At 48.1% G+C, this 142,929-nt stretch overlaps 2 protein-coding genes and 1 long non-coding RNA gene across 10 annotated transcripts in view; 2 read left to right on the top strand and 1 right to left on the bottom strand.

Annotated features, from left to right (window-relative positions):
• Window positions 1–26,970: 26,970 nt before the first annotated feature.
• LOC125752408 (uncharacterized) lies at window positions 26,971–48,282 on the bottom strand. The gene is made up of 2 exons (XR_007401849.1): window positions 48,085–48,282; window positions 26,971–28,451 (listed from the first exon to the last, which is right to left on the bottom strand). It is a non-coding gene; the product is annotated as an uncharacterized LOC125752408 (long non-coding RNA).
• Window positions 47,342–122,603, top strand: SPIN1 (spindlin 1). 8 transcript variants are annotated; one of them, XM_049093284.1, is made up of 8 exons: window positions 47,576–47,705; window positions 49,830–49,950; window positions 50,138–50,199; window positions 85,092–85,301; window positions 100,362–100,410; window positions 110,995–111,248; window positions 115,734–115,967; window positions 119,206–122,603. In XM_049093284.1, exons 4-8 carry the CDS (start codon window positions 85,250–85,252, stop codon window positions 119,403–119,405), a joined length of 789 nt encoding a protein of 262 aa, XP_048949241.1. In that variant the 5' UTR covers window positions 47,576–47,705; window positions 49,830–49,950; window positions 50,138–50,199; window positions 85,092–85,249; the 3' UTR covers window positions 119,406–122,603. The 8 variants fall into 8 exon arrangements, with proteins under 8 accessions (XP_048949238.1, XP_048949241.1, XP_035557169.1 ...); XM_035701294.2 differs by lacking the exon at window positions 47,576–47,705 and adding an exon at window positions 48,402–48,533; XM_035701276.2 differs by lacking the exon at window positions 50,138–50,199.
• Window positions 122,604–140,708: 18,105 nt separating this feature from the next.
• The window catches only part of NXNL2 (nucleoredoxin like 2), a 15,855-nt gene continuing 13,634 nt past the window's right edge, over window positions 140,709–142,929 (top strand). The window contains exon 1 of the mRNA XM_025423597.3: window positions 140,709–141,010. Coding sequence (XP_025279382.1) covers window positions 140,709–141,010 — 302 coding nt within the window. The remainder of the gene's footprint in view (window positions 141,011–142,929) is intronic.

Here is a 142,929-nt window from a genome sequence, read left to right as displayed (position 1 = left end):
TCTCTCTCTCTCTCTCTTTCATGAATAAATAAATAAAATCTTAAAAAAAAAAAGAAATTGGAATCCCCCAATGACGTGGTCCAGAGATCATGGTGATTGAGCGTGCGGCCATATCTCTGAGGCTTGTGACCCCAGGCAGCTCCCCTGGCCTCTGGTTTCCCTCTGGGGTGTGGAAACACCAAGGGTACCCACTCATCGAGAGTCTGTGGGCAGGGCCATCCACAGTTACTCAGTCACCAACCTCCACTGGGAACTCCGGGCCCTGCTCCCGAGGCCTCTGACTCCTAGAGGAGTCCAGGGTGAACCCGGACTTCGGTCTGAACAGCGAGATCACCCGGACTCTGCTTCCCTCACCACTGCCCACCCCTGAGGACAGCTCGCTGAGTGGCTGGAGCGCTTCTCCCACAGGCCAAGCAAGGCTCCAAGCACCCAGGTCTACACCTGCACTTAGCCCTGAGGTCGAGCCAGTGGCAGCCCCAGTCCCGGCTAGGCAGCCCTGTAGGTAAGCATGGCAGCTGACCCTGGCCACTCAGGGGAGCCCGACCCTGCTCCCTGAGTCCCACGCCATGCCAGCCATGGAGGTGACATCAGCCTTTCTCCCTCTAACTGTGCTCAAGTGCTCCACGGGCCAACAGCATGGACTGGTCACTCCAGGAGGTCTGGGGCCAAGGGGGCTGGACTCGGAGGCTGGAGGCCAGATTGGCAGCCTCTCCCCTGTTGTCTGGTGCTTGAGACGTGCTTAGCGGGGACTGTCAACCAGGGGCCCGCATGCGGCCTGTGTATGTGGCTCGGGCACCTCATGGCTGGTGGCCGTGTCCCCAGACAGAGCAAGTGTGACAAGAGACCCAGGAGAGCACCACATGGGTTTTTCTGGACTCGCTTACCATGTTCTGCTGCCTGTGCAGGTCCCTGTGCTGTCCTGGCTCACGGGGCGGGAGTCAGATGCCACTGGCGTGGGTCCCGGCGCAGCTGCCTGCAGAGCTGCGGGCTGAAGATACTCCTCTGAGACCTTGTCTTTGGGAACTACAATCCGCCGTCGTCCCCACCTCAGAATAGTGTTTTTAATGAGTAAATCAAGTACTTGGAATTACAAAGGAAACCAATGGTACTGGAATGCAGTTTAAAAGCATAATTTGTGGAACAGTGAAATACGTGCCTGGACACGCTGGAAACAGGATCGAGCGGCGGGTCTAATTGCCACTCATTACTGGTTTGAAGGTCGTGATGAGCTTGAATGATGTTTTGAAACATCGACCACAACCTTAATACGCACCGACCTGTGACTTCCTATTGGTGATGACGTCGTAGATCCAGCCAAGCCTGGTGTCCTGTGGCTCCAGCGCCAGGAACCTGCCCACCATATCCAACAACTGGGCCAGGAAGCTGATCATTTCTGTAACCATTGGACCCCATGGCCAGGACTTGATCAATAACTGGCAGCTTCCCTGACTCCTGCCCAAATCCAACTGAAGACTGACCAGAGGAAGTCACTGTGCTCCCCTACCCAGTCCCACAGCCTGTCCTTCTCCAGCTAGCCTGCCCAGCGTCCCGCGTCCCCTGCCTCTGCCAGAGGCTGCCCGCACCTTCCCCTGGCCCCCCGGAAGCTCTCCCAAATGCACTGGTGGCCCGCTGATCCAGAGCTCTGCTCGTCCTCCTGTTATCTCCACAGCAGGTCAGCATCCTGTCCTGCTGAGGAAGTATTGGCCCTGGACTTGGGTGTCACTGGCCTGGAAGTGGGGGCTGCCTGCTGTGCTGTGATGGGCTCACCTCTGTGCCCCCCCCCCCGGCCCCCACAAATGTGTGCCGTGCAGCCTTCACTCCCAGGACTGCAGCATGTAACTGTGATTGCACGTAGCGTCTTCAGAGGAGTTAAGTTAAAATGCATAGTTACAGTGACCCTGGAAGGAGAGATGAAAGGATGCAGACAAGCACAGGGAGGGACGACCAGTGAAGACACACAGGGAGGACGGCATCCACCCGCGGGGAGACAGGCCTGGGGGAAACTGGCTTGCCCGTGCCTGGACCTCAGACTGCCCACCTCCTGGCCTGGGGGACAGTTGTGCTGTGTCCGCCACTGCCTGTGGTGCTTGTTACGCAGCTTGGGCTGACAAACCACGTGTCATGGTAAAGGGTTGCTGTCTCTTGGGGATTCTCTGACCATGCATCTGAGGCTAATCCCACAGGCTCGAGTCCCTCACTTAGGTCTTTTTTCCTGCCCACCTGGGAACTCAACTCATGCAGAGTCTCTATTTTTCTTTTCTCACCACTGCTCTTAGGATCTCTGAGCGCCCCTGTGGATGCCTGTCACACAGATGTCCCATTTCACACCTGCTCACAGGACAGAAACCCTGCATGGGAGTGGCCACGCTCTAGGACCTCTGTTAACACTCAGAGATGCCCGGTGCCTTCTCCGTGAGATGGCAGAGACCAGGGGACACTGTGTGTTGCCGGCTTGCCCACCCCTGTCCTGTGATGTTTCAGGTTCATCCCAAGCTCTCACTAGACAGGCGTCAGTCTGACGGGGCCACCTCTTTGGGGAGGTTTTCAGCCGCTACGATGAGTGTTGATCCCACCACGTGTGCTTGAGTTGACCCAATGACCTGAGGTACCATGTGAACAGGTTCTTCATTTCATGCCATTTCTGGCAAGAGTCCTGTTTGGATTCTTCTTTTACTGTCACATGAACTGAATTTGATTTACTTGTTCTGTAGGCAGAAATTAGCTAATTTGTGGAAGGCAGCCTTCAAGACACCCCAGGGATTTCCACCCTCTGTATTTGTACCATCGTGTAATTCCCTCCACTCCGTGGGACCAGACTCGAGGACTCATGCTGCTAGGGGACAAATTGGCAGGTGGTGATGGAGTCATCCGTCTTAGTTTCTAAAGAGATTCTAGCCTCCCTTCTGGGCACCCTCCTTCTGCTCTCTCTCCCTTTCTGCAGGAAGCCCACGGCTGTGTTTGCGAGACATGCCCTTTGGAGAGGCCAACACGAAGCTGCTGTCTCTGCTGCCTGCCAGCCGGCACCTGAGGCTGACGGCAGCGTGAATGAGCATGAAGCTACCCTCTCCCCTTCGAGCCCTGAGACGACTCTGGCCCCAGCCAGCACCCTGACTGCAGTCTTGCAGAGGACCCCCACCACCCACCCTGGACTCCAACCTCCTGGGACCCTCAGTTAACGAATGTGTTGAGCCACCAGATTTGGGATTAATTTGTTATGTGGCGATAGATATTACAATAGACAAGTAAAATTGATCTATGGTTTTGGAGTTGGGGGAACGAGCTTATTTAACTTTTGGTACATACAGTATTATTCATCATTAACGAATTAGGGAGTTTTTGAAAATATTTTTCTATGTTGAAATGATTTATTCCTTTAAACTTTCAAATTAGCACTTGCAAAAATCATTCAGGAATGGAAGTTTTTGTTTTTAAAAGAACTCATTATTTCAATTTTTAAACTATTCTGAATATATTCAGACATTTCTTTCTGAGTCAGGTTTTTTTTTTGGAAAATTACTCATTTTATTAAGGTCTTTCAAATTTATTAGTACAGATGTACACATAATGTTCTCTTCTTAATCTGGTTTTATAACCCCTTTTGCATTTTTAATGTTGATGACTGCAATTCTCTTTCATCTTCTGCAAGCTACATATGCATTGTTTTGTGTGGTTGGGGGCCAGCATCATTTCTCCTGAGTACTCCTGGTCTTCTTGTATTCCTAGGGCGCTTTGCTTGTGACAGTGTTTTTAAAGTAAAATTTGCTTGGATCAATTTTGGTTACTATTATTGTCCGTAATGAAATACTTGGAGGTTGTTATTATTGTTTTGCAGTTTCTCCTGGCAAAGGATTTCTACATTGGCTCACTTTCCTCTTTGACACACTTCTTCCACTGAGGGTTTTATAAATTCCTGAATCTTCAGTGAGCATGCACACATGTATGTATGTGCCTGTGTGTGTGTGTGTGTGTGTGTGTTCGTAGCTAATTTCCAGCATTATATCCACTATGATGGAGGGCAGCCATGGCCCCGGTTTTTCCAGGACCCCCCCAGTTACATGTTGTAGGGAAGTAAAAGTCGCCTGGACTTGTTGGCACTCCTACAGAGCCCTGCTTCCTGTACTCCCTCCCACGCCGCCAGGATCACAGAAGGATAATAAATCTTCCCTTGTCTCCCCAAAACTCCAATGTTACAGCCCAAACTAGGTCCCTGGGTTAGACCCCTCAACGCGCAAAAAGACGAGAAGCCATCTCCCTGGGGGGGACATTTCAAGGAAGGGTGAGCCTCAACATTGAGAGAACTCCAAGTCTTAAAGCTGAGACACACACACACACACATGCACATATCACACACATAAACACACACATACCACATATCATAAACATATCACACCACACACACATGCATATGTAATACATCACACATACATATACACACATGAACACGTCACACACATCACACCACACACATGCACACACATACACTAACATGCACACATCATATACACACATACAAATACCCCCACATGCACACACACCTACACACATCACACACACAAACACGCACATGCATATGTTCAGATATACATGCTTGTATCACACCACACACATGCCGCATGACTATCCGGCTCCTGGAGATTTTATTTACACATCAAAGTGTTGAATTAAGGACTCAGGTCCATTGTGTTTCCAAGGAGACCCTTCCAGCGGGGGCGGGAATAGGTGCCTTCCTCCCTTTCTAAGCAGAGAAAATAAATCATTGCTCCTCGTCCCTCCTGCACAGAGTGTCCTGCTGCTGGTGTAGGAAAACCTCCCACCAGCTTGCCTCACGTGTGCCTGGGTGCAGGCCTGGACCTGGCGGTGCAGTCGTGTTGTCACACTGATGCTCCTGTGGGCTCCCAGGAGAGCCCTGTCTCTGGTGTAGAGAACCTCGTGTGCCCTGTGTTAGGTTTCCCTTCCTCAAACCAGGTGGCTTTAGGCAATAGAAATGTCTTGTGTTGTGTTCCTGTGAACAGAGAGTGAAGCCGGGGTACTGTCAGGGCCCAGCAGCCACGCAGACCCCAGGGACTCTGGGGAGGACACTTCCTTCTCTGTCAGCTTCTGGCCCCTGTGGTACCCCTGCCTCGTGCAGAGTGGCTGTATGACACCGCCCGCCCCCATCGTCATGGGCAATCTTCCTGCTGTGCATGTCCCTGTGCGAACTCCCCCACACCCACCAGGACACCGGCCACTACAGTGGGGCGCACCCTAATGCAGTCCACCTCGTTCTAGCCTGCCACATCTGCAAAGACCCTCTCTCCAGAGAAGGCACATCTGCAAGTTCCAGGTGGACCTGAATTTGGGGGTAATTATTCATCCCAGCACAGAAGCATTCAGGCTAACATGAATAAAGACGTGTATAAAAAACTCAATATACCTGCCATCTGGGCATAATTATGAATAGATCCCCCCTTTTTTACCAACTGGGCTGAAAATTGGTAAGGTCACCTGAAGGACAGACATTCCTAATGGTCAACCATATCCAGCCCCTGCCCTTCTGCTCTCCTGAAATAGGTGTGGCCGCAGACCACTTGTAGCCAGGGAATGTGAGAAGTGACAGTTGTTGAAGTCTTTATCCGGCAGCACTCTGCCCTGCGGCCTCAACATCCTATCAGATCAAACCTGTGTGTACTAAAATAATATATCTTGGCCAAGTAGACTGTATCCTAAGATTGCAAGGATATTATCTGTTAAGGTACTAAACCAGCAGATGAGCAAAGGAGAAATGACCATCTTAACTGTTAAAAAAACAAAAATAAAATCCAACACATATCTAAGATTTGGGGAGGAAAGCCTCTTAACAAACTTAGATTAGAAAAACCTTTAACCTGATACAAATGTATCTGGCAGGAATCTCTACACATTTACGTAGAAATACCAGAATTTTCATTAAATTCTGGAACACAAGGACGTTCGCTATCATTGCAACCATTCCACAGGGTACTTGAGGTCCTCGCCAGGGGAAGAAGAAAGAGAAATGGCATCCATATTGTAAGCTAAGAGGAAGAGAGCCACCTGCTTACTGTCCGTGATCATCCAGCTAGAAAGTCACGGGGACTCATTGAAGAACCTTTATAGGTTGTAACAAGACTCAGCAAGATAATTGAAATAATATATATGTATAAAGGTAGTGTTTTTATGTACACTTTAATGCATTGGGAATAAAATGGACCCAATTCACAACGACAAAAGTTACAAAATCCTAGAAGCCTCATAAAAAATGTGCAAGATTCATATGAAAAATTATAGTTTACTCAAAATACAAAAGGCTTTGAAGGGAAGGAAAAACCTTCCCCTTCTCTATCATATTTCTCCAGCTGGACTAAGAATTAAGTTGACATGACACAGATTAGCCAGACGAAAAGCCCAGTTTGATTAGGTTCACACAGAGGCCTAGTAATGAAATTGAGGCCTACGGAAATGACCAGGGCAGGCAGTTTTTACATTTTTTGAGGTAAAGAGATAATAACTCTGTGAGGAATTGATGGTACAAAGAACACTTAATTTTGGGAGCTAAAGGATCCTAAGCAGAATTCGGGTTGGGATAGTAAATTAGTAAAAGTAGCAAGGTTGTTTATACAGCCTTCTGGGCTCCAGATGTCTCCCTTCTGGTGACAAGGATGTCTCCTTCCCTCCTGGTGCAGCGATATTTATTTCCTGCTTTCAGGGAAGGGTCTGGGTCTTCTTGCACAGACTGTCTCTTAAGTAACTTTTATTGAAAATAATCAATATACCAAAGTGGTGCATTTTGGGGCAGCCTATTCTTGGCTCCTATGGCCTATATAAACGGATAAATGATCCACATAGTAAGACTCAGTGTTGTAGAAACAGAAAAAATGCCAAATGTAAATTCATTTTGTTTAAAATGATAATTAAAACTGTAAGTGATGTGTATCCCATATATGTGAGGGTATATAGTAAGAAACCTTGAGAGAAAGAATCAGTTCATTCTGTATTTTATCTAAAGGCCATATTTAGCCAGTAACTAAGATAAAGAAGACTGAGAAGATCTTCATTTCATGGTCTCGAAAAATCGACAAATAATTATAGAGCAAAGAAACAAGATTCTTCATTTTAAACTTATGTGTAATAATATTTCTTCTTAAATGTTTAATAAGTAAGAGTAGAATGACCCTGTGATATTCAATTTATAACTAAATAGGTTGTTAATCTATAAATTCAAAGAAAATTCAAGGATGATCCATAAACTGTATTTGCTGGAATGTCAGGATGTTTGTTACATACACATACAAATTATATTTATTCATTGAAATCTAGGAAGAATGTTTGCTGTAAAATATTTTTTTTAAAGATTTACTTATTTATTTATTTATTCATGAAAGACACAGAGAGAGAGGCAGAGACACAGGCAGAGGGAGAAGCAGGCTCCATGCAAGGACCCTGACGTCGGACTCGATCCCAGGACTCCAGGATCACGCCCTGGGCTGAAGACAGGCGCTAAACCACTGAGCCACCCAGGGATTTCCTATTTGCTGTAAAATATTGAATTTGTTCCCCTACGTTGTCATGACCTACACACCGACTTAGAACTCTACCAACATACAAACACTATAAATTATCTGGAGAATTAGGGAAAGTACATCTAGATATTTCTCCCTGGTAATTTCTTGTTCATGAACAATTTCAAATCTGTGTAACTTAATTCATAAATTTAATACAACCCCATGAGGATATTTCATGAAACCGGACAAGATAATTCTAAATTTGATTAGGAAAAAAAAAATGTAAGGAAGTAGCCAAGAAAGTTTTCAAGAGAAGAAACGAGGGAGAAAATGTTCCTGCCAGATATAAAAGCATGAATAACCGTATGGATATATATTTTACATGATACATTACACACATCCTAGCAACTGAAATGTTGGCACAGAGTTGATGCAGGAAACCATGGGACAAAATAGAGAATCCTGGAACGGTTACAGCGGAAAGTTAGATCTTATCTCACGTTGTACAAGAAACAGGAAAAAATACTCCAAATTGTGCACAAAAGTGCACTTTACAACAGAAAAAGAAAACCTTCTGAAGAAAGACACGAAGTCCTACAGACATGATAGTATGGTGTATGGTGACTGTGGTGCATCACATGTAAAACTTTCACACAACAAAAGACTGTAAACCAAGTAAATGGATGAGAGAGACATGTGCTGTGTCCACGAAGGATTACGAGTCAGAGTATGTGTTTGTCTCAACACTGGTAAGTCGGGTTTTAAAAATAGAGAGGAACCCAATGTAATTAGACCATGTTCATGGATGGTTGAACAAATGGTGTGAAAACACACATATCAACATGTCTCCCCTTTACTAACAATCCCAGGAATTATTTAAAATATCTAAGACAGAGGTTGTTAACTCTCTCGGAGGGACTTCCTCTGTTTAATAACAAACCACAGAAAAGAGAGTAGGTGGGGATAGGCTCCTGGAGGGCATCGTGGCAAGTCAGCTGCTCCCGTGGGTAGGTGGACTGGAAGAGAACACATTGCCACTGTGCATCCGCCCTGTCTTCTGGAACAGGAGTCCTGTCTGTCTGCCACGTGAGTCCCCTAGGACCCTCAGCCGGGAGCACATCATTGTCTGGCCTAAGATTTCAAGGCTGCCTTGACATCTTTGAGCCTCACAGGCCCCAAAGGCCTGACTGTGAGATCCTCTGCTCCCCCCAGGCACGCCCCTGATCCAACAGCAACACTTTCCTGCCTCTCAGCTGGTCCTTAGCGCAGGGAGGGTCCAGCTCCCGGCCAAGTGGATCTGCGGATTCAAGACAATTCCTGTCAGAATCACCACTGACTTCTTTGAGGAAATTAGTGAACTGATGCTAGAACTTACATGGAAATTCAAGGGTCCTTAGGGACGCCTGGGTGGCTCAGTGATTGTCTGTCTTTGGCTCAGGGTTTGATCCCTGAGTCCTGGGATCAAGTCCCAAATAGGGCTCCCTGAAGGGAGCCTACTTCTCCCTCTGCCTGTTTCTCTGTCTCTCTCTGAGTCTCTCATGAATAAATAAATAAAATCTTAAAAAAAGAATTCAAGGGTCCCAAAATAGCTGAAAGCACCTTGGAAAAGAAAAGCAACATTGAAGGACTCGTGCTTCACAGTTTCAAACTTACTACAAACCTGCAGTGATCAAGATGGTGTCATGCTTAAGGAAGGAAGACATAGATCGATAGAATTGGGAAGCCAGAAATAAATCCTTGTGATCACGGGCAATAGGTTCTCAATAAGGGAGCCAAGACAATTCGGCAGGGAAAGAAAGAACGGGCTTTTTAACAAATGGTGCAGGGACAACTGGACATCCACATGCGAAGAATGAAGTTGGACCCTTATCTAACACCCTATACAAAAATCAGCTTAACTCAGTCCTGATCCCAGGGTCCTGGGATTGAGTCCCACATCAGGCTGCCTGCTCAGCAGGGAGCCTGCTTCTCCCTCTGCCGCTCCCCCTACTGTGCTCTCTCTCCCTCTCTCCCTGTAACAAATGAATAAATAAAATCTTTTTTAAAAACTAAAAGAAACCACCCCAAAATCAACTCAAAATAGATCAAAGATCAAAATATTAGCCTTGAAACTGTAAGACTTGCAGAAGAAAACATAGGGGTAAATCTTCATGCCTCTGTATTAGGCAATGGTTTCTTAGATGGCAAAGTACAAGCAAAAAAAAAAAAGACAAATGAGACATTACCAACATGAAAAATGCTTGAGCTTCCAAGAACACCATCAAGAAAGTGAAAGCACAATTCGTGGAATGAGCAAAAAAATGTGCATGTTATGCCTCTGAGAAAGGTCTTGTATGTAGAGTAGAAAAAGAATTCCTACACCTCAATAGTAAAGAAAGAACTCAGTAGATGTTTCTCCAAAGAAGATATAAAAAATGGTCAAAAAGTGGAGAAACTGGAAGCAACCCTCACACAGTACTGGTTTAAGTGGAAAACTGTCAGATTGCTCCAGCAAAGACTAATCGTGCAGTTGGTGTAACCCAGCCATTCCGTCCTGGCCGCATGTTCAGGATAAGAAGAAAGCACAGGGCCACACAAACACTTGCACACACACGTTCAGAGGGTGGTAGTCACAACCCCTGAAAGGTGGGAATAAACCAGATATCCATCAGCTGATGAATGGATGAGTAAAATATGGTAATACACAGTGAAAAATTATTTAGTGATAAAAAGGAATGAAGTGATAAAAACTACGACATGGGTGAACTTGGAAAACATGGTAAATGAAAGAAGCTGGTCATGAGAGAGCGAGAAAGTGAGTGAGAGCGAGAGAGGAACAAGGTATAAAGTACAGCACAGTGTGTACAAATGTCGAGATCCGTGTAAATACGCACGTGTGTGTGTGGGCGTGCACAGATGTGCTTGGAACACCCCCTGGCACCGTCTCAGAGGGCTCCGTGAGCTCCAAACTATGTGCACGGTCACACCAGGGCATCCTTCGCCTTTTGCACCCAGTTACTGCTTTCACGATGGCAGGACAGCAACAGAGGCTAACACAACTGGTGCCACGATGCGGGTTGGGACACTGGCACCATGTCTGCCTCAGCCTCAGCTCGGTGCCACTTAGGAGCAGCCCTAAGAGACTAGTAAGGGCGCCTGGGTGGCTCCATGGGTGACAGGTCTGCCTTGGGCTCAGGTCATGATCTCGGGGTCCTGGGATAGAGCCCCACATTGAGCTCCCTGCTCAGAGGGGCGTCTGCTTCTCCCTCCGTCCCTCCCCCTGCTTGCGCTCGCTTTCTCTCAAATGAATAAGTAAAATCTAAGGAAAAAAAAAAGAAAGAAACTGTAAAAGCTAATGTTTTATCAAATCTCAACTGTCAAGCACATGTCTTTTGGGAGCCTGGCGGGAGAAGGGAAGCCCGCGCCTGGCTGGCATCTTGAGGAAACCTCGTGGGCTGACTTAGATGCTTGTTTCAGGCAACAACCCCTGTGACCCAAAACAACAACGGACGACAGGCTATGGGGATGCAGATCCGGGGACTGGATTGACGCTTTCTCAGAAATTAGAGTGAGCTTCGCCGCGGCAGGAAGAGAACTGACCGTGTGTATTACCAATGATAAAAGTGGAGCTTGCAGGCACATGTTAGGATTTTGGAAGATCTCTCTCTGCCATCGTGAGCTTACAGCAGCCCCAAACTTAAAGACTTTTTCTGATGAGATGGGTGGCACTATTAATTAATGTGATATTTTTTCATGCAGCGTAATGAAATGTGCCAACTTTCCAAAGATCTGCTTACCTGGGCGAACCTGTATTTTCCAAATGACAAATATACCATGATATAAAGTGATGCATAGATTAAAAAGAAAACATGCAAAGTGCAAGATACTCCAGTCGAGTTTACTGTGAAGCATGTTGATGTAGCCTCAGAGTCCACACTGCAAGTGTCCTCTAAGAGAACTTCCACCTGCCATGTTTTGGTGCCATGGCAAAGGATATTGGCAAGGCTCGTGTCCTGCCGCGGTGGTAGCGCTGGGGGTGGGGGGGCAGTCCTTGGATCAAATCAACCCCCTCGGCAGGAGTGCACAGCTCGGGAGCGCGGTGGGCGACCTTCCTCCTCTGTCGTCCCCCGCGCTCCCTGCCCTTGGCTCACAGCTGACGAGCCCCCTCCCGCCGTGCCCCAGGGGTCCCAGCCCGCCTGGCCTCTACCCACCCCCAGCGGCCCGTCCCCAACCCCCCACCATTTTCAGCAGGCCTCACTTGGTGCTTGTCTACACCTGCGTCTCCGCTCTTTCCAGGAGCTCTGTGGCTCTTCCCTTGGGCTTCAGCTCAGCCACGTACCCTGGGTGACCTCCACTGATGCCCCCTGAGGTACAAGGACAGACTTTTTTTCCCACCCAAACCCTACCCCACGGCACCCTGAGCATCGCAGATGGCCCGCCCCGGGCACCTGGCTGGGGCAGGTCACCACAGGGCAGGACTGGAGCCGTGTGTGCCCTTGGGGCCCTGGGGAAGCCGACACTCCGTCATCACCTGGGGTTTGAGGATTTGCTTTCTTCTGTCACTCGTGGCCACACGGATGGGCAGGGACAGGGGACACCTGACCACCACCCTATATCCTCCGCCCCTTATCCCCCACCCCGAGCTCCCCGCCCCATGTCCTCCCACCCATGGTGTGTCACCCACACCATGTCCCTCTGCCCCATGTCCCCTGCCCTGAGCCCCCCTGCCCCGTGTCCCCACCCTGCAGCCAGAACAGCTGTGGCTTTCATCCCTGTTAGTGATTCGCCTTCCAAGGGAAGGTTTCCCACAAGCAAAGAGGTTCTCTGGGGCTGAGCATCCTAGAGCTTATAAACCAGTGACTCCTCTCACAGTACAGAGAGGTAAACTGAGGCCCAGAGAGAGCAGATGCCAGGTGCTGCCCAGGAGCCCCCTGCTTGTTCACCTTCCCTTCCCCTGCAGTGGTGGCACAACCAGACGGCTGTGGTGCCCACGGGTTAGGGGAGGAAAACGCCAAGTGTCCATGCGTGCCCTGTGCCCACGTCCCAGGTTCAGCCAGCGGTGCTGGCGGTCTATATGCGGTCCCCCCGTGCTGCTGTCCTTGCTCATCTCCACGGTGTCCACACCGCTGCACATTTGGATCTGATCGTGTCACCACATGCGATGGTTTAGCGGTGAGCAAAGAAGGTGAGGTTATTCCCACCTACGTCCACAGCCCTGGGAATCTGAGCTGCGCTCGCCACACATTCTCCTCCGCAGACAGGAGGGCCTGACTGCCATGCACACGTGCAGGCCTTGCTGAGACGACATCACATTCCCAGCATGTGGTCGCCGTCAGGCTCGCGCCGCCCTCCTTGGGGGGGGGGGGGCACTCCCAAAACACTCGGAAATAGCTGCTTGGACAACTGGAGAACACCCTTCGGGAGGTTTTAACAGTAACTCGTTGAAAGTCTGTGGCTCTAAGCAGAGAATCCGAGACAAAAACACCCCCCGAAAGCTGACCCCTGCACAACGTTGGGGTTAGGGGTGCCGACCCCACAACACTGAAAATCCACACATGGCTTCCGACTCTCCAAACACTTAGTGACTCACAGCTCCTGCTGCCCGGAAGAATAACCAAGCATGGGAAAGTCGGTTTACACATGTTCTGTGTGTTGTATGTATTACGTCCTGTTTTCTTACAATGAAATCAGCCAGAGAAAAGCAGCGTCATTAAGAAAACCATCGGGAAGAGAGAACGCATCTGCAGTTCTGCACCGTATTTACCCAAAAAAAAGCCCCCGCATAAGTGGAGCTGAGGGGATCAAATTGTTGCTCACGGGCCTGACCTTTGGGCTGCATCTCTGGGTAGCCCCTGGGGATGGCACTATTGCCACCGCCTCCTTGAGGGGGAGATGAGGTAGCTGGACAAGTTTATGTGACAAGCAGGACCCCACCAGCAGCTCTGCGCACAGGTGGATGACAGGCATGTGAGCAGCGGCTGCTCCCTGCCCGCTGCCCCTGCCCCCTGCCCAAGCATCAGCCGGACAGCACGCTGCCCGCACCAGGCCCAAGCTCCTGTGACACACGCACTAACCAGAGGTTGCCCCGGCAGTGGTCAGGCGGCCACAGGGAGCAGACGCCTGCCTCCCGTTCTCTGCCGCCGGGTTGCAGTGCGGTCGCCCCTGGGCGTTGGGGTCCCTGGGCCGCGGCTCGTCGGGGATGTGTCTCAGTGCCTCATATGGCCACAGGCCCGGCTGCCACCATGCATTTTGTCCGTCCTGATTTTGAGGATCATACAGCTTCACATCTGTAGAGCCCAAATCTGGGCTGCAGCCTGCAAACGACAGCGGCTTCCCATTTTAACCCGTTGGTGCTCAGTGTCTGGATTCCAAGGGTCCTTCCGACCTAGAGGTAGGAAGTCCCTGTGACCCTGATGCTTACTCAGTAGACCCCAGATTCTTTCTTTTTCCCATTTTCGCGGTGTCTCTCAGGACTGCATTTGCAGGGTTCCTTGAGCCTGAGGGCCTCCAGCTCACACTTCCTTTACCCTCTGTGCCCCCTCCTGGGACCTGTGCTGCTCTCCCCTTGTCCTGCACTCTGGTCGCCAATAAACAACAGCTGATGGATCAATCCCATGAGGTCTCTGCATGTAGAGAAAGTAGAACGAGAAGAGTCTCCACACGGCCTCCGTCCACTCCCCAGGTGTGGGAGAGCTCCCTGGGCCTGCTCCTTCACTGTCCAGCTGCCACCCAGGCCACGATGCCATCACAGCCCCGTCCCAGTGTGTGTCAGTGCGGCAGCCTCATTACCTGCCTCCTACCTACCCCCCATGACGCAGCAGCACGATGCTTGGCACAAAGCAGGTCCTCAGCAAATGGTGCAGATGAATATGGGGTGTGAAGATGGGGTGCGCAGTACCCGATTTTGCAAGGCAGAGATGAGCCAAATTTTCCCCCCTCCAAACAGCAGGCATGCAGGCAGCTAGGTTTATTTTTGTCCAAAGCTGCAGGTTTTAAAGGAAAAACTAAACCAAATGTTCCCCTTGACTCACCAGGTCCCCTCGCCTGTGGAGATTATTTCCGTTAAGAGCTTCCAGCTTGCGCCTGGCACCCCAAGCGACCCAGGCCGACTGCACAGATGTAGGTCACTGCTCACCACAGAGGGAAAAAGTGAGCTCACGGGTTGGCTTAATCAAGAAACACGACCTCAACAAGCGTGACTTGTTTGTGAACTGGAGGGGCTCTAAGAAGTGGGAAAACAGTGACTGGGACATCTATGCTGCACTCACTCGGGAAAGGAGCATCTCCTCCCAGGGAATGCGCCCCTGGCTTTCTAAAGGGGTCTCTTCCCAGAGTCTCCTCCTGTCAGGGTGCCCTCAGGTGCCAGTGTCTACGGCGTGGGGAAGGCTGGTAGCTGAGTTCTGGAGGGTTCGATGTGCTCATGTGATCCTCAACACAGCGGGGTCTGGTGGCTGGCTGTTGGACGAGGCAACAGTGACCTGCCGATTCTGGGGGTGGCAGGAGGGAAGTGCACATAAGTTGGGGGTGGCCCAGGCAGGTGTTGCAGACCTTCCAGGGGATGTACTGACAAGGGCAGTGGGGACGGGAAACCATTCTTGGACACCCACCCAGTTCAGCCCCTGCTCTCCTTGACCTGAGCGGGAGTATGGCTGCAGTCTTAAACCTTTGTTTAAACCAAACATACCAGGAAATAAAAGTTTAAGTTCAAAATAGCCAGATAATAGTTATTTGGAAATGGTTCTTAAAATGCATTTCTTGGGGGGCACCTGGCTGGTTCAGTCAGTGGGGTGCATGACCCTTGATTTCAGGATTGTGAGTTTGAGCCCCATGGTGGGTGCTGAGATTACTTACAAATAAAATCTTTATTTGTTGGACACCTGGGTGGCTCACCTGGGTTGAGCGTCTGCCTTCAGCTCAGGTCATGATCCTGGGGTCCTGGGATCGAGTCCTGCATCAGGCCCCCTGCAGGGACCCTGCTGCTCCCTCTGCCTGTGTCTCTGCCTCTCTCTGTGTGTCTCTCATGAATAAATAAATAACATCTTTTAAAAAAAAATCTTTATTTGTATTTTAAGAGTTTACTAAATTCACACTGTATTTAATCTGACCGATGTTTAGGATGTATTTTATCTATGTCATGTGTTGAGTGGTGGTCCCCCAAGAGATACGCCCAGATTTTACCCCCACTCTTCATGTATGAATGTGACTTGTTTAGGAAGAGGATATTTTCATATATAATTAAGTTAAGGATCTTAAGGTGAGATCCTCCTGGATGAGTGAGGCCCTAAATCCAATGACTGGCATCCTTAGAAACAAGACGAGAGACACAGACACAGAGAAGAAGCCATGAGAAAACAGAGGCAGAGATAGGAGGGACAGGGTCATGAGCCAGGGAAGCCCAGAGCCCCCGAGGCAGAGGAGGCAGGAAGGCCCGTCCCCTAGAGCTCAGGAGGGAGGGTGGCCCTGCCCCACCTGGACCTCAGACTTCTGGCCTTAGAACTGAGACAGGATAAATGTCTGTGCCTTTATGTCACCTGTTCAGTGGTGCTTTGTCAAAGCAGCCCTAAGACACTAAAATGACCTATAAGAAATTTTATTTTGGGGGAAAGAAAAGAAGAGGTTGAAAATGAAAAGTTAGCCACAGAATTTTATGGCTTTTTTTCTTTTCTTTTTTACAGTCCTATTTCTGTTTTCCATGTCAAGTTTTCAAAACCCTGCATGGAGGTTTTCAGAGAGGTTTTGAGCTGGTTTTTTCTCCAGGTACGGGGCAGGGCTGTGCCCTCCCGTGCACAGACTCGCAGCCAGGGTCTGGCTGGCCATCCTGGGCACACTGGGGGTTCACGGGGCTGCTGGGGGTGTGTGTCTGTGGCCCTCTCTGACCCCCCATAGGGGTTGTTCTGGGGTCTTGGAACATCCGATATCCCTGTAGGGACTATGTCCCTCCCCTTATTTCTTCTGAGAAAGAGTGAACTCTGAGTGTCCATCCTGTGTCCAGCTAGGGAAGGTGGAGCCTGTGCCCGAGGCCGTGGCTTCCCTCATTTTGGAGAAAGAAGGCATTTCCACCCCACAGGATGCTCCCTCAGGTGAATGGGGCCACAGGGGGAGAGGGACGAGTGGCCTTTTTCAGAGTTTTACCTAAGATCCTTCTTTTCCCCAAGTGCTCTTAGAGGGATAAGCCCTTGGCCTGCCCCTCTGTGTCCAGGAGGGACTCCTCCTCCTTTGGATGAATAAATCATGCACTCGACAATGTGGGGAGGGAGAGACCCGGGTGCCCAGGTACTGAACGGGCCTGAGCTTGGATTCCTGACCGTGCAGTGGACGCTGGTCTCTCCAGGCTCGCGTGTGGGCCTCTCTGACGCCCGGGGTCCCCTGGAGGTGGGACCCTGGGAGAGACACTTCCCCTTCGGCTTCCCCTCTGCCTCTCCGGGACAACAGAGAGAGAGGATTCCAGAGGGAGAGACTCCAACAACAGCCTTGTTGCCCTCAGACTGCAAATTTTTACGCAGAAAAAGTGATCTCTTCTCTAGAAGGAAGAATGCTTACAGATGCAGAAATGCAGCCTAATTTTTAATTTCTTGTTCAATTTCTACGTAAGAATGTTCTGTGACAACTGCCGTTTGATGGGAAGGCGCCGGGGTGTTCACCGTGCAGAGTCCTGTGTGTTTGCTGGAGGACGGGGCGCTGACCCTCAGTCCCACCAAAGCCTTTACTCAAAGTGGGGAGCGCCCCCTGCTCGCCCAGGAAGAACCACCGGCCCTGCTGGCACCTGGCTCTCCCCAAACGCAGCGGGTCGGCGCGTACCCGAGGGTCTGGGCGCCCCAAGGGTGTCCACCCGGCCCGTGCACCTGGCCCACCCTTCACGCCGGCGTTACTGTAGCTAATCCAATGACCCAAGAAGAAATCCAACCCTTTCCTGTTAGGCCAGAAGCTCTGGGCCAGCGGCCACTGCTCAGATGCTTTACCTGGACTGACTGGAGGGGGGCGGGGCTCGGTTCAGGGACAGACCCCTCCCTGTCCTGCCACCGCACTAGCAGGGATCTGCCCTCCGCCCGCTGGCAGGTCCTGCTGTCACGCTTGCCTTTCATCGCTTCACACAAAAAATAAAAGGATTTATTTCTGTATGATTCGGAGCTTTCTTTGGGGCAGAGGGGGCACCTTTCTGGTTCTAACAAACAACCTTGTTTCTTGTGTGCCTTGAATTTCTGTCTGAAAGTCCCCAAAGCCTCCAGTCTGAGGGAGGCGATGCCCCGCTGCACACAGCCCATCTGAAGGTGCTCTCAGGGATTGCCCTACTCCTGCCACGAAGACAGCACTAGTGAACCCGCAGCGCACGTGGAATCACAAGCCTCGACAAATACACTGACCAGGATGAAATCTTTGCAGTGATCATTGTTCTCCACGAAGAATAGAAAAGGCTACATAGGGACAGTCTCATGCAGAGATTTATTCGTGATTCCAGAGGCACGTGTGCCCCATCTCAGTCTGGGAAAGGCACCCTCACGTTCCTCACCCTGGACTCAACAGCAGGAGTGAGCAGGGTGCCAGGCTGAGCCAGTGCTCCAGTCATGGGGCCACCAGGGGACGTCCATGTGGGCCCAGGGGGTAGGCGGGGTCTCTGGAGAAGGCCATGCAGTGTCCACACTCCCGGTGCTCCTCTGCGGCGTGACCAAGTGCCCCCTTTGCATCTGGGCTGGCCATGGACAGACTCCAACCACAAAAGTGTGGCTGCCAGGACCGATGGGGACTCGGGACAACTGGGCCCTGCAGCCCTGAGCTCCACATAAAGAGCCACATGGGGACAAGGGTCCAGCCAGCTCCCAGGCTTCAGCCCCCTGGGTGTGGCCAGGTTTCTGAGTGTCAGCCCCTGAGGTCTCAGGCTCAAGCAGATTTCCCACCTGACACCACATGAGCAGAAGTTCCCACTGGACCCAGCCCCAGCTCCTGGCCTATAGAATTTTGCACAAATCAAATGATGATTGCTGCCTTAAGTCACCAAATCTCTGCATATTTTTCATCCAGTGAAAGAGTCGAGTGGCCCCATGTGGCTGGGGTCCCAGCAGCCTGACAACGAGCAGTGTGGGGGGAATCTGAGCACCGATGGCGGGAGGTGAAGCCTGAGTGGCTGTGTCACCAGCCACACCAGGGTAGCATTCCCCATGCTGGGCCCATGGTGCAGAAATGACTTGAAGTCGTCACGGCAGAGAAGGCCCACAGGAGTTCCCACCCGGGGCGTTAGCTGCAGAGGCAGAGGAGCTTGAGCAGAACCAGGTACCGAGGTCAAAGACCCGAGCACACACAAGGTTGGCCTCCCAGAGCTGGAGGGCCAGTGCCCACAGACCCCATGGAGGATCAGAATGGGTGTCAGCCTCGGAGCTACGGGTCTGTGCCTGCAGGGACAGAAGGGTCCGGCTCCCGCAGATGGCAGGCCCATAGAAGATGGGCCGGAAACGGCCCCTCATGGGGGATTCCAAGAGCATTCAGCTGAGGAGGAATAGTCTTCTTTAAAAAAAAAATTATTTATTCACAAGAGACACAGAGAGAGGCAGAGACACAGGCAGAGGGAGAAGCAGGTTCCCTGCGGGGAGCCCGATGGGGGACTGGATCTCAGGACTCCAGGATCATGACCTAAGCTGAAGGCAGACTCTCAACCACTGAGCCACCCAGGTGTTCCCGAAGGAATAATCTTCTTAACAAATAGAGCTCGGATGACTAGAGTTCCATATGCAATAACATGGAGTTGGATGTTTACCTAACGCCATCTACAAAAATTCACCCAAAATGATTCACAGACCTAAGCGTAAGTGGTAAAACCACTGGAGAACACAGAGCAGGACCTTCACGCCTCATCTTGGGTGGCGCTCTCGTAGGTATGACACCAGAAACACAAGCAGCAAGAGAAAAATAGGTGAAGAAGGACCACGGCAAAATTCGCAATTCCTGTGCCGTGAACAAGGTCGTCGAGCAGGTGAAGAGAGCTCAGAGTCCAGAACAAGGTGTCAACAAGATGTATGCTCGGGAACAGACGTGAATCTAGAGCGGATAATAGCCACAGCCTGACAGGAAAAAGACAAATAACCCAACCTGAAAATGAAGGGACGTTTCTCCAAGGAGGCTGTGGTCCCTCCTTCTCTGCAGGGGTCACGGCCCCCGACCCTCACGGGATGCCCAAGATCTCGGATGATACCCAACCCTGTGTGCACCATCTTTCCTGTACTCGCGGGCCCACTATAGAGTTTATTTTTATTTTATTATTTTTTTAAAAAAAGCATTCCCTTCAATCTTTTTTTTTTTAAGATTTTTAATTTATTTATTCATGAGAGACACAGATTGAGAGAGGCAGGGACACAGACAGAGGGAGAAGCAGGCTCCCTGCGGGGAGTCAGATGCGGGACTCGATCCCAGGACCCCAGGGTCACGACCTGAGCCGAAGGCAGATGTTTCCCCGACTGAGCCCCCCAGGCAGCCCCTGAGTTATGTTCTTTGAAGGCATGAATTGTATGGTGAAGGGGAGCAGAACACGCCACCTCACACAGGCCACCTGGCAGCAGGTGCAAGAAACAGCTCTGCTCTTCCCCCATTTGTTTAAAAGCAGGACGTAAATTTGTAGAGACAGTCCTGCCGCCCTGTCTATGGGGAAGGACGGACGGGGATCAGAAGACAGCCCTGGGCCCCCCGCGCCCCGAGACCCAGGGCAGGAATCGACTCGCTACAACTAGCTCTCCCGTCTGTGGATTTCCCTGCGTGCTTGCCTCCCCACGGTTTGCCAGCCCCGGACCCCTGATGTCCTCCCTGCCTGCATCCTGTCACTTCTCCATGACTTATTGTTGCTTGTGGACGTGCTGGGTAGGCCCATTACCTCCCTGCGTCACCTGTCTCTGGGCGCTCCTGGGGCACCAACCTCTGGCGGGTCCTCTCTCTGGTTAATCTGTCTTGTGTCAGCCACACCGAGCATCCCAGCGGATGGACCTGACATGTGTAGAGGGAGCTCATTTTCTTCCCCTCAAAATCTTGTGAGGCTTACCTTGGGAGAGCTGCTGCGGGAGCAAACAGGCCCTACCCGGGAGAGCTGGCCGTGTCGCGGGAGCTGAGCAGGTTTGGGCCTCACCCCACTGGCCCCGGCTCCTGCCCCGCGCTCCCTGGGCCACGACAGCCACCTACACCACTGCTCCATGAGATGCAGGATTTTAAAAAATGCTTTTAATATAAAAGAAATAAAGGATCTAGATTGCACTCTTTAATAATTCGCCTTTTGTGACGTGTTTCATCCATTCCAATTGTCAGTAGTCTGGCCGTCCAGGAACCATAGGTAAGAAGTGAGGGTACAATTATGGTTTTGCCTGAGGGCGTAAGGCTTTACTGAATGTATCATGGAGAAAAACGCATCTAGGATCTAATTGGAGGTTCTGTCTTGTGTCTGGGCGCCAAGAGAGAGCGTAGCAGTGGGCGGGGGGGTGGGGCGCAGGTGACTCTTGATCTTGGGATTGTGAGTTTGAACCTCATATCGGGTGTAGGGATGACCTGAAAATAAAATCATAAAACATAGGGATGCCTGGGTGGCTCAGTGGTTGAGTGTCTGCCTTTGGCTCAGGGCATGATCCTGGGGTCCTGGGATCGAGTCCTGCATTGGGTTCCCCGCAGGAAGATTGTTTCTCCCTCTGCCTGTGTCTCTGCCCCTCCCTCTGTGTCTCTCATGAATAAATAAATAAAATCTTTTTAAAAAAAATCATAAAAATAAATAAAGTGAGCAATCGGTGACTGCAAACAGTGTCAGGGTCACTGAGGAACTATCCACGTCATCTCTACGTGTAGGATCTGGGGAAGCAGGGATGGCCTCAGCTCCATCTTCAGGTGGGCAGCCTGGTCGACTCCACAGCTCTGCCTCTCTGACCACAGGTGAGGAACCAGGGAGACACAAAGGCTGTGAGTGGGCGGCTTACATAATGAAAGACAAATGGTTAATAAAAACGCTCTCCCCCAGTGGTTATTAGAGAAACGTAAATTGAACAGTGAGAGAGCACATCAGTGAATCAGACGGGCACCAACTGTGAAGATTAGTAACATGCACAGAATGGGAAGGAAGAACCTATTCTTTTTTTTTTTTTATTTTTTTATTTTAGAGACAGAGGGAGAGCATGAGCAGGGGAGGGGCTGAGGGAGATGGAGAGAGAATCCCAAGCAGACACCAATGTTGAGCGTGCAGCTTGATGTGGGGCTCGATCTCACAACCCTCAGATCACGACCTGAGCCTAAGCCAGGAGTTGGATGCTCAACCACTGAGCCCCCCGGGTGCCCCTGGAGCATGTGACTCTTGATTGTGGGGTCATGAGTTTGGGCCCCACGTAGGGTGTGGAGATGACTTAAAAATTAAATGTTAACAAAGAAAATCTAGGTGCTTCTCTGTGTTAAAGAACAAATTCAGCTGAGTAATTAAAAAGACCAAATTGGGTTTCATCAATGACTTGTAATTCGGGCAGCACCCCACCCAGCAGCAGAGGGGAGCTCTGCGGGGCTGCAGAAAGGATTTTAAAGGCAGAGAGGGAGGGACTCCCGAGGTGGCTCAGTGGTTGAGCATCTGCCTTCAGCTCAGGGTGTGATCCTGGGGTCCTGGGATCGAGTCCCGCATTGGCTCCCCGCAGGGAGCCAGCTTCTCCCTCTGCCTGTGTCTCTGCCTCTCTCTCTCTGTGTCTCTCATGACTAAATAAATAAAATCTTTTTTTAAAAAAAGGCAGAGGGGGAGCCGAAAGGGGAAACTGTCAGCAAAGAACGTGTCGCTCTGGTGAGTGGCCCTCCCACCTCGGACTCTCCAGGGCTGACTAGGGAGCTCTGCGTGGACAGGTCCCACTTCTGGGAGGTTGAAAGTGCTGCCGGGTTAGATATGAAGTCTTGGCTGATGTTTGGCACTTGCTGTGAGGGAGTCCGTCCTGGGTCTGCGGTTTTCTTTTGAAAAGAAATTGTATTTTGTTTTCTGGGGGTTTCTAACTGACCTGGTATTTATAGCTGTTTCCCCAGGGAACCAAGGCTGTGGTTTCGAGGCCCCCACCCCCCTGCCGCACACACCGCGATGTCCCCTTTCTCCTGGTTTCCCTTCACGGCGAGCCCCTTGCTGCCAAGCTCCAGGCCGAGAAGTCATACACTGGAGAGACGAGCTAAGATGTCAGTTTACAACATTATCCTATTCTCCTCTGGGTTTTATGGACAACTTGGTAAGCCACCATGTAAGCTGTGTTGGTGTCACCTACCAGACCCTGAGAGCTGACCTCATGGTGCACGTGCTCAGGCCCGCTCATCTTCCTCCCACATTTCCCCTCCAGCTCTGGGTCCAGCTCTCTGTCCCCTCAGGGGAGGGACCTCCTTGCACAGCAGCCCCATCTGGACCCGGAACCCAGCCCTCAAGCAGTAACGCTGCCCCTGGGGAAGAGCTCCAGTGCTGGGCCACCCTGATGGTCCAGGGTCATCCCCACTCAGCTCCCCAGTGACCCATTAGGTGACAGTTATCTTTACCTCCGTGTGGCACTAGGATGCCCTCCTGGGGGCATTGCAGGTGCATGCAGGGCCTCGGCCGCCTCTCCACGCCGTGACGAGGCTTCCTGGCCTAAGTGTCATCCTTACCCTAAACCCTAGTAAAAAGGAGCCCACCCTCCCTGTCTTGGGGTCTCAGCTCAGGAGTCACTCCCTGTGATCCCCTCACTGCAGCAAACAATGTCCCCACAGGCAGCTCACCTCTGTGGTTTCTACCCGTGACTTCGCGCTTTATGCACTCCCTTGTGTCTGTGACACAGGCTTGTGTTAACCTGTGATTCCCTTTTTCTATAAACCTTGCTTGACATCCAGAAGGTAGGGATGGCCTACCATGGGGCCCTGGTGCCGTAGGGTGCTTTCCTTCAGAAGCGGAGCAAGCAGCGTGTAGAAGCTCTGTGTGTGTATGTGTGTATGTGTGTGTGTGTGTGTGTGTGTGTGTACATGTGCCTGTGTGTGTGTGCGCGCGTAAACCAGACTCGCGGCTCCCGCGGGTGGAGCTGGGTTGGCGCTGTGAACAGGGGCCACCAACCCTTCTGGAGGAATGACCCGCTGTCGGCCTTTCGTGTTTTCGGGGCGCGGCTAAGGGATGCAAGTCCTGCACGGCTGGCCCGCGTGCTGTCTCCGTCCACACAGGGTGAAAACCAAATTCAGGATCTTCTTCAGTGGCGCTGCTACAGCCCAATGGTGAAGTGAACACATGACAACTGAGGCGGGAGAGGAGTTATTAGATTCCCTTCCTCCCTACTGCCCACTGACCGTCCTGGACACAGGCAGGGGGACCCTCCTCTAGGAACTCAGCTGCCTCGATGCGGACACTCTGCTGAGGGCGACGGGAACCTTAGCCCAACTCCCAGGACCCTGGGAGTCTGCTCTAATATATAAAAATTCCTTTAGAAATTCCCTTTATCTCTAAACCCCCCAAGATACGTGTTGGCGATCGTCCCCCAAGTACAGGACCCACCAATGTACACCTGAAGGGTCTCCTGACTCTGTTTTATTAGACGGTAGCAAATGAACTTTCCCAACAATAGCTGGTCCCCTCAGGTTCCTGGAGACCTTGCTTCCAAAATTCCTGGGAGGCTGATCCTTCCCCTGACTCCCTCTCAACTTGAGAGCATATAATGGGGGAGCCACTCCTCGTGACCCCAGGGCAGCTCTCTCTGCCCACAGGTCCTGTCCCCTGCTTTAATAAAACCACCTTTTTGCACCAAAGACGCCACAAGGATTCCCCCCTGACCTCTTGCTCCGAACCTCAACATCTCTTCACCAGCAGTGACACGTTCCTATCTGATTTGTGTTTGCTCATGAACCAGTCTAGCTCTTGTTTCCTCCTTGTCTCTTTCCAGAAAATTTTGTTAAGGATAAATAAAGGGGGAGCCGACAAGCACCAAGCATGTAGGCTGTGGTGGAAGGAGGCCCCAGTGGGAGCTCTGGGGACGTGGACCCGTGAGGACACCCCCAACACCAGAGGCCACTCAGGTCCGAGGAAGAAGAAACCACTGTGTCTGCCTCCTGAGGGCAGTTGGCGGGCACCCTGGTCTCCTGGGCCTGGAAGCAAAAAGGAAGGAATGTGGAGGTGCAGCCCCCTCTTCCCACCAAACACAGAATGCCCGCCCCCCAGCGTCACACTGGCTGTGACCAGTTCATCATAGGAATGATACGATGAGAAGGAACAACAAGGCTCCTTCTCTGTTTCCTTCTCAAACAAGCTGAAGGGAACCTGGCAGTTGATCAAACGGTGAGGCTCTTTGTTCAAAACCTTCAGGCCTTGGACAGTGAGGACCTGACTGCCGCGCAGCAAGGGAGCTGCTGACTGGGCCATGGAGGGTGAGGGGACTGTGCAGGGTGGGGGTGGTGCAGGGTGCGGGCTGCACAGGGTGGGGGGATCACGTAGGGCAGGGGCCACACAACGTGGGGGCTGTGCAGGGTGGGGGGCCCTGTAGGGTGTGGGGTCTGCGGCCATGGAGGGTGGGGGCCGCGCAGGGTGGGGGGCGTTCAGGGTGGGGCCCACACTGGGTGGGGGCAGGAGGATAGAGAACCAAGAGGGGGGTGGCTTCCAGGGGAAGGCTGTGCGTTGTCAGACCTTGGGGGGGGGGGGGGGGAGGAGGAGTCTGATCCCTATCAGGGTCGGAATCCCCAGACTGGCTGGGCAGGATTCTTTGCTGAGATGTCCTCAGGAGCCGAGACCTAGAGCCCGTGTGACTTTGGAGCCAGAAGCATCTTTGTGAAGCAGCAGGTTTAAGCAGGGGCCCCGAGTGTGGCCGTGCACGTGCCTGCACGTGTTCAATTATGGAAGCAGAAGAGGCAGAAAAGAGGCAGAAACGAGCTCTCTTGTACATGACAGGGTCCCTCTTGCTCTGCTGGGGTGTCTGTCCCTGCCTCTGTCTGGGATGGGCAACAAGTGCCACATAACCTGCTCGGGGGGATGAACCAGCCTGACGAGTGCAGGAAGCCAGACAGCAGTGGGGGCTGCAGGGGTGGTGGGGGAGGAGGGAGCGGGGGAGGCTGGGGGGAGGGCGCAGAGGGCACGGGGGGGGGGGGGGGAGGGCTGCAGGAGTGGGGGGTGGGAGGAGGGAGCAGTGGGGGAGGAGGGAGCGGCCGGAGGCTGGGGGGAGGGCCCAGAGGGCATGGCAGGGGCTGGGGGGGTTGGGAGGGAGGAGGGCGCAGAGGGCGTGGTGGGCTGCCCACTCCTCTGCTCCCACCTGCAGGATGGCTCCATCCCCATGGGGTCCCCTGAGGGCGGGGGTGTCTGCACACTGACCCCTAGACTGCACGGCCTTCCTGCTTGAGCCAGGCCTTGAGTCCACTGGTGGGGTAGGCACATGGAGGGGGAGGCAGGGCTGTGGCACTCCAGGGCTCTGGGGCAAAGCGGGGGTGTCAGGGAACCCTCTGAGAAGTCGGCAGCCCTCGCTGACCTTCCTCCTTCTTTCCGGACCCAGGACCAGTCCCCTTGCCCTGATGTGTAACCCATGTGTGCTGATGGAACCCTAACTCACATCAGATGTTCAGTAATAGGAGTTAGGGTTGGTGACTGGACAAGCGCTTTCAGCCCCAGGATGTGCACAGAGACACCCTGGCCCGAGCTCTGGGGCGCCCACAGCACCACCTCCTCTCTGCAGCTGCTCTTCCATATCCAGGGTCACCCTCCCACCCACGTCATGCCCAGCCCCACTGTGAGGAAGGCACATTTCGTGGGGCAGGACCAGCGCTTCCTTGGCTCCCTTCTGGCTCAACCACTGGGCCCGCGTCACCCCCTTGGGAGCCAGGCCTGCAAGACAAAATCACACAGGTACTCGGGTGTGCGGTACTGCGGGGCCCCTTGTGGCAACCGAACAAACCTCTGTCCATCTGTGGGGAGGGTGCAGGCTCAGGAACAGGTGTCCCCAAGCTGGCTCCCAAGGCAGCTGTAGAGCAGCTTTGTCATGTAGACTCTCCTTCACACCTGGGGATTTTACAGGCGGGAGGGTGGGAGGGCGGGAGGGCGAGAGCTCTATTTGGCATCTGCCTTTTCTCAATTGTCTTTAGCTCAATCCTTATGTCAAAGTAGCCTCTTGGGGGGTGGTGTGTTCTGAAGGTGGCCAAGTACGACCCCGCCCTCCAGGGAGTTGTGGCGGGAGGGAGCCATGTGGCGCCAGGATGGCAGTTTCTGGCTGTGTGGCTCCGGCTGAGGAGCTGGGAGCGACTTCTCCATCCACACAGTACTCAGCGGAGACCACAGTGACAAGCCCATGAGTCAGCAGGTGTGGAATCCTTAGGGCATCAGGCACGCACAGTAGGCGCTCCATAAATGCCAGCTTCTATTACTTAGCTACGACAAGCCTTCAGCAATAATCTGCACCCGCAGGAGCCCTGTGAATTTTGGGGTGAATGTTGAAAGACTCAACAAAATTTAGTCCGTCCCAGGCAGAGAGCATTGCATGGGCCAGAAGGAAGGGTAAGGGGATAGAAAAGAGCTTTGAAAAAACAGTGAGGAAACTTGTTTCTTTTGCCGATTGCCAATTAGGGTTCTGCTGCCAGGAGGTCACATGACACCCCCTAAATTACCCCGTGTGTTGGGGTTCCACACACCTTGAGGAAGAGAACGAGAGCATAGTCGCAGCCCAACTCTAGCATCCTCATCCCTGCGTGACACTTCCCTGCCCTGCAGCGTGACGGGTAGCGCCTAGTAGAGAAATTTTGGAAGCAGCTAGTGTCTCAGACAATGGAATGTTATTCGGCACCAGGAGGACCATCCGATGGGGAGGCTGCATGGGGCGGTTGGTGGGAATCTCTGCACCTAACTCTTAATGTTGCTGAGAATCTACAGCTGCTCTCAAACAGTAAGTCCGCTTCCATAGAATACACCGGAGACATAGAAGGACAAACGGTCCAGCAAAGAGATCGGCTCGTAGTTGTGAAACTGTTTCTTGGCAATAAAACGTTCCAACAAACAGCAGTTTTACAAATAGCTGGTGCTCCTGCCGGCAAGGTGGGTGCGGGTCAGAAACATTACCGTGCCTGTATGGGAAGATGGGTCCCCTGAGCCTATCGTAATCATTTCATAGAATACGGTGAATCGGGCCATCACAGTGCATCCTTAAATGTGTACGGTGATGTATGTCAATTATTTCCCACCAAAACTGGAAAAGTAAATAAATAAAAAGAAAAATTATGTATGTCAATTATTTCCCACCAAAACTGGAAAAGTAAATAAATAAAAAGAAAAAAAGGTCATAGGAATGTGGATAAAGCTGCTCTCACACTTCGATCTGCAGCTCCTGTGACAAAACAGGAGACAGAAGAGCAGAAGGCAGTGTTTTGAGGGGAATTTAACGGGAAGGAAAGACAAGGGTGTTGAGAACCATGTGTAGACCTGCCCTCTGCTTGACGTGTGTGTGTGAGACACCTGCAGGGCCACCCTCACTCTCGGTTACCGGCCACAGGTGCCAGTTTCATTGCCCTCAGCTGGTCCGGGCGCCGGGCCAGGCAGGGAGCAAACGGGTAGCCACCCGAAGGACACACATCTCAGGGCACAGGTTTTCCAGACTCTGCGAGAAGACGCAGAAGAAACAAGCATGTTGAAAAGCCTCCTCAGGTTTCCTGCTGCGGTGGGTGGGTTGTTCTAGATCTCTCTGCAGCTGAGAGTAGAACTGGTGTTCCCGAATGGCCGGATTAGGTAAGTGGTGCCACTTAGCTTGTTTGAGGAGACATTTCTTAAGGACAGGACCACCTTCCACGGCGACACTAGGAGTTTCTTACCAGTCCTTCTATTAGATGTGAGAACTCGATATTTGCTTCCATGAAAAGGCCAAGTGTTGGGGCACCTGGGGTTTCCGTCAGTGAAGCATCTGCCTTCTGCTCAGGTCACCATCCTGGGGTCCTGGGATGGAGTCCCACATCAAGCTCCCTGCTCAGCGAGGAGTCTGCTTCTCCCTCTTCTTCTGCCCCTCATCCTGCTTGTGTTCTAATAAATAAAATCTAAAAACAAAACAAATAAACAGCCAAGTGTCTGACTTGAGCATTGCTGCTGAGCCTGACCTCCCCCCGAGGACGATGCAAGCCCACAGCTGCTGGGAAGCCGTCCAGGGCACTGGGCCCAGGGGAAATATCCCTACCTACTAGCCCAACCGCGGCCAGCAGACGATGCTCTGGGTGACACAGAGTCACTCAGCGTGTGAAGTCTGGTAGCCGGGGTCCTGCCATCCTCTCCCGCAAGCTCTCACCTGGACACAAGGCCAACCAGGCAGGGTGCTAGTTGCTGTGAGCACAGTCCTGGGCTGCTTGCCACCCTCACCACAGGCCCCAACCCTGCCAAATCTTAGGACAGAGGCTGAGCTGGTCCTCCTGGGGCACCGATGCTGTCCTGCTGGCTGGGGGTACAGGTGGACTGGTGGAGGATGCCCGCATGGCCCTTGTCTTGGAGCACTGGGTGAGCTTGTACCTCAGCAGGTGCAGGAGGGACAGGGCCTTGCCAGCCAGGGTGCTAGCTCTGCCACACGGCTTACCCAGGCCGTGACACAAGCACAGGCTGAAAAGAAGAGGCTTCAAGGTCCTGAGAAATATGGGAGGAGACATTCTCCCTGCCCTTTTCTTTCAGAATGCCTCTGTCTGTCTTATTTTAAATGTGCAAAAGTCTGGGGCATCTGGGGGGCTCAGCGGTTGAGCTTCTGCCTTCGGCTCAGGGTGTGATCCTGGGGTCCTGGGATCGAGTCCCACATTGGCTCCCCACAGGGAGCCAGCTTCTCCCTCTGCCTGTGTCTCTGCCTCTCTCTCTCTCTCTCTCAGTGTCTCTCATAAATAAATAAATAACATCTTTAAAAAAAAATAAAATCTTTTAAAAAGTAAATGTATGAGAGTCTTTCACAGCCAAGGAAGCACTGGGAGGGGGTAGGCTGGACTTTTCACCTGACTCCAATGGCAAACCTGCCCCAAGTGTGGCTTGTCTGCAATTTCCCTCTGTCCCTGGGGCGCTGCTAGTGGCTGTCTGTTGGTCGTGGGTTTAATGATTATCTGAGCAACATTGTTTTCTTTCTCTTCTATTCTTATGGAGTGATGTTCTGGGGTGTGAGAGGATTTTGTTTGCAGCTCTATCTCCCTATCTCTGGCCCCCGACAACCCCCACTGCACCTGCCCCAGAGAACCTGCAGATGGGTGCAGATTCTGGGCCCCCGCCCCAGCCAGGGCTCCTTTTCTGCCTCCCCGAAAGCACCACTGGGGTGCTCCAGCGGGAGCCCAGGCCAATCACCAGCAATCGGAATTTCTGGGCCAGGGCTGGGAAATCAGATGTTTGGCTTGTTTTTCCCAGGAGACTCCGAGGTGCAGGCACTGCTGGTATTTCCACCTTGGGAGACAAATAAGCCCAACTCTAGCAGGAATTGGAGCTGCAGCAGGGCCGTAAAGGAGCCAGGTCTCTAGTCTACTTTCTATTTGGGGAATAATGAGTTGCCATTAACTTAATTTCACTTGTTGGCTCATAACAGAAAACCCAATATAGCTCTCCTAAGGAAGTGTGAAGGAAGAAGAAAGTTGCCCGTGACCTTCTAACCGCCCCCTCCAGGCGTACGGAGGGCTCCTCTAATGCAAGGGCCTCATGCCCAGCTTCAGGCGGGGGGTGGGGGAGTCAGAGAACTCTGCCAGCACCTGCCATATCTCAAATCCCTTCAACTTAAAATAGTCAATATGCCAAGGTGCCAAGATGTCCCCAATCCCATGAGAAGGAATCACTAGTCTAAGCCTTATAATGAAAATCTGACCATGCGTTAGATTTTTTTCCTAACCTCTCAAAGCTTAGAAAATCCAATTCAAACTTTTTAAGACCACGGCCCTTTTAAAGAAAAGATTATTCTGACACTCTTTAGAATGGGACAGTCGGACGGGTGTCCAGACTGTTGGACATGGGCACTCGGCAGCAAAGATGCTGGAGATGTGTGGGTCACCTGTCACATGGGGCCAGTTTAGCCAGAATCCCCTCCTGATCGGTTGATCTTATTATATTCCAACTTTTCTTTAAAACACTGGATTTTAAAACATTATGTGACTATTGCTATGATTAGATTGTCAACTATTTGTGGGAAGAGATCCTTGTATAGTGTCAACACCTGGCATGGTGTCTGACCCCCGAGTAGTTTCTCAAATGTAATTAAACACAAAGACATATATTTCTTTGAAATAAAATAATAGCCAAAAAAAGAAAGAAGGAAAGAAAGAAAGAAATAGAAAAAGTAATGAAGTGTAGACTATAGTTGGTCGATTACAAGGCAAAGTAAACTCAGGGGTCTCACCACGGAGCCACCCGTCGGGTCCCCAGGTCCCTTGCCGATCAGCCTTCTTCTCTGCAGCTTTCAGAGTCTCGTCATGCTTGTTTCACGTTCAACATCCAGTAAACACGTTGTACTTAGTGAGGGAAACCAGGGTTAGGGAAACCACCATGACTCCCCTATCATGAAACGGATTGTTTGAAGAGCCACATAACCCCTAAAGAAACGGAGTCCGTAATTTAAAACTCTCAAAAAAGAAATATTTAGGGCCAGATGGTTCCATTGGAGACTTCCACCAAATGTTTAAAGGATGAACTCCAATTTTACAGTCTATTTCAGAAACATAGCAGAGCTGGGAACTCCTCCTGAATCATTTTATGAAGTTATTATCACCTTGATACCAGAGCCAGACAAAGAAAATACAAACAAACAAAGATAAAAAACCACAGACTAATCTCCCTCTTGAGTAGAAGTGCAAAAATCCTTAAAATATTAGCAAGTAGAATTTGACAGCGTATTGAAAATTGCACACCATGACCTGTAGAGTTGGTTCCAGGGATGTGAGACTGGTTCAATGTTTGAAAAGCAATCAACGTAATCCACTAAACTAACGGTGAAAAAAGAGGGGGGAAAATCACATGATCATGTCAAGCATTGCAGAAAAAGGTTCGGAGAAACTTCAACATGGGTTAATGATAAATTTGCTGGTGGGAGTATGGAACAGAACCAGCCACTTCTGTGGTTCCTCAAAGTGATCAACGCGGTGTACTACGTGACTGGCAGCTCATTCCTAGGCACCAACCCAGAGAGATACAAGTGTGAGACAACGTGAAAACTTGTACACAAATGCTCGGGGCAGCATTTTTCATAATTGCCTCCAAAGAGAATGATGCAAATGTCCATCAACTGATGAGTGAATAGACAAAGTGTGATGTGTAGGCTGAATTATTATTATTCTATGATAACAAGGAAGGAAGCATTGACACCTGCTAACACGCTGAGTGGGAGGAGCCAGTCACAGAAAACCACGTCTTGTAGGATTCTGTTTATATGAAATGTCCAGAACAGGTAAATCCTCAGATATGGAGAGTAAATCAGTGGTTGCCCAGGCCAGGGGGAGGAGGGAACGGGGAGACACTGCTAATGCTATAAATAGATTGTAAACTGATTGTAGTGATGGTTGCACAACTCTGTGAATACAGCAAGAATATGGAACCGCACACTTTATTTTTAAAGATATTTTATTTATTTATTTATGAAAGACACAGAGAGACAGAGGCAGAGACACAGGCAGAGGGAGAAGCAGGCTCGATGTGGGGAGCCTGATGTGGGACTTGATCCCAGGACCCCGAGATCATGCCCTGAGCTGAAGGCAGATGCTCAACCACTGAGCCACCCAGGCGCCCCAGTTTTGTGCTTTTTGCTGTAGCTGCATTTCACTGTTTCCAGGGATTATTTGCATCCTGTTAAGCGCCATCATCCTTGGCACCTAACAGGGGCTGGACACTCAGTGGGCACCCAGTAAATACTTATTGAAGGAATGAGGGCAGAGGAAGAGATCCTGGTAGAAGTATATTGCAGACTCTGTTATTTCTATTCCTTTGGCATAAAAGATTACCTCTCCTGCAAAAAGAAAAAGGCAGCAAACATCTTCTAGGGATCTGCATGCTAGGGGATGATATTGTTTAATTGTGCCGGAATTTTTATAGCTTCTTTTGGAACACTGTTTGTATTTTACTGTTATTACATGCTGTGATGGTTTTAGGTTGGCCAGGGTGGTATTTGCCCCATTGAAGGCTTCCTATTACTGTTGTAATTGTCTCCTCCTGATGAGCACAATCCGTCTCCAGATGCAGTGACCAGAGATACAGGAGTTACACAGAAGAGCATACGGACAGCATTAGTAAAAATACTTACAATGCTTTGTCGACAAGTCTTTTACAGTTATTGTAATGAAATTTGTGAAAAAACGTACTCGTTACAGGGTGGAAACTTGGAGGACATTATTGAGTGTTTTGTTAGACCTGGAAGCTCACCAGCTTTCTCTTGTAGGTGGATGGACAACCTACCTGGTCATTCATTGCCTGTCTCTCAGAAGCCCCTGGATGTAAGGACACATCTATCAGAACCGAACACAACAGAGATGCTCGACGAATGCTGGGGTGGCTGGGGTCCAAAGTATTTGATCACCTATTATGCTATAATGTGGGGATCACATTTCAGAATGAGTTGGATTGTATCAGAAGGAGCACCGCCCTTAGGACATAAATGGATTAATGATTAAAATGGATCCAAAGTGGCCTCCCCACATTCATACACTCATCTTGTCTTGACATTTTGTTGGATGTACTGACAAGATGCTTTAAAAGACGAGAGCTTTGGCTACTCACCTTCGTAAAAAGCACACCTGCTGTTGGAACATGTTCCGGTGAATCTTCTACCCTTCCTTGTCCCTTTGTTCTCTTGACAGCCAGGTAATTTTTAATTTTCTACCACAAATGAGCCTCTGGTTCACTTGAAGTACTGTATGAGTGGCTGACATGTTTACCACACGTTTTCCATGCCCAAGTGGGAAGCAGGTTGTCTGCTATGACGAAATAAAGAGACACCTGCAGCCCAGTGCTGGGCTCACCACAGGGTTAAAAAAGCTTTACTAGGGGTGCCTGGTTGGCTCAGTCAGTGGGGCAGGTGACTCTTGATCTCGGGGTTGTGAGTTCGAGCCCTGATTTGGATGTAGGGATGACTTAAAAATTAAAAAAAAAAAACTTAAAAAACAAAGATTTATTAGTAAGAATGGTTTTACATGAATACCAACATGATACCAACAAAGAGGAGGATCTTTTGCCAAATGCAATAAAATGAATATGGGATCAAGAATCCTATGGTAATGATAATTTTTCTGTGAGTTTCTAGACCAAAGGCAAGCTAAGCAACATGGCATTTGTTCCCGCCATGGATAGGATTGTTAATGAACTCATATTCCTGTGGCTTTTATTTAAACTAGAGTATGGATTGTATTGCTCTTGAGTTTGTTTCCTGGGGCAGCACACAGCTTGTGTATGATGCACCAGGGAGACGAGTTTAAGAGGAAGAGTGTGCCTCTGGAGGGTGGGTAGCCCCCCAGGCTGGCTGCAGGGGGTCATCCATGGCCCCACAGTCAGCCAGCCTGAGGGTCCTGGAGGACTGGCCATGGAGAGGCCACAAAGGGAGTGTTCTTCTTCTAGTAAGAGTGTGGTAACAGGCATAGAATCTGTCCCTGGCCTCACCCAACCAGAATACATACCAAGTATAGGAAAGCACCTGAGTCAGCCACTGGGGAGCAGGTAGGCCAGACGGTGGCCCCTGGATTCTTACCTGGAGAGTTTGCTGGCCAAAGAGCCAAGAGCGGCCCCCCTAAGGGAGGGCGGCCAAGGGGCTCGGCTTCACATGGCAGCAGCCAGTTCCAGGAATCTGTCTGCAGACTCCACCGCTTCTAAAAAGTGAGTGCACAAGCGGATGAAGGCCAGAGAGAGATCGGCCCTGGGGAGCCGTCCCCAGGCTCACTCAGGCCAGGGCTAATTCATGGTCCACCAGCGAGCCTGGAAGGACTCCCAAGAAACCACGTGTTGAGGAAGGTATTCAAAAGGGTATTGTCCTGCTGGCGACTCCAGAATAAATAAGCCTCTGAAGGTCAAGCCCTTTCCACCACCTTCAGGAAACACCACAGAAAAGGCTAAGAATATCTCAAGGGATTTAAAAAATAATAATAAAAGAAATAATCCTGCACCCAGGGGCATATTTACCACATCTCTGAAGCAATAAAATATTACCAAATATGCAAAGAAGGAGGAAGATATTACTCATGATTATTAGAGAAATGAGTCAGTGGAGACAGATCCAGGAGGACACCAGTGCAAGAACCGGTGGACACTCTGATAGACTCCAAACGTGCACGGGAGCTCAGGGAATGCATGTGTACAAAACAGATCTAGAAAAAGGGACCCAAACAGAAAGACCTTTGAGAAATGAAAACACAACATCTAACACGAAAACTGCACCGATGGGATTTGTGGCCACTCAGACAATGTGGAAGAAAGGTTAGCAACGACCGAACAAGTGTCCAAAGTGCAAGCGCACCAGTGAGCTGCACACCATAAATGCTGCCCAGTAATTCTGTGATTTGAGCCCAGAAGTACCGAGTAGGGGGGGGCGGGCGGGGGGATTGGACGAATACTGTAAACCCACAGCTCAGGCAAGAACAAAAAGCAGAACTCGACAACCCGGAGCAGAAGGAGCACAGCGATGACTGCACTTTTAGTCTTTGACAACAGATAGGGACAAAGTGTGTCTGGCAGTGGTGGCAGCCTCTGGGCGACTCTGCTTAGACAAGAGCTGGGGTTCCTGGTGCCCGGAACCCTCAGGATCCAGGACACCCAAGGTGCCCTCTGGGGCTGATGAGGGGACTTCAGAGAAGGCCTCTTCCTGCCTTAGCTCTTCAAGTGCCTTCAGTTCAAGATGATCAATATACCAAAGAGGCATATTTCTGGATGGCATGTCTGGAACTCCTTCTAGAGACCTCAGCATTTGTGGGTGCAGAATGAGGGCCCCCAGACATACAGGATCCAAGAAATGCCACATAATATCTTACAGCCGCAAAAGGCAACAACACCACACACAAAGAGGCCAGCTACTGCCTTACAGGGGAGGCTGCAGATCGTTTAACTTGAGTCCTGGGAACATGGGCCGGGAGGCCCTTTGGCACAGAAACATGTCCCTCATTTTGAGAAGGTCATGTAGGTTTTCTGGGGTGGAGGGATCACCTCTGCTTGGGAAGGGCATCCTTACCCCTCTCCTGTCTTTGCTGTGTGAATGGATTTCAAGATTTAAACATAGATGTGGATCCGAGGACACACACAGTATTAACAGTCTTGTACATGCTTGGTATTTTAGGCATTTTTAAAGTTTAAGGACTTGGGGCACAATAGTCTCATGATTTCAAATTAAAGTGTGTAAATAGGGCTCCTGGGGGGCTCAGTTGGTGACACGTCTGCCCTCGGCTCAGGTCATGATCTCAGGGTCCTGGGATCTAGTTCCACATCAGACTCCCTGCTCAGCAGAGACCCTGCTCCCCCCCTCTGCCTCTGCCCCAACCCCGCTCGTGCATACTCTCTGTCAAATAAATAAAATATATTTTTAAAAACTAGTGTAACTGTTAGATACTAAATAGAGTAATAAGAATTATAAGTTTAACTTGAAGAACTCGGTTTTTACATTTTTAAAATTCATGAACTTTATATTCATCCCTTTGGCAAAGCGAATATTGACTTTAAAAAACAAAGCTTGCCCCACAATGTAGCTTTGAGTGTGTGTAGGGAGCCACTCTCAAGGATATCCAAACCTGTGCTTTGAAAGGAAGTGACTTTTCCTTTTTTTTTTTTTTTAAGATTTTATTTATTTATTCATGAGAGACACACACACATACACAGAGAGAGAGTGTCAGAGGGAGAAGCAGGCTCCATGCTGGGAACCCTACGTGGGACTCCGTGGGACTCGATCCAGTCTCCAGAATCACACCCTGGGCTGAAGGTGGCGCTAAACCACTGAGCCCCCCCGGGCTGCCTAAGAAGTGACTTTTCTGATGAAAGAAGTCCTCCAGAGGTCAACAGGAGTGGCCCCTGAGCAGTGGAGGCGAGCTCATGGTACACATCTCTGGTATTCCTTGTGTATTGCTCAACAAGCAAGATCACTTTTCCAATAAGAAAGTGCTTTAAAAAGTGAATGCTGCCACCTGTCCTTTCTTATCACAGGAGAGCTGGACTCAGAAGTCCAGCTGTTTATCTGCAATCCAGGGGGAGGGCTTGGGAGCAGCCTCCCCCACCCAGGGTCCTGCTCCCTGCCTGCCTGCAGCACAGGTGGTGACCCAGGGCAGCTGGGGAGTCATTTGCCCTTTGTAGGGACCAGCTGACATTTGTCCTTGAGAACCAGAATCCATCTCTCCTGGGCAGATTTATTTTTTTTAAGTAATCTCTATACCTAACATGGGGCTTGAACTCACGACCTGGAGACCAGGTCCACTGACGGCAGCAGCCTGGGCATACTGAAAGCTCTCCCTCTCACTAGTTAATCACAAAACTCAACCAAGCAAACCTCAAGATCTGACTGGCTTTATTGGGTGAATCCTGAAGGGGCAACCCCCCTACCTGGCAGGTGGAGAGGCGGTGTGGGGAGTTGTGTGGCATGGAAGGTTGGAGGGTGGGAGCAAGAAAGTTCACGGTGGAAGAAAGGGGGCTGTGTGTGGACAGCTCGGGGTCTGACCACGCTGGTGACCTGCTCTTCTTTCTGGGATAAGGAGGCCTGGGCAGCAGGCGCCCCCCGCGCTGCGGAAGCAAACGTTTCCTGAGTGGCTGGGGAGCCACATTCCCAGGGGAGATGGAGTCACAGTCAGATGGGAATACATGTAAGTGATACGCGTGTCACCATCAGCACGTCAGTCACCAGTGTCACCATCAGCATTGTGCCACCGTGCACTGGCTGGCTGGCTGGCTGACCCACGCTGCATTTAACTCACATCCACAGCAGCGGGGAAAGCTGTGTTTTGCCAGTCTTATTCTTTTTTTAAGATTTTATTCATTTATTTCAGAGAGAGAGAGAGAGAGAACACTCAAGAGGAGGGGCAGAGGCAGAGGGAGTGGCAGGTTCCCTTCTGAGGACCCCCCCCCCAGCCCCCGCTCAAAACGAGGGACCCCATACCAGGACCCCATGATCACTACCTGAGCCGAAGGCAGACACTCCACCAACTGAGCCCCCCCAGGCACCCCAGCTTTCCCGTATTGACGTGCAGCAGCCTGGACACTCACATGAAGCCCACTCCACGTGGGGAGGCCTGGGGCTTTTAGCTGCCGATCAAACATGTTTGGAATCCAACTGTTTAGAACCTGTGAACACCCCTGCCTCAATGGAGGGGGGTCAGAAGAATGAAAGAGAGCACAACTCTTGCCATCTGATGGACAGAGTGGGCTTCCAAGTTTTGCGGGTAGGGGTGGTGGTTTGAGACAGAAATGGGAGCCCTACAGGCCAGGCTTCAGACTCAAACAGCCGACCTCAAGGACACAGGGACCTGGGGGTACAGGGGTTGGAGATGAGGTCAGCCGGCCCTGCCCTCCTGAGGTCAGGATGCTCTCCTCATCCTCCCAGGTCCTGAAGTCTGCCAATGCCCGGAAAGATACGGGGCCTGAGTCGGAGCTTGGCGAAGCCCACGGCAGGAGGCTCTCAGCCCTGCGCCATGTAGGCCACGGGCTAGAGTCTCAGCAGACGGCCTGTGTGTTGGTCTGGTCCTGATCACGGGCTGCGCAGCAGGGGGGCCCTGGACGTGTGTGGTCCACTGGAATGCTGGTGCTCCCCGCGGACCTCAGCTTTGCTCTGCCCACGTCAGCCTCACACCCGGAGGAGGTGTGCTGGGGCCTAGCATCACCCTCGTTGGGATACCACCCTCACACGCACCCAAACTGAAGCTGGTCCACTGCCTGGAAGGGACATTGTGAAAAGCTGTGGCCCAGGGTCACTTCGCATGCACTTTGGCTTCACAGATGTAATCTCTCCCACTGTGGGCTAATTATTCTCATTTTTCAAATCAAAGAAGTGAGCTTTTATGCCTTTATGCTCTTGAGGTGAACATGGGAGTGGGGTGCGGGCTCTTGGCTCTAGCACAGTAAAAACGGCGTGCCCCCTCGGAGCAAGGGCAATCTCATTCTCTCTCTCTCTCTCTCTCGTGACCCTTGGGAAATCTTGTTTTGGATTTCTAGGGACATCATCTGTGAATGATCCAAATATTTATTTTTAAAAAAAGTTTTTTAAAAAGATTTTATTTATTCATAGAAACAGAGAGAGAGAGAGAGGCAGAGGGAGAAGCAGGCATCATACAGAGAGCCTGACGTGGGACTCGATCCAGGGTCTCCAGGATCAGGCCCTGGGCTGCAGGCGGTGCTAAACCGCTGCGCCACCGGGGCTGCCCCAGACAAATATTTAAACACGATAGAAGATGAAAATCGATGATGTTGGTTATTGGACAATGAAATCCACATTAAAAACATGGGCAAATGTTTAAAGACAAAGTCAAAACGACTCTCTTCTAGTGCTTAAAGTTATATTGTATAATTCTAAGTTCCTAAAGAACCAAAAAAACAACAAAAAAAGTTTCTGAATGTGGGAGGGAAAAATGCATTATCTCCTGATAGGGAAGGTCTTTCCAAACATGGTTAAAAAAAAAAAAAAAAAAAGAGGCAACGTAAGACTACCAAAGCTGCTTGTATAAAACTTTTTCTTTCTTTCTTTTTTTTTTTTTTTAGATTTTATTTATTCATTCATGAGAGACACAGAGAGGCAGAGAAGCAGGCTCCATGCAGGGAGCCTGATATGGAACTCGATCCCTGGACTCCAGGATCACACCCTGGGCCGAAGGCAGGTGCTCAACCACTCAAGCCACCCAGGCGTCCCCACTTGTATAAAACTTTCAAACCTTTGCAGGAAAAAAGCAATTCCAGAAACAAAATAAGAAGCCAGACAAAAAATCAGATAAAAATTTTGTTAGCATATGATAAAGCTAATATTTTGCAACATGTAAAGAGTGCCTACAAACAAGGGAGAAAAATAAAGCAAAAATCCAAGTAGAAGAGAAGACTAAGGCCATGGACAATTTGCAAGAAATAGCCGCCCAATGACATTATTCTGTTTTATTCTTTTATTTAGCAACTTATTTTGAGACAGAATTCATGTAGCAAACAGTCCACCCAACTAACGTGTACAATTCAATGGTGTTTGGTGTATTCATATAGCTGTGCACCCATCACCACGAGCAGTACTCCTGTACCCAGGCCTGGGCCACCACTAATCTACTTTCTCTCTCATACATTTGCCTATTTCTGGACATTTGTCTAAAGAGAATCACACCATCTGTGGCCCTTCTGATAGTTGATGACGTTGAGTGTCTTTTCCTGGGCTTACTGACCATTTGCTTATCGTTTTGGGAGAATTATCTGATCCAACACGTGGTCCATTCTTGATTGTTTGTTGTTTTATTATTGTAAGTTTTTTTTTTTTTTATTATTGTAAGTTCTTTACATGATCTATATGCAAGTTCTTTTCCAAATATGTGATTTTCAGATATTTTCTCCCATTCTGTGGGTTTTCTTTACACACTTTAAAAAAAGGTTATATTCATTTATTGGAGAGACAGAGTGAGCACAAGAGTCGGGGGAGAGGGAGAGGGTGAAGGAGAAGCAAGCTTCCCACCTGCCGAGCGGGGAGCCTGGCGTGGGGCTCCATCCCAGGACCCTGGGAGCCATCCAGGCTCCCCTCTTTACACATTTTTGAAGGTGTTCTCTGAGCTCAGGTTTTAATTTAGGTGATCCACAGTTTATCTATTTTTCCTTTTACTGCTTGTGCTTTTGGTGTTGTAGTTGAGAAACCACTGCCCTAATCCAAGGTCACAAAGATTTACACCTATATTTTCTTCTAAGCACTCTACAGTTCTTACATTTAGGTCTTTGACATGTTTTGAGTCAATATGTAACATATAGTGGAGTTGGGGGGGGATCCAACATCATTTTTTTAATGTATGAAATACACTTGTCCCAGTATCATTTATGGTAAAGACCGGCACCCCATTCCATGGTCTTGCTAACCCTGTCGAAAATTGATTGTAAATATGAGGGTTTATTTCTGGGCTGTTTTATTCCATCTATCTGTATAGCTAGTCCTATGGCAGGACCACCAAGTCTCCGTTACTGTAGCTTTGTAGGAAGTTCTACAATTGAGAAGGGTGATTGCTCAAACTTTTTCAATATTGCTTTGGCCATCCTGGATGTCTTAAATTTGCATACGAATGTTAGGATCAACTTGTCAATGTTTGCAAAAAGGAAAAAAAAATGTCAGCTGGGATTTTGACAGGGATTGCACTGAATCCATCATAGATCAATCGAGGGAGTATTGCCACCAGTAAGTATGAAGTCTTTTAGTCAATGCCTTAGTTCTATAATTTCTACACTGTTTGGGGATTTTCAGGATATAAAATTTGCACTTCTTTTATTAGATTTATTCCTATTTTATTTTTTGAAATCTACTCTAAGAGGAATTTCTTTTGAATTACTTTTTTTTTTCATTTTTTAAAAAAAGTGATGTCTAGTTGACACACAATGTTACATCAGTGTCAGGTGCATGGCATAGAAGTCCCACAAGTCTGTGCTCCCCAAATGTGTAGGGGCCACCTGTCACTGCATGACACCATCACAGAACCACTGGCTGGATGCCCCATGTTGTGCCATTATCGCCGGGACTCACTCACTCCATAACTGGGAGCTGGGACCTCCTGCTCCTTCCCCCACTGTGCCCGGCCCCCCACCCCTCTGACAACCACCAGTTTGTTTTGTCTTTATGGTTTGTTTCCACTTTATGTTGTCTTTTAGATTCCACATATAAGTGAAATCATATATTTGACTTATGATACCTTCTGGTCCATCCATATTGTAGGAATGGTTTCCTTAATCTCACTTTAAGTTTGTTCATTGCTACTATACAAAACCACAACTGATTTCTGTATATTGATCTTATATCCTGCAACCTTGCTGAATTTATTACATCCAATAGTTTTTAGTGGACTCCCTAGGATCAAATGACTTTTAAACATCGGAAAAGAGACCAGTTTCTTTTACAGTGTGAGAAATGCAGATGCAAACTATCATAGGATATGGTTTTGCTCACTTACGAACTTGGCAAAGATATAAAATTCTGGTACCATCGTACAGATGTGGTGTCTAGTAACATATAGGCTCCATCAAGCCCACTTGTAGGAATACATCCTACAGCAGCCGTCTTCCAGCTTGTCTACAGTATCTCTGGGATGTGTAAATAATATTGAAGGAATATGTGATATGCAGGCATGTCACTGTTTGATTCCATTTATATAAAGTTCAAACACAGGAAAAACTAATCTGTTGAGAGAAATCAGCGTAATTGTACTATCATCATAACATTTAATTAAAATTCTCAGGTACTATTTTTTTTTAAATGATGAGGATTTCCTTCTTCTCAACCTGATCATAAGGCCATCCAATAAAACAGTAATTTCCCCCTACCATCAAGTGTCCACTGTGCGTGCTGTTTGGAAGTCATTGTTTTATTACCCTTTCCATGAGCACTCCATTCAGTCCAATCCATCCCCCAACATTATTACCATATTCTTCATGGTCTCCTGTAGTTCATGATTCTCTCTCTAAATCCTCCTCTAGATAGCATCAGATTGGTACTAACCCGACTGAATGGTGTTAGTTGTGTCTTCCTGGGAAGTGAAACTCCCTTGTGCCTGTGTAGGGCTGTACAGAATTTATTTTGATCTCTTTTAAGATTTTAGTTATTTATTCATGAGAGACACACACAGAGAGGCAGAGACAGGCAGAGGGAGAATCAGGATCTCTGCAGGGAGCCTGATGTGGGACTTGGTCCCGGGACCCTGGGATCACGCCCTGAGCCGAAGCCAGATGCTCAACCACTGAGCTACCCAGGTGGCCCCCCTTTTTCTTAGATTTTATCTATTTTGATCTTTGACATAACCTTATAAGAGTAGGTAATGAGAATTTAAATTGCCTGATATCCAGGTATTTGAGCCCTGCGTCGTAATAAATCCACGTGATCCAGTATTCTCAGAACATGTCATATATTCATTTATAATAGACAGCTTCTGAGTCCTTCCTGTCCTTTAGGAGGTAGATTGATAAGGACAACCAATCTTGTCTCTGCCACCTGGACTTTTTTTTTTTTTAAGATTTTATTTATTTATTCATAGAGACAGAGAGAAAGAGAGAGGCAGAGACACAGGCAGAGGGAGGAGAAGCAGGCATCATACAGAGAGCCTGACGTGGGACTCGATCCAGGGTCTCCAGGATCACGCCCTGGGCTGCAGGCGGCGCTAAACCGCTGCACCACCGGGGCTGCCCTGCCACCTGGACTTTTTAACGAGGTGGGGTACAGGCAATACACACATAAACGACTCAATACTGTGATTACAAAACAGAAGCCAAAGAGAAATAAATAAGGATGCACATCAAAGAGTAGAGAACAATCAGCTTGTGCAGGTGCTCATGGGAGACTTCTGAGCAGATGTGGGAGAGTGCTTATTTGCCTGCTGTGTAGAGAATGATCTCAAGGAATGCCAGAGTGGACCAGGGCAGGAAGCTGTGTGGTGGACCAGATGGCTGAACTCTGCTCCTGCAGTCTCTACCAGAGTCATTCTTTCAGGCAGCATTTCCGTAGCACCAGGAGATGTTCCCTTCACGAAGTGTAGTGTAAACGCCTTGTGGCTATAGACGTGCCTCCTTCAGAGGCTAATGCTGCATCTGTGTTCCCTAGGGTGCTTTTGACAATTGCAGGGAGTGGAAAGGCTCTTCTGGCTCACTTCTTCATGGGGCAGTGCCGTGATGGTTTCTGTTGTTTGAGAGAAAACTGGAGGGGCAGGGCGCTCTAATTTGTGACTTTGCTGAAGTTCCAGGAGCAAGTTATTAAAATCAGAATTGCCTTTGGAGAGAGTGCCTTCTGGGAGAAAGGATTCCTGAGAGGAATGTGGTCCTCCTGGCCCTTCCTGACCCACTGCTGCCAGGAGAAAGAGGATTATAACAGGCTGGCTCCCTCCCACTCCACCAGGAAGAAGCTTCAGTGTGGGATCTACCAGGTCTGAGGCCCCCCCACTCACAGTGGACAGTTGAGGTGGACCCTGGAGAGCACTGGGTATGGGGAGAGGGGTAAGCAGCCAGGGTCTAGGCCTGGGACTGTGTGGCCCTCCAGAGCCTGCATTAGCATCTCCCATGAACCGGAGTTCTTCCCTGGAGGATGACTTCCCCTCGAAGTATAACATCTGTACTCAAGTGGTGAAGCAAACCTGGGGAAGCCATCTGTAGACCACAGATGGTGTGCAGGACCTTCAGTGAACCCCTCGCTCTGCTCTAGTCTGCAGATACAGCAGAGAATGGTAAGAAAGGGTCTTACAAGAGATGAGGTGATAGGAGGGTGAGAAGCAGCTTGGAGAATGCATCCCCACCCACTCCGGCCTCCGGGAGCCCTGAGTGGGGTCAATACCTGGAGAAGTTCCAGGCAGGGCTGACCTTGCCCCTTCCTGTGCTCTCCTTACCACTCTCCCTTTTTCTGGTCCCACTGCTGACCTGGCAAACAAGCTCTGGTCTCCTTTGCACTGCATGGCAGCCCTAGACCTCACACATCCTTCTGCAGAGTGTGTATCAGGGTGCCTTTCAGTTAGAGATTTAGCCCTGGTGCCTTATCAGGACCAGCAGACAACAGATGCCTCTGTCCAGTACGGCCACTGTCTTATCAGGATTCCCGTGCTAGGGCTGCCTAATTAACATAGCCATAAATCTGGACCACAGGCAGGAGGGGAAGGGCCAGCCTGAGCTCCAATTGAAAGGACCAACATATTAGAGACTAAAAAAGCCTGAGTGTGCCCAGCTCAACAGCCTTTGCCCCCACTACCTGGGGTGGGGGGTGGGGAGGAATAGGCTGTTGGGCCAATTGGAGGATGACCCAGGTAGCCAACAGGGAAAGAGGATCCTTACCTACAAGAAGACTGGTACCCCCATCAAACTCATCCACCTAGAGGAGAAGCTAATACAAAGAATTATCCTCGTGCGTGGTGTGTATGATGCATATTGAATACTTTCTGCTGTGTTGAATAACTGGATTATTTTATAAGTATAACTAACTTGAAAAGGCTTCTGAAGGTTAGTTTTCATCTAACATATCAAGGTCAGTTCACTGTGGGTCCAGCTCATCCTACCTCCATACCACACATCTCCAGGCAGAAATTTCATCTCTCCAAGTAGGAACCCAGGGACCCAGCAAGAAGAGACATGGCCCTAGGGGCGCCTAGGTGGCTCAGTTGGTTAAGCATCTGACTCTTGGTTTTGGCTCAGGTCATGCTCAGCGTTGTGGGATTGAGCCTGTGCTGGGGGTCTGCAATGGGCATGGGGCCTGCTTAAGACTCTCTCCCAAGCTCGCTCAATCTTTTTATCAAACAAATACAATCTTAAGAAAAAAAGAGAGAGACAGAGGCAGAGACATAGATCTAGGAGAGGTTGGAACTGTTAACATGCCTATTTGCTTACTGGCAATAAATTTCCTGCAGTAGGAAAAAATATAAACAGGCTCCTCCAACCTAGTCTCCAGAAATCAAGTGTGGTTGTGAAACTGTAAAGACACTATATATTTCAGTTTCTGGAAATGCGTGGCAAGTTGGAAGAGGGCAGGGACTGCTGACCTAGCATCCTAGAAATTCAAGACATAACTGGGGTTCACTCTTCCAATTTATTTTGGAAAATTTCAGTTTTCCAGAAAAGCTGAATGGGACAATGAACACACATATCCCCATCATTTAAATGTACTGATTGGTAACATTTTGTTATATTTGCTTTATCTCTGTATAAAATACATCTGTTTCTGAACCATTTGAGATACGTTGTAGCCACTAGGACTCTTCACTTTAAATAACTCAGGACAAGGGATGCTTGGGTGGCTCAGCAGTTGAACATCTGCCTTTGGCTCAGGTCATGATCCTGCGGTCCCAGGATGGAGTATCGCATTGGATGCCCTGCATGGAACCTGTTTCTCCTTTTGTCTCTGCCTCTCTCTGTTTCTCATGAATAAATAAAACTTAAAACAACAACAACAAACAACAACTCAGGACACATGTCCTAAGAACGAGAGTATTCTCATAAATAGATGTCATCACATTGAAACATTCAATGATCACTCAGCAGTACTCTCTCTGAAATGCATTCCACATACAAAATATTCCAACTGTCCCCCAAATCTTTTACAGCTTCTTTCCTTCAAAGTGGTGTAAGATCAAGGGTCATGTAATAGATTTGGTTGTGGTTTTCTATGTCTGGCCTGATTCCCTAGCTTTTCTGTGTATTTTTTTGATACTGAGTTTTTGAAAAGTCCAGTGGAACTGTTTCGCACAATGTCTCTCAATCTGGATTTGTCTGATTCCCCTCCCCCCTCCTCCATGCCTCCTCTCCCAACAGATTCATTTAAGAATTTTTTTGGCAGATTTACATTGGTGATGTAGATGCCCATTTCTGACATTCAGCACGGTAAGGAGCAAAGCTTTTGAGGGGAGGGAGGGGAGATACTTCTAGGGGAAGGACTGGTGGTTGCCTACTTGGGAGGGCGGCCCTTTCTGACTTAGGGTGTTGGCTCACCTCCCCCGCCAGTGCATTGTTGTTAGCTCCCAGTGATCGTTACTATGGGCAAAATTTAAAACAGAGGTTCTCCAAGAGGGAGAGGATGGGAAATGCATGTGGCTTTGTCTGGCGACAATTTTGGTCGTCATAATGTTGGGGAGGGTGTGTGCTACTGGCATCTAGTGGATAGAGGCCAAGGATGCTGCCAAACACCTTCCTTTAAAAAAGAATCACTCAGCCTCAAATGTCAACAGTGGCAAGGTGGAGAAATCCAGGGGACAGACAACGCTGAAGCCTCCTACCAGCAGACTCCCTGGCACCTGCCTCCTTCCTATCCCTTCTGCTCCCCGATCGGCTCCACTGCCGTCTGCCGCCTTCAACATTAAACACAACGGATGCAACAATTTTCCAATGCTTCCTCACTGCTAAGTAGTGACTCGCTTCTCTGTCCGTGTCTAAATTGGCTCTCTACTTGGCCTGTGAACTCCCAGGTCTTGCCAAGTGTGTCACCTGAGACGAGCTTTAATTGCTGGAGCAGGCACGTATCAATCTCATATGGGAGAAGAGGACAAGGTGCCAGTAAAATCCTGCAGAGCATTGCTAACTAGCAGTCGTGCGGCGCCAGAGCCTAGTGCGCTCTCCAAAGTCCTGTCATCTGACCCGATAACACCGCGGAGGCGTTTTTCTGAGAGGTCGATTGCACTCGAGGAACGACCTCTGCTCGGTGACCTGCTGGACACCAGGCTGGTGCAGGGGGGCGGAGCGCGCAGAGCTCCAGCCAGGGGTGCGGGGGGTGGGGGGCTGGGGTTTAGACTCAGGATTCAGCCTACAGGTCCTGCACTCAACACAGCAGACGTCAAAACTGTTCTCACTGCCTTCCTCTCTCCCCTTCCTCCCGCAAACAACTCACAAAATACTCAAGGGGCATTTTGGGTCAAACGAGTCAAACGAGTTCACGAAGGACCGTGGGAATGCCTGGCTCCCGATCTCAGAGAGGAGCTGGTCGGCTTCCCCCATGTGTGGTGGGGGCCAGGCTCTCAAGGTCACAGGTAGGTGGGCGAGGCCCGGGTCCGCGGGTCTGCAGAGATCCCCTCCCCTGCTCCGCGGGGCAGGGGGGTGGGTGAGGGAGGCTCGGGTGGGGGCCCGGGTCTGCAGACAGCCCCTTTCCCAGCCCCAGCCCCCGCCCCCGCCCCCGCCCCGCCCCGCAGGGCAGAGGGGTGGGCGAGGCCCGGGTCCACACCGACCCGCGAGCGGGGCGGCGGCGCAGTGCGGCGGCGGGTCCGCGCGCAGGAGGCTGGCGGCTGGCGGCTGGCGGCTGGCGGCCTGCCCGGCGTGCGGACTGCGTCCAGGCGGCCACGACTCCGCCCGCGGGCGCCCCTACCGCCGTACCCGGCCTCATCCCCCGGCGGCGCGCGGGCACGACGTCTGGCGGCTTAAACCCAAGAATGAGCAGGGCGGCTCCACCAGCAAGCGTCCTCCCACCGAGCGAAAACGAAACTTCCCAGGATGCCTGACTTCCGGCGCCCCAACACCGCCCCTTCCCGCGCGCACCTGCGGTCCGCCCCGCCCAGTCGCCCCCGGCGCCGGCAGGTGAGATGCGCGCCAGGCCCCGCCCCTCGGCCCCGCCCCAGCCTCCCACGCCGCCACCTGGCCGGGCCCGCGCCGGGTCCGCCCTGCTCTGTCCCGCCCGGCCGCCAGGTGAGCAGCTCCAGGCCCCGTCCCGCGCCGTCCGCGCTCGTCCTTCCGACCGCCAGGTGAGCAGCTCCAGGCCCCGCCCCACTACCAGGCCCTGTCCCGCGCCGCGCCGTCCCCTTCCTTCCTCCCGGCTCCCAGGTGAGCACCGCTAGGCCCCGCCCCCCCGCCAGGCCCTGTCCCGCGCCGACCCCGCCCATCCTCCCGGCCCCCAGGGGAGCAGCTCCAAGCCCCGCCCTACCGCCAGGCCCGGTCCCACGCGGTCCCCCCTCATCCTCCCGGCCCCCAGGTGAGGGGCGCCCTTCCCCGCTGGGCCACCCACCAGGCCCCGCCCCGCCCCGCCCGGCTGTGCCTGCCCCCAGGTGCGCAGCCCCGGGCCCCGCCCGCCGCCCCCAGGCTCCACCCAGACGCCCGCACCCGTCGCGCCCGGTCCCGCCCCACCTGCGTCGCCGCGGGCTGGGTCGCGCCAGGCCCCGTCCCGCCGCCAGCCAGCCCGGCTCCGAGGCTTCTTCCCGCCGCCTCGCCGGGCCCCGCCCCGCCTCCAGGTGAGCGTCGCGGGACCGAGTCCGGGCTCGGGCCGCGCCCCGCCGAGCTCCAGGCCCCGCCGTGCTCCAGGCCCCGCCGTGCTCCAGGCCCCGCCCTCCCAGCGGGCCCCGCCCCCCGCCCGCGGCGCCTGCGCAGTGCGGCCCGTCGGGCCGGGGCCGGGCGGCGCGGCCGGCGCAGTCGGCGGGCGCAGTGCGCGTGCGCCGTGCGGCCGGGGGCGGGCGGCGGCGGCCGCGGAGCGGAGCGGGGGCGGGGCGGCGCCGTCTGGCTCGGTCGGGCCGGGGCGGGAGTGCGGCGCGGGACGGCGGGGCCCGCGGGCTGAGGACGGCGGCCTAGGCGGCCGGCAGGTGAGACCCGCGGGCCGCGGGGGAGCGGGCGCCGCTCGGGGCGGGGAGGGGGCGCGGGCGGGGCGCGCGGCGGGGCGGCGGGGCGCGGGGGAGCGGCGGCCGGGCCGCGGCGCATTGTCCGGGCGCGGGCGGCGCCGGCACAGCGCCCCCTGCCGGCCGGGCCGCGGGGCGGGGGGCCTCGGGCTCGGGCCGCGCGCCTTTGTTCGCCGCCCCCGCCAACATGGCGGCCGCCCTGCCCGCCGGGCCGCGGGCCCCGCGCTTTGTTCCGCAGGCCTGGGCGGCGGGGCGGGGGCGGGGGCGGGGGGCGGCGGGGGCGGGGCTCGGGAGCGTTGCATAACCCGCCGGGCGGGGCGGGGGACGGGACCCCCGGGCGGAGGCGGGGCGGGGGGGAGGGGCGGGGCGGGGCGGCCGTTCTCCTCCCGCCTCCGTCCCTCCCGCGGGTCCGGGTCGCCCCCGCCCCGCGCCCCCGGCCCCGGCCCTCGCTGGGGTCTGCCCCTCGCCCGCGCGCCCCCGCATCCCGGGTGACCTTGAGCGCGCTGCGCCCGGGGCGCGGGGATGAGCCGCACGACGCGGAAGCTTGCGCAGTGCCCGGGGTGGGCTCGCGCGCCTGCCCGGAGCCGGTTTCGGGGGCGGCGGTGGCCGCGGCCGGGAGGTGGGCGCCCCGAGGCTGTTGGCGCGGCGGCTGCGTGCGATGGGGCCGGGCCCGGGGCCGGGTGCACGGGGGTGTCCGTGCTCGCCGGGGCCGCGGTGGCGGGCACCTCGGGGGGCAGCGCGGGACGCGCGCCGCCGTGGGCCGCCGTGGGCCGACACCTGTAACTTTCTTCTGCTGGAATCTTCTGGAAGGAGCCCTGCAGGCCGAAGAGCTGGAGGGAGAGGGCACAGCTTTTGTTAGGAGACGAGAATCCCGCGTGCGCTTGGGGGTGTTTCCAGGGCGGGCTGGGTTCGGCAGGGCCCTCCGGGTGCTGACCGTGCAGGCGGGGTCAGAGGGAAGGGGCGGCTGCCCCGGGGCCTTGCCCCAGCCTGGCGTGGTGGGCACACACCCCAAGTTGTAACCGCCGGGAATTCGCGGAACGGTCCTTGTTAGACTGGAGAATAGCGAGTAAACGTCGCACACTTGGTATATGTCACAAATTTATGGATAGTAGGTATTAGTTTTTTGTGGGAAGACAGAATTTATTTTTCTTTTAGAGTAGCGAGTAGACGTTAAGATGCTGTGAAATGGCTAAGGCAAGCAAAGGCCTTCTAGTCATTTCTTTACATTTGACCTACAGGTTTTTTGTTTTTTTTTTTTTCCAGAAACTTTGGCTGATCCCAGGAATTTGGCTAGTAGTGCTTCCACAGTACTTCCGGTTCCCAATCCAGACTACAGTAACAGTACCGACTTAGTTTTGGAATATCTGAAGCGGTGCTGCTGAAGGTAGTGCGGAACTAGTCTTAGATGCTGCTGGAGAAACAAAGGGTTCCTTGGTCACCTCAGTTTGGGAAATAGTGCTGTGTTCTGTCCTCCCTTGGGGTCGGAGTTTACCGCCTCCATTAAGGGCTCTGAGAAATATTGTGCTGTTTCCATAGTTGGCTGCAGATCTCTTTGTTTTGTTTTGTTTCAGCGCCCATGAAATCCAGGTAACACTGAAACGTTGGTCATTGCTGTCCTCAGAGTGCATCTTAGGTAACGGTACCCACGCCTTCATGTGCTTTGTGATGCCTGTGCATCTCGTGGTCAGGATCTCAAATGTGGCTTTTAGTCTTCAGATGAGAATTATTAATTTGAAGTTGTAAGTGGAGAAACGTAATAGCGTTTTCGCAGTGACTTACTTGAATGCCCACACACTCGTAACTTGTCTTGCTGCACTCCTTAATCGTTAGCGTTTTTTTTCTGGTACATTAAAAATTTGTGGAAAAGATACTGTTTCTGAAGAATTAATCACATCGGTCATTTACAGATTAAAAGTAATGGTGTTGAGTGTTTTTTTGATTTAGCTGTTAGGATCTTAATTTGCTGACAGAGCAATTGATACATATCTACATAAACACTTTCTTAATATTTATTGATGCTTGAATGTCCCCCACCCCTCCCCACCCCGTTCCTTGAATGAGAAGAACTTGGAAGAGGGAATCAATTATTTTACCCAGGTATTTTGTTCAATTTGGCACACACACTGTGGTGTTGTGAAAAAGCTCTGGGCTCTGAAGTTGGCCACTGAGAGAGCGTGGCCTTCAGCTCTGGAGAGTCTGGGTGGAAATCAAGCCCTACTGGGTCCTGATCTGAAGCCACACAGCTGATCTCCCTTCCCAAACCCCTTGTGTTCTTTAGAACTTGCCATTTCTTCCCTGTAAACTGGGAGGAGACGTGTCACATGAGGCTCTTTCGAGAACTACATGAATTTGTAGGGTTCCCAGCACAGTCCTGCAGTGCAATAGCTGCTGCCATTCATCGTTCATTTCCTTCCCTTCTACTTTTGAACTTTGCTGCAGTTAATGTTGAAGTGAACCATTTGGTTCGTTGTGCTCTAGTATTCAGTGTGATTTTTTTTTTTTTAAAGATTTTATTTATTTATTCATGAGACAGAGAGAGAGAAGCAGAGACACAGGCAGAGGGAAGCAGGCTCCATGCAGGAAGCCTGACGCAGAACTCGATTCCAGGTCTCCAGGATCACACACGCATGGCCTGGGCCAAAGGCAGCCCTAAACCGCTGAGCCACCCGGGCTGATCCTTCAGTGTGATTTTTAGTTCTTTATTAGGTGCTTAAGGCATTTAAAAAATGCCATAAGTTCTTAATGCAGTGAGTCTTGTATGGGCGTACTGCACAAAGATGTGCCCTTGGAGACCTTCCGGTCTGGTAGGGAGGATACGCATGCACAGGATGAGGGCATCTGGAAGAGAAGGCAATGCTCTAGCAGGGTCAGGAGTGTAGAGCAGGAGAGCAAAGAAGTCCAGGTGGAAGGACAGTGCCAGCAGACGCGTGTAGAGGGTGTTTGAGACCATCCTGGATTTGAATCCCAACCAAAGATTGCCCCATGTTAACATTTACTTCTAAGAGTGTGTTTATCTGTTAAACAGGATGACACCTACCTCATCAAGTGTAAGCTTCTAGGGCTTTGTGGTAAGTGCCCTGTGGGTACCGACAATGATGATGAGGTCACCACTGCTGACACCACCTGTACTTTGTCAGGGCCGGTCTGGGTAGCATGAATTTGGGGCCAGGTTTTACTTGATCTGCATACCATGTCAAGGCAGTTGGGGTTTCTTCTCTATGTGGGGAAAGCCATTGGAAGGCATTAAGCAGCATGAAAGGTGGACCAAGGAATGTGCCAGCACAGGATCTCTGTGTAGTCCAGACTTGGGGGTGGTGGTGGATGAAGTCATTTGGGACGAGGGGGATCAGTCTGGAGCCACTACAATGTTGACTGTGTTGATTTTTTCGGGCAGAAGGGGTGGAGGGAGAAGGATCCATTCAACACGGGTGTTGTTTTATTCAAATGTTGACAGTGTAAGTGAAGAGACTACTCAAGCATTTTTTATACCATTTTAGATACTTTTCAATTGTAGTAACCTGTGTTTTTAGTTTTTTAATTTTTTTTTATTTTTTAAAAAGCAGGGATGCCTGGTTGGCTCAGTTGGAAGAGCATGTGACTCTTAATCTCAGGGTCATGAGTTCAAACCCCACCTTGGGTGTAGAGACTGCTTAAAATAAATACATAAAAACTAAAAAGATGGAACAACTTTTTTAAAAAAACTTAGATTGTATTTGTTTATAGCAAGTTCAATTTGCTTATAGTTACATCCACAGAGCGTAAAAGCAATTTTTGTACCTGTTGGTGGCCTGTATGTTTGTCAACAAATGAGAACGAATCCATGTTTATAGTTGTATATGTGAATGTATGTTTATATATTAACTAGTCCCATTTCTTAGTTAATATTAATCATTCTAGGCCCTGACAGGTGATTAGAATGTCCTTTTTTCCTGTGTCCAGGGTTGGGTTGTGAATTTCTTTTTGCTTTTTTCTCACTTGAAACCACTGTGGACTGATAAAGTTTTGTGTATTCGGTGTTATTAATCAAGTAGTTCTTGTTCTTTTTCCGCAGCTTGCCCTAACTTGGGCATGGTGCACTCCCTTCAAGCTGGATCTCTTCCCTGGGATGCCACCCCATTAATCTTTGAACCATTTCTTGCTTTCTGATACTAGATGTCTAAGATTTCATGATCAGCTGGTTCTTTCAGCTCCTCTTATTGGGGGATGGAATTTAGATACTGAAATCTGGTGCTTCGTGTCTGTATTGCTACTGGAATGCCTCTACTTTCATTGGGCAGATGCGGGAAATACATAAAATTCGATTTTTTTTTTTTTTTTTAAGATTTGATGTATTTATTTGACAAGGAGAGAAAGCACAGTAGGCAGAGCAGGAGGCAGAGGGAGAGGGAGAAACAGAGCCTCTACTGAGCAGAGAGCCCAATGTGGGGCTTCATCCCAGAACCCTGGGATCATGACCTGAGCCAAAGGCAGACGCTTCACCAACTGAGCCACCTAGGAGTCCCTGTATTGGTATTTTCAATTAAATTTAACATTGCAGGGTTTTTACTTTGAGTTTATTTTTTTTTCTCCAACGTTGAAAATTTGCATTCTTTGCAACATTAGTTCCCTTGTCCTGCAGTATATAAATGATATTTGAAAACACCGATAATAAAATGCTGGCTTATATTTCATTACAGTTCTTTTGTTCTTAAAACATATCCATGTAAGGGTGTGTAGTTGACATTCTGAATTATAAAATGACTTGAAGATACTTTTCTTTCTGATGATGTTGCCAGTTTGATTATTAGTTTGGTTTATTTGTATGAAATACTTAAGGTTTAAGGGTTGTATTACGTTTTTAATGTATTTTTAAAAATTTTATTATGTAAAATGTTTATGTAGTTTAAAAGTCAAAGCTGTGTTACAAAGGTATATTCATAGTCCTTCCACTGCTGTTGCCTGCATCAAACATACCCATAGTGCCCCCCTTTTATTTCTGGTTTATTTTTCCAGTGTTTCATTTTTGCAAATACTAGCATGGATACGTATTTTTATTTCCTTTTCATTTTTAGAAAGAAAGTAGACTTCAATGCTGTTATTTTTTCCCCTTAGTATAGTCTGCAGATTGCTTTATATAAGCTCTTTTCTATTTTTACGTTCTTGTAGTTTTTAATGATGAACATGGGTTGTTTATATTCTGTTGCTCTTATTAATGTTGCTACAGGGAATAACCTTGTAGATATGTTGTTTTGTATTTGTGCATGTGTAGGTTTAAGGTAGATTTTTGGGTAAAAGATAAACATGTTTGAAATTTGTGTAGTGTCAGAAACTTAGAGTTTAAAAAAGCAGATCTGATTATGTCACCCTTTTACTTAAAGCTCTCATTGGCTTCCCACTGCTTTAAGTACTGAACTTCGTAACATGATCTCAGGGGCATACGTGTAACTTTTATCCTTTGGGACTTTGGCCACATGTCTCCCCTTCCCTTGCTCCAGCCACGCCTGTCATTCTTGTGTCTTCTGTGCTCAGCACCTTCTCCTTCATAGGGCACGTGGCACTGGTTCTTGTTCCTCTGCCTGGAATGTGTTATTGGTGTGTTTGTTTGTGTTTTGGTCCTGTTTCAGTTCTTTCTATAGAGTTTGTCTCAAGCATCATTTTTTTCATGAGATTCTTTTTGAGCCACTGCAGCAGCAGCCTTGCAAGGCCAGCCCTGCCTGGCATCAGTGAGGAGAACCAGAAGACCAGCGGATGCAGACTGTACAGATGTGCTGCCACATGTGCTGCACAGGAACGTCTCTTGTGACCCACCCAAACCAGAAGCAAATGGGAAAGGAAATTCTGGGGAATGTGGTTCAGTCTAGCCAAGTTAAAATCTTACATTGCAAAATGATGAACCCAGGGTTTTATATTCCTTACTCAGGTTCCACATAAAGGACCGGAAAGTTTCTGTGACTGCCCTAAAAAAATGCAAATTGAATTCTAAATTTGTAAGCCAGGGCATTGATTGGTAAGGAGTGGGATCCTAAAAATTGGATTAGAGATGTATGGTCAGATTCTGATTAAGCTGGAGACCTAAATTCTGCTGTGCTGTCTTTGCCAGTAGAAGTAGCTTTTCCATCCCGTGTGGGGAACTTGATCTCTGTTTGCCTGGCAAACTGTAATTGCCTGCCCTTCCCCAAAGATCATCCCAGCAGGCCCCAATGTGGGAGGTATAGAACGTGACCCATGAGGAGTTCCAAAAGATTGGTTTGCCGTTAAATTATAGGTCGGACCTGAGGGATATTTGTGGGAATGGATCTTAGGGTTATGGGATAATGGTGGAAGGGACACGAAGGTGCGTTAGGATGAATTTGTTGACACGGGCTCATAAGCAGGCATTCTGGATCAGTTTTGTACCTTGAGGGGGTTAGAGTGCTGGTGATTGCCTGAAACAAATCCAGAGGTGGTCTGAGCAAAGCTGAGATGCCAGAACTGTCTTGCTATACCATGGAAGAAGGAGACAGCTAAAGGCTTTGGGAGATTGGAACGTTCCGAGTGGCTTTGTTGTAAAAGACCTGCTCACCACCCTGGGAGGATTCAGAGCTCATGCATTATATTCCAGTTATAAGGGGAGCCCCAGTATCCTAGAGAGGTCTGGTCACTTTTCTCTGTAGGTCAGAAATCACAGTGGGAACCACAGGAACTGTAAATGCAGTGATGACTGGGGTGGCAGGTCTGTAGAATGATCTTATTTTACTTTATTACTTTTTAAAAGATTTATTCACTTCTTTTTTTAGACAGCGAGCGAGCAAGCAGGGGGAAAGGGAGGAAGAATCTCCCGTAGCTCCCCCCGCCCCTGCTGGTTGTGGAGCCTGATGTGGGGCTCCACCCCAAGACCCTGTGATCTTGACCTGAGCTGAAATCAAGAGTCAGACATTCAACTGACTGAGTCACCCGGGTGCCCTGAAATGGTCTTACTTTAATTTAGGATTAATTTCTTTTCCTTTTGTATCATGTATTTATGAACATATTTTTATTTATTTATTGTATATATTTTTATTGGAGTTCGATTTGCCAACATATAGCATAACACCCAGTGCTCATCCCGTCAAGTGCCTCCCTCAGTGCCCGTCACCCAGTCACCCCAATCCCCCACCCACCTTTCCACTACCCCTTGTTTGTTTCCCAGAGTTAGGGGTCTCCCATGTTCTTCACCCTCACTGATATTTTCACTCATTTTCTCTCCTTTCCCCTTTATTCCCTTTCACTATTTTTTATATTCCCCAAATGAATGAGACCATATAATATTTGTCCTTCTCCAACTGACTTACTTCACTGAGCATAATATCCTCCAGTTCTATCCATGTTGAAGCAAATGGTGGGTATTTGTCGTTTCTAATGGCTGAGTAATATTCCATTGTATACATAGACCACAGCTTCTTTATCCATTCATCTTTCGATGGACACTAAAGTTCCTCCTACAGTTTGGCTATTGTGGACGTTGCTGCTATAGACGTTGGGGTGCAGGTGTCCTGCCGTTTCACTGCATCTGTATCTTTGGGGTAAATCCCCAGCAGTGCAATTGCTGGGTCATAGGGTAGCTCTATTTTTAACTCTTTGAGGAAACTTCACACAGTTTTCCAGAGTGGCTGTACAGTTCACACTCATCAACTGTGCAAGAGGGTTTCCCTTTCTCCACATCCTCTCCAACATTTGTTGTTTCCTATCTTGTTAATTTTCACCATTCTCACTGGTGTGAGGTGGTATCTCATTGTGGTTTCAATTTGTATTTAAATTTAGGATTAATTTTTAGGTTGCAACTACCAGTGATTTCTTTGCTTGCTCTGATTTTATTTTATTTTATTTTTAAAGATTTTATTTGTTCATGAGAGACACAGAGAGAGAGAGGCAGAGAGAGAAGCAGGCTTCATGCAGGGAGCCCGATACGGGACTTGATCCTGGGACTCCAGGATCACATCCTGGGCCAAAGGCAGGAGCTAAACCGCTGAGCCACCCAGACGTCCCTGATATTGTTTAATCTTATAAAGTTTTTCCTTTAAATTGATTTAGTAAAAGATAGAAGTGATCTTATGTACTTCCATTTGTAATTATTTTTCATAGTTTCTGAGGTGTTAGTCTGATATAGTAAAATTCATCTAAAGTATACATAGTTTATCAGTACATTATGTCATTGTTGGGGCCTTGTTGGAAGGTAGTTTCAGTATAGAGTCTTTTCAAAAAATTATTTTAGAGAGGGAGAGTGGGGGAGGGGCAGAGGAAGAGAATCTTAAGTAGACTCCCTGCTCAGCGTGAAGCTTGACACAGGGCTCGATCCCATGACCCTGAGATCCTGATCTGAACGGAAACTTAACTGACTGAGCCACTGAGACGCCCCTGTACTTAGACATTTTTAAATACCTATACTGTTTGGCTTAGCAGTTTCACTTTTAGGAATTGGTTGTATAGCTGCGTTTGCAGGATCGTATAAATCTGAGTAAGATTTTTCATGACAGGAGTATTTGTGATATTATAACTATGAAATACTTGTCCAATATTGGGGTTAGGGTAAAATAAAAGAATTTTATGCCCATACATTGGCATGTTATTAGTAAAAATAAGAGAGGAGTAAAAATAAAGCTCTGTGGGAAGCAAGACATTTAATAAGCAAGTTGTAGAACTGTATTCTTGGTTGTGTGTTTTAAGATGTTTGTGTTTGTGTGTATGCTTTATTTTTTTAAAGTTTTTTTTTTTTTTTTTTTTTCTTATTCATGAGAGATCTAGGCAGAGAAAGAAGCAGGCTCCCTGCGGGGAGCCTGATGTGGAACTTGATCCCAGGACTCCAGGGTCATGCACTGAGCTGAAGGCAGATGCTCAACCACTGAGCGACCCAGGCGGCCCTGTATCTGTTTGTTAAGTGTGTATAATAGTATGTCAGATTCAGAGCAGTGTTTTATAATTGGTTACTTCTGGGGGTGGGTTGATGGAGGAAGGCGTGAGGAGGGTGATGGCTACCATAGTAACAATTAGGCTCTAAATAGCTTAATCTGAATTAATAGTAGCAGATTTACCTTTGGTTTGAGGACTGTTGATATCTCAGAATCTTGCTTTTTTTTTTAAATTTTGTGTGTGTGTGTGTGTGTAATGTATAGTAGTGGCATGTTCATGGTTTGTGACACACTAACGAACTACTTACCATGAATTTCATTTATGTGGTCACTAGAGTTATAGTTTATTTGTGTGTATACTATTGTGGGTCTTCATCCTCTCATTGATAAACGTTGGGCCCTTCTCAGTTTGAGACTTTAGTTCAGATGACCCAAGAACCAGAGGACAGCAAGTTTGGATTAGATTTATTTATGTAGAAGATGTTATTTACTTGAGAGAGTCAGTGCAAGCAGACAAGCAGAGGGAGACTCCCTGCTGAGCAGAGAGCCTGATGTGGGCTTGATCCCAGGATGCTGGGATCATGACCTGAGCCAAAGGTAGATGCTTCACCGACTGAGCCATCCAGGCACCCCAACTTTGGATCAGATTGATTTTAATTTAAATTTTTAAAAAGATTTTATTTATTCATGAGAGACAGAGAGGGGTAGAGACACAGGCAGAGGGAGAAGCAGGCTCCCTGCGGGGAGCCCAATGTGGGACTTGATCCTGGGATCCCAGGATCATGCCCTGGGCTGAAGGCAGACGCTCAACTGACGAGCCATCCAGGCATCCCTGGATCATATTTAGATGTAGTGGAGGAAATACATGTGTGGGTGCTGTCAGTAACTTGGAGGTGTGCTACATTGAAGGAGGAAGGCGTAGAGAATATTTAGGAGGCAAAGCCTGATGACCACAGTGCAGTGTAAGAAAGTTTAAGCAAGGCCAGTGAGGAGTCTTCCAGCCAGAGTCGGGGATTACAGGAATCCCTTGTCCTGTAGGATTCAGCCTGTGTTAGTATTCTGTGTCTGGTCTTTGGTGAGAAACCACCATTGTGGTTGGTGCTAGTGTGCAGGGTGTTGGGTTCAGAGTGCAGAAGTTTTTCGTAGTAGGTGACCCAACAGGCTCATTTTCATGGCTGTCACAGGGCTTACATGAGTGGACTTGTTGTGAACTTTCAGGTACGTGTTTCTCGCATACTTTTCTGTTCAGTGCACTTAGGAGTAGAATTGCTGGATCATATATATTAGGTGTGTGTTCAATATTAGTAGATAATGCCAAACTTTTCCAAAATGGATATACTAGTTTCTATTCCTATTACAGTGAATACATCCTTGTGACTGTACATTCTCACCCAGTATTTGGTATTGTTGATATTTGTAATTTTAGACTTTTCAAGTGGGTGTGTGGTAGTCTCTGGTTCCTACTTCCTGGACTAGAGGTGGCCGTGTATTTATCTTGGTCAGTTCTTGATGGATACATCTCATAAACTTTAAGAACAGTGGTGAGATTTGCCACATTCCCTTCCTCCTGCTAGTGATCATGTTTCCAAATGGAGCTTCCTGTAGTGCTGGTCTTTTATGTGTCCACAGTGAGCAGAAGCAGAAAGAGGTAGAGGAGGAGTAAGGTGTGGAGGAAAGAGGAGGAGGAGTGGGAGGGCAGAGGTGGGAAATGGGAATTATTTTGAGTTAAGTTTTCTTAACTAAGATATCTGGGGTTTGTAACCAGAGCATACTTAACATATTCTGACAGTTAAACCTTTTTAAAAAGTAGACTTTATTTTTAAGAGCAGTTGTAAGTTCACTGCACAACTGGGCAGAAAGTGCAGAGTTTTCCTGCACCTCCTGATCCCCTGACCATGTCTCCACCATGTTGACATCCTGCACCAGATTGTACTTTGTTTGTTTGTTAGGATCACTGAACGTTTGTTGACACATCATTGCCATTCATTCTAAGTCCATAGTTTTATGTTAGGATTTACTATTGATGGTGTATATTCTATGGGTTTTGATAAATATGCAATATGTATCCATCATTATAGCATCATTCACAGTGGTTTCACTGCTCTTAAGAATCCTCTCTGCTCTGTATTTCTGTTTTAATTCTGTGGCCAGAACACTATTTAAAAGCTTATGTAAGTTTTGAAGCTTGCCTTATGGCCCAGCATACGATGAATTTTTGTTAATGTCCATCCAGTGTGTGCTTGGAAAGAATGCTTCTGTATTTGTTGGATGCAATGTCTGTATATGTCAGTTTAGCTTGATTAGTTGTGTTAACTTCAACATCCTTGCTCTTTTTTCCTTTTAGTCTACTGGTTGTATTGCTTAGCAACAGAAATGTGTTAATACTGTGATCTTGAATTTGTTCCTCCTTAGTTTTGATGGTTTTTGCTTTATATATTTTGAAGATACGTTGTTAGGTGCATACATGTTTAGAATTGTACATCTTCCTCATCAGTTGAGTTTTGAAAAATCATTAAGTATCTCTTTTTAAAAGTATTGTTAGAGATTAAGTTTAGTTAGCTGAGTAGTAATGTAGCTGCACTATTTTTCACTGATTAATATATGCAATGTCTTTTTTTTTTTTTTTACCTTTTATGTTCATACTTTCTACATACTTGTGTTTTGAATGAGTCTGTTGTCAACAATGTGTAGTTGGAATTTAAAAAATTTAGTCTAACAATATTTCATACATTTGGTCTGTTGACATTTAACAAAATAACTGACATAGTTGACATTTAGGAAAATGACTGACCTAGGGTTTAGATTTTATATTAAGTGCTTTCTCTTTATTATACCTGTTTAATGTGCTTTTTCTCTTTTTTTGTTTTTCTTTGCTTTTTTTTTTTAAGTTGAAAGTTATTTAAAACATGTCATCTTGACTTCTCAAAATGTAATATTTGCTTTTTTTTTTCTCTCTGGGTATTTAAACTCCATTTATCTCATTTCACTTATATGCCACTGTTGTGCTCCTTTAATTTTGTATCTGTTTTAAGAAATTATTAATTTATATAATCAATAACCATTTAGATTTATCTTTTTCATTCACTTATGTTATTCTAGTTCTCCATCTTTGAACATTTTTCTTCTTCCTGGAGAACGCTCTGTTTCTCACCTGTTGCCGGACTGCTAATAGTGAATTCTCTGATTGTGTTAGCTAAAAATTTCACAAATTGATGTTTTTTTGAAGGATAATTTTGATGTATATTGAATTGCCTAACTTTGGTTGGTTTCCTTCTAAGATGTTGAAAGAAGTTACTGAGTGATATACCTAGCTTCTCTTCTCTCTGAGAAGTAAACTATCAGTTTAATATTTGCTCTCATGAGTGGAATTTGTCTTTTCTTACTTATTTAAGACTGTTATGGTTTTGTTTTTGTTTTTGTTTTTCAACAGTTTTATGTGTGTAGGTATGTTTTTATGTGTATTTTCTTTTGGTTCTAATTGAATCTAATGAAGTTCTTTTCATTCTTTTGAACGTTCGTAGCACCATCTTTAAGAGTATTTCTGCTGCCTGCCTCCCACTCCCTTCTCAGAATCCATTGGAAAGCATATAAGACTGTTTCTTACCCTCTCCATGCTTCGTTTAGGATATTTTTTTATTTTAAAGACCTTATTCATTTATTCATGAGAGAGAGAGAGAGGCAGAGACACAGGCAGAGAAGCAGGCTCCATGCAAGGAGCCTGATGCAGGACTTGATCCTGGGTCCCCAGGATCAGGCCCTGGGCCAAAGGCGGCGCTAAACTGCTGAGCCACCCAGGCTGCCCAGGATATTTTAACTCACTTTGTTCACTAATTTTTAACAAGAGTAGCCTACTGTTAATGTCATCCATTGAATTTATTGAATTTTTTTCACTTCTGGAAAATCATGGTCTTTGATACTGTCAAAGGTTCAAAATAGCCAGAATAAAACCAATGAATAACTGAAGTAATTAGTAGAAGTTTGTTATGCACGCACCAGAGATACAATTTGCAAACTAGGAGCACTCAAATCAGAATATAGAATGCGGTTTAGGGGTATATTGTTATAAATGATTTTAGTGAGAAGACAGTGACTGTTTATTTTTCACAATGATTAGTTACAGTGTTAGAATTTTCTTGACGATATGGAATTGGTCAGTGGTTACCTCTTATTGACCTTGAGAAACAGTTCAAGTTTTGCTTGTGATTTTAAGAGGCACAAGAACGTAATGATCCAGATCTAGTTAACCTTGCCAGGTAAGCTGACTTAGGCTTTGCCTGCATGACTAAACTGGTTATCTCTGCTCAGGGAATCTTCAAGGCCTGTCTCTGCCTGTCCTTGATTTAACAGTTCCCTCTTTGGTCATTCACTTAGGCTGAGAGTATTAAATGGTATTTCTGGTTACTACTGCTGATGTAGTCAGGCAGAAGAATAAACATACTTGCTGTTTCCATGAGTTGCATCACCAGGCTGGAGGTCCATGTAGTTCATGCTATCATTTTTGTGGTTATTGTTGATATCTTCCAGTTGGTTATCCTGGTGGGTGCCATTTATCATGTGAGTGGCTGCTGACAGGCAGTTAAAAATTCCGAGAGATGACAGTGCACCAGATGGGTTAATATGACTATGAGGAGGATGATACCCGAGGATTGAAAAATTTCCCAGGGTGAGGATTCCCAGGAGCTAAGACTTAGTCACTCAAATAAATCAAATGGATTATAACCAGATTCAAGTTTAAGCTAAGATAGTTTACATTTTTTTTTTTTTTTAATGATTACATAGAGCACAACATAACGTGTAAGCAAACACGTTCAAAATACGTCGGATAGGGTGAATGAGAGGCTGTTGGATATCAGAAGGTGGTGTTGCAGATAGGCTTTCATGTAAATTAGGCCTCTGTAAGAAGGGAGCTATCAGGTAATTTAACGAGGCATTTCTATGGAAATAAAGAAAAAACAAAGGTTAATAGTTCGAGTAAACTATAAATTCTGTTTTGTGAATTTAATGAGCAGCCAGTTGACATTTCTAAAGTAGGGTTCTGAGTATCCTCAGATGGAGTGAGGGCAGGTAGTGGCAACCGGACGGATTTTCCTGGTTTGCAGCATGAATGTCCCTGGTGATCTTTCTGAGTAGCCACATACAGCAGCATGCATGAAGACTGTCCATACATGAGCAGTGTGGTTCCTCTGAAGTTTCTATCAGATTGTCCAGATTTAGCTTATATGGCTTTAGGGAAAAGTCAATTTTTAGTTTCATGGTGATTTCATCTAAAAAAAAGGTGAGAGAAAATTGGAAATGTTAGAGTTCTAGCCAAATATTAGAGGAAACTTAAATTCAGGAACCAGTAAAGTTCACTGGTAAAAAACAATTAACATACTAATATGATAGCTATAAAAGGTGTATTACTTGATATAATTTTTTATATCAATTCCATTTCTATTAAAAATAAGAACATAAGACTGTTCTTGCAGATTAAATCTAGATTTGATAAACTTGCCTTGATTATTTACATGAGTGCCAGAAGAATAGCATATTGACTATAAAGACTCTTTTTAAATCTAGTTCACAGGAGTTTTTCATAAGGAATCTTGGATTGGACTTTAAAAGTCTCTTTTGGTTAAAAAGTCAAGCCTTGTCTAATTGTTTCCTGTTATAGGGAGAACAGATTTTTTTTTTTTAATATCTTATTTACTTACTAGAGGGTCTCCAGCACACTTGAGCAGGGGAGGGGCATAGGGCAGAGGGAGTGGAAGAGGGAGAAGCAGATTCCCCATTGAGCAGGCAACCTGATGTGGGGCTGGATCCCTGGAGTCCCCAGACTGGGAGATCATGACCTGAGCTGATGGCAGATGCTTCACCAACTGAGCCACCCAAGGGGCCCTGGAAGAACAGATTCTTATTGAACTTATGCAGAAACGTACATTGTCAACCTTTGTTATAAAGCTATACCTTACTAAGTTGCTGTTACATCACAGATAGGTTGAAAGAAAAAGGGCGTCCTTTAAATCGGGAAAACAAAACATTAAACATTAAAGAGCCAGCAATGTTTTAAATGAAGGCATAAAAATCGTAATCATCTTTATCAGCTTATTCAGTCTTCTGTAATTAATTCTTGTCTTCTGTTAGCAGTTTTATGAATTCATCAGTTTTTGCATCAGAGTCTTAGAAATTCTTATCCTGGTTCAGTTTTACCATTTAAGAGTTTCAGAAATCTTTATTCTAGAGTATTTGTCAGGGTTTTTCCCATGGATCTCCTTGAAGATGAAGCATTTTTGCAGGCACGGTTTTGTGAAAGCATCAGAGTAGAACAGTTGTGACAAAAGACTTAAAATTTGGGGATGGTTAAACTTCAGATTTAAAAAAAAGATGAGACATTGTTATAATCTAATTGACAAAGAGGTTTAGTTATTTTTGTATAATACAATATTTTAAGACAATAGCTGGAATTATGACTTATAACGTGCTAGGACATTAGAGATTTTTAAGATTTCCATATAATTTCTGGAATACTTATATTTATGTAAATATAACATAAAGAAGAGTGTTACTTTTTATTTGATAATGCTTGCCATGTTATTTCATATAGCCATACTTGTTTTATTGCACTTCAGTTTATTGTTCTTTGCAGATACTGCCTTTTTTTTTTTTTGTGGCAGCCTTTTATTGAGTCTGTTAGGGCCATTTTTCTTTTTTGTTTCCTTTTTTATAAGATTTTATTTTTTAAAGTAATCTCTATGCCCATTGTGAGGCTTGAACCCACAATCCCAAGGTCAAGAGTCCCATGTTCTACTAATTGAGCTAGCCAGGTGCCTTGTGCCATTTTTTTTTAAAGTGTTTGCTCACTTTCTCTCTGTCACATTTTGATAATCTTCACAATATTTCATACATTTTCGTTATTGTGATAATTGTTGTGGTGAAGTGTCACCACTGATCTTTGATTTTACTATTGTAATTGTTTTGGGGCACCATGAACCATGCTCAAATGAGATGATCAGCCTAATCGATAAATGTTTTGTGTGTTCTGACTGCTCCACTGTTTGGCTGTTCTGCCATCTTTTGCTCTCCTTTGAGACACAATAATATTGAAATTAGGCCAACAATACCCTATAATGATTTTTTGTGCTCAACTGAGAGGAAGAGTCACATGGTTCTCACTTTCAATCAAAAGCTAGAAATGATTGAATTTAGGAAGGCATATTGAAAGCTGAAATGGGCTGAAAGCTAGGCCTCTTGCAACAATTAACCAAGTTGTGATTGTAAAGGAGGTTTTTGAAGGAAATTAAAAGTACTACTCCAGTGAACACACAAATGATAAGAAAGTGAGGCAGCCTCCTTGCTGTTATGGAGGAAGTGTGGTCTGGATAGATGATCAGACCAGCCACAACATTCCATTTAGCCAAAGCTTCACCCAGAGCAAGGCCCTGACTCTTCAATTCTCAGAAAGCTAAGTGAGATGAAGACGCTGCAGAAGAAAAGTTTGAAGCTTAGCAGAGCTTGGTTCATGGGTTCTCAGGAAAGAATCTGTCTCTATGACTTCAAAGTGTAAGGTAAAGTAGGACCTGCTGGTGTAGATGCTGCAAGTGATTCAGAAGGTCTTGTTGAGAGAATTAGTGAAGATGCTTCCACTAAACAGCCTATTTTCAGTGTAAATGAAACAGCCTTAAAGTGAAAGATGCTATCACAGCTGGAGAGAAGTCCGTGCATAGCTTCAAAACTTGTTTTAAAGGACACTCTCTTGTTACGGGCTAATGCAGCTGATGACTGTAAGTTGAAGTCATTTGCCATTCTGAAAAATTTTAGGGAGCTTACGAAGTATGCTAAATCTACTCTGCTCGTGCTCTAGAAATGGAACAACAGTCTGGGGACAGCACATCTGCGTACAACATGGTTTATGGAATATTTTAAGCCCACTGTTAAGACCTACTGTGAAGGAAAGAAGTTTTCTTTCACAATATGAATAACTGCTTGTTGACAGTGCACCTGGTCACCCACTAGTGCTAATGAGGTGTCCAATGAAATTAATGTTTTCGTGCTGGTGACACCACATTCTGCAGCCCATGGATTAAGGAGTAATTTCGACTTTTATGTCTTATTGAAGAAGTAATTTTTGTAAGGTTATAGCTGCCATTGATAGTGATTTCTCTGATGGGTCTGGGCAAAGTCAGCTGAAAACTTCTGGAAAGGATTCACCATTTTAGATGCCATGGAAAACATTTGTGATTCATAGAGGCCAAAATGGCAACATCAACAGGAGTTTGAAAGAAGTTGATTCCAGCTCTCATGGATGGCTCTCATGGATTCAGGACTTCAGCGGAGGAAGCCACTGCAGATATGGGAACAGCAAGAGAACCGGATGAGAAGTATGGTCTGAAGATGTGACTGAACTGCCCCCAATCTTGGGATAAAACTTGAACAGATGAGTTGCTTCTTCTAGATGAGCAAAGAAAGTGGGTTCTGGGGTGGAATTTACTCCTGGTGAAGATGCCATGAAATGACAACAAAGGATTTAGAATATCATGTGAACTTAGCTGTAAAGCAGGGGCAGGGTTTGAGAAGAGGGACTCCAATTTTGGAAGAAGTCCTACTGTGGGTAAAACACCAAACAGTAGCACAGGCTATGGAGAAATCATTCACGAAAGGAAGAGTCAATCCATGTGGCAAACATTAGGGTTGTCTTATTTTCAGAAATGGCCAGTCACCCAGCCTTTGGTCACCAGCACCCTAATGGATAACAGCCATCAACACTGAGGCAAGATCCTCCACCAGCAAAAGATTACATCATTAAGTTAGTGTTTTTCTTTTTACTTTATTTAGAATTTGATTTGGGAAGTTTATTAAAAATGTCAAGCTTTAAAGCATTTGATCAAATAGGACCACAGGCCTTTGTGAACAATACTTTGTTATCTCTTCAACCAAAGTGATAGTGAAAAGATTTTGGTAATAAGTACATGTAAAAAAAAAAAAAAAAGAAAAAAACAAAAAAATCCAAAACCCAAATTTAGAGAAGATTCTGTTATTTTTTTCTAAGAAGTCAAAGATCTGTTGAAGACAATGGAAAACAGGAAATATTCTTGTAAGATATCACATTAAAGGCCATGAAAACTCTTTGTTTATAATTTCTTATTAAGAGCAGACCAGTAGTCTACAAAGAATTTTGTCCATTTAACTTCTAGAAAACCAAATTCTAATTTTGCACTAGGGTACTTTTGAGATGAAAATAAATTAGCATCTCCTCCTCCTTCCTTTCCTCTGCCCTTCCCCTCCCTCCCCCTCCCTCGCTCCTCCTCCTTTTAAATAGGCCCATCCTAACCTTAGCTTGATCACACACAAAAGTTTTTTTTGAGGTTCCTTTTTCCACCAGTCTTCTACAACTTTATTTAGGTTTTCTGTGTAATTTTTTCTTTTTCCCTTATTTTGGGATAATTATTTTACCTAAGGATAATTTATTTCCTTCAGCAAAAATGCATCTTCATTCCGGCCTTTTTTTTTTTTTTTTTAATTTTTTTATGATAGTCACAGAGAGAGAGAGGCAGAGACACAGGCAGAGGGAGAAGCAGGCTCCATGCACCAGGAGCCCGATATGGGATTCGATCCCGGGTCTCCAGGATCGCGCCCTGGGCCAAAGGCAGGCGCTAAACCGCTGCGCCACCCAGGGATCCCTGTCTTTTTTTTTTTTAACAGAAACTACATATCCTATTTTTTGTATACAGTCCTTTTCTTTCATCTTTATTATTTCTAATAGTATAAATATGTGGAAAAATATACTACTTTGGTGGTTTGCTGGCAAGATAGAGTAGGAGGACCTTAAGCTCCCTTGTCCCATGGATGTAACTAGATAACAGCCCAAATAACTGAGAAAATGACCTGAAGACTGGCAGAACAAGCTCTACAACTAAAGACAGTGAAAGTGCCATATCAAAGAAGGGAATGGTGAAGATGTGATCTGGGTGCAGAACAGACTATGGCCATTTGAGGTGGGGAGGGAGCTGGTGGCAAAGAGAAAAAGTCAGAAAACAGACTTCTATACCAGGGAGCCCAGGAATGGGGAGGACAAATCCCCATAGTATTTGCTTTTGAAAAGAAGAGGAATTTGTGAGTTTTTATAATCAGCAGGACTTAAAGCCTAGAATTTAAGACATCAGCAGGCTCGACTCAGAACCCAGAGCGTGAGGGCATAGGTAAGGTGAATCCCCATCCTTAAGAGATAGCCTGAGTAGATGCAGCATAGAACTAGCAGTTTGAAAAATGCTGGTACCAGCTGGGAGAGTGATTTGCTCATTTTGAAGTGTGGTCCAGAGAGGGATCATAGGGAGGGTCCCTCCTCCCTCCCATGGGAACCAGTGTGATGCTGACACTCCTAACTTGCTTACACTTGCGCTGCAAACTCTCCCCCAAAACCCCTCCTCTGCTTTGGCAGATCTGCCCTTTCCAGTCATGCTACTTCAGTCCTAGTGCTGTGGGCCCCTCACCCAGAAGGCCAGCACAAACCCTGCCAATACCACATCTCCTGGTCTGCACGTTTTGCGAGATGTCAGTTTGGGCACAGGCCTCATTTTGCTAGCAGAGCACTGCATACCTTGTTAAAATGAGCCTCAGTCCCTGGGCCCCAAATACTGCAAACAGTAAGCAAGGAGAACCTCTACGGACAACTGGACTGAAGGAATAAGCATCTGAGACTTAATAACAGAGCACATACAATACATACAGGAGGCACTCTCTTGGGTGCCAGGCCCTGGGGGAATGGGACACTGCACTGCAGGGCACTACAAGACTTCTTCACAAAGCTATTATCAGAAAGAAAAGTAGTTGATTTTCCTCACAGACTGAAAGAACAGGATCAAACCACAGCAAGATACCAAAGTGAAATGCTTAGGAGTAATATGCTTGATAGGGAATTTTCAGTAATGATTATAAAGATACTCACTGGACTTGAGAGAAGAATGGAGGACATCAGTGAGACCCTTGATATAGAGATTAAAAAACTGATCAGATCATGAACACAATAAATGACATTTAAAATACATTTGATGGAATAAATAGCTAGGTTAAATGAAAGAGAGGAAGAAATTGATGACCTGGAAGACAGAGTAAAGTAACCAAGCTGAGCAAAGGAGAGCAGAGAAAATTTGCAAATTGAGAACAGTCTTAGGGAACATTGTGACTGCATCAAGCATATAATAACATGTGCATTGTAGGGATCACAGGAGAGGAGAGAGGTAAGGGGGCAGAAAATGTATTAGAAGAAATGATAGCCAGCAACTCCCTGAATCTGGGGAAGGAAACCTACAGATCCAGGAGGCACGGAGATCTCCCTCCCCACCCCAAAATTTAACCCAAGGAGGTCCACACTGAGATACAGTAATTAAAATTGCAAAAAGTAGCAGTAGAAGGAAAACCTTTAAAAGCAGAAGACAGTTACATACAGGGAAACTACAAAAGGGTGTGAGTAGATTTTTTAGCCGAAAGTTTGCAAGCTCTAAGGGAAGTGGCATGATATATTCAAAGTGCTGAAAGAGAAACATCTGTAGTCAAGAATACTCTTATCTGGCAAGGCTGTCATTCAGAATAGGAGAGAAAAAGAATTTCTCAGACAAAAACTGAAGGAGTTTATGACCGTTGAACCATCCTACAAGACATATCAAAGGGGTCTCTGAATGGAAAGAGAAGATCATAAGGGAGAGAATGGAAAATAGAGAAAGCCAAAAGTAGTAAAAATGAGTATTTCTGTAAAACAAAGGGTTCATAAAAGGATGTAAAATATGACACCATATACCTAAAATGGAGGGAGTCAAGAATAGGTTCCAACTTAAGTGACCATTAATTTAATACAGACTATTATATGCAGATGTCACATACAAACCTAATGGTAAGCACAGATCAAAAACCAGTCACAGATAAGCAAAGACTGAAGAGATATGAAGAATCCAAGTATATCACTAAAGAAGACCAACAATCCATGAAAGAGAGCAAGAGAAGAAAGGATCAGAAAATCTATAGAAACAACCATAAAATAAAAGCATTGATAAATACATACCTATGAATAGTTACTAAAATATAAATGGACTAAATGCTCCAGTCAAAAGACATAGGGTGACGGGATAAAAAAAAACAAACAAAACCTATGTATATGCTGTGTACAAGAGATTCATTTCGGACCTAAAGACCCATGAATATTAAAAGTGAGAGAATAGAGAAGCATTTATCATGCAAAGCCAGTGTACCAATACTAATATCAGACAAACTTTAAAACAAAGACTATAATAGACAAAGAGGGACATTATATAATAACAATGGGAACAACCCAACAAGAGGATATAACAACTGTAAACTATAAATATTTATGCACCCAACATGAGAGTACCTTTAATAACATAAAGGAACTACTTGGTAGTAATATAATAGTAGGAGATTTTAACACCTTACTTACATCAACAGACAGATAAAACAAGGAAATAGCTTTGAATGACACACTGGACCAGATGGATTTAACACATTTAGAACATTTCATTCTAAAACAATACACCTTGTTTTCAAGTGCAACATGGAATATTCTTCAGAATAGATTACATATTCAGTCACAAAACAACTCAGAAATTCAAATCGAAATCATACCATACATCTCTGACCACAACACCATGAAATTAGAAATCAACCAGAAGAAAAAATAGGGAAAGAACACAAATACATGGAGGTTAAGCAACATGCTACTAGACAATTGGTCAACCAAGAACTCAAAAAAGAAATTAAAAATTACATGCAAGGAAATAAATGTGAAAATACAATGGTCCAAAGTCTTTGAGATGTAGCAAAAGCTTTTTTAAGAGGGAAGTTTATAGTAATACAGGCCTGCCTCATGAAGCAAGAAAAATTTCAACATAACCTTGCACTTAAAAGGAGTTAGAAAAAGAACAAACAAAACCCAAACCCAACAAATAGAGGGAAATAATAAAGATTTGAACAGAAATAGACGATAAATAGAAACTTAAAAAATCCCCAGGAGAACAGATCAATGAAACTGGGAGCTGGTTCTTTGGAAAGATCAACAAAATTGATAAACTTGTACAAGGCTTGTTAAAAAAGAGGATCCAAGTAAACAAAATCACTAATGAAAGAGGAGAAATAGCCTCTTTCTGTGCCTGAGTGGCTCAGTGGTTGAGTGCCTCCAGTACCTGGTGTGATCCCCGGGTCCTGGGATTGAGTCCCACATTGGGCTCCCGGTAGGGAACCTACTTCTGCCTCTGCCTGTGTCTTTGCCGGTCTCTCTGTCTCTCATGAGTAAATAAATAAAAGAGAAATAGCAGTCAACACCACAGAAATACAAAGAATTGTAACAATATTATGAAAAATTATATACCAACAAATTGGACAGCTTAGAAGAGATGAGTAAAAATTCCTAGAAACTATAACTTCCCAAAACTGAAGCAGGAAGAAATAGAAATTTGAACAGAATGATTACCAGCAAGGAGATTGAATCAGTAATCAAAAATCTCCCAATTAACAAAAGTCCAGGACCAGTTTCACAGGTGAATTCTGTCAAACTTTTAAAGAAGCTATTATCTATTCTTAAACTACCCCCCCCCCAAAAAAAAAAAAAAAACACGGAAAGAAAACCTCCAAATTCATTCTGTGCAGCCAGTATCACCCTGATACCAGAACCAGTTAAAGACACCAGGAAAAAAGAAGGGCCAGTGTCTTTTATGAATAAAGATGCAAAAATCTTTAACAAATTGGCAAACTGTATCCAACAATATGTTAAAAGAATTATTTACCACAATCAAGTGGGATTTATTCCTAGGATGCAAGGGTGGCTCAGTATTTGCAAAACAATGTTGTACATCACATTGGTAAGAGAAAGAATGAAAATATTACTTCAACAGATGCAGAAAACGCATTTGACAAAGTACAACATCCATGAAAAAAGCCCTCAACAAAGCAGGTTTAGAGGAACCTATTATACCTCATTGTAATAAAGACCATGTATGAAAAACCCACATTGAGCGTCATACTTAAAGGGGAAAAACAGAGCTTTTCCCTGATGGCAGAAACAAGACTGGGGTGTCCATTCTCACCACTTGTATTCACCATAGTACTGGATATACTAACCACAGAGGTTAGATGATGAGAAGAAAGAAAAGACATGCAAATTGGTGAAGAAGTAAAGCTCTATTTGTAGGTGACTGCAAATGATATATATATCTTAGTATATGTGTATATATATGATACTATACATGTGAAACCTAGAGACCCTCTGGGAGGTCCTGGAGCTGATAAAGGAGTTCAGTAAAGTCATAGGATATAAAATCAATGTATTGAAAGTTGTTGTATTCCTATAAAACAATAATGAAGCAGTGGAAGTGAAATTAAGAAAACAACCCATTTATAGGTACACCAAAAACAACAAAATGTCTAGGAGTAGACTTAATGTAGGGGGTGAAAGATCTGTTCTCTAAAAACTAACACATTGGTGAAAGAAATTCAAGATGTGACACAAAGAAATGGAAGAAAGATACTCCATGCTTATAAGTTGGAAGAACAAATCTTTTGAAAATGTCTATACTACCCAAAGGAGTCTACCAATTCATGGCAGTCTCTCAAAATACAGCATATTTCACAGAACTAGAACATACAATCCTAAAACTTGTGTGGAACCACAGAAGACCTCAAATAGTCAAAGCAGTCTTAAAGAAGAGAAATCTGGAGGTACCACAATTCCATATTTCAAGTTATATTAGACGTGGGTGGTAATTAAAGCTGTATGGTACTGATGTAAAAATACATAGATGAATGGAATAAAACAAAACCCAGGGGCACCTGGCTGGCTCAGTTGGCTAGGCATCTGCCTTCAATTCAGGTAATGATTCTGGGATCGAGCCCCAAGTCATGCACCCTGCTTAGCAGGGAGTCTGCTGCTTTCTCTGCCCCTCCCACTTGTTCTCTCTCTCTCTCTCTCTCTCAAATAAAAATCTTTTTTTTTTAAAACCCAGAAATCCACAATTATGTGGACAATTAATTTTTGACAAAAGAGGGCTACATGGGACAAGGGAGTGGGAAGAAGCCTTCTCAACAAATGGTGTTTGGAAAAGTGGACAGCATCATGGGAAAGAATGAAACTGGACCACTTTCACCATATAGAAATATAAGCTCAGAATGGATTAGAGACCTAAAGGTGAGATCTGAAACTATAAAAATCTTTGAAGAGAACACAGGCAGTGATCTTTCTGACATCAGCCATAGCAATATTTTTCTAGATAAGTCTTCTAAGGCAAGGGAAACGGAAGCAAAAGTAAGTTACATCAAAATAAAAAGCTGCTGCACAGTGGAGGAAAACATCAATAAAAGTAAACAACCTATGGAGTGGGAGAAGATACTTGCAAATGACATATCCAGAAAGGGATTAGTATTCAAAATATATAAGGAACTGATACAGCTCAACACCAAAGTAACAAAAAAGCAGAGGAAACAAGTGTTGGTGAGGATGTGGAGAAACGGGAACCCTGTTGCACTGTTGGTGGGAATGCAAACTGGTGCAGCCACTGTGGAGAACAGTGTGGAGGTCCCTCAGAAATAAAAAAACCTATGATCCAGCAATTGCTCTACTGGGGTAAACACCCAAAGAAGACAAAACTACTGATTCAAAGGGGTACACGTACCCCAATGTTTATAGCATTAACAATAGCCAAATTATGGAAGCAGCCCCAGTGTCCATCCATAGATGAATGGGTAAAGAAGGTGTGGTAAATATACAAATATGATGGAATATTACTCAACCATAAAAAGGATGAAGTCTTGCCATTTGCAACGATGTGGATAGAATTAGAGGGTATTATGCTAAGTGAAATGAGTGAGAGAAAGATTTCACATGATTTCACTCATGTGGGAGTTCAGCGAGCAAAGAAGAAAAGAGAGAGATAGACAAATCAAGAAACAGACTCTTACCTACAGAGAACACTGTTGATTACCAGAGGGGAGGTGAGGTGGGGAAAATAAGTGGTGGGGATTAAGGAGTTCACTTATCATGATGAATGAAAATCATATAAATAAGTAAACAGATAAATATTTTTTGCTGACAGTTGCAATTTTATTAGTTCAGATCTTAATTTCTAAAACTTGCGACTCTTACCTAGAAAAGAAATTCGCAAGGCAGTTGTTACAGAATAAATGACAGGCTTATTGGTAGAGGATAATAAAAGTGTTCGTATAGTACACTGAGTGAGTATAAGTTCCCTGTACAGAATTAATGTGAACCATATACCTTCTGGAGATTACAGTGTGAGACTGTGTATGGTTCTCTTGACATCTCTCTGCCAGGGTGGATGTGATAGGACAGGTGGGGGCCGCAGATCCCTCATTATTGCCGACAGGGAGAATCAAGATTTGAAAGGTGAGACTTGGCTTCTAAATTGATAGAGCTGTAAATCCTGTGGATCTGCCCCTGGAACTCACAGCCCTCAAGTTCAGTTGGCCCTTGAACAGGGACTGTGAACCACATGGGCCCTTCACCTACAGGACAGTGTTGTAAAAATATCCTCTCTTACGACTTTCTTAGAGATGTTATCTTTTCTCTATTGTAAGAATACAGCATATGATACTTGCAACTTACAGAACGTGTTAATGTGTTATGTGATCGCTAAGACTTCCAGTCAATGGTGGTGATCACTGGTTAAGGTTTTTCGCAGTCATAAGTTATATGTGGATTTTCAGTAGTGTTGGCAGTCTGTGTCCCAACCCCAGTGTTGTTTAAGGGTGAATTTTAGTTATAAGCAATAGAAGTTTTTTAAAATACGGATTGTTGCCTGGCTGAGAAGAAGGCAAGAACATGTGAGACTATCAGTGCTCGCAGCCTGTCCTTGGGGGGCTGTCACTGTGCAGGACAGCAGGAGTGGTGGTTCTTGTATTGGTCTTTCCAACTGGCTGTGTAGACCCTTTTGTTGCTCAGTAGACCGCATGAAAGCAGTGACTTTAAAACATTTTGGATAATTACACAACAAAAAATACAGGTATATTTTGGCCCAGCACATACTAAATATGTATGTGGATACCATGTAAGTAACTAAATAAGAGCTTAATAAACTGACATGTATTTCCTATTTTATGCTACGCATGTACTCTTGCACTCTTTGAGAATCTTTCAATTATCTGTAGATAAGTTTATAATTCACTTGTAACATAGATAAATTGAATATAATCCATTTATATAGGTCGCTACTAATAATGTGTATATTTCCTACTTATTTCTTAAAAGATTTTATTTATTTAGATAGAAAACATGTGAGACCCGGGAGGGGCAGATGAGGGGAGAAGAGGGAGAAAGAATCTCAAGCAGACTCTGCACTGAGCAGGGAGTCGGACAAGAGGCTTGATCCAGGGACTCAAGATCACAACCTGAGCTAAAACCAAGAGTCAGATGCTTAACTGACTGAGCCACCCAGGTGCCCCTCTATTTCCTGTTTCAATAAATGTTAATGACAACTCACCAAGGGTCTGTGACCACAGTTTGAGAAACAGGAAGTTACAGTAACTACTCCACAGTAGGTGCTGCCCCCCCTTGCACAGGGCATCTGCTGCCTTGTGTGCACATAGCGTGTGCAGAGTTAATTTGTGCCAGTACTTTAAGTGTTCTCGTGTTTTCTCTGGTGCACTTTGCACTTTCAGCCTCTATTGCAACTTTTAACAGATCTTAACCTTGCTTTCAGGGAAAACCAGGAGGTGGGTGTTGTGAGCAGTTGTCATATGTTAGCATCCTCTAGTAGTAGATGAGCAAACCGATACATGCATTCCAAAATTTCTAATCTATTTTGTCTCAACTTTTTTCAGTGTGGTATGAAACATGTTTATTAATAGAGCCAAATTTTTAAAAAAGATTTTATTTATTCATGAGAGACAGAGATAGGCAGAGACATAGGCAGAGGGAGAAGCAGGCTCCTCGAGGGGAGTCCTATGTGGGACTCGATCCCAGGACTCTGGGATCATGCCCTGAGCCAAAGGCAGACACTCAACCACTGAGCCACCCAGGCATACATCTAAAAACAAATTTTTTTTGTCTCTATAAAAATTCAAAAGCCAGAATTAACGATATTCAGCATTTAATGTTTATCTAATATAGAAATGATTTAGATATTCAGTGAAAATCCATTAGTTTAACAGTAGAGAGTTTGTTCCCATTTACATTTATTTAAATTGCCTGCGTCTAACGAGGCTTGGGTTATACATTAAATAACCATCATCTTAAGTTTTTTCTTGTGGATACATTCTGTAACCTTGGCGACCCTGTGATCTTACCTGATCAGTAAACCTGGATAGGAAAGTTTCCTGTTTGTATCACATTCAGTATTGATCACTCTCAAGACATGCCTGTTTTTGTTAAACCAAGAAACTTCAACTACCTTTTATTTATCAGAGATTATCCAGATCTGATGAACTTGAAGAATGTTTGGGTTAGTATCTGTTTCTTTTTTTAAAATTTTTAAATTTTTTATTTATTCATGGCAGACAGAGAGAGAGAGAGAGAGGCAGAGACACGGGCAGAGGGAGAGGCAAGCTCCATGCAGGGAGCCCAACGTGGGACTCGATCCCGGGTCTCCAGGATCACACCCCGGGCTGAAGGCAGCGCTAAACTGCTGGGCCATCGGGGCTGTCCAGTATCTGTGTTTCTAGGGGTATACCTAATATATAGAAATGCCCAATTTTCTTTAAGCCAATTGAATAGAGCCTTTAAAATTAATTCTGGCAGTATCATTGAGAGGTGAAAATGAATCACATCTACAGCATATACACAGGCATCATAAATCTCCAGATAGACACAGAGATCTTACAGCTTTTGTTTCAATAAATTGTAGTCATGTCCCAGATAAAAAACTCAAAAGAATAGTTGGATCCAAATTGTTTTTGGCAGATGGAGTAGGTTAAAGGTTACTTGCTCAGATGGCCAGAGATTTTACTCAATTTTATTTTTATGCTGTAAGGATCCTTTTAGAACTGGTTTTGAAGTCATCTTTGTGTTTTAGAAGCTCCTGCATACCAGTCAAACAGAGCATTCCATTTATCTATGGAGGTTTGGGATCCTCTTTAAGGGTGTTTCTTAAGGTGGACTCACCTAAAGAAAGGTTCCCTCAGTGACCACTGCAGTTCACCTGTTTGTGGAGGAAGGGCGGAGAGCCTGGTCCAGGGACGAGGTGGAACCTGTTTGCCTCTGGATTCCCTAACACGCCTGAGCTATGAGGGCCTTAGTTTCTGACAGTTGTTCCAAATCACCGGGAATCACGTGTTTCCTCCCTGTGAACAGGAGGGGTGACTTACCCAGAAGTTTCCACAAAGGGAAATAGAAACCAGAGAGCAGCGCAGGGACAGGAAGCAAGTGCACAAGAAGCTGGGAGAGCTTGGAGCCCAGAGAGACTTAGCTTCCAGCCTCTAGGAGTGGGGAGGTGGGGAGGGAGGGCTCTGGGTGGGAGGGGACTCTGAGGGTCCCAGAGCTCTGGGAGCCTCACTTGCATTCCACTCCTGATACTGTGAAAGGTCAGAGGCTCACAACAGCCAAAGGCAGACAGTGGATCATGCAGCTTATTGTGCACACACTCCAATAGCAGTTTGCAAGCTGGCATGTGGAGTGAGGCTCGGGGGCAGCTTCTCTGGTGAGACATCCGTGACTGTGTCTTCTTCCCGGGGATTGGTCACGATGCTAGCATGATCTCCAGTGATCGGGAACTGGCCAGCGGTTACCTCATACCAGTCTTGGGAAAACACTTCACGTGTTGCTCATGATGTCCAGAGGCCCCACCAAGGGATGACCCAGGTCCAGTCAGTCTTGCAAAATAAATAAGCCAAATTGAGTTTTGCCTGCATGACTAAACTGGTGCCATCTGCTCAGGGGAACTTCAAGGCTGGGTGCCGGCTGTCCTGCATCTTAACAAAAGTTTTCTACCAGTTTTTCTCTTAGATTTTACCATTTGGAGCATGATGCTTGACAGCTGTTTTATTTTTCATTTAACAGTAATTATATTTATGTATTTTTCCCCCTAGCATACGTTAAAGTATGATTTTGCAACTCCAAGTACCCAGCAACTCTGTGGGTCTCCTTTTTTCATTCTGTTTTGTTGTTTCTGCCTGTTTTTTGTCTCCTTGTGGGCCAGTTTGTAAGTGTGCACATATGTGTATCAGCAGATTACATTTTTAAAATTGTTTGAAATAGTCTGGAGTCTGGGATGATATTCGTAGGGAAGATTGATTGATGCTTGCTCCTGCCAGACACCTGAGGGAGTGGGCAGTTAGTGCTTCCCCCAGCGCCGTGTTCGGAGTGCAGATGAGTTACAGGCACACCGCAGTTCTTAGCCTGCCTTCCTACCATCTCCTGGTCACCACAGCCTAGGTTCACAGCCTCCCCTTGTGTGCTGGTCCCTGATCATCCTGGGCTTCTGGTCTTCAGCTCCTTGCAGAGCTGTCAGCCTTTGCCACCCCTTGCTCTCAGGGATACGAGTCGTTCCATATGTGGGGTTTACCTCCCCAGATCCTGCCATTGTGAGTGCAACAGTCGTGTCCTTCGATGCCTTCAAACTGTGCATTCCAAATCTTGTCGTGGAAGTCTTCAGTCATATTCAGAACTTTAATGGTTAAGGGAACCTGTCTGACGCTCCTCCAGGGATGTCTCCCTGGCTCCGATAGCTTCCTGGCTTCTTATACCTCCAGGTGTTCCAGGCTGCTCCTCTAGGTCCTGAACCTGACCTGGAAGTAACTTGTTTCTTTTCTTTCTTTCTTTCTTTTTTTTTCTTAAGTATTTTATTTATTTATTCATGAGAGACACCAAGAGAGAGGCAGAGACACAGGCAGAGAGAGAAGCAGGGAACACGATGTGGGACTCGATCCCAGGACTCCAGGATCACGCCCTAGGCCGGAGGCAGGTGCTCAACTGCTGAGCCACCCAGATGCCCCTGGAAGTAACCATTTCTGTAAGAAACCCTGGTTCCTGATAGTAATTGCTTTCAGATTTTGTTTTGATTTTCTAGCTTTCAGAGGAGTGTTCTCAGTGACTAGTCCTCCCTACCAGGAGTTGTCCATTCTTTACCTGGTGCTTGCAGGTGACCTTTAAAGGTTTCAGAGTTGCTTATTGCCAGTGGTTTAGACAGGGTTAGTTGTGTTGTGGTCCTTTTGGCAGTCTGCTGAAACCTGTGGATACTTTCTGGCAGTGTTTCTGAATACAGTAGAGAAAATAAAAGGGACCATAAAAGAAGTCAGTTATATTTAAATGGTTATAAAAATACAAAAAATTTAATGGTACTATGACTTTAAGTACAGGATGGTATTGTTAATATATGCATCATTAAAGTTTTATATTTTAAGATACTTGAATGATGGCTTTTTGACACTCATAAAAAAGTAAATTGAGGTGGTCTTTGCCTTTTCTTCCTTCACATATTGGTCAACAGGTATTCAGTGAGAAGGAACTAGAGAGCAGTGCAGACCTGTGTGGTGCCTGCAGCACAGCCTCCAACACCAGCTTCTCGGGTGAGGTCACACGTCCCTGACCACATAGCTGCCCTCACTGCAGACTTCAGCCCAGGCTTGGGGGCCCCCAACCTCCTGCAGCTATGACCAGCCAGCTATAAATGTGAGGGTTCCCACGGCCCCCTTAGATTTGAGGATTTACTGGAACGTCTTGCACTATGCAGGCATCCCTCACCTTAGTGGGTTCACGTCATCGTGCTGGGCAGATACTGTGTTCTTTACAGGGTGAGGGTTTATGGCAGCTCTGTCAAGCATGCAGCACCGTTTTTCCAACAGTCTTTGCTCACTTTTTGTGTTTGTGTTCTGTTTTTGTGATTCTTGCAGTATTGCAAATTTTTTCATTATTTGTTATAGTGATCTGATCAGTGATTATGACTTGCTGAAAGCTCAGATGATGGTTAGTTTCTAGCAATAAACTTTCCAAATTAAGGTGGTATTTTTTTTAGTCTTAATTCTGTTGCATACTAAATGGACTACAGTAGAGTATGAACATAGCATTTTTATGCACTGGGAAACAAAAAATTCACTTGACTTGCAGTGGTCTGGAACCCAAATGTGCAGGATCCGAGGTATATATCTACTTGCAGAAAAGGATCCAAATCTTAACAATCCTAAGAGGAAATACACACACACAAGACGAGGTCTGTGAGGGTCCAGATGAGAAGCTTGCAGTGATCTTCCGTGGAGTTGGGAGCATTGCTGACCGGGGAGCCCACTTCAACTCTGTGTCCAGTTTCTTTTGGGTTCCATTATGTGAGCATGATTGATGGATCATTGGCCGTCAGGTTGAATTGAACATCTAGCAGTAGGGCTGCCATCATGGGATTCAGAGCCTCAGTCCTCCAGGCCCATGGTTGGTCTTTCTGGTGTGACCAACCCCATTCTGAGACATCTTGTGAGCACAAATCATCTAGGGGCCACCACGAATCATAGAGACTCCCGTCACTCTAGAAGCTCCAAGGATTTAGAGGGATTCTCCCTGGAATTTGGACCAGGGCTGGCCAGGTCTTTGTCTAACACTATCACCAGTTCTGTTTTCACACTTGGAGGACTGCTGACCCAACAGCTGGTCTGCTCTGGTCCAGTCTGTTCTGCAGCACGTGACATCATTTAAAAGTATTAATGAGCTAAAAAGTGACTTTGGTATCTATAACACATTCAGTGGGATGGAAATACTGTTTCCCATTGAAGAAGTCAGAGTTCCTAGTAACACTGGGGTTTGTTGTATACATTCATGGTGGAGGGAGATGCTGTCTTTTAGAGGAAGGTTAGGAAAATGAAGACAGGTTTTCCCCATCTAGATTTGGCTCCCATGCATTAGGTCCGTGGTTCAGAGCTCCATATTAGGACATGGTATTTAGATGTGTAGGGATTTTGGCTGTTCAGTAATTTTGCTCATACTGGTATATGAGAGTGTGGGGCTCTGGAGGCCTTCAGATACCCACTTGGCATTCTAGCTGAACACTGGGTGTGCAACAGCCTTCATTTTCATCCTGAGGTTTGGGTCAAAGGGACAGCCTGTACTAGAAGCCTCTGTAATGTGGTCTTTAGGTGCCATCCATTGAACTTTTCTTTCTTTCCTTTATTTTTTAAAGATTTATTTTAGAGTGAGCACAAGTGAACAGGGGAAGGGCAAAGGAAGAGAGAGAATCCTCAAGGAGAGGATTCTGTGCTGAGTGTGGAGCCCAGTGTGGGGCTTGATCTCACAACCTTGAGATCACGACCTGAGCTGAAGTCAAGGGCCAGCTTCCCGAATGACTGAGCAACCCAGGTGCCCCTCCATTGGACTTTCTAGTACATTTTAGGAAGTAAATTTTTCCTTTCCTTTTCTTTTTCCTTTTCCCTTTCCTTTCCTCTTTTTTTGTTTTTTTTTTAAGATTATTCATGAGAGATACATAGAGGCAGAGACACAGGGAGAGAGAGAAGCAGGCTCCCTCAGGGGAGCCTGATGTGGGACTCCATCCTGGGACCCTGGGATCACGACCTGAGCCAAAGGCAGATGCTTCACCCACTGAGCCACCCAGGCCTCCTCCACCTAGACTTCGTAAATGAAATTTTCTATACACATAAAAGTTGAAACTGTAGTTGAGTTATATCCATATGCCCTACATTGAGATTCTTTTGCTAATATTTTGCTACATTAATTTTTTTTGAGCCCTTTGAAAGCTTGCATGGTAAATTGCAGACGTCACAACACTTCTTAGGGATGTTTTTCCCTATAATATTTTAACTAAAAAGGTTATTTAATATTTAGGCCCTGTTGAGATTATAGCTGTATGTCAGTTTTTACGTGTTCGTGGTAATACGCATTCCTCCCACCCATGTGGAATCCTCTGTGACAGTAGCTTTAAGACAACTTGGGGGCAGCTCAGACTTCAACTCACCCTGGTGTATTTTGGCCACTAGTGCTCCCCTGTGCTTTTCCAGTAGTGGTCTGGGTATCGAGACCTTTTTGAGACTTAACATCTTTGCTTAAACAGTTGAGGAGATTTCTTTTTATGAACAGCACGGCTTGATGGTAGCAGCTGGGAGCAAATACTTTGATAATGTAACTTCTTGTATTTATTCTTTTTTGTCTGAAATGTTGAAACACTCATTTTTTATGCTTTCTGGAAATAGGATTTAGTGGCATTGAATTTTGTGGCACACTCTTCCTTTATGGGAACAATCTATATGTTTATTGTTAAAATAGGAAATTATCTAAGCAGTGCTCCTTGCAGTCTGTGTGATCATGTGCAAGCTGCTTTAGCTTCTGTGCTGCAGTGTGGTCACTGTCTGTGCCTCCTGGTGGCTGTGAGGTGCCTGAGCAGATGCACACACAGCAGTGTGTGGACGCACAGTGTGTGCCTTGGGACATATTTTTTCTGTGAAACTGTTTGTGAGAATGTTGTCCCCATTATTACGGAGAGAGGATTTTGAGTTTGAAAACTAAATTAATGACACATTTTAAAGATTGTTTAGCAAGATTGCAAACCTGGATAGTTGGCCTTATTTTAGCAAAGATGGATTTAGCAAAGGAAAATCCAGGATCCTTTCTTCCTCAGCTTTTTATTCTGAAAAATTTCAAATTGAAGTAAGAGTTCAAAGAATAGCATTGGTACTCATCACTTAGATTTGAGAATTGGTACTATGTTATTTTCATTTTCTTCTGTGTATTTCATTTTCTTTCCTGAACCATTTGAAATTCATTTTCAGACCTTATGGGAGTCTGCCTCTGAAATCTCCATGTGTGTTTCCTGAGAATGACTGTGCAACCCCAGCGTCACAAGTGTGTGCAGGGGGCCGTCAGTAATGCCCGAGTGTCCATCAGATTCTCCACTCCAGCCTGCATATCACGGCTCCTGTAGTCCAGGCTGGAGCTGTATGTGGCTGTCTAGCAGAGTGGGGCCTGCTTGCCTTGTAGACACTTGCGTGTGGCTTCTGTGTCACCCAAGTTCACCGTAAACTGGGGCTGAGGTCCAGAGGCTTGAGGAAGGGTTTCTGACAATGTCGTGTGAGCAGTGGTGCCCCTGGAGGCTGTTGGGGGATGCCCAGCTCATGTGAGGGGCACTGGCTTGAGTGGCCTTGCAGCTGAAAGCCACCTGGCCCTGTGGCGCTGTGGCACCCTTCCCCTTGTGGCGGCCACAGCATTGGGCCTCTCCAGACCTAGGACTGCCTTTCTGTGGCCTGGGACAGCATTTTCTGTAATACTTGGAAAAAAACTTTTAGAATTCCCATTCTCCTAGAAATAAGGGGTTTTTACTCTGTCACCATTTAAAGTTCTTAAAAATAATTTTTTTGTTTTGTTGACTAAATTAACCACTTAATAGAGTAACTCAAGGGAAAGTTTATTAAGGTAAAAAAATAAAATAAAAATTTTTTGAACAAATTAAATTTGTCTCTTTCCAGACAGAAGAGTGAGATTTGTTTTAGGAGAGATTTTCGAAGCATTCTGTGGCAGCTGTTGGAACAGAGCAAAGCCAGGGGCGCGAGGCGGCGCCGGGTAGTGTTCTCACTCAGGCTCTCCTTTCTTTCTGGACTCGCAGGCGTCTGGGTAGATGAGGTAGTTGGGATATTGACTGTGTCTCAAAAAACGGGGAAAACCTACCTGGATCTAAAATTTTGCACTCTTAGCTTATTCAGAAAGCTCCTTGCAGCCTTCCCCACAATGGCTCTCTCACCTCGGGCATTGCACTGTTTTGAAGTAGAACAGGGGTGACAGGTTCATCCCGGTGATCTGTGCAGTAGGGAATGTCACCGGGAGACCCTGAGTGTGCTCAGGAGAGGGGTGGGCACTTCAGGACCCCAGGAAGCTGGGTTTCTCATGGTGCAGAGCAGATTTACTCACCAGGGAGGATACATTGGTATTTGTATAGATGAAAACCTGCCTCAGTCTTCGGGTAGCTCCGTGAAGGGGTGGATGTTCTCTGGTTGGGGGATGGTGCATCGTTTGTCAAGTACCACTGAGGATGCTCTGGCGGTAAGGGGGAGCCAGTAGGGGAGGCAGGAGAGAGCTGACGTCGCCCTCGGGGTCGGAGGTGTGAGGGTGGGTTGTCCTCTCTCATGCAGGGCTGTCCCCCTGGCAGGTGGCCACGTGCTTGCCTGCTTGCTCCATTGGTTGTCCATACCTGGTGGCATGAGCCGTGGGCACTGGAGGCTTTGCCACCAAGGGTACAGGACAAGAGGGGTGAGAAAATGGAGGCAAGCAGGGGAGTAGCTTTCATGGGTGATATCCGAGGAGTTGGAGCAGTTGCAGGGGGCAGGTTGGCCCCGATGATGCCCACGAACTGTGGGACAGTGCTGAGGCCCCGGCGCACCAGGGAAGTGTGGGGTAGAGCATCCATGCAAGGGGAGGGGGACGATCAGAGGTGGTTTGAGATGAGGTCCTTGCGGTGAGGATTCCAGAGCTCTCGTAGGCTTGGTGGTCAGAAGGTGTGAGCTGTGACCCTGGAGCTTGGGGTGGGGGCAGCAGTCTTGAAAGGAGGGTGTCAGAGACCTGGGGGCAGACTGCAGGAGTGCATCGTTCTGAGGGCATGGTGAACGTGGTGGCACGGCGGAGGGGATTGGGCATGGGGGCCTCGGGCGACCCCAGGCCCAGGCGGCAGGCTGGCATGTACGATATTCCCGCGCTGTGGCCTGGTGGCCCTGTGGGTGGCAGATGGGGAGCTGTGGGCAGGAGTGGCCGCTTGTGGCCTTCTAGAGGGTGGGGGCATTGTGTAGGATGCTGGAGTGGCTGCTGGAGTGGCTGCGGGTGGACCTGGGAGATGGGTGGCAGCCTCTGCGGGGGCTCCCCAGGCCTTGGATGGTGAGGCTGCAAGCCCTAGAACCTCAAGGGGGAAGAGCCAAGTCCTGAAGAGGTGCTGCTCCTGCGCGGCATGTTCTCACTTAGATGTGTGCTGCCTCCTTTGCTCCTGAGCCCCAGTGGGGGGCCATAATCGCTGAGTGAGTTCTAACATCTGGTCATTTTTAAGTCTGCCTTGAATATGGAAAAGTTTAATATAGTTAAGAATTTTCATCCGTTAAATGGATTCTTCTCTCCTGATTAATGCTTAATGATTAATAAGGCTTTTTAATCATTTTATTCTGTTACATTTTTGTCTCGAAAATTAATTCAGCACTGCCTTCAGTTCTTGAACCTGTGAACACGTGGCCGTGGTTGCATGAAGACTAACCCCACGAGGCCCAGGGTAGTGCTGTGCATCTGTGAGATACGCAGGGGGCGTTGTCTCCACATATGTGTTACTCTGGATGCAGCGGGAATCAGATTTACCTTAAGGGATAAACTGCTTCCCTAAGATGACCAACTTTTGCATGGGTACAGGAGTTGCTGCTCTTCCCTCTGGTTTCTGGAAGCTCGGGAGTAGATAGGGCACTTGAGTCCTGTTGGCTGTGCTCCTCTCTCTGACCTGCAGGCCCCCTTCCTCTGAGGGAGAACCCTGTTCACTGCCACCCCGGTGCTTTCCCTTTATGGCTGTGGCGGCAGGATGGGTCTTGGGCTGAGTGCAGAAGGCAGATGCAGTGTGGGCGATCCCACGGCCTCCGTGGGTGGTGCAGCCCCTGGTGCCCAGGTCTGAGGAAGTCAGGCTAATTGCTTCTGGGCAGAGCACTTTGTGGCTGATGTGTTTAAAATTTTACGTTAGTTGGTGGCTCACTCGGGTAGTTTTGCTTTTGTGATGCTCTAGTAACGAACCATTACTTCACTGTTTTACAGAGTCCTTATGATTTCACATGTTTTTGCTGAACTTGTAAAAAAGGCACTTGGATGATGGATTAACAGGAACATTGAGATTCTGTGAAAAGTTTCAAATCGGAGAGTATCCACTTTTCACCCTAGTCCAGCAGCTGTGCTGCTCACTTAAATACAGATGAATGAAGACCCCATTCGGGAAGACACCTGGCCAGCGGTCCAGAGCGGATGCAGGTAGGCGGCCCCTGCCTTCGTTACTACGTGTGGAACATGAACATCCAGGAGTCTCTCACATGGCTCCTACTGGTTGGCTGTTCTTAAAACTTTGTGCTTTCCAGGGTTCCAGGCACATACATGGGAAATAATAGGTCCCTTTTTTGAAAGGCAGGGAGCATGTTAATATTTTTTTCTGTGGTCTTTCACCTTCTGGTAAATACAGATGTCTGCTAAATACAGCAAGTGAATTATAAATACTTACCTCATGGGATTATAAAATGAAGGATTTATCATTTCTTTTTGAAAGAAATGAAAGTGATTTGACTAGAACAGTATGAGTGTTAGGCTATTTAGTGATTTTAAGGAAAAAAGCTTTTGTATGTTTATTTGAAATAATTTATTGGGATGAAATGGGTGGAAATGAGACAAATATTTACTAGACACGAACTCTTGTGGCACACAGCTACTACAACAAGATAGAAGGTTAGACTTTGCATCATCTTTACTCACCCCAGAAGCAAAGGTAAAATCTTACAGGCTTACATTCTGGAATAGGTAAGTGATATTTCCTTTAGGCCTTAAGTTCTTCTCCAGTAATACATTTGAATGTTGAAAAAAGTCTGTCATAACATTTTAAGATTCTATGATAAATGAGAGAATTCTGCTGGTAAAATAATACTACAGAAATGGTTGCTGTTTGATTTAGAACTCTTTCTTACATTTATTTGGAACTCCTTTTTAGAAGATCCACAAGGATTAAGATTTTTAAGTTCCCCTTGTCTCTTCTTTATTTTAGCTCTTCTTTTGTGAAGATAATATTGATTTCAGTGTTCAGGATTTGTCAGTAAGATATGTTGGGCCAGAGATGACAGACTGAAGTGTAAGCCATCTGTGACTACGTTATCTTATCCTGGCCCTCTCAGCCACATAGACATGGGCACGCTGCACATCTTCTCAAGCCTTTGTTTTTGTCACTTAAGTAGGGGTGTGCTGTGGTATGGACCTGCTGAGGTTATTGGGAGAAGCGGGATGGGCGGGGTGGGGCTTAGTTGGGTGCCTGGTGCATTAATAGCTGTCCTACAGAAAGCATTGTTATTTATGATCATACTATTTACAATAAAATATTTTAAATTTTATCTTGTTGATTGCAAAAAGCTGTCAAGTTTTTTTTTTTATTAGTGAAACCTCCCATGTTTGTCATTTGAAATAGTGATTAATTTTCCAGGGTTCTTTTTATGCACACCATTTCAAATTCAGCAGTCCCGTTTCTTTCTTTCTTTCTTTCTTTCTTTCTTTCTTTCTTTCTTTCTTCCTTTCTTCCTTTCTTCCTTTCTTCCTTTCTTCCTTTCTTCCTTTCTTCCTTTCTTCCTTTCTTCCTTTCTTCCTTTCTTCCTTTCTTCCTTTCTTCCTTCCTTTCTTCCTTCCTTTCTTCCTTCCTTTCTTCCTTTCTTTCTTCCTTTCTTTCTTCCTTTCTTTCTTCCTTTCTTTCTGAAGCTGAGTGCAGAAGGTGCACTCAGCTTTCTTTCTTTTCTTTCTTTCTTTTCTTTCTTTCTTTTCTTTCTTTCTCCCATTTTCTTCATTGATTTTAAGTCCTTTTGGTCAGGAGAGCGAGCAAATTACACTGATTATGTCCCATGGTATAAATGCCTGAAGGATCTAAACCAAGTGATGCTGTTGCTCTTAAGGGAGAGATTGTTCATACAGCCAGTACTTTTGTTTGATCTTAGATTTTCTTTTTCCTGGACATTTCTAAGAGCACCTGGCATACGGCTAAAGACAAAGCAGGTACTCTTGTAAGTTCTCGTCGGCCCGTTGTTTGATACTTCAGTGTGAGATCATGGAGTCCCTTGTTTCCCACTGTTGTGTGACAGATCGTATTTTGGAAAGATTGCTGACCCCTTGATCAGTATTGTTTATAAAATTGTCTTAAATCATTCTTCCAATTTACATAGACCAGGGTTTTGTTGCTTTTAAATCCCTATGTCAGTTATGAATGTGCCCATTTACAAATAAAAAAAATTCACCCAAAAGGGAGGTGTCTTTTTTTCGTGGAGCAAGAAGCCTGGGTAGGCATTCCAGGATTGGTACAGTGGCTCAGCTATGCCTGTAGGCGGATTCCATCTCAGCTTACAGTGGAGGGACCTTTCTTTTCCTCTCTGGGCCTCTTGGGGCTGGACTAACACAAAGCCCGCCCCCCCCCCCGCCCCCCAAGATAGGCACAGCTGTGAGGCTCTCCTCGTGGAGCCTGGGGCCCTGGGACTCATACTGACTGGCCGACTTGCTGCATAGCCAATAGCCAGGCCAGGCACTAGGGAGGGAGCGTGTACCATGCTTGATGGGAGAAGGGTGAGGAATTTGAGGCCATGCCTTAAATGTGCCACCGTGGTAAGTAGATCAGTAGGCAGTCCCTAGTACTGGGTTCTATGGTTGACATGGAGCGTGGGTGATCAATAAAAACTTGAAAAACAAATGTTTGCATGCTCTTGCTCTTTATATATTTAGTTCAACATATTAGGAATTTTTTTTAATTTCTATTTTAATTTTTTGAAAGATTTTATTTATTTATTTGACAGAGAGAGAACCAGAGAGCACAAGTTGTGGGGGGAACAGCAGAGGGAATAGAAGAGGCAGGCTCCCTGCTCAGCAAGTGCTCGATAGTGCTTGATCCCAGATCCCAGCATCATGACCTGAGCCGAAGGCTCAACCAACTGAGCCACCCAGGCGCCCCAGGAATTTCTATTTTAAAATAACTTAGGTTTATCTATATAATTATGTTGGAATTAAATTGGTTACTAAGATAGTAATTTATATACACTTAAAGACAGGCACCAAATCCTATTATATGGTACAATGTTTTTCATGTGTTTTTTTCCTAGAGTTAGTCTCCATTTTTACTACTTTATCCAAGGTTGCAGTTTTTCCCTTTTCAGGATATACTTGAATCATACAGATAGGTACAAGGAACAGTAATACATACCCATGTGTCTAATACTGAGATTTAGCAACTACTTTTGCTGTGTTTAGTTAAAATATTTTTAAAACTTTGGTTTTAAAATTAATAAAAATTAATAAAAATTCATTGTTGAAAAAGTTAAGTTAGTGTCAAAAGACTTACAACAAAAAGCAGGCACTCTGTCCCTTCTGATGTTTACCTTTACCATTTGTAAATAATATGAGTAGGTAAATTTCTCTTGAATCTGACAGTGCTGAACCAAGTAAGGCAATGAGATGACTTTCTTTTTTTCTTTTTTTGGTACATTTTTTTTCTTGGAGTTTTAGCGATTTCTTGTTTTTTTCTATTTGCTTAAATTTCTTTGCAACTTGAAGTCTCTTAAATACTCCCAACAGCTTTATAGAACTGTCAGTATAATATGCCACATGGCCGACGCCATAGACAGCCCATTTGTCCGTGCTTCCTTTGGAACTCTTCTCCCGTTTTCCAGCCTGTCATGTGAGCTGCGTCCTCTAGCCCCACGGCTGTGCTGTCATTCTTGGAACGTCTGTTTCCTGTCTGCAGCTGGGTTCTCCTCATTTCTGGTTGCTGTGCCCTTCCTGTTTTTGGTGTGTATGCTTGCCTAGGTACAGAGTCAAGAAGCTTCCAGAGCAGACAGTGAGTGAATTCATGGTTAAAGTGACAAGTGGAGGGGCACCTGTCAGTGGTTGAGCATCTGCCCTTCGGCTCGGTCCTGGGATCAAGTCCCACATCGGGCTCCCTGCTCAGCTAAGAGTCTGCTTCTGCCTTTCCCTCTGCCCTTCCCTCGCTCATGCTCTTTCTCTGGCTCTGTCTTTCAAATAAATTTTTAAGAAACCTTTAAAATGACAAGTGGAATGTGTAGTTGGTCATATTCTCTACTTTTCTGCCTATGTAAAATGGTCTCTAATAGACTTTTCTGAAAGTGCACCTAGGTGAGGTTCTTTCTGAGACCTCACATCAACATTGTCTTCTTTCTCTCCTGCCCAGTCTTTGGTCGGGCCAAAGGTCTAGGTCGAAAATCACTGTTGCTTCAGAATCTCCGGGCATTGTTGCCCTCCTTGTCTCTGAGACCCCACCATTGCTGTTGGGGAATTGGATGCTGTTTCTGAACCTGTGTGTGTGTGTCCAGGGGTTTCTCCCTCTCCTCTGAAAACCTCTGGGCTGGATTTTTCCTTTGCTTGAGAATGTATGACAGTGCGTGTCTCTGTGGGCCTTTCTGACTCGGTGCTTGGGCTTTCCGTGTCATGTCTGTCCCCCTGTGGGGGGAGTTCTGTGTTACTTCTTTTATGTGCTCATTTCCTCTTCTCTGGAATGCATGATGCTGGGACCTCTGCTTCTGAGGCTGGGCTTTCTATTTTTTTCCCTAAACCTCTCCAATTATTCATTTCCATTTTCTCATTCTTAGGAAGTTTACTGACTTTATTTTCCAACCTTTAAAAATGATTTCAGTGAGCATTTTAAGTTTCTATGAGCTCCTTTTTTGTTCTCCTATAATTTCATTGATGCAAGTATTCTGTGGCTGTAAATTGTAATTTTAAAAAGACTTTTTTGAATTAGCCTGGCCTGTTAGGAGTGTCTTTGTATCTATTTGCTTTTTAGTCTGTTTTGTTTGGAGGTTTTCCTCAAATTTCCTGAGCTCCGAGGTGGATCCTTTAGCAAGGCACAAAAAAGTTAGTTGGAAGCTGTGTGTATAAGTGGTGCTTGGTGGCCTTCAGTTACATTATTGGGGCCTCCCAGTGTCAATATTTGGGGGTGTTTTCTCTATAGATAGGTTTTTAGATTTCCTGACAGTTTAAGGAGAGAATATTGATCAACCCTCAGATACCCTGATTTCTCCTCTGTAGTCCTGTACCTTTACATCTGTTGAAGCCTTGCCACCAGAGACCACTTCTTGTCACATGAAACTGGGCTTACTAGATTTATTCAGCAGCAGGGAGAGTGCCCTTGACAGCCTCAGCCTCCCAGGGAGATTTCACAAGATGCAGAGCTGTTCCCAGGGAGGACTGTGTGAGTTGGTAGAGTTGGAGACACTGAATGTGATGTGGATGAGATTGGTGAGGATTCCTAATTTAAACAAGGTGCTGGAACAGAAAGGGTTTTTATCTTTGGGAAATCTGAGTCCACTCGAAATTTACAGCTAGTAAAAGGCCTGTCTGGTAGCTGTTGCAGCTTCAGCTCCAGACCACCATGATAACGCAGATATCGCAGTACTATGTGTCAGATGAATTTCTTGGTTTCTCGGTGTGTATATGAGTTATGTGTATGCTCTACTGCAGTCTACTGTGTGCAGTAGTGTTATGTCTGTTTTTCTTATTTATCCATTTTAGAGAGAGTGCATGAGGAGGGGGAAAGGACAGGCAGAGAGAGGAGGAGAATCACACAGACTCCCCACTGACTATTGAGCCCGATGCAGGGCTGATCCCACCACCCTGGGATCGTGACCTGAGCTGAAACCGAGTCAGATGCTCCACTGAGCCACCCAGGCCCCCCTCCCCCACCGCCCTTTTTAAGTAAACTCCATGCCCAGTGTAAGACTTGAACTCACAGCCCAGAGACTGACTTACATGCTCTACAGACTGACCCAGCCAGCTGCCCTGATAGCGTTATGTCTACAAAACAGTGTACATACCTTAATTTTAAAAAGTCAAGTCCTAAAAAATGCTAACCATCTGAACTTTCAGCAAGTCTTAAGCACTGATCACAGAACACTGTAATAAATATTGTAATAATGAAAAGATTTGGAATATTCTGAGAATTACCAAAATGTGACACAGAGACACGAAGGGAGCAAATGCTGTTGGAAAAATGACGCTGACTTGCTCCATGCAGGGTTGCCACAAACCTTCGGTTTGTAAAAAGCACAGTATCTGCAAAGCACAGTAAAGTGAGGCTCAATAAGAGGCGTGAGTGTTTTTGGAACATCCATCCCTAAATGAGCTTCTGTTAAAGCAGTTTGAGTGAATGTAGTTTTTCTTAGGTGTCACAGTTTAGTACAGTTTCAATAACTTTTCTGAGTCTACTAGAACAGTTTATTTTGTAAATTATGCCTCTGTTTGTTTTCACATTTCAATCATCAAATAGATGTAGCACCTAGTAAAGGATCTTGTTCTGTTTTCTTTTGGACAATCTGTGATCAAGTGACTGATGCCACCCTGACACCAGGGCGCCTCTGTTACTTGTCCCCTGCATGGTGTGTGCTGATGACACTCCTCAGCAGTATGAGAGTGCCTCCTTACCGCTCTTCACAGCTCGGGCATTCCCACTCATTTGTTCGGAGGCCACTTAGTTGGACATCAAGGTTCTTTCTGCTCTTCCTTATTAGACGTGATGACTACAATAAATAGGCTTGTCTGTTTGTCCTGCCAGTGTGTTGTCATTGGGATAGCTTTCCAGAGAGAGAAGGACTCAGATCTTAAATGCATATGCAATTCTGTAAGGTATTTGTGGACTTTGTACCATTTTGTCCTCTTAGGCAGTCGAAGCAAGTCTCCCCCAGACTTGGTGCTGTAGTGTGTTGTCAGAAGGGTGAGGAAGGAATCTCTACTTTCATGTATGAGGTGAATATCACATCCTGTAGGGCCTTCCCTTTTCTGTTTTGTTTTTTCTTTTTTCTTTAAATTGAATTTGCCAACACGTAGTATAACATCAAGTGCCCTCCTCGGTGCCCGGCACCCAGTTACCCCATCCCCCACCTCTCTCCCTTCCCTTTTCTGTTCTTATCTCCCCTGATTTTCTTCTACTTTTAGAAGCTCTTTTAAAGTCAGTTACTAACCTTTGTGATAGGAGTTATTTCTTAACCCTTGCCGCTGTGTGGCGCTGGCTCCTTGGAGAGGACTTTGCTTAAGTCCCTGGCCTCTTGTTCCCATCTACGTGGGTCTCAGCCTCCGTCACAGAAGCCATGCTGGACTTCTGCACTCCTAGCTTATGTCTGTGGTTACTTTGTGAATCTTTTCTTTCCTGTTTTCTGAAGAATATCCTCCAGTGACTTCCAGAGATTTGTGGGAGATGTAACTTTTGAGGCCACATGTGAACATAAGGTATGGAAGTCTGGGTTCAAAGTCCTTTTGCCTCCATTTTGTGGGTATTGCTTTCTGGTTGATGATGAAAGAGTATGTCTGGTACCTCTTTATTTTTTTAAAAAAGACTTTTTAAAAAGGACTTTATTTTTCTTAAAGCAGTTTTAACTGCCCAGCAAAATTGAGCGGAATATATGTTTTTCATATACTCCTGGTGCCCTCTCCCTTGGCCTCACCTACTAGCAGTATCTCCCAGCTGATAGTACATTGGTTACAGCTGATGCAACTACAGTGCTATGTCATGATCACCCAGAGTCCATTGTTACCTTAAGGTTCACTCTCGGTGCTGTATATTCTGTGGGGTTTTGACAAATGTATAATCACTCACATCCACCTTTCTGGTATCATTCAGAGTAGTTTTACTTCCTAAAAAATCCTCCTATTTTCCAGCTATTCATTTCTCTCTCCCCCTAAGCCCTAGCCGCCACTGACCTTTTACTGTATCCATAGATCTGCCTTTCCCAGGATGTCATAGAGTTGGAATTCTGTGTAGCCTTTTCAGATTGGCTTCTTTTCACTTAGCAGTATGCACTTAGGGTTTTCCATGTCTTTCTATGACTTGATAGCTTGTCTTTTTCAGTAGTGAGTAATACTCCGTTTGTGGACGTACCATGGTGTATTTATCCAGTCACCCACTAAAGGATGTCTTGGATGCTTCCAAGTTTAGGGAATTCTTTTTTTTATTTTTTTTTATTTTTTATTTATGATAGTCACAGAGAGAGAGAGAGAGAGAGGCAGAGACACAGGCAGAGGGAGAAGCAGGCTCCATGCACCGGGAGCCTGATGTGGGATTCGATCCCAGGTCTCCAGGATCGCGCCCTGGGCCAAAGGCAGGCACTAAACCGTTGCGCCACCCAGGGATCCCAAGTTTAGGGAATTCTAAATAAAGCTGCTGTACACATCCATCGGCAGGTTTTTGTGTGGACATGTTTCCAGCTTCTTTGGGTACATATCAAGGACCATAATTGCTAGATCACATGGTAAGAGTATGGTTTGTAAGAAGCCACCAAACTGTCTTCCAGTGCGGCTGCACCAGTCTGCCTTCTTTCCTCCATGAATGCAAGTTCCTGTTGCTGTACATCCTCTCCAGTGCTTGATGTTGGTGTTTTGGATTTTGGCCATTCTATTAGATGTGTAGTGGTATCACATTGTTTTTAGTTTGCATTTCCCTCATGACATATGATGTATAGACCATCTTTTCATATAAGTTTTTTTGCCATCTCTGTTTTTTAGTGTTAAGCTCTTTGGGCCATGTTTAATCAGGTGGCTTTCTTATTGCTGAATTTTAAGAATTCTTTGTATATTTTGGATAACAGTCTACATCAGTTTTCTTCTGATTGTCTTGTCATTTTCTTGATAGTGTCTTTCACAGAGCAGCAGTTTTTTAATATTAATGAAATCCAATTTCATTATAATTCATAATCTTATTAATTTCTTTCATAAATTAGGCCATTGGTGTATTATCTAAAAAGTCATCAACATAACCAAGGTCATTTGGATTTTTTCCAATGTTAACTTTTAGGAGTTTTACAGTTTTTCACTCTGCATTTAGGTCTGTGATCCATTTTGCATTAATTTTTGTGAAGCATGTAAGATCTGTGTCTAAATTCATTTTTTTGCACACGATGTCTAAGTTGTTCCAGCATCATTTATTTAAAAAGACTGTCTTTTTGGGACACCTGGGCGGCTCAGTGGTTGAGCATCTGCCTTTGGCTCAGGGCATTGATCCCAGGGTCCTGGGATTGAGTCCTGTGTCAGGCTCCTGTGCAGGGAGCCTGCTTCTCCCTCTGCCTCTTTCTGTGTCTTTCATGAATAAAGTCTTTTTTTAAAAAAAGACTGTCTTTTCTGTATCGTACTGTTGTATTGCCTTTGCTCCTTGTCAAAGATCAGTTGACCATATGTGGGTCTTTTTCAGGGTTTTCTGTTTGATCTATTTGTCTATTCTTTAGCAGGTACCATGCTGTTTTGATTAGTGTAGTTTTTATAATATGTCTTAAAGTCAAGTACTGTCAGTCCTCTTTGTTCTCCTCCTTCAGTATTGTGTATGCTGTTTGGATCTTCTTCTCCCTATAAGCTTTAGAACTAGTTTATTGATAGCCACAAAATAACTCGCTAGGATTTGTGTTGGGATTGCCTTGAATCTATAGATCAAGTTGGGAAGAACTGACATCTTGACAATATTGAGTCTTTCTGTTGCTGAATATGGAGTATCTTTCCTTTTTTTTTTTTTTTTTTTTTAGTATCTTTCCATTTAGATAGTTCTTTGATTTCTTTCACCACTTTTATAGTTTTCCTCGTATCTATCTTGTATATAGGGTCTGTAGTTACGTCTCCTCTTTGATTTCTCATGTTAGTAATTTGTTCTCTCTTCTTGTTACCCTGTTTAGAGATTTATCAGTTTTGATCTTTTCAAAGAATGAACTTTTGATATTATTGATTTCTTGTTTAAAATATTATTGGTTTCTGTTATAATTTTTATAATATCTTTTGCTTGTATTTAATATGGTTTCCTCTTTTAGTTTTTTAAGATGGAAGCTTAGATTTTTTATTTTAGATCTTTCCTTTTTTCTAATACGTGTATTCAGTGCTATAAATTTCTTTCCGAAAAAATAAATAAATAAATAAATAAATTTCTTTCCGTGCACTGTTTTCCCTGCATCCCACAAATTTTGTAAATCGTATTTTCATTTTCATTTAGTTCAAAACATTTTTAAGTTTGTCTTGTGATTTCTTCTTTGAACTTTGTATTTACATGTGTGTTTAATCTTTGAGTATTTGGGGATTTTCCAGCTACTTTTCTCTTATTGAATTTATTTTGATTTTATTGTTTTTGAGCAGTTTTAGGATTTCTGTTCTTTTAAATGTGTTAAGATTTGTTTTATGATCTGGAATGAATGCTTCATGGGAGCTTGCAAAGAATGTATATTCTGCTGTTGTTGGTCTGTTGATGTCCATCACATCCATTTGATTTGTGGTAGTGTTGGGTTTGACTGTCCTCACTGATTTTCTGCCTGCTGGGTCTGCCCATTTTTGATAGAGGGGTATTGAAGCATCAAGTATGATAGTGGTTTCCTCAGTTTCTCTTCGTAGTTCTGACAGTTTGCCTCATGTGGTTTGATGTGCTGTTGTTAGGTGCACACATGTTAGGGATTGTCCTATCTTCCTAGAGGATTGATTGCTTTATCATAATCTCTCTCTTTTTCCTTGATGACTTTTCTTGCTCTGGAATCTCTCTGAAATTAATGTAGCTACTCTCGCTTCTCTGATCAGTGTTAGCATGGTATATCTTTTTCCTTCTCTCTACTTTTAATCTAAATATGTCTTTATATTTAAAGTGGATTTATTGTGGAGAGTATATAGTATGGTCTTGTTTTTTGTTCCACATTGGCAGTCTTGGTCTTTTAATTGGTGTACTTAGACATACTTAAGGTGACTATTGGATTAATATGCTATATTTGTTTTGTTCTTTTATTTTTTAAGAGACTGTCTTATAGTTTGCAGGATACATTTATAACTAATCCAATTCACTTACAGGTAAGCTACTATAATAAGTACTTGTTAGTATTCTGAAAAAAATGTTAACCAGTTCTAGTAAGAAGAATAAAAACAAAAGGTTTTGTTTTACCTTCACTGATTCCATCTCTAATGATCTTTCTACACATTTGAGTTTCTCAGTTGTATCATTTTTTCTTCTCTCTAAATAATTTCTGTTAACATTTCTTGTAGCTCAGGTGTCTTGGCAACAAATTCTCTTAACTTTTGCTTGTTTGAGCAGGTCATCATCAGCTCCACTCTTGAAGGGTAGCAGAATATAAAATTGCAGGTTTTTAATTTTATCCCAGCACTTGAGGTCTCTCAATCTGCTCTATGTGGGCTTTCTGAGGAGTCATTGGATGTGATTCTTGCTCCTTTCCTCCACGCGTAAGATGTTTTTTCTCTGGCTTTATCAGGAGTTTTTCTGTGTCCTTGATTTGCGGTGGTGTGAATATGACGCACTTCTCTGTGGTTTCGGGGCACTTATCCTGCCTGGTCTTCTCTGGGTTAGTGTCTGACATCAGTTTGGGGAAATAGTCACTTCATTTACTTCTCGTATTCCCCTTGTATTGTGTTACTTCTTTGAAGTTGTCCCAAGGTGCTTGGATATTCTGATTTATTTTTTCCTGTCTTGGTCTTTTTCTCTTAGCTTTTCAGGTTTGGGGGTTTCTGTTGGCATGTCCAGAAGCTCCAGGATTCTTCCTCAGCCCCGATCAGTGATTGCTGGGTTCATATTGGCTGCGTTTCTCACTGCTCCTGGTCCTTGCCCTCGGGCTTTCTTCCTTTTCTCCCTTCCACTCTCCCCTGCCTTGTATGGTTTTAATCAAGCACTTTCCATGATGCCACTTTCTCCATGGTGAGTCCCCCAGACACATCTTCATTCCCATTATGGTGTGATCTCTGCCATATCTTTTTAATTTTTTCTGATAACTTCTCTCTGTTTACGTTACTCATCTTTTCTAACGTGTTGTCTACATTTTTTTTCGTTAGAGCCCCTGGCTTATTATTGATAGTTACTTATAATTCTTGGTCTGATAATTCCACCATCCCCGTCATCCCTGGGTCTAGTTTGAATGCTTGCTTTCTCCTCAAACCACGTTGTTTGCTTTTTAATGTGCATTATAATTTTTTGACTAAGACACAATGTACGGAAGAAGGAAGCCCATCAGTCTGCAGTGATGTGACGACGGGCCATGTGGGTTGCACAGTTTGTGGTGCTGTGATCCCGTCTCCTTTTGTGAGTTGTGCCACTGGATGACCACCTCCTCCTGTGGGGTAGGACAGCAGGCAGCTGGACTTTGCATGTCCCTTCCCTCAGGCCAGCTGGGCTTGGGTATGAACCCCAGAGGTTAGGCTCTTGAGGGCAGGCCTTGTGAAGACTTGAATGCTTCATTGAGTTCTACATGTGTACTTTCCCCTCCCTCTGCTGGAAGCAGGAGGAGATTTTTCTCTGATCTTTCCTGAGAACTTGGTGGAGCTCCCAGGGTGAAACCTGCAGAAGCTTGGAGCCCTGCGTTCCCTCAGCAAGACTGGTGGCTGGAGGGTTTGTCCCAGACTTGTCCACACAGAGGCTCCAGCTGCCTGTCGCTCGGGCGTCCCTGCCCTGGTTCCCGCAGAAGCTTCTGCCTCTTAGTTCTGTCTCCTTGTCCATATCCCCAGGTCTGTCTCTGCTTTGGGGAGCAGTGGTTCACCCTGTGACTTCGCTTCTCTGGCCAGTCGAAGAAGAGTTGTTGATTCTTCATCTTGTTCAGCTTTCTGCTGGTTAGGGGGCAGGGAAACTTCAGCTCCTCAGGTGCCACCTCAGAACCGTCCTTTCTGCCCACCACGCTCGGTTTTCAGGAGCTCTTGCTTTCCCTCTTATTCCCATGTGGTGACTGTGATGGCCTCAGGGTTCTTGAGGATACCAGTTCTTTCACTTCATCTGTATAGCTCTGAGATCATTCCATGAACAGCGAGCTGCTCGTCTTAGAGCATGCATACAGGTGGGGGATTCTTGAGTGATAAAGAGAAGACTGTGTCCACCGTGGTCCTCCTCTGGCTGGGGTGTGTGGTGACTTGTGGGCCGGAGCTTTGCTTGGCATGCAGATGGCACAGCCCAGATGCTAAGCTGCCCTGTCCTGCAGTGCTCCACGTGGGAGGGGAGGGTGCAGATGCCTGTGGCAGGTCCAACAGACCTTGGGCGATCCTTCATGTCTGCTTGCTTACCTGCTCTCTTCAGCCCATCCACCCCAGGCCTTGAGATGTTCTGGGGATGCTTCAGGGAGATCTGCTCTCCTTCCGGGCTGTGTCTTCCCGGGGGGCTGGACTGGGTCGAGGTCGGGAGGATGTCCCTCTGGCGTCACCTATGAACAGTAACAGAGTCCTGCACAGACCGGTCGGCCGTCTGTCTCCCTGTTTACTTAACTTTAAAATTATAAATGTAGTATTAGGAAATGTGTGTTAAAACACACTCTTCAATATGAGGCCAAGGAGAGAATGCTTTGGGGATAACCCACAAGCCTTCCTCCTTCAGCCAGGGAACCACCATCCTGAGCTTGTGGTCTTGAGGCTCTTTGTTCTCTGTATAGTTTTGCTGCTCAGCATGAATTTTGATGACCTTAGTACCTGCTGTGATAGCTGCATCCCATGGATTGTGTTTCCAGTTTTCTTCAAGGTCTGATTTCATTGTGATTTTTGTCTTTGAACTATGGACTTTTAGAAGTTTGGTGTTTAATGTTCAAAAAAACAGGTATTTGCGGATACTATTTCTGGTTTAATTCTGATGTGGTCAGAGCACGAACTTCTTATGATTTCAGGTTAAGTGTATGGAGGGTTTGTGTTAGGAGCAGGTGGTGTGTCGGGGTGAACGTCTCGAAAAAATGCACGTTGGCTGTTTATGGAGTTCGGGTCTTCTGTGTCCCCACCAATTTTCTACCCACTTGCTATGTCCGTTACCGAGAGAGGAATTCAAGTGTGTACAGGGAACGGGGGATTTTTCCTGCCGGGGTTGTCAGGTCTTGCTGCGTGTACCTCAGTGTCCTGGGACAAGGTTCACACGCAGCCTGTGGTTAAATGTGGCTTCTTGGTGTGTGTATGTGTGCTGTAACTGTGTGCTCCATTGGGGCTGGAGGCTGCTAAGTCCATGCACAGGGCTTCCTCAGGCTAGCCCCACACACACTCTTCTGTCCTGGCTCCGCTCTTTCTGACAGTGAATCTGGAGCCAGGATTCTCTTTGTGTCCATACATTTAATGCTTCTTTCATTGGCTGGCTGTCTTAAAAGTATTTTATTGGTTGCTGGTTTTTAGAAACGTGATTTAGGATGTGCCTTCGTCTGGTCATCGTTGGCATCATTGAGCTTGCTGGCCACGTGGTTGTGCACTTACTGCATCGAGAGGGCTCCCTTCTTCCAGAGTTGTTGTTTCTTTGCCATGCAGCCCCCTGTGTCATTGGTGCAGTTCGCTGTACCTGGGGCCAGGCGACACTGGCCCGCAGGCTACCAGGGCCGTTCCCCGCTGCTGGACAGCAGCACTGGTCTTTGTGTCTGTCGGGCCTGGCCTGTGGCTCACCACATCTGCTCATCTTCATTTCAGAGCATCTATTTTCCACCCGGTCATTCCCGTCCTTTCTTTTCTCATATTTTTTTTAAGTTGTATCTTCCTTTATGTATTTGAGAGTATTTATTACAGCACTTTTAGCACCTCTGCTAGTTACTTACACTGACTGGGTGTGGTGCATGGTGCCGCTCCCCATTGGTAATGTGTTGTGGCACATCGGGATCCCCTTGGCCTCTTGAGTTTGTTGGGTCAGCAAATGCCAGGATGGGCAGTAGCAGTTTTTATTCGTAGGGCTCCTTCAGCCTTCCTGCTGAGGGGCCATCTCTTTGTGGCTTTTACTGATGGCCCACAGGTTCAAATAGGTGGCTAGCTGGACTTGGAACAACTTCCTGCTCCCCCCACCTCCAGGTGTTTGGAGGCCCTCTGAGACCCCCTGGCCCCCTGTCCTCCCAGCTCTGGCTCTCAGCTTGGCGTACCAACTGCTTCTGGTTTCCTTCTCTTCCTGTCATCCGCATGTTGCCCTGGGAACACGGTCTGGGTCAGCATGGGGCCCCGTATGGCCTTCTCATCCCGGGTCTTGTCCTGCCCATCGTCCCAATGGCCGACACCCAGGTCTGTCTGCTGCACCCATAGTGGCTGGTAGCAAGAACACAGTTTCTCTACCTGCTAACTTCACGCAGGATCCTTATTCACTTTTGTAATATCTGTCCATGTGATTTTGGGTGGTTTTTCGTGGCTGATTTAGGGAGGTAAGCTGTTGTTCTTGTCATTTTATCTTCCCAGAACTCCTCTTATCTCCTTTTTAAAAGTTAGATACGTAAATGGCTTTCTATATGTTGGCTGTTTATGGTTTATTTTCATTTCATGCTTTATATAGCAGCTTTTCAGAATTTATTTTTTCCCAAGTTCTGAAGTCTTTTCTGTCCAGTTTTTATTGACTTATGTTCACTTCTCTTTTAGGCCATGCTGGTGTGTCTGCAAGCATGATGAAGAAAAGGACATCCCACAAGTAAGCAACTCTGAAACTTGCTTTTAGCTAGCAGGTGTGGCCTTAGGTGGCATAGAGTTTGAGACACCAGTGTGATGCCGTCTCCCGCTGCATGTTGGGGACAGGCATGCAGTCATGCCCCTTGGCCTTGGCCTGGCCTTCCCTGTCTTAAAGCCCCTGGCCCATGATTTCCCCTCCAGCTCCATGGGGCTAGACTGTTGTGGTGCGGGTGGCAGGTGTGTTGTGAACCTCTTCTGCTTTTGTCCTCGGAAAGGCTGCACGTTCTTGGCATGTGGGGTCTCTTCTCAGATCTGCTGCTGGACAAGAAGCTCCCTGGGGACAGAGGCCTGAACTCATGCTTGAGGGCCTGCCTAGCATGCTGACAGGCACTTGCTCACTGCTTTATAATGTCTCCAAATAAATGAAAAGCTTGTAATTTAGAAAAGGCATATGCATGTTGAAAGACAAATGAAAAAACTGTATTTTAAGTGACTGGTATGTCATAAATCCTAAATTCTATAGGTACTAGAATAAAAAGCCACTTTTCTCCCTCAAGTCTTTGCATACAACATAGTTCATTTAAAAAGAACATTGAGACCCTCTCTTAAATGAAAATACCGTGCTTGTACTGAATTACATTTAATGAGTTTCACAGAACCCACCAGGTTCTGGTCGTTGCTACTGCCCCACGGAAACCACTCTTAACGATCCAGTTCTGATTGTTTGAGTCTTAATTGTAGACTCCTAACCCTGGAAGAAACCCTTGGGTCCTAGCTACCACCTCCGGAGCCTCTCCGTACAGCAGTTCTTTCCAAATTATTCATACTGAAAGGCTTGTGAAGCACCTCAGTCACCACCCTTTGTGGGCGAAGAACACGAGACACTGTGGCTGTTGCAGAGGCTCTGGATGTGTAAGCGTGCTTTTCTCTGACGCTCGGTGGTCAGAGCACACGTGCTTCCTCGTGGACATGTAAATATCTGTAGTGCGAGGGTCAGCAGATGACTTGGGATATAAAGTGTGATGTTGAGGTGAGTACGTGTGTCCTGGAGGTTTGATAAAGCACCTCCCAGATTTCGTGGATTTGCCCATTACCTTCATCGTTCTGTCACGTCCAGTGATCTACTTCATCTAATAAATTGCTCTTCGTGATCAAACCATAGCATCACTGGAAATGGTAAACCATCCCTTGACCCAAGTAGAAGGTAACAAAACAAACACAAGCCTTAAGTATTAGGTAACGACAGAAACATAAATACAGCAGGGGAGAGAAGCAGAGCACAATGTTAACTCTGGAAGGCCAGAACAGTTCCCACAAAACAGATTTTGCCAGTCAGTTAATACTGGGCTATAAGAATGTAATGTGCGTTCAGTTTTATCCTGTTTTACACATTCCTGGGTGTCTGTGACTAGAAGATCCTTTACTCAGGATTTTGGGTCCTGTTGGGTTTGTGCAAGGATTTCACGAGCCCCGTCGGAAGCACTGTCGTTTGTTAACTCCTGGCTCTGAGGTGCTGATTATTTCTTGCCCTGGAGCACGAGGAATAAACACCTACCTATTAAAGCTTTGCAGTCTATATATGTGCCAGCTGAAAGCCCTGGTCCCCTGTGCTCTTTGGTGCACTAGCTTGGACTAGTGCTTGTTCCAGTTGAAAGAGTGGAGGGCTATGACCAAGGTACTTTGTAGCCAGAGGGAGCCAGGAAGAAAGGAAAGCCCGGCGGTCCCATATGCCTGTGTCTTCTAATTGCCGCGTACATCTGAAGATGGAGAAAAGAGGGACGATGCACGAGTGTACACATTTCACAACAAGTGGCCTCTGGAGGGGCCAGAACACTGGTGGAGTAGCCCTGGGCCAGGAGCTGGTTCGAAGCGGGATGCTGGATGGCTCTGCTGGGCGCCTCGGCACTTTGTTCCACCTGCCTCGTACCACTTTCTATACCTAAAAATCCTCCTGTGGACCAGGATGGTCCCTTTCCACAAGGAAAATGTGTGTGGAAGCCACGTACAGAGAAGCAGACCCGGAGCCTCACTCTGCCCTGTGCTTCCTGCACTGCTGCCCTCCAGCACGCAACCCATTGATCTGTGGCCACGCCGCACCCCATGTGGTTGGGGGAGATTGAGCAGACACCCCACTGCTGGACAGAGGCACAGAGACACCCAGCAGACGAGTACGGTGGGGCCCCTGTCCCTGTGGGTACCAGCAGGATTCAGGGGTTCAGGTCTGTGCTGGAGCACTGCTGCCCCCAGAAGTTTGTGGAGCTACGGAACAAATGTGCGTGCCTACTGCTGGCCAGTCCTCTCATGGTGTTCTAGGAGCACATTGGTGACAGGCGTCTCCCGGCCCCACCCACGGTAAAAGTGCGGGTGGCCCTAGGACAGCCTGGGCCTAGAGCTGCATGGGTTTACGTGGACTGGGCTGCTTTCCATAAACACAGGACGGCGCTGAAAATTATCTTCTCTTCCTTATGGTTGTCTTCACAACCGTCTCTTTTTCCCCAGCTTACGTGATTGTAAAAATGTGGCATATGATACAGCTAACATAAAAAATAGGTGTTAATTGATAGTTCTGTTACCAGTAAGGATTCTGGTCAAGCTGTTCCATTTTGAGTAGGTCAGGAGTTTTATCCAGATTGTTGACCATGTGGGGGTCAGTGCCCCAATCCCTTTTTGTTCAAGGCTCAGGAGTACTTTTTGAAGGGAAGGTACAGTTGAGGCGCGTCTAAGGTGAGTTTAGCTATAGTTGTTCTTTGTTTCAGTTCTTCTTTTTTATTTTTTTTTAAAGATTTTATTTATTTATTCATGAGAGATACAGAGCGAGGCAGTGACACAGGCAGAGGGAGAAGCAGGCTCCCTGTGGGGAACCCAATGCAGGACTCGATCCCAGGACTCTGGGATCATGCCCTGAGCCAAAGGCAGGCGCTAAACTGCTAAGCCACTGAGGCGTCCCTGTTTCAGTTTTTAAATGGACATCTGGTTCTTCCCTAATTTGAAGAGTGGATGCATTTCCACTTCCAGGGTTTTGGTATATTTTCCGCTAATGGACATTAGAGAATGGACCAGAGCTGTCACATACTAAGTAGAGGTATTTCCAGGGAGTGCTGTTCCATTTGTTAAGATTTAGGTCACTGACAGTGACAATGACAGAAACTCCCCCTCCTCTTCCTCGAGTCCCTGGGTGGCCTTGGGCACTGTTCATGGCATTCCCTTCGAGGGGAACCCTGAGTCCTTTCCTGCAGAGGCTGAGTGGCCAGTCCGGGCTCCCGCACGGAGTACCCAGCGAGCACACCGTGTTTCCATGGGGAGCGTGTTCCTGCCTCCCGTTGAAGAGTGGGGGTGTCCATCATAAACGCGGGGACTACAGGGGCAGTGGAGCAGCCATCTAGGTGGAGCCCACATGGTGCTGAGGGCCTTGAACTGATCAAAACCTACAAGACTTTTTAATCTGCTTGTGAATCACCACTTCAACCAGTGAGGTGGAGAGTGTGCTGGAAGGCCCTCAGTGGTGGGAGGGCTAGTTCCTAGAGCCATAGCATAGCATGTAAACAGCCACAGAACTCATAGCAATTTGGGTGGAAGATGCACTTGCCCTGTCCTGTTTTGATACTGTCCTGTGACGCCGGCAGTGGCATAGCAGCTGTGGAACTTTTATTAAAGCAACGGCTACAGGAAAGCAGTCTTCTTTCTCTGTGCTGCTGTGCATCTTGTCAAAAGACAGCCGTGTTGATTTAATCGGTATTTTCTTCTGAATTCTGCTAGAATACAGAGCAAGGGAGCTGCTTTTCTAGGACAGTACTAAGTAGAATAAAGAGAGAGTGTCATGAATTTATATGTCAAAATACAAAGTCCATACTGTGGGACAGGCATTTACTGGTTCAGTGCTGTGGTAGTTGAATTTGGATTTAGGACGTGTGAGCCCTTTACTACTGGCTACTGAAATAAGACCTTCCAGTCCTGGAGGGCAGTTCGGGGCAGTTCAGGGTGGGTCTCAGGCATGGAGGGAGCCTAGGTAAACAAGTGGAAGGTCTCCCAACACAGAATTTCTTCTCTGGATGACAGAACAAGTAGAGTGGTCGATTCAGAACTTACCTGAAGCATTGAGCAAGGTACAGAAGTGCCCCCTATGGTCTTGGTGTACTTTTTCCGAACACGAGTGCATAGAAATTTGTGTTGGTTCCGAGTTGTGCTCCCCCAGGTTGCAGAGCCTGTTAGGTTAGAAGGTTGTGGGATCATGGAGTCAGGGCCAGCGTGGGCCTACCACATGCGCTCTGGTGCCCTTGTTCCTGGCTGCGGCTCCTCGACGCCCATCAGAGCATGGAATAGGTGTTGCTGGTGCAGTGAGAGTGGCTGTCTGCCAAGGGGCTAGCCCCCGTCCACTCTCCCTGACGGTCCTCGCTGTGGGGACACATGGCAGCTCGTCCCTCCCAAGGCCAGACACCAGAGCCTGAAACCAATTGTTTCAGAGATGGCTTCTGGAGATCAGGAGCGAGCAAAGTAGTCATCCGTGCTTACCTCTGCTCTCTCCACTTTATCCTCTACTCCTTGGATCCCGACTTGGGGTGGCTTTTCCCTTGTGCTCAGCCATAGTCCCAGCTTTCTGCCCAGAGTGAAACATCTAGGCACCAGTTGGCAGCGGCTGGCTCGTTCCCCAGAACATACAGCAGGTTAAGGGCGGTTAAAAACGTGTGTCCAGGGGAGCTCTCTTTTTAAATTAAAGTTGTTTCCATTGATAATATCCCACCTGTGTGCTGCTCTTTGAACTACCCAGAGATGACCCAAGGGTGTGTCTGCATCTGGACCTTCTCCAGGAATCAGCCTCTGAGTCTGCTTTTATAGGTACTCAGCTCGTGAAAATAAGCTTTAATTTTTATTACAGTTCTTGATTTTTATCTAAATTAGCGATTAGCAATTAAAATAAGAGTTAACAACTTGGTTAGGATACAATTTTTAACCTTTCTAGTTAAATGCACAATTTAAAACATACACAAAAATGAGTAACGTGTACTGCACCCTGTCAGCCAGCGTCAGCAACTATTGGCATTTTGGCCCATAATAGACTAATGTGATATGTGAGCATGAAGCTTGTTACCCAGGGAAGTTCCCAAACTTGTCGCCAGATCGATGCTGATTGGAAGAACTTAAATCAGTTTATAAACAATGTATATTTGTGCACTCTTAAATTTGATATTTTAACATGTATAAAAATATTTTAGAATATTGTTCTGTAAACTGGCTGCAGGGGCAGTCAGGTGGCTTGCAGAGTCATGTCCCGGTAGGTGGGGAGCTTGACTTCTGGCTTGAAACACAAGCGTGTTGTTCTAATTACTCATCTTTGTCTTTGGGGCTCCCTCAGGGAGAGCCATCTCTGTCACTTCTTCAGCCACGCTATTGATTCTTGTTTATTTACTTATTAATTCAGAGCCATTGAAGTGATGCTCTCTAGGTAGAGTTATCTGTGACTTAGATGCAGGCACTAGGAGTGAGATTCGGAATTGGTAACGGTAACATGCATAAATCTGTTTTTATATGTAGTTTCCTGCAGAATTAAGATATTCATTGCATTAATTTGGCAGTAATTAAATTAAAAATTGCGGTTCATTTGCCTGTAAAAATGAACTGATTTTAAGTCATTGTAGGAAAATTTAAAAGCACAGGTAGACACAGGAAGACAAGTATTTTTAATGCCATCCAGGGATTACTCACAGCTCTTAGTACTTTAGTGACTGTTTTAGAAGTCTTTATTTCTCCATATTTGTATGGATAATTATGTAATTATGTATCCAAGGCTTCCCTGTCCCATTTCCTCCATTCTCTGTAGAGTGCTCTTACACATGCTGCAAGCCGCTATATCAGGGGGGCTGTTGTCGAACGTGCGCACTCTCTGCTCTGCCGTCATGACCTGGTGTCTGCCCACTACCTTCTGCAGATAAATTCCTGCACGTGGAATCACTAGGAGAACTGTATCTGTACCATAAGCAGATAGAGGACCTGCCTTGCCATAATTCACATTAAAATAACTCCTCAAACTTTGAATTTTTGTTGCTAATGAACTAGAAAGTTCATCCTACATTATTCTACTGGGAGGCCAGAACACTAGAAATTTCTGGGAGACCTAAAGCATTTTGGAGCAGATTTATATAAAAATGTGAGCTGAGGAATACTCTGCCACTTTGAGGTGAAAAGGAGGACTCCAAAGAGTGACGACCAGAGTAGGCCCTGGAATCTGTGTAGGTTAGAGACCACCAGGGCTGGCTGCAGCCAAGGTTGCCGGAAAGGGGATCCAGCTTGCCTAGATGCCCAGGATGTCCCTGGCCACCCTCCCCAAGGTCTCGGCTCCCTTGCCTCCCCACTACTCTGCAGCCCCCTGCACCACAGCTGCTTATCAGACCCTCCCCAGATCACAGGGCTCCCCCGGGCCTGAGGGAAGTGCTCCCACTACAGATGCTCTGGTCTGGGCCTGCATGTAACACAGAAGCACCAGGCACCTGAGGAGCACTGATGGAGGAGAGTCACACTGCACCCACCTGCATGAACAGGGCCCACCTGCAGAGTTCATAGGGTATCAGGAAGGACGTGAACCTTACCCTTGATGTCAGAAGGCTTGTTAACTTTAGAGTCACTAGTGGTTCAAGAGGAGATCAAGCAATCAGTTTCTAGAAATTAAAGATACTATGTAAGGTATTCAACGGATAGGCTGAATTTCAAGCCTATTTTACCTGATTCAGGAAAACTTGGTTCTGAGGCTTTCAGGAAGATGAGCAACCCCAGGAAGGTGGATGGTGGATCGACCTGGAAGCACTGCATACTTCTCCTGAGGAAGGGATGGAGGGGGAAGGATCAAGAATAAATAGGGTAGATATTCTGCACATCTTATATGGACCAAGTGCTAGTTGAGGGGTGATTAAAAACACAAGTCACAAGTTCTGACATTTCTGATTGCAGGAACAGAGAAAATTCTAAAAGCAACTCAGAAAATCTGGTTAAAATGAAGGACTGATTGGCCTGCTCTCTGTAACTTGGAAGATGGGAGACAGTGAACATAGTGTTTGCTGACACAGGTCCTGAGGGAGGAGGGCCTTGAGCCGGACGTGTAGACACGGGTGCAAGGACAGCGTTGGGAGGCTTGCGGGAACATGTACTTGCCTCTGGGAACCCGTCTTCACCAGAGGATGTATCTAGAAAGATAAAACGTCTATGAGATGGGAATGTTACCAGAAGCAACAAAAATCCTTCTTTGTTTCTAAGTAAGGTAATGTATTTAAAAAGTTATTCAGATAAGAATGAAATGAAAAATAACGATTTAGAATAGCAGCCCAGGTTTGAGCATGTCAGGTGGGGTTACTATGTGCCAAGGTGTTTTTCAGTAATTTTCATTCTTTTACTAAGAATTTTTTGCTTGTTTTTGTTCTTGGTAGAGCTAGGAAAGAAAGAAAGCATAGATTTTGATTAATTATAGGTTTTAGTAGGAAAACGTTAAATCTAAATGCAGCACTTCAGAGGTTAGAGGTAGCTTCTGTAAGACCAGAGCTAAGCTCTGTGGCTTCCAGCGAGAGCTGCACACGGGGCTCAGAAGCCTCCGTCATCAGCCACACGGACAAAAGGAGATACCACGGAAGGAAGTGAAGGCACCGTGTTGCACAGACACAGAACTAGATGTGGGACCCGCCCAGGCTTCCTGTGTACGGCAGCAGGACTTGGTGCTTCCAGTTCCCATAATGAAGGCGGAGGAAAGGACTGCCGTGTTCCGGGGTGACGGGTGCAGGAGCCCCTTTGGAGAGGACTACCCAGCAGCTCCCCATGAGGGAGAGGGCCTGCGCTGCTGCTGGACACAGCAGGATAAGGGTCTTCTGCTTGGAATTGCAATGATGCGCCGTGGCATGCTCCCTCAGGAATGGCTGCAAGCCACAGCACAGCACCACTTGTGAGCATATGGGGGACGTGGGGGACGCGTGGCCAAGCTGATATGTGCTGCTCTGAGTCTCCAGCTGCCCTTTGTTTGGCCATGTTTAGGTTGGTTTTGTTGAGAATCACAGGAACAGAGGATGATCCCTTACGTGCCTCTGAATCTAGAATAGAAATCTGCTGGCTGTAGTTTCTTTTTGTAAGCCGACAGAACCAGTGGAGATTGTGTGTGTGTGTGTGTGTGTGTACAGGTACACATGCACACAAGGACAGAGATTATTGCCCAGGGAAGACCTGGTGTTGCCACTCCAGTCTGGGGGGAAATTGCGTCTCCCTGTGAGACCACATTTTCTTATGACCTTCAACTGACTAGATGAGGCCCACCTACATTGCTGATGTACATGTCCTTCTAGAAGAGTGCCTTCACAGAAAAACTTACAGTAATGGTTGAGCACATACCCAAGTACTGTGGCCCAGCCACCTTGACAGAGTTAGCTAAACCATGACATTGGTGCAGATGCTGTATTGCCCTCATTTTGATAGCGACTGCAGAGTGTTGATGTGGATCACTGAAATGCTGCGTGGGACTGCATTCCTTCCTCACTGGGGTTTGGGAGCAAGCCTCTGCCTTTGTGTGCAGAAAGCCTGACCCTGTATATAGTGCATCACTGGGATCTCTGCCTAAATGTCACAAGAAGTAGGTGATGGACTGATGGAGAAGAAATGCCATGCTAGCAGGATTGCTCCCCGTCCACCCCACATGGGGCCCATCAGGTACAGCGGCATGCTCCCAGGGGTTGTGAAGAGGCCTGAAGTTGACAGTTTTGGGGGTTGACCTCCGCCTGGGGTTGGCCTCTGTGGTGCTCCTGTGACTTCTCAGGAGGTGCTGGTGAGGACGGTCTTCCTGGGCCTCAGTGGTCAGTGGAGAGCCTTCGGCTCATGTTTCTGTCCTGAGAATCTGACCCCTGTCACTCTGTTGTCTGGTGGCCCCAGTGTCACTGTCAACGTTCCCAGTTTGTTTGCTTATACATGCTGTGGTCCCTTTGCCCAGATGCCCACAAGATGCTCTGTTCCTTGAGGTCCATTTGTCTTACTAGAATGTCAGTGTCTGTGGTTCGGGCCCACTTTCCCAGGGTGGCCTTCACAGATTTGGGGCATTTCTCTAGAGTTATATGGTGTCGTCCTGTTGTTTGGAAGCTGGAACTGGTGTCTGTCACTGTCTCTCTGTTACTGTCCTCTGTCCTCTCTCCCAGGTGTGCCCCCCAGTGTCTGTTGGACGCTTCAGTCCTCCTTTCTGGGCTCTGTTGTATGTCTGATGGTTGCAGATACCTTTGGGGGTATGCTTCCCTTGGGGTCCTACTCCTCGATGGCTGTCCTTGCTGTCGAGCTCAGAGCCCCTGTGTCTCTGTGAGGTCTCTGTGACGTGTCCCCGTTGTCTCTTTGTCTCTCATGGTGCTGTTCTGCTGGAGAGGACGGCAAGCCCCACCTTCCTGGGAGGCAGGTTTGCTGGGTGCTTGCCGAGCTTTCTTGGGGTCGGGGGCAGACCTATGATTGCTGCTGTCCTCACAGCCCTGCACGGAACCTCGGAACCTCAGGACCCCTTCTCCAGCCCAGCGTGAGACGGTTTTCTCCTAGGCCGGCGCCTCTGGCTGAGGTGAAGCCTGCAGCAGCTGACGCGGTCTCCTCAGGCAGCCGTGCTCTGCTGGCACCTGTTCCGTCTCACAGAACTCTGGGCTTGCCAGACTCTTCTACTGGAAATACATACCTCTGTAGCTTTAAATGTTACAGCCTCCAATAAATGGTTTTCCTTTTCAACGTTTGTGTGTGTGCCAGTCGTTCATCATTTGCGCTCGTGCTGCCGCAGCAAGAGCTTTCTGTCTACTGAAGGTTCTTGTTGCAGCGTGGGCAGGGCTGGGCCGTCCTTTATGTGCGGAGAGCTAGGTAGAACCAGGATCCCAGGACCCACATGTACTGCTTGTAAACACCATGCGGAGAGTTTTCAGTTTTAGTCTGGGAAGAATATGTTGCTCTAACACTTTTTAACGTTACATTAAGTATTTGTCCCAAATCTCAGTGTGTAAGATCGCATGTTTTCTGGAGATGTCCTGATGGTACCGTGTGGGGGTCTGACGGTGCGAGATGCCAGCCAGCCTGGACTGCTGGCCAGGGAGAAGGGACAAACTCAATGTCTAGTGTCTTTTCACTGCTTCAGGTGGTGGAGGCTCGAGATGTGGCCACCACTGTGGGTGACACTGAACGTTTGCACATTTCGTGTGACAAGGAACAGGTTCATGCTCTGTAAAGCCATGTGTATGTTTACATAATTCACATGGTCAGCCCTTCTCTTCCTCTGATTAACTGGGATTGTTGTGAATTGATTGCATTAAAGGGGACTCGGAATGCTGACAACAGGATGCTCATGCTCAGTACGAGGGCTGATGGGCAGTGTGCCCTGCTGCCTGTCCACAGTGGGTACATGGGGAGCCCTGTGGCTGCCATGCCATGTGCACATGGGGTGCACATGTGCACATGGCACCCCATGGGGGTGGGGGGCTCACCTGTAGGCACCTGGACCGGGAACATGGCACCGTTAGCCAGCGCAGGCCTGGGATTACCTGGAGGAGAGCATGCTAGCTAGCGGTAGCATTGGATCGAGGGGTGCATACTTCTGAGATGATCCCTTACGTGTGTATATGTGTGAATGCAGAAAACATCGGAGCAGTGTGGGGCCGAGCAAACCTGTTTCCCAGCCCCGGCGGAACATCGTAGGCTGCAGGATTCAGCATGGGTGGAAGGAGGGGAATGGCCCTGTCACCCAGTGGAAAGGAACCGTTCTGGACCAGGTGCCTGTAAATCCTTCTTTGTATCTTATAAAATACGATGGATTTGACTGTGTTTATGGACTAGAACTTAATAAAGATGAAAGAGTTTCTGCGCTCGAAGTCCTCCCTGATAGAGTTGGTAAGTTCTCTTTACTATTTGTGCGTTGTATGCTTTAAAAATGATTATCGAAATGGATGCTTTTTGATGATTCTTTTGCATTATTGGTGTTTTTATTTTTACTGGAGTGCAGGCACTCCCGGTACACAGTTAAGTCACTGAAAGCACAGTCCAGGGAACTGTTAGGGATGTAAAGATGTATCAGGTTATTGGTGAAGAAATTGACAATCTGATCATTTCTAACATGGTTATTTCCTACATTTTGCTCACTGTTCATGTGGACTCTGATGGGTAAGAATATTTTATTAGCTCAACTATGCTGTGTACTTGTTTCATCAGACTGTGGTAGCTTATGCCTTTATTAGAAGCCTTATGTGAAGTGTAGTTTTCATCGTGTAATGTCAGTGGCATTGCATTTGCAGCCACACCTGAGGCAGCCACCCCCTGTTTGCATTGACTGTGGGAGGGAGTCTTTAAATGTCCCCCTGATGTGTTCCTCAAGACACAAGGTGTCCGTTAAATAATAATGACTGATTTTATCCTTAGGAATGAAGTAAAATGTTATTGTTAAGATCATCTGCATTAACCTTACTTTCTTCAGAGTGTTCACTTTGAAATGTTTCCTTATTACAGTGATGCTACTCGTGTACGAGCATATATCTGTTTATGCTTTTGGAATGGTCTTTAGAAGCTTCCGTGTTAACAAACCCCATCCCAGCAGAGGTGGACCTGGAGGGGCCAGGTTGTCAAGAGATGGCGCTCCTCAGTCCCCTGTCCCCTTTGTTCTTGCCCCTGTGTTCTTAGGACACACACTTCCCTCACCAAGTTAATTCTTTGCCAGGTCAGCAGGTTTCTTGTTGGTGTTCCCTGAGGATAGCAGTGCTGTGTATTTGTCTTTGTCAGGACAGCTCAGTTCTCACAGAGATCTTGCTTTCCATCTTTCTTATCCGTTTATTCAAGGTACCTCACTGAGCGGTGTTGCATCTTCGGCACCTGTCATATCTTCACCTGTTCCTGAGCGCCCCCTACCCCCCCGTAGGATGCCATGGTTTCTTCTTGATCCCCATGTGCACCCATTTCCAATGTAGGACACAAACATCAAAGAGTCTTACCTTCAGGTGTTGAAAATGTCCAAACCTTTATATCCATTGTCTGTGCTGGGTAGTGATCACATATTCTTGTGACCCAGAAGTTTAGTCTCCCTCCTTCCTGGGGCGAGGCTGCCAGCCCACGTGAGATTACCTGCATTCTGCTGCGTGGCCTGTGCCAGATCTCCTGAGTTCTTCTGCCATTGTAGGACAGAGGAAGTCCTTTTATGTTGGTAAAAACATGGTTTGAGCAAACCAAAATAGCCCCAAATCTCTAAGTATTTATGGTGATGGACTCAGAGTGCCTCCTGTTTTTTTGGCAGTTCCCAGCAGGAGGCAGGGTTGCTTTTCTAGAGTCTTACCAAGGAAATACAAAGGCTGCTATGCAAGCCAGGGTATCGCGTGCTGACTTGAATTGCTAGTTAATGTCGGTATTCCCTGTGGACCTCAGTCTGGAAAGCTGTGTAGCGGTCACTCTCATTCCACTGGGAAGGAGGCAGTGTTCATGGTCTGCATCACTCAGCAAACACAGCATCTTCTCTATGGGACCAGATCATGTGCTGGTAAAGGATCCATTGGACGATCAACAGGTTGGTTTTGTGGTGGTGAGAAAACATGTGACCTGCAGTTCGCTACCTTGATTATTCTTAAGTGTCCATAATTAAGCGAGTGTTTAGTTGTGTCCACACAGTCATGGAGCAGGTCTCCAGAAAGTCTTCATCCTGTTGGCCTGTAGCTCTGTCCCTCTTTACCACCCCCCCCTTCTCCGTGGTGTTGATCACCTGAAATGCCTCCTAAATGGGATTGTAGAGTATTTGTGTTTTTGTGACCTCACTGCGCCCTTGCAGTTGCAGCACCCCCTTCTCTCTAGGGCTGCACCATGCCTCCGTGCTCACGTGCACCCCTTCTGTGCCTCCCGCCCTCTGTGGGGCTGCGGGGGGTGATGCTGCTGTGGAGGTGGTGGGCCCCTGCTTTCCTGTCCCTCGAGGACAGTGCCCCAGGTGGAATTGCTGGGGTGTCCCTGTGCTGTTCTTCACAACGCTCGTAGCATCTTGGGTTCCCAGCTGCAGGCACAGGCTCTGGTTTCTCTCCTGTCCTCCCCAACCCTTGGCGTGCCCTGTTGGGTGTTTTTTTTTTTTTTCGTTTGTGTTTTATTTTTTTAAGATTTTATTTATTCATGAGACACAGAGAGGCAGAGACATAGGCAGAGGGAGAAGCAGGCTCCATGCCGGGAGCCCAATGCAAGACTCGATCCCAGGACTCTGGGATCATGACCTGAGCCGAAGGCAGACATTCAACTGCTGAACCCCCCAGGCGTCCCTCTCTGTCATTTTTTTTTTTTTAAAGATTTTTTTATTTATTCATTCATGAGAGAGAGAGATAGAGAGGCAGAGACACAGGCAGAGGGAGAAGCAGGCATCATACAGAGAGCCTGATGTGGGACTCGATCCAGGGTCTCCAGGATCATGCCCTGGGCTGCAGGCGGCGCCAAACCGCTGCGCCACCGGGGCTGCCCCCTCTCTGTCAGTTTTGATGTGAGTCTCCCTGACATTTAGTGATGTTGAGCATCTTCTCACATGCTTTACGGCCACTTGTCTGTCATCTCTGCAGAATCTATTCGGATCCTTGCCCATTTTCCATCAGATTATTTTTTTTTGCTGCTGAGTTGTAGAAGTTCTTTATCTCTTCTGGAGACATTTTTATTGTGACTGTGACAGGTTTGCTGATAACAATTCCAGATTCTGCACCACACTTAACCATGAAGGAGCTACCACATGTTGATTGTCAAGTAGCATCATAGGGGAGCATCTGGTTTCCTGAAAAGCCCCTTTTCAGCAGCAGGGCTTTGTGAGGTTGGATTTTGTGTGTCCACTGGAAGAGCATGTGACTGATTACTGGAGCATATAGGACAACCTGGCTGCCCTGTAGAGCTGGGTATCAGGAGGTGTACAGAGATGTGAAGCTACACACTTCCTACTACATTTTTATAAGAAGATATAGTTATTTTTTGTTAGAAATGAATTCTGTAGATTTGTCATTTATAATTTCCAACAGCTGATTCTGATAGCTATCCATATGCTAAAGTGCATTTTTAATATTTATTTATTTATTTATTTATTTATTCATTCATTCATTCATTTATTTATTTATTTTTGCTAAAATGCAGTTTTAGATCCTCAGAAATATTTTAAGAATATAGGAGTCTGGAGATCGAACTTTGAGAACTTCTGGCCCAAAGAGTGTAGTAGGCTTTGTTTTAGTGTGCGGTGGGGAATTTTGTGTAATTTTGGAGAATTCCTGCATGTGTAAGTGGAGAGAACCACCATATGTGCTTGGAGTGTCCTTCTAATAAAATTAGGTAACAGTATCTTGAGCAAGAAATTACAATCTGTTCCTTTGAATTTTAACAGAAATAGAAGCGATTATGAATGAAATAGAAGTGCTAATTTGTTTTTAATGACAGTTGTCTAAAATGTGAGGACAAGAGAAATCTTTGCATCATTAGGATCCTTCATGATTTTCCCACTATTAATAAAAGGAAGGTTGTGATTGTCCGCCTGCCTCTTCACACAGAGCAGGCCTGAGAATTAGTTTGTACGGTAGTTGTTGACGCCCTGGGGTCTCAGTGTGGGAATGCAGACGCTGTCTGAGCCAGGAACAGGATCACTGCAGGTGATGCCAGGTGTCATTAGGGAATAAGTAAAGTGGAGGACACGACAGGTGGCTGGTGTGGGGCTGATCTCACCTTGTGGTCCTGGAGACAGAGGAGCCTGGTGGGAAGGAGAGAGAGGCCCATGGGGGCAGAGGGACAGGCCAAGAAGGGAGGCTGCCAGGCCCAGGGAAATGGTTTGATTTTCACATGACCAGGTGGAAGCACTGGGGCATTTTAAGCCAAAGCGCTGGCTGCCGTGACTGATGCCAGGCGCAGTCTGGTCACCATGCATATGAGAGTCCCCTCTCTGGCCTGGCATGGGTGAAATTTCTTAGCTTGCATCCCCTGGCTTGTGTTACCCAGGTGTTAATAAAGGGAAGTGGGGTGACGGTGTATGTGACCGCTCCTGCTCTGCAGTTAGAGTGAGGCTGTGATTACTCAGTATATAAAGTAACCATTAACACTAAACACTTTATACCTCGAATAAAACCATTGGAAGTTCCAGGTAGAATCAGTGTAGGGCAGAGGAGTGCAGGAGAAGAACCAGGAGCTGCCTGGGGACAGAACCAGGAGGTGCCATGGGAGCCCGTGCTCTGGGCCCCCAGCAGTACTGTGGGCCTGGCCCCTGCTGCCTCCTGCTGGCCCTTGTGCCACTACTGTGGTGCGTGGACCACGTCTCAGGCTGTCCCTCTGCCGGAGCTCAGTCTCCACAGTACGGATCTTGTAAAACCCCCATGTGAACCGTTGTTTGCTTCTTGTCCACAGCGACTTCTCGAATCAGTGATGCACACCTGGCCGACACGATGATCGGCAAGGCGGTAGAGCACATGTTTGAGACGGAGGATGGCTCCAAGGACGAGTGGAGGGGGATGGTCCTAGCGCGCGCCCCTATCATGAACACGTGGTTCTACATCACCTACGAGAAGGATCCCGTCTTGTACATGTACCAGCTCCTAGATGATTATAAAGAAGGCGACCTTCGCATTATGCCCGATTCTAGTAAGTGTACATTGGCAATCTTTGTTTCTGATAATTCCAAAGGAACTTGAATTTTAGAATGAGATATTTGATGATCTATTTTTGTACATGTATCTTATTTTATTTTGATTTTTATTTTAATTTGAGGGTTAAATTATTCTTCTAGTCATGCACCAAGCATAGGTTGTGAAGTTTTGCATTTTTGCCTCAAGTCCTGTGCTTTCTATTTGGGTGTCCTATCCTGGGTGTGGACTTGTCCGTGGGTGGAGTGTGTCATGTAGACTCCTCGTGAGTGACTTCCTTATTAGCTCAGCATTTTCAGGGCTCATCCGTGTTGTGGCAAGTGTCTGTGCTTCATTTCTTTTAATGGCCAAGTACAATTGCACTGTATGCACGTTTATTCACCCATCCACTGATGGGCACGTGTGTTGTAGACCACCTCTTGGTGATGATGAAGGATGTTGCTGTAAACCTTTGTGTGCAGGTTTCTCAGTGGACGTTTGTTTTCAGTTCCCCTGAGTGCTTGCTGAGGACTGGGACCGTTGGGTGTGTGGTCACTGCTGAATCTTTGGGGAACCGCCAGACTGGTTTTCGAGACCGCTGTACCCTTCTCCATGCACGTCAACTGTGTCTGAGGGCTCTGACACAAACACTTCGTGTTACCTGACTTTTGGCTCTAACTGTCCTGGTTGCGAAACACTACCTCACCATGGGCTTGGTTTACATTTCCCTGACCGCTACAGACACCAGGCGGCCTTCTGTGTGTTACTGGCCGTTTCTATGTCTTTTTTGGAGAAGCCTATTGGTGCTGTCTGCCTGTTTCTCGTCACCGCCATTCTGTTGCTGTGTTTATCAAGTCTGGGTCTTGGTGCGGATCTCCTGACGTGTAGGATTTGCAGACACTTTCTCATATTCGGTGGGTTTCTTTTCACGGTCTTGGTGGTGTTCAAAGCACAGAAGTTTTTCATTGTGACGAAGGCCACTTTAGTTTTCCTTTTGTACCTTGTGCTTTTGGTGTTGTGTCTGACAGTCTTTGCCAAGGCCAAGGTCAAGGTCATGATGACCTACCTCTTTCTTTTCTTTTACGGGTCTTGTAGGCATTGCTCTTACATTTAGATCTTTGAAATGTTTTGCATTAATTTTCATGATGTGCTGGAGGGTCCACCTTCATTCTGCGTGTTGTCTGAGCACCATGTTGTGGAAAGACTTGTTTCCCTGCTGGTGGTGGAAAGAAGCTGGTTGTGGATGGACAGCTGTGTTCCTGGGCTTTGGGTGCTGCTCTGTGTGCCTGTGCCTCGGGGGACATGTGCCACACTCGGTTACCCGGCTCTGGGGTAAGTTACGATGTTGGGCAGTGCTGAATCCTATGTTCTCTCTCAGGATTGTTTGGATTTTTCTGAGTTCCTTGCGATTTCATGAATTTTGGAATCAGTTTGTCAGTTTCTGCAAAGAAGTCAGCTGGGACTCAGAGGGGGATTGAATCTGATTATCTTGACAATATGAAGCCTTCTAACCCGGGAGCACAGGAATACTCTCCGCTTTGCTGAGATTTACAGATGTCTATCAACAGTGTCTTGACGTTCTCAGAGTAGCAGTTTTGTACTTCTTTGTTAGGTTTTATTCCTGAATTTTGTGCTCTTTTTGATACTGTTATGAATGAAATTATTCTCTTAATTTCATTTTTGGGTGGTAAGCCTGTTCTTTTTTAAACTGCTCCATAGCCTTGCCTCCAGCACTGGGCTCCCAGGCCTGGATGGGGTGACAGCATGTCTGTTCTCGTTGGGTTCTTCCTCCAGCACTTGTGCTCATCTGGCCCTGACTTTCTACCTTCTTTGTCTTAGGGTTTGTCATAAGTCTGTAATGGAAAATATTTATATGGGCAGGAATTTAATTATCAGGAGAGTGTTCCTTAAGAGCACTTCTCCAGCCTATATGAAGTTGGGTTTTTAACTTTTTTGTAGAAAAGGACCCACAGTAAGGACTGCTGCCTCACTGCTGGAAAGCGTGGGCCTTTGCATTGTGTGTGGTGTCCCCCAGACCCCCTTGCCCTTTCAGTCTTTTCCTCCCATCCCAAACACTGCTTCAGCAAGTGTTTGGCCCACAGTGATGATGCTCCGGTGTGAGTGCTGTGCAGGGGCCTCTGTGCGGGGGGCTTCGGCGAGAGGCCCTGACATCCTGCTGGGGTTGCTGAGGTGGCGGCCGTCCCAGCTCCTAAAGCTCTGTAAGCTCCCAAAGCTCTGTAAACTGGAGGTGTTCCTAAAGTGAGGTGGGCTTGGCGCCACTGCCTGGCAAGGGAACAGTGTGTGGTTTGGCCCTGTGGCTTGGCCAGGCTTCCTTGCTCAGAGACCCGCTGAAACAAGGCTGGGCGTGGGCTGGTCGAGGTGGCAGGCTCAGGGCTGCGAGACTGAGGGTGCTCCATGTGGTGTGAGCAAGGCGCCTGGGGTGGGAGGCCGGTGCTGCTCCTGGCTGAAGAGTTCGCCGCACCTGCCCTGCTGCTCCCAGCTTCGCCATGGGAGCCGGTGGTCGCTTGTTGCTGTGCTCCGAGCCGTTCTCGCCCAGGGTGGCGTGGCGTGGCTTTGCCAGGGTCACCCAACAGGCCCCGGGCAGAGGGGACCTCTGTCATCTTGGGGGACCCGGGGGACCCGTTGTGATTGGTCTGGGCCGGAGGGTGGCGCTGGGCACCTGTGTTCAGAGCGCGGGAACTCATATCAGAGCACGGGAACTCTTACTCAGAAGCTGAGCTGGGGGAGACTGTGTGGTGGGGTGACCTGGGAAAGCCCAGGAGGGTGTGTCTTCTCAGCGTCCCAGGGGGCGCTATTACCAGTGGCAAGTCCTGTGGGGCTCGGCTTTTCCCTGGTCTTGCCCTGCTGAGCCCTCACCTCTCATTCTCAGCTGTTACTACACAGGAGCCATGGGAATTTCTGCTTATGATTTTCAAAATCCTTTACCCACCCTGGTCCTGGGGGGCGGCACACTGTTTTAATAAATAAAGTTTTACAGGCATACAGCCACACCTTTCATTTAGGCACCCCCGCGACTGCTCCCCTGTGACTGGCAGAGCTGAGTAGTCTGTGCAGACACCGTACAGCCTCAAGCCTCACATATTTACCATCTGGCCCTTGAAGAAAACATTGCCGACTCTTGCCCTAGATAATCAGGGATGTGAAGTTTTTAAAAAATTATTATGAAAATAGACATGTGAATTGGTACATACCTAAAATTTGACTTTAAATTCTTTTCTTTCCCCTCTTTAACACAGATGATTCTCCTCCAGCAGAAAGGGAACCAGGAGAAGTTGTGGACAGCCTGGTAGGCAAACAAGTGGAATATGCCAAAGAGGACGGCTCTAAAAGGACTGGCATGGTCATTCATCAAGTGGAGGCCAAACCGTCTGTCTATTTCATCAAGTTTGATGACGATTTCCATATTTATGTCTACGATTTGGTGAAAACATCCTAGATGTCATCATGAACTTTGCCAAATTTGTGGAACTATTAAATGTATAATTTGTAGACATAAAGACTTGATTGCTTTCCAGTTTAATGAAAGCTTAAATGTCCCTGCGAACCCACAATCTCTGCCAGCAGAACTGGTTTTGTTCTGAATAGTACAGATTTATGTGAACACAAAGCATTTTGTGTAAGGAACTCCTTCCTCTTAAAAGAAGTCTGTGTGTCTGGAGGGGAGTTAAGGCAAGTTTGGTGCAAGTTAAGCTAGCATTGCGGTCGTATAGAACTGTACTGGATCGTCCCCAGCTCCCCGTCACCATAGCTCTCCTTCTCTGCTGCCACACTGCAAGCGTAGTTTGGTACTGTCGGTACTGCCTTCTTTTTTGAGACGTGTATGTATCTCTATCTACCTGTCCAGCTCTGTGTGTGTCCATATGCACTACGCGCGCACGCACACACACACACACACTCTTCCTTGGCAGTCCTTTCTTTGTGGATTGGGGTGGGGGTTCAATAATATTCTCCAGTTTAACAGGAGTGCTTGTCCTAAGTCAGTCCTATTTTGTATATTACTGCTGTCTATTTAAAATTAAATGTGGGCACAGGAGACAACATCAGGATGTTCAGCATGTTCTGGAAGTCGGAAGTTCAGACACTGTTTCAGTCTGGAGGCTTTAAATCATGAGTCCAAATATAAATCCCTTGAGAACAGTTGCTGGACCCACATCAGAATTCAACAAAACATTAGAAATCTGGGTCAAAAGCTGCCTTTAATTCTAAGCTTTGTAAATTTTTGTTTACATATTTTTTAATCATAAATCCTCTTTCTGTTTTAAAGCAAAGCCCAGGTACTTGTGCACACACAGTGGTGCAGGTGTGTTTTGGGTGGCCCAAGCGGTCCGTTCATGTGTACAAATCAGTCTGGATTCTAGTACGTGGATCTGAGAGGCAGCAGTGCATCAGTGGTTTGTGTGTGTGTGGTAAGTTCCTGGCAGAACCTAGTGCTTTTATATTAGAAATACAAGTTTCAGAATGGTGTTGCCGCCTGCCAGCAGGTTCTCTGGAACACTTATTTTTATTACTGTTCTTACTGGTACATGGTTGTGGTCAGAAGGCTTTTCCCCACAAGAGGATCTAGATGCACAACAGCCAGGTCCCCGGCCGCCTTCTGTGGTGCTGCACGGTCTTGCTCCTCGAGTGCTGTTGATGTGGGCTCTCCCCATCCAGGGGCCCTGCCACGTCAGGGCCGGTCACTGCGCTAGCCCCCGGGTGTGCCTGGAAGCAGCCCATGGCTGCACGACCCTCTCGTGGCTGATTCCCACAAGGTGGGCTTCACCGGAATAGACCCGCAGAGGTAGTTAGTGTGCCAGCGACACGGCCATCTGTCCCTTTGTTTTGGATGAGCCCTGACCGTACGAAAGCCAGGAGAGAGGCAGGACGTCAGACCAGTCTCTTGTGGAGATTGGAAAACTTGCCTGAGTTCTGGGAGTCAGCTCCCAGATCGTGAGGCCTCAGAGACTCTGTAGCTGTGGCCTCGGAATGCATGTCTGCATGGCGAGGCTGTGTGCTGTGGTGCTGTGGGGTGGTGACCTCGCGCGCTCTAGCAGGGCAGCGCCCGGCCTGTGTAGGTTGTCTCCCTGTGGTGAGCACCTGGTCTCAGACGCTCCTCCTGCTTGAACAGGGGTCATGCTGCACACCTGTCACCTCCTTCCCTGGAGGCTCTCGTCACAGTCCCTGCATGCGAATCTCCAGGCTGGGCCCAGCTCCCAAGCGCATGTGGACACGTGTGCCCAGAGAGTGGGTATGCCCAGCGTGTGCACCCAGACGTGATGAGGTGGCTTCAGGCTGAAAACCAGTGTTCTTGGGAAGTGTCCTGAGGGTTGGGTCACTTGGTGACTTGCATTGGGGTTTTCCTGCAAGTACCTGTAGCAGCTTCAGTACTACGTGGTGTGCCACTCCCCAGACGAACGTGACGCGTGACGATCACCGTTATGTTAATCAGTGTTCCATGTGTTGCCTTTAGGGTGGAAGGAAGGGGAAGGGGTTTTTTTGTTGTGTTCTTTATTCCCCCCATTCTTTTTACTTTTGGTGGCTCAGCCCACACTTGCGCGGTGACTGACTGCACTCCCTCGCCCGGTATTTCAGGCTTCGTTCTAGGCTCACGTTTCAGATCTGCATGCATTGCTTGCCTTTTCCTGCTATCAGAATGTTGGTTCCTTGTTCTAGGAGGCCAACATGAGTTTCCAAAATTATCGTGGGACTTGTGACCACACAAGACCTGAACCTGTATAAAATGTCCCGGCCTTCCTCACTGACCTGCTCTAGTGTTCTCGTGTCGTGTGCGTGTGACGTCCGGCTGCCACGTGAAGCTTCCGAGGAGAACCTTAGACGCAGACCATCCTTTTTTGCATGCTCTATTCTAAGTAGGATGTTCAATGTAACTAACTGAACTTGCATGTGAAAGATATTTAGGTTTTTTGTTTTCTATCTTTGTTTTTATTTGTTTTCAGTTTTCTGTATATTTGCTTCCTGTGCCGTTTTAGTGGTCGTAGGATGAAAGTGCACTGGCGAAGCCATGCAGTGCCAGCAGCAGGTGACTTCCCAGCTCTGTCGTGCAGCATTTGAAGGGACTGTGCATTCTCGAAGCCTCACAGTTACTTCTAAGCCAGAGTTCATTCCTGTCCTTGTTTTACGTGCCAAACCCCGAAGTGCATTGGGCTTGAATCTCTGAACGCTGTGGACCCATTAGAGGACTGTTCTGATTGTCACAAATTGTAGTGCCTGAAAACATTCTTAAGCTGATTGTCTTAAAAAAAAAAAAAAAAAGAAAAAAAAGAAAAAAAAAAAGAAAGTTCTCCAAAGACAAAACAGGAACAATTATTATAACAAAATAATTATGGTCGAAATGTCTGTGGTTCCTTGGAAATGCTGCGCTTTTTGTATTTCCACCATTAGTGCGGTGTGAGCGGATGTGTATAGTTCAGGGGTCGTCGTGTTCGCATCTTGCAATTAGGTAAATGACCTCATTTTCAGGCTTGAATTCATTTTTAATTTTAATTTTATTTTATACGATGTGTAGACAGTTCCCTGTTCTCTGCATTTAGAAGTATAAACAATATAAATCTGTTAATTCTGTAAGTAATTTTTATAATTATGATGTAACTCTATCCTATCCTTAAAACATTTAAAATAAACCCTTTATGTGCAACTTCTGACTGTAAATTTTGTGCTCATGAGCAAAATGTGATGTGTTAAACCTGCTTCTGGAAAAGTTTCTAAAGTTTTATTATATGATTCTGAGTAACCTTTTCCCCATTTTCACCACGTGTCAACTGTCCGACGCACGCAGAAACGGGAAGAAGTCGAACTCCTACTTGCGTGAGGACACTTGGCAGTCCCCGAGGGGAGACGGGCAGGAAGCGACACTCCAGATGCGTAGTCCAAAATAATCAAGTTTGTGATTTGCCATTCATGAGAAATTTATCATAAAATTTTAAACTTAATTATTTTAAATAGAATTAAATAATGCGTATTTTGTACTTTCACATCTAGTTTTGCTTTGTATATTGCTTGTAATGCTGTTAATACTTTAGTACCAACCAGTGCGAGTGCAGGGGCAGAGCTCCATATCTCCAGACGGGGACGCAAACGGCATGTGTGTTCTGTGCTTTATCTTCCTGGGTATAATTTTAATCAGGTTTAAAGAGTATTCATGATGTGCCTTTAATTAGATTTGTTTTTTGATGTTTCCCTGTTGAGCTGGGCCCACGGATCACGTGGTTAAGGCTGGGGCGGGACAGGCCACCTTCCTGCTATGCTGGTGGCTGGGTACGGGTGCCGGGGCTGTGTGGAGTTGCAGGCAAGTGCTGGGGACTCGGGGGCCGGACTGGCACCGCCGGTGGAGGGCAGGTCTCATGTCCTCCTGACATGCACCAACCCTTGTGCTACCGCAGGCGCAGCTGGGGAAGTGTTTCCCTGAGAGGGGCGGCAGGTTTCCCAGGATGGGTGATCGCTGGCCGCTGGCCACAAGCCTGCGAGTGGGTCTGTTTGAAGCAGTCCCGGCTTGGAGGATTGTGGGTGAGCCAGCCGGTTCCACTGTCCTTGGCGCAGCCACAGCGCTGGTGGTGAGTAAGGTGTGGGAGGTACTCCACAGCCCTCGGCCATCATGGTGTGGGACCCCAGGTCGGTGGGAGGTGCCCACGAGAGGGCTGTGGGGTCCTGGGGCACCCAGAGCCCAGCCATCTCTCTGGACACCTCTCTGACCTTCCTTCCTAAGTCAATGGCAAACTGTGTTTTCTTACTTTCAAATTATGCTGAAGAAATGTATGCTTCCATTACAGGATTGTAGGAACTATTTTCTGTTTCTTTCTTTCTTTTTTTTTTTTTCTGTTTCAAAGATACTTTGAACATGTCCAGGTATTCTCGTCAGACTGAGGCTTCTGAGCCCACGTACATGGTCTCACCTCGTGTCTGTAAGCTCCCAGGCTGCTGAGCCTCAGGGTTAGGGGAGTCTTTGCGTTATTTCTGTGGATGTTTTAGAGTCTCTCGGCCCTTGTATTAGCCGTGAAATCTTTCAGCTTAGAGATCTCTGTGACAGATGGTTTTGGGTTCTTTTGTCTTGGCATATCATTTTGCTAAAAGTGAGCCTGCGTCTTTCTGCTTAGACCAGGTGGTGCATTGGTCCCTGCCAGCCCAGGCGATGGTGACACTGAGGTGCAGGCCCTGGCTCACATTTCCTTCTGCTAGCTGTTTCCAGCGGCTGATAGGGCGCCGTGTGCCATGTGGGTGAGTCCCCGTGCCCCTTAGCTCCACGCTGTGGACTTGGGTGCTCGGGCAGCACAGGGCTCGAAGCCCCAGGTGAGCTACCAGAGCCCTTCATGGATCAGCACCTACACCTACCTGGGAAACTGTCTTTGTGTTGGCATGGCTGTGGCGGGTGTGAGCAAACAGGATAGAGGCAGGCCTTCTATGGACCTTGGTGCAAACGCAGAGCTGGCTGCCCTGGATTGAAATCCCGAATTCGGAGCCGACACTTCGGCTGCAGACGGCAGAAGTAGCTTTAGAGATTTGCCTTGAATTTGTGTCCTGCCGGATGTGTGAGCCATCTGGTGGCTTCTGTTCAGGCGCTGTGTGTACGTGTGACCAGAGGGGGCATCCCCACCAGGGAGACAAGCAGGGCTCTGTCCCAGCAGTTTTTTACTGGGGACTGTGTGCGTGTCACCGACTGGGGGCCTCGTTTCAGCAGAATGTTACTTCGGCTTGCCCTGTGATGCTCGGGTCCAGTCACCTTCACCCCTTGATCGTGTCGTCTCCGTCATCTCCAGAATGGCCCTGTGCAGGGGAGCAGTGGTCAGGGGCTGAGGAGCATGTCTGAGGGGATGGAGCCCTGTCCATGTCATCCTGCAGCTGGGACTCCTGCCTGAGCAGCTGGAGGGGTCACGTCCACACTCGGGGTCCTGGCCCTGTTCCCAGAGGGCCCTTTGTTGGACTCGCACTTGTACTCAGAAGCCCAGACGTGTCTCAGCTGCCCTCACCGGCCTTCTTAAGGGCCGTGCTCTGACCACACAGTGGGCCATGGGGGGCGATGGTGAGAGCACCCTCCTGCTGTGTGCATCAGGCCAAGGTGGTTTTAACGGCAGGTGCTCTCCTGGGGCTGAGGCTGGAGGTCAGGATGCAGGTGGGGCAGGGCTGGCTCCCCTGAGGCCTCTCCTGGCTGTGTAGACATGTGGCCTTCCCTCTGTCTATAAGGACACAGTCATACTGCATCGTGTCCCTCCCGTCTAACCTCATTAAACCTCAGCAATCTCCTTAGCACCTCATCTCCACACGCCGTCCCCTTCTGAGGTCCGAGGTCCTGGGGTGTAGTTTGGGGGGCACCCTGCAGCCCACGGCCCATGTCCACATTTAGTTGGGCTTTCTTACTGTTAACCTAATGGGAAAGAAATCTCACTGGTGGGGTGTTATTTTTGACAGACTTTTCTGAGTGATAACTGAGGTTCTATTCTGGTATAAAAGGGGCGCGGGTAGATGTCACACACTGAAAAGCGAGAAATCATAGAGTTCTAGGTGTGGCCGCCAGCACTTCCAGGCAGGTCAGCTTGCCCTTGACCTTGCCCTCACCTGTGCATTGGGAGAGCCCTGGCCGGCCTCCTGGGTCCAGGGCAGCATGCACCTGACGTGGAGGCCACCAGCCACTGAGCAGGGATGGTCTGCTGCCCTCACAGAGGCTGCGTTGTCCCTCAGGCCTTGCCATGTTCCCTTCTCCATGGTTGGCTTCGGCTCACAGGTCCTATATCCTGGAACAGTGGGCAAGTTGTCATCGGTACCCTTCACGGAACTCTAGCGTCTGCCCACTTCGTTGCCATAAAGCACCGTGGAGGTGTTGGCAATGTGTTCTGCAGTTTGTTTTATGGTGACTGAGAAGTAGACACGAATAAAGGTGTGTATGGGAATCTTCGTGTGTTTTCATGTTGTCATGGGCCCTGAGCTTCACGCTGCTCCTGACAGCTCTTGGAGACGCAGTGGTGGAGGATGTGGTGGCCACTGGCTCCCCATGAGTTGTTACTTACAAAGCAGGTCTTGTTTCAGGGATGGTGGCTGCCACACAGGGAGGTCGTGCTCTTTAGAAGAGGCCGTGATGTCCGGCAAGGGGCAGATGTGCTCAAGATGGCAAGAGTGGACCTTGCCATCCCCCAAGTGGCTGCTTTTCTTCCCCTTTCTGATAATGTCTGACACTGCTCCCTCTTAGAGAAGTTGTCAGAGTTGACCAGGTTTCTAGGGGACGAGAAATTTGCAGGTGTTAAAGTTCATCGTGATTGTGGCCTCCGTTGTTCATTAAGTTCCTGATGTGGATTTTTTTTTTTTTTTTTTTTTTTAATTTAAGTAGGGTCAGTGCCCAGTGTAGAGCCTAACTTGGGGTTTGAACTCATGACCCTGAGATCAAGCTGTGAGCTGAGATCAAGGGTCAGATGCTTAACCCGACTGAGCCACCAGGTGCCTCTCTGGTTTGGGCATTAAATATTCATCCCCTTATGGTTTGTCTCTTTCCTTTCTTTTCTTTCTTTGTGAGAGAGACAGAGAAGAGACAGAGAAGCAGAGACACAGGCAGAGGGAGAAGCAGGCTCCATCCAGGGAACCCGATGTGGGACTTGATCCCAGGACCCCATGATCACCCCCTGAGCCAAAGGCAGACACTCCACTGCTGAGTCACCCAGGCGCCCCCTCCTCATGGTTTCTAGGTAAAGCCTGTTGCTTTACTTAAAATGCTGCAGAATCTCATTCTGTTTTGATGTGTTTGCTCCAGAGACACAAACACAAAGGTTCTCACAGGAGAGACTGGAAGCTGGTGTGTAAGAGCATCGTCTTCTATGGGAGGCGGGGAGACCGAGTGCATGGGCTCCCAGGGCACGTCGTTGTGGTTTTGTGGAAGCAGAGAGATGAAGGGACAGCTGCATAGGGGATGCTCTGGACCTCAGTCTCTGTCAAAACTGGAGGTGAGGGTTTGATGAGACTTCATGGGGGAGTCCCCGGTGTTGCTGTCCAACGGATCTTTGATCCGTCACCAAGTCCGTTCTGACCTGATTGAGCATTGATGCTGTTCAGACAGCAGCAAACACACACCCTCTGGTCTGTTGTGTACGTATAGACATGGACACATGATTCCATTAGCCCCCAGGACGTGTCACGGAGCCAACGGGTGTATTTAGTTTTGTCCTTAAAGTTCTGCATCCTTGAGTGGTGGATTTGTGAGCAGAGCCGTGGAACATTGCTCTTCGGTACCACACATGGGAGTGCTGGGGTGCCCCCGCTGTGGTCTGACCTCGGGGGGCAGTCCTCCAGAACTACTCCTAAACTTTGTGGCCACCGGATCCGTGGTTACACAGCAGCTGCAGGAACCGTGCTGTGGGGCCGGTTCCCCGGGCCGAGAAAACCACCCTGGCAGGCTGTGGAATCTGGTCTTTGTTCTATTTGCAGACCTCTCTATGTCCCAGTGTCTTTCCTTGCAGGGTTTGTCTTAACCTCTCCAAACTTCTCATTTTTTATCCAGAATACGATTTCCCATTTCTTTAGAGCACTTGGGAAAGATGAGTAGTGTTCACAAAAACAGCTCAGAAGGTGGTAGACCATGTTGTGTGTATGGCGGTGGAGCTGGTGCTGGCCCCAGTGTCACTGCATCAGGCCGTCCGTGCCCCCCCTGCCCAGTGAGCTGCCTTGTGCCTGGGCATTGGCTGATGGACACAGGGCCGCGGGGACATTTGTTCCTGATGTCTTCCCCACTGTGCCATGCTCTCCGGAGGAGATCCCGTCTGCCGACTGCCATGTAAACATTTCATTTCTCTGAAACCAGAGAGCAGCATGGAACACAGCAAGGCACAGATTGCAGCGTGTCCTCCGTTGGCATTGCTCCCAGCTGCCCAGGAGCCAACCCCGTGTTGGGAGTGTGGAGTCCAGTGGGTCCGAGGCCCAGACCTTCCACGGGATGCCTGGCAGGATGCGTGCATGCTCCGGCAGCCCCAGCGTGGATCCCAGAGACAGCCGTCGCCTTGTTTGCCATCGCCTCGTTTCCCGTTACCGGCAGAAAACCCTGAAATTTTTTCCCTAGTTTTTCTGTCTTTGTTATCTTAAACATCCTAAAACTGTGTCACATGTTTTCACATTTCAGGTTGCAGTGCCAGGCTGGCCGCGGGCTGAAGACCTAGCTGCCTGTGGTTTTGCTGGACACCCATCCTGTCGGCAGCTGCCCAATTTCCCTCTATCGTTACCTCTGCCTCCTTCGGAGGAAAAGACCAGCCTTCCCTTTCGGGTGGGGATATCGCTCCATTTGGTGGATTTCAAAAAGCTTAAATATTTGGAAGAAAGAAACTTAAAATAGGACTTTTGAAAACCAAGGCACATTAATGTTTTCCTTATTCTGGGAAAGAAAGCTGAGTTTTACTGAATAGTTCACATACTGATTTAGCACGGAGCTGAAGGTAAAGTAGAAGTTCTTCAGAATTGATTTGAGAGGCCATTATAATCAGCCGCTTTAGTTTGAGGCTAGTTGCTAAATCTTTTCAAGACAATAAAGTTCCTTATGTAACTAAACATCCTGCTGAAATTCCTCTGCACTTTGTGAAACCAATAAGGTCTATAAATCAAAGTAAAACGATCATGCCTTTAATTAGGGATCCTTCTTAAGGATCATGGTAATGGAATTTTATGCTTGATGGATGTGTTTTTTTATGACCTTTAAAGGCAAGATTGTAAGAATCTCGTGTAATGGATGTTTTCAGATGGTTACGACTTAGTTCACAGGAAGTTCTGTCTAGAGCATCCTCCTGGAAGCACTCTGGCGGGAGGAGGCATGTCGTCCATGCAGCACCGAGGTGGAACGCTTGGAGCAAGTGTGCCCCGGGGTCACCCAAGAGCCCATCCTAACGGCTCCCTGCTCCCATCAGCTGCCCGCCAGCCTCAAGCGCATTGGCATTCCTGCGAAGCTCAGTGCTCAGCCGAGTCGGGAGGTGCCCCAGCTGTTCTGTTCTTCTTCAGGAGCTCTGGCTGCCAGCCTGCATTCCCATAACATCGTGACCAGTGTCCCTGGCCACCCAAGTGTTGGCATGGTCACCTGGCACTGCTGTCGTGAAGTCTCTGCTGCAGCCCAGCGGCCAGTATGAGTGTAGTCCTGGTGATAATGGCTGTGTGGTCAGCAGGGGCGCAGACCCAGAAGGCATGAGGTCCACCTGCCTCAGCCCTGCCGTATGGCCTCTGCTCAGGCTGCTGGGCGGAGAGAGGACCAGGACAGACCGCTTCCTGCACACATGGTGCTGTTCCTGAACATGGCTGTTCACCCTAGAATGGCCCTGCTGGTGGCAGTCGGGGTCTACGAGGAGAAGTACCAGATCCCAGCCCCATGTGGCTGTGCTGGACTTAGAGCTGCAGGCCATGGCCATCTGCGCCTGTCGCTGTGGAGCAGTGTGTGCAGGTGTGGCTTGCTGTGGTACGTGGGAGCGTGTCCACCCTGTGACGTGGGGCTTCTTTCTGAGGGGTCCTGGGGAGCGGTGGGGGTCTCACTGCCCCCGCACCTCGCCACCACGCAGTGCTGACCAGGGCTCGCAGAGAGTGGCCAGTGGGCCCCAGGCTGCATGTCAGAGCAAGTGGCCAAGCAGCACCATGCGAGGCAGCGGCGTGCCAGTGGATGGGGCTGCTCTCATCTCCCTCGTGCTGTCCATGCCAAACGCACTTTTTCCATAGGCCACTGAACATGGTTGTCAGAAGCCTAGCTAAGCCCTTCTAGAAAACTGTGGCTACCTTCTGTCTCTAAAAGGTGGCTTTTATGTCCTTTCCTTGGCATCTGACATGGCTCTGGGATGAGAGCCAAGAAATAGGAATTCACTGCCTGCAGATTTTGTCAGTCTGAGAGTCCTTAGAAGTGAATAATCATTAATGGTAAGAGGAATGAAATGCTAACCCCCTGGGCTAGTGTTCCTGGGTGCGCTGTGAGACTTGGCCTCAGGATGTGCTGAGGCCTGGGCGAGATGCACTGGGAATGCAGGTTCCTGGGCTTCAGGCGCTGATTTGGGCCCAGGAAACTGTAGTCTAAGGAAACGCCTCTCCAAACCCAGGGTGGTGTGCTGCGCTCACCTCGGAGACTTGCTGTCTTGGGGCTCAGGGCTTCATGAAAGTCGTGGGGTTTTTGTTCCTATTTGCAGAGCTGGATTTCTGGGGTGATGAGAAAATAGCTTTTACATTTCTATTGACTGTGACCTGAGTTTTCTGTTTTAAACCTCCAGATTACGTTTTACGTCAATACAAGAATCTTACTCTTAGAGGATGTTGGGATCCTGGAGATGGTTAAAGTTGCGTTTGGAGTTCTAGGAATGCTTTCTGTGGTTGGTTGCTCAGATTGTCAGTGTGTGGCATGTCTGTTCTGCCATCTGCGAGCCAGGCCGTGGGCCGTCTGTGACCTCCGCCAGGTGGCCCTGGTCTCCTGCTGCCTTTCAGGAATGCCTTCTGGGCGAAGTTCGGCCCTCCAGTGTCAGCACCCTAATGATGCTGAAATGAAATGTAACTCCTAGATAGCTCCATTCTCTTCCAGAAAGGACACCCACTACGTTTTAGAGCAACACACGAGGGAAACCTGCAGGCCTGAGCAGTACTTTGCACAAAATGACTTCTACTTGCAAGATGCTCTTGCATCCTCATGTTAATGCAACTTTGGAAGATGATGTTTTGTAAGTTTGGAAGATACGTATTATTTATTACAAGAAACCACTGCTTAATTATGGGAACAAAATAATAGTATCACAGAGCATTTGTTGTGTAGTCTTGGAGTTTCACCGAGTAACCATCTCAGCTGTGTGTTCCACAGAATTCATGTTTGTCCTTAAGAGGCTGGAACTCAGTCCACAGACCATCTGGGTTATAACATAGATTGTGCAGCGGCTTAGTACCAAGCATATCCCTGTGTACTTTGCACAAAGTTCTCATAAGCCGGCTTCTGGGACTATGTGCAGAGAAAAAGGAAGAGAGACTGAGATGCTTCCTATTTCCTTTCAGTACATGTACTACAGAGCTTGGATTAGTTAACCGACAACCTATGTTTTATATTGAACTCCTTGATACTTTCTTGGAGTTTGACTTAAGCAAAAACCGTAATTGGTCATTAAAGAGGTGTTTGTAAATAGAATATTACTTCCTAGTGTTAATCACAACACAGTGTAATCAAAATTTATGAGATGCAGCACACCCGTGCTCACAGGAAGATTCACAGCTGTAAATACTGAAGAGATTTCAAGTCAGGAATCTAAAATTCTACCTTTAAAAAACTAGCAAAAGAACAAAATAAATCCAAAGCAACAGAAGGAAAGAATAAAGATTAGTATGAAAACCATGACACAGGAAAGCAAAGACAATTGAAAAAAATCAATGAAACCAAAAACTAGTTGGTTCTTTGAAAAGATACATGAGTTTGGCACACTTTTAGCTATAATGACAGAGGTGACACAGATTGCCATCGTCAGGAATGAAAGAGGAGACATTACCACCAACTTTACAGAAGTTATGAGCGTTGTGAGGAAATACGTGCACAGCTTCATGCCACATGCCGGACGACTCGAGGGAGGTGGGAAGGTCTTGGGTACAAATGGCCGAGACGGGTGGGCAGACACAGTGGGGAATATCAGAAGGCCTGTGACAAGGAGAGATGTTGAAACAAAAAGCCAAAGAGTGGATGGCTTTGGTGGTGATGCCACTGAACGTGTACAGAAGTAAGTAATGTGTGTCTTTCATGGTGTCAGGAAAGAGAATGGGGGATGCCTGCCAGTTGTGTGCTCTGAGCCACACAGAACCAGGAGGAGGGGACCGTGGACCAGGAAGTGTCCTTCGGAAGTTCTGGGGACACGTGGAGATTCGTTAACAAATCCAGCAATGCGCAGGCACACCTCTGAGACACTGTGGGCTGCTTTCCCAGAGAAAGCGGTGTCACGGTACAGCAAATCAGGTGAATTTTTTGGTTTCCTGTACATCTAAAAGTCATGTTTGCACTACACCTAGTCTGTGAAATGTGCAGTTGCATTGTGTCTAGAAATATGTATGTACCTTAATTGAAAAATACTTAATTGCTAAAAAATGCTATTATCTGAGTTTTGAAGGAGGCCTCATCACTGATCACAGATCACTGTAACAAATATAATGAGGAAATTTGAAATACTGCAAGAATCACCAAAGCATGTTGCATAGATAGGAAATGAGCCAATGCTGTTGGAAATGCCGACAGACTTACATTCTGGCAAGGTTGCCAGAAACCTTTGATTTAAAAAAAATAATAATAATTGTGACGTGCTATAAAATGAGGTGTGTCTATAGAAGAGTTGAGGTGCACAGCCAAGTGAGGTTTAATATCGGAAAACCAATGTATGTGTCACCACATTAGCAAGTGGAGGACAGAAGGTGCATATCCGCTCTAGAGGTGGGAAGAAATTATTTGACCAAATGTGATAGCTGTTTATAACAAAAACTCGGGGAACATGGAGTAGGAAGCAATTTCTCAACCTGATGAAGGGCCTCCTTGAGAAGAATCTATAGCCGGGGCCCCTGGCTGGTTCTGTAGGGAACACAGGTGACTCTTGATCTCAAGATCGTGAGTTTTGAGTCCCGTGTCAGATGTGTAGATGACTTAAAATCTTTTTTTTTTGTAAGAAATCTATAGGTGACATTGTACCTGGCTTCCCATAGGATTAGGAATGTCAAGGGCCTCCACTCTCATCACTTCTCAACATTGTACTGCTGCAGTCAGATAGGAAAGAAAGAAATAAAACCATCCTTATTTGCAGGTGACATGATTCTGTGTCAAAAATCCCAAGGGATACACACACAAAACTTGAGATCTAACGAACTCGGCAAAGTGGTTCCATAGATCTCTATGCAGAAGTCATCTACGTCTCTATGTACAGTACGAGTGATCTCAAGTTAATTCCCTCCACTCCTGCATCAGAAAGGCTATACTACTTGGGAATAAATTTAATAAAAGCAAGATTATGCCCCGAAGATGAACACTGAGAAATTTCATGTTTGTGGATTGGAAGAGTCCTCGTTACTGTGGCCATCTCTCCCGGAAAGCTGGCCAGTTTGTTGCAGAAGTAAGCAAGCTGCCTAAAATTTTTATGGATGTACAAAAGGACTCCAAATACTCAAAAGACTGTTGAAAAGTGAAAATCTGGGTAAGTTCTGATGTCAGAGCTTTCTGTAAATGTGTGGTAAGATAGGCCCAAGGTAGGGTGGTGCTGGTATAAGGCTCTGACTCAGAAACACAGGAGAGTCCCAAAACCTGCCTCCACTCATGGTCAGCCAACCTTGCTCAGAGGTGCCACGGCACCTCACGGTCCTTCCTGCATGCCAGGCTGGAGGAATTCGATGTCCACATGCAAAAACATGGATTTAGACCCTTTATATACGAATATTAAAGAGTGGACCGTGGGTGAGCCTGGAAGTAAGAGCCAGCATGGAAACCCACAGGACATCCTAGGCAAGAGTCTTCATGACGCTGGGGTTGTGGAACCTCCCGTGGGACCCCCAAAGCACAGTCCACAAAGGCAGGTGACATCACATAAGGCTTCATCAGGGTTGAAGTGCGTACTTCGTAAGCACCTGCTGATAAAGTGAGGGAAGGTGCAGATGCGACCATGTCTGGGTGGTGGAAGGTTGGTGCCCAGAATGTGGAAGGAGCTCCAACAAGAGGACAACCCAAGTGAGAAAGGGAAGGAGCCGTGGACGGTCTCCTGGAGAAGGTCCACAAGGGCCAGGAAACCCAGGGAAGCTGCTTGGCGTCCGAGTCACTAGGGAAGGGCAGGTGAAAGCTGTGCCTCGGCTGCCCGCTGCTGGGCTGGCTGTAGCTCATTCCCAGGACGTTAACACAGACTTCACACAGAGGACGATGGGAGGTCCCTGGGGAATCCACTAGACAACCTAAGGCACTCGTGTGCAGAAAACCCATGAGCCAGGTGTGGGCATGTTGTCTGTGGGCCCCAGAGGGATGTGGGGCATGTTCCTGCCGGCCGGAGCATGCCAGGCAGCCTGGGAGCACAGACACTAGCCTGGGGGAGCACCTGGAGGCCATCGCAGCCTGTGAATCCGCCTACGTGACGAGGGAAGACTAGACGGTGAGTGGGCTCCACGCCGTGGGGCAGAGTGAGGAAGGCCGACCCCGCCACTGGGTGCAGGAGGCTTCTGGGTGAAGGTGGTGGCCGTAACTGTGGGGCAGAAGGGTACCCCACGACCTTGAGGAGCAGCATCTTTGCCTCCCGGTGACAGGTGGTCCAGGGGGTGTGTATGCACATCAGGGGGGTGGGACTGGCGACCCCGAGAGTCCCCTGTGGAGGGGGCGTGTCTCTCCTTTTCTAGGAAGGTCTTCTGTCCTGTGGGACATGGAGTGGGTTGTGGCTGTTGGGGGCCTGTGGCCAGGGCGGCCCTCCCCACCATCCCACCCCCAACGTTCTTGGGTGTTCAGTGAGCCCGGCTGCAGGGCCTCCTCCCAGGACCTGCTGGAGGCTCCCCAGCAGCTCACCCGCTGAGGCCCTGCTGCTGCTGTGGCCCCACACCCGCCAGAGGGCCAGCTGGACGCATGCCCTGAAGCCAATCGCTTGGGTTTGCACAGCTGCCCTGTTTCAGCTGGTAGCATGAGGGCAGTGTCTCCTGTGTTTTCATGCTTTTTATCCTGGCAGGGAAGCCCCTCTGCCCTTGCAGACGCAGCTGCTGCCCACCTTCCTTAGAGCTGAGGCTCCGTGTGCGTGCATGTGCATGTGGGTATGCATATGTGTGAGAGCTCGTGTGTGAGCTCTGCGTGTGTGTGTTTGTGTGTGACTGCGTCTGCGTGCATGTGCGAGCTCATGTGAGAGTGTGTGTGTGTGAGCTCATGTGGGGGCTGCTCTGAAAACAGGAGAGACCCAGCGCGGGGAGGAAGGTCCTGCAGCGCTTCCTGGGGGGAGGAGGGGACGACTGTGGGTGTTCCAGTGACCTGCGTTCCTGTTCCGTGTGGGATCCTCTGTGGCTACTCAACGGGGGTGACCTGTCCAGTGCCCCCCTAGCCCCTGTCCACTGTGGTGAGAGACGGTTTCAGAGGCAGCAAGCTTGTGACCTGCTCAGCCGGAGGCTGCCGCGGCAGCAGTAGGCCCGCTGTGTGACGGGGACACTGCCCCTAGCCGGCATCCCTAGCCGCAGGCTCACAGCGGCAAACCAAAGGCTGCTGTGCGATTTCTCTATAAAAATGAGAAAGGTAAGCAGATTTCAGCAGCTGTACCTGGGGATGGAACTGTATCCCAGCAGGTCCCCGGCCTGACAGGCTTGCAAGGAGGCAGCGTGCCCTCCTCTCGGAGTGTGCCAGGCCGCGCGCCACGTGCTGGCTCCAATCACGTCTGCCCCAACAGTTGCCCTGTACCCTCCCTCCTCGTGTGGCCGCCGACACCCGAGGGACCCCCGGCCCTGCCCACAGCCCCAAGCCGGCGAGTGGTTGGGACCCGAGGCCGAGGCCGGGGGTTGCTGCAGCAGCACTGCTTGGCAACCTGGGTCAGGTCGCGTGGCTGTTCGTATTAGGACAACTCCATATTTTACAGGAAAATCATAAACCCAAAGGTGAGCTACAGAATCAAAGCAGGAGCGGTGCATCCACGGCCCTATAGCGCCCAGGTTGGGAGATGTCTCTGGCCAAGAACTTACATGCACGCAGACTTGTGACCTCGTTACTGAAGACTCGGATCTTCCTTAACAGCGGGTGCCCTCTGGTCTCTGGGGTCATAGCCTTGTGCCGGGTGTCGCTAAGATGACGATTAAGATGATGAGCAAGCCCAGCAATTTCACGGTTTTCTCATGATCCACAGACTTTCCCTGGGGGGCTCTGGGTTGGCCTGTGTGCATGTGAGACCAAGCGAGATCCCCCCCCCCCCCCGGGGTGTTGGCGCTGCCATCCACAGCTTGGGCCCCCTGTGGGCTCTGGGGAAGCACCTCCCAGCGCAAGGCAGAGGCGGGGCTGCCGGGCAGGGTTCTCAGTGCATCCCAGGGCCTGAGCTCTCTCAGGGTCACCAGGGGCACGGATCGGTCCATCTCCTGTCCTGTCCCAGGAAGGACTCACAGCAACAACCAGCAGAGACGTTACCCAAACATGACAGGAGATGTGGGGTGAGGGGGGTGCCTGATTCCAAGCCCCAGGGAGGGGGCCCTGGGTCAGTTTGGCCCTTAGGAATCCATGGAGCCCTAAGTGGAGTCCCCGGGGATGGGGAGGGAGGGGACACGGCAACATGATGAGCGACAGAACCATCCAGTCCTGGACAGTTGCAGCACACCGGGTTTTACTCAAGGGCCGCATGGAGGGAGGAGGACATTTCCGTGTCCGCGGAGCCCCCTCCACACCCATGCACAATTCTCCACGGCCCTTGTGTGAAGTGCCTGTTCTGGAGCCGGTTTTACTGAAACAAGACGGACAGTGGGACATGAGAGCCAAGGTCACTGGGTTCATGCACGGGGGTGAGGCCACAGGCTGCAGAGAGACAGGGTGCCTCTCCAGAATGGGGCAGGTGGGACGCCCCCTCCAGAGAGGGCCCCAAGCTCTGGGCACCACCCCGGCCACCCTGTGAGCGCACCTCTGCTGCAGGGGAGTGGGGCGCTCCGGGGCTGAGGCGGCGGCGGGGGGGGGGGGGTGGCGCAGGGGGGGCTCCTGGGGCACCCGAGGCAAGCGTTCAGTTGCCAGATCATGGGCTGCGCATGCACATGCCCACTGTCACACGCTTCCACACACTTGCGCACGTGCAGGCACAGATAGGTGTTTCACAAGGTAGGTGTCATTGTTCAGGAGTGCTGGGGCCAGTGGGTCATGAGATGATGCCATGGAGGGGGTGTGGTCACCTCCCCTGCCGTGGGGAAGGTCACACAGGTAGCGTCGGGGTTAGACACAGTGCGGGACGGTGAGGCTGGGGGAGTGGGCTGGGCACTGGGCTCAGGGCGGACGGGGAAGAGCACAGATGAAGGAGGTGGCTGGGTAGGTGGATGTGCGTCTGTCTCTAGGCAGCGGTGGCCTGGGGGGGTCCAGGGGTCCCCCTAGGTCAGAGGGGCCTGATGTCAAGCATCAGGTACACATGGTTGATGCCCTACCCCCCCTTAGGTTAAGGGCTGGGTTCTACACCCTCATCAGGACTGGAGCTTGGCCTCTGCTGGCCGCTCAGTGGCTGCTGGGAAACATACGGCCTGCGTGTCTGCGGCCTTCCGCCGTCCTGAGGCCACACCGAGAAGCGTCCTCCCGGGGCCCTGTTAAGTTTGAAGAACAGTGTGCACAATCATTAACTTCTACAGTGTCATCATCAACATGAAGTAAAACTGGCTTTTTCACCGGGAATGCACATAAGGAGATAAGATGGTGACCGCTAAGGATGGTTTGGTGCCACTTGGCCCGATTCAGGTTGTGCCAGCATTTTCCCACTGCTCCCTGTGCACCATCAGTGCCAATGCCAACACACCCGAGAAGGCAGATATCGTCTCCGTGTCATCATGAAAACAGTTTCCACCCTCCAAGCCATCTGAACGGGCCTCGGGTCTCCCAGTGTCCTGCAAAACAGACTCCGAACACTGCTGAAATTCGGGGTTATTCTTCTCACAAACCACTTGTAAGCCTCCAGGGGACTGTAATGCTGGTTGGGCTTCAGGAGCTGCTGATGTCAGAGGATGAGGCAGGTGTCTCCAAAATTTTCTTGACTTACTCCTCACAGACTCAAGGTGGCTGCAGCAGCTCCAGGCATCACGTCCTTGCTTAGCATCCAAAGTCAGGGAGAAGGGGTAGCACCAGGCAGGGGCTCTTATTCCCTTCTTGTTGGGGAAATGATATACCATTCCAGGGAGGGCCTTCCATCTCCCTGGGCAGGCACTGGGGAGAGAGGTGGGGAAGGAAGTGTTTGGATTGTCCCAGCACCTCCTGGAGGGTGGCAGGCAGGGGGAATGGGGTCAGCCATGGGAAGCCGTGGGGACTCACCAGGTCCAGCACTTTCAGACTATCATGCATAGCATGGAGCTTTTGTCTCATGTGATTAAAATTATTTTAATTCTTGAAAGATCTCATTTATTTATTCATGAGAGACACAGAGAGGCAGAGCCACAGGCAGAGGGACTCTCCTGCGGGACTCCATCCCCAGACCCTGGGATCACGACCTGAGCCCAAGGCAGATACTCCACCACTGATACCCCCAGGGGCCCCTCAAATACATTAAAAAAAAAAAAAAAAAGAAAAGAAAATGAGTCCTGAAGACTTCACACTATCATTCCCTAGAAACAAATATTTAAATACGGGAAAACAACCCCAGCGTGACTACCTGAAGCCAGGAACTGCAGACAGTGGTATTTGCACACTGGGATGTCTAATTTGTTTGCTGCGCTGATCAGAGTAGAAAGTTTCCCTGGAGATCGGTCTGTGTTCCCACGCAGCGGTGGAAATAAGCGGATTGCCCTCGCGTGTGCGCCTTGCAGTGAAAAGAAAAAGTCAGTTTCACGTCCAGTGGCCCAGCCGCTGGCACGGAGGAGCAGCTTGCGTGTGGCGTCCGAGGGCAGGGTGGGCCCCGCTCAGAACATGCTGTCCCCTGAGGAGCAGCCTGGTCCCCACACGCCCCGGAGCCTGCACACAGGCTGGCGGAGCCCGGATCATACCATAGCTTTCTCCCCGGGGAGGCTTTGAAGACCCTGTGCCGGCGGCCGGCGTCCTGCAGTCACTCTGCAAACGTTCTGCCCTTGGTCTGTGAGCTGCGGGGAGGCAGAGCCAGGGCTGAGGGCAGGGGGCAGATTATGCGCAGTCCTCCCGTGGGGAAGAGGGGGAGGGAGCTAAGCTCCACTCTGGATACAGGCGGGGTTGGGGTTAATGGCCCACTGAGAGAGTGCGCTGGGGCCAGGGGCCCCCAAGCCGCAGAGAGGAGACCCCAAGGGCAGGGGATTGTTGCTGAATGTAGGCTGGGCGATCCGCCCAAGGAGGGGGGATAACTTTGCTGGACTGCCAGGGGAGGGCTCTGGGGAGTCTCAGGGGAGTGTGGTCACCAGAGGAGGAAGTGCAGAGAAGACCGTGCTTCAGTTTGGGTGAGGCTTGGGTGGTAGGGTGGGACAGAGGCCATGGACTGTTGAGAGGATGGCAAAGGGCAGGGAGACGGCTCTGGGGCAGCGGGTGTGGAGGGCAGGCCCAAGAAGGCCCTCGCCTGGCTGCTCACAAGCCCGAGGACGGGGAGCACTGTCCTGCGGGGCTGTGATTATCTAGGGCACACAAATCGGATTAGCTGATGCCTGTGCTCAGGAGCGTTGGTACATGCTCCCTCCATACATGCCCAGGAGGGCTTCCAGAATGAGCTGTCACTACGTCCCAGTTGGGATTAGAGGTCACCAAATCCGGCTTCTAGGACTCCACTTGTGGATGTTCTTGCGTTGGGTGGAGGAAGTTGTGTAGGAGACTTGGTCCCAGCAGAGGCTGGAGAGGGTGCTGGGCTTGCCTCTCATGGCACCTGTAGCCCCGTCCCATCTTAAGGAGTGGCCGGTGGGATGGGGTGGTGGCCAGAGACACAGGCTCATGTGACAGGAAGGGCCCTGAGGAGTCCCGTGAAGCCTGGTGCTGCAGGTGCATGAGCTGTACTGGCCCCGGGTCCCTTGCTCTTCTCTGCAGGAGCTCTGGAGCACAGGTCCCTTCCTTCACACACACACAGACAGGCTGAGGAGGGTCCCCTGGGGAGGGGGGGGTGTCCCCAGATGTCCCCTCCCTGCAGAGCCACCCGGGTGCACACAGGGTCGCAGGAAGGCTCCCATAGCACTAGACAGTGTTTACACCAGTAGCTGGACATGTCCCCGTGGGAGGGTGTCACTAAAAGGAATGTTCCCTACTTTGCTCACTGTTGGGATAAGAAAAAAGAGGCCAAAGAGGTCAGAATAGTCTTGGCGACATTTAGAATTCAGGGGCATTCCGTTCTGATAAAAGTCAGACTTCCACACAAGCAAGGGGCCCCTCTCAACTTTTTCTCCGGTTCCCCAGATCTTGCGCTTCCACAGCGAATCTAGGCGTTGGCAGCGCGCTGCTGGGAGCAGCACGGGTCCCCCAGACCCTCTGGACAGACCCTCCGCCGGGCGCTGCGTCCCTGCGGCAGGTGCATCCCCCGGCGTGGGGCGCCCATTTCGCCCGCACCTAAATCCCTGAATTCTGCGTCCCGCCGCTTCGCACCCCTGCCCAGGCAGAGCTGAGACGACTTTGCTGCTTCCCCAGGGCCTCCAGCGCGCCTGCTCCGTCAATACCGTCACCTCCTGGGCCGCCTGGATGCTTGGGGCGGGAGCGCGGTGCGGGGAGAGCTTACGGAGTGGCGACCCGGGGCGCAGGGGAGCGCGGGGCGGGTGTGGGCGCGCAGGGGACCGCGGTGGCACCGGGTTGGGGATGGATGGAGCGGGGCGGGGCGGGGTGGGAGGCGGCTGCGGGGCCGGCCCGGGGCACAGGGTGACGAGGGGCGGGCGGGAGAGCCGACGAGCTCCCGGGAGGGCGGCCTCCAGGGGGCGAGAGCTGCCGCCGCGGCCGCTGCTTCTGGGTCGCAGGTCGCGAACGTCCCTCCGGTCCCCGGAGCGCACGCCCCTGACCCCCCGGAGGCCGCGGCCGGGACGAGGAGCCACTGGGGCCCAGGTGCCCGCGCAGCCCGGGCGGCGCACGTGACCTCTATTTGCATCCCCGCCCCCGGCCCCGCCCCCGGCCCCGCCCCCGCAGGTGTCCGCCGCGCAGGTGTCCGCCGCGCAGGTGCCGCGGCCGCAGGAGTCTGTGCGCCCGCCGCTGCCGGTGCCCCACCGCCCGGCCATGGTGGACGTCCTGGGCGGCCGGCGCCTGCTGACCCGCGACGGCGCGTGGGTGGAGGCGGACGCTGCGCTGCAGAACAAGGTGGTGGCGCTGTACTTCGCCGCGGGCGGGTGCGCGTCCAGCCGCGACTTCACGCCGCTGCTGCGCCGCTTCCACGCCCAGCTGCTGGCCCAGGCGCCGCGGCCCGCGCCCTTCCAGGTGGTGTTCGTGTCCGCCGACGGCAGCGCGCGGGAGATGCTGGACTTCATGCGCCGCCTGCACGGCGCCTGGCTGGCGCTGCCCTTCCACGACCCCCTCCGGCAGTGAGTGCGCGGAGCTAGACCCCGGCCCGCCCCGCACTGGCCGCTCCCGCGCGCGTCCTCGCTGCTCCCGGCTCCAGCCTCCCAGGGGGTCCCCGGGGCCCGGGGAGCCGGGCCTGCCTCGGGGCTCTGCGTCCCCAACCAGCGCGGCTGCTGAACGCGGAGGGGCCTGGGGGGGCGGCTCGGGCCGGAGCTGGGGGTCCTCGGGGCGCTGCCGGGCGCATCGCGCCGTCGGGGGGCTGGGGGCTGGGGGCCGCGTGCCGAGGCGGGCAGGGACCCCAAGGCCAGAGGAACCCGCTTCCCCTGGGATTTCCAAACTGCTGGGCTGCAGGGGAGTTCATGCTGGCGCCTCGAAAATTCACCTAGGGGAGCTCACCCAGGGGAGCGGGGACCCGCCTGAGGGGGGGGAGGAGGGAGGAGGTGGGATGGAGGAGGGAGGACAGAGAAACAGAGAAGATAAGATAAAGGAGGTGGGCGGGAGGAGGGGGAGGAGGGAGAGCACAGGGGCACAGGCGGGTGGCAGGGCTCCGATTGTATGTTGGGGTCTGTGTTGCGGGGACAGCCTCCAGACTTGGGTGTGTGTTGCGCTTCACAAGGTGTGGTACCCGCATCCCTGTAATGGATGGGGAGCGGGTTTCTGGGTGTGAGTTACGGGGCATGTTTCTCATTTCTCTGGGGGCTATTACTCAGATGCAGTGTGACACACCCCCCCCCCCCCCCCCCCGTCCCCTCTACCATCCTGACCACAGTCCTTGTGGAAAGTTAGAAACGGCAGCCGGCCCTGGACAGGTCCGGAGGCGAGTGATCCTCCCCACAGACACAGGGGTGGGTGATGCCGACGGGAGCGGAGCCTCGGGCCTCCCAGGAGGAGCCCGCGCCCCAGCAGAGTCCTACTGTGGTTGCTGTGCACGGCAGTGGAAATGATCCGACCTGGCAACCTAATGAGGAGGACTCAGGCGGTTACAGGCCACAGATTCACTGCAGGGTCTCCCCAAGCGGCAGAAGCCAAATGCCTCTGACGCTCTCAGCTCTCAAGTTCTGTGCAGCTGTTGAAGGAACACACTGCGCTTTGAAAGTGACCGGGTGGCCGTGCTGGGCGTTGGGCGGAGGGTCCAGGCGGCCAGCTCTGGGACTTTGGGTGCTGCAATGGGGGATGTAGGCGAGGCATTTCCCAGCCCACAGTCAGGACGCCCTGTGAGGTGTGGGGGCCGCCCCGGAGCCCAAGTTTGCAGCCGTGGTGGTGGTAGTGTGCCCATTTCACAGATGTGTTGTGGGGCGCCGAGGAAGAACCTGACTTTCTGCTCTGGCGTTTCCTCTTCCTCCCCCCTCGGGGGGGGGGGTGGGGGAGATGGGGGGCTCCAGGAAACCCAAGCCTCAGCCCCGAAGCTCCTGGCCCCAAGGTGGGGGTGGGGAGGGTGCAGCCAGTCTCCTCCCGCTGTTCCTGTGATGCAGGCAAAGCCTTGAGTCTACTGCAGGCAGCTGAGCAGCCCAGGGCCAGGTGGCCAGCCTGGTCTCTGGAAGATTCCAGCATTGGTTTTCTTTCTGGAGAGGGGAGCTCCTTGTCCTTCTGCTTTCTAAACGGCCCCTCATGGGTTCTCCTTGTGATTCTGTGCTTGGAAGTAGGCTGTTCCATGGGAATATTTGGACCTGCGCCCTAAGTTCCACTCAGTCCACCTGGATACTCAGAATCAGGTCGTAACAACCCGGAAACTGCCACCAGCATGGAGAACTAGGGAATGCAGGCTGCATGCAGGCGGCCTTTGGGGAAGGTTCCCGAAGTGAGTGCACACAGCGCTCTGCACCCTGGGGAAGTGCAGCGGCTGCCTGTGCCCGGTGGGCCGTCATGGTCAGTGGCCACCCAGTGGCCACCCACCCAAGTCCTGGGAGGAGGAGGAAGAGGCTTCACCTGAGAGCCTCACGGG

The sequence above is a fragment of the Canis lupus genome, chromosome 1 (assembly GCF_003254725.2).
Source record: "Canis lupus dingo isolate Sandy chromosome 1, ASM325472v2, whole genome shotgun sequence".
NCBI classification, from domain to species: Eukaryota; Metazoa; Chordata; class Mammalia; order Carnivora; family Canidae; genus Canis; species Canis lupus.
This window is presented reverse-complemented; position numbering and strand designations above follow the sequence as displayed.

Coding starts and splice junctions, on each gene's coding strand:
- SPIN1 (XM_049093281.1), top strand. CDS start 85,250: ATGAAGACCCCATTCGGGAAGACACCTGGCCAGCGGTCCAGAGCGGAT. Junction 100,411..110,994: donor AAGAAAAGGACATCCCACAA/GTAAGCAACTCT, acceptor GTGTGAATGCAG/AAAACATCGGAGCAGTGTGG. Junction 111,249..115,733: donor AGTCCTCCCTGATAGAGTTG/GTAAGTTCTCTT, acceptor TCTTGTCCACAG/CGACTTCTCGAATCAGTGAT.